Raw genomic sequence first — 141,397 nt, 5'->3', positions numbered from 1 at the left:
ATCTCTAATTAAATCAGGATCCTTTTGTATAAAACCCAACAAGTGTGCACAGTGTAATTTTCCTTAAATAATACTGTCCAAAAATGAATAAAAGCCTTCTTCAAAATGGACATAGATGTAGCATGTGGATGGGTCTTCAGACTGACGTGGGTCTCACCAGGCCGCTGATCCAGCTTAGGAAGGTAGCTCATGTTAGTGGCAACTAATTAAAAACCTGACAAAATTTCACATTATCTTACTAAACAGGAATTATTTTACAGGTATTTTAGAGAAAGCATCCCAATTTAGTCTTCTACAGTTCTCAAGACAAGACACTGGAAGAGGTCTTGCCACCGTATTGTCAAAGCATGACTAATGGAGCCACAGAAAACACACAGGGATTTATTCTGACTCATTGAGAATTTGCAGGATAATATTGATTGTAGAATCAAAATCCTGAAATACTGACAAACAGGTTAAAGTGTATTAAAATTTTAGGTCCTGGGGAGTTGGTGGCAGTTGGAAAGAATGTATAATTGACTTCAAAGCATCAATGAGCCATGAACATCAGACCCAGGTGTACACAGCACCCCATGAAGTCCTGAACTAGGGAGCAGAGTGACAGGGTTTCCTAACTTCTCAAACTGGGGGTCATTAAAATCTCAAAGCCTGAAAACCTCAGTAAGTTGCCAGATTTTTTTTCTCCTGCATATTATTTTAACGTTAGATGCTCACAAGCTGAGGAGGAGTTGAAACTGGATTATTGAACTCGCCCTGGCTCTCCTCTCTCTGCTTCCTGGTGCAGCCTGGGAAACAGCTGTACAAACATCTCAGACCCCAGGTACTTACTCTGCATTAGAAGGGTTAATTTAAGCTAATTTAAGTAGACCCTAATTGGGAATTTTATTGTCCAAAAGGTTCCCACAGACAACAGTACTTGCTAAAATTCACATTGGAAAGTTAATCAACAAATACATGAATTTATATAAATAGATATAAAATTCTAGCAAGTGCTGACTTCTATTTTTGTACTTCTTACATTAGAGTCTAATTATTTGTCTCCTCCACCAAGGGTTGTTTTTTCATCTTTGCAACCACAGCCTCCAACAATGAGCATGTGAGATGTTCAAGAGAATAATAAATTCCAGCCAGTCTCTGTCCTGCCGAGTCTCTGACAGCCCTAGCAGCTTTGCTGTCAGTGAAATCCTGGAAGGGCAATACTCTGCATTTCCAAAACCGTGGTCACCTCCAGATCTAACCTCTATGTCTGGTCCTATGCAGAAAACAGATATCTAATCTACTCTGTATTCTCGGTGAAACCTCGGGGACAAACCCACCAACCAAATTAAAAGTTGGTATGATCCAGAATATCTATAGAGATTCGAGTTTATGATACAAAAGAGACCCAAGAGGTACAAAGAAAGGGTCTGACATGCAGCCCTGTCTCTCTGCTTTTATAGATACTTGGCAACATTCCTGAGAGCTCACGTTGCTTTTAAAATGTGTCACGTGTATAACATGCGTGCAGAGAGGTGTAAGGTGAAAGCCCAAGCAGAAGCTTAAATACAATAAAGTGATAAGACCATACAAAACAAAGAACTTACAGCCACAAAACTATAAGTAATCTCAGAATTATAAATATGTTACTAGGTTTTCCCTGGAACCGTGTTCTTCTAGTCTGCATATTCAGATACACCATTCTGGGAGAATGTCTGTATATTTTAATGAGGGGAAAACTCCATCTTCCTGAATCTCTAAAATTCATCTTCCCCTTTACATTCATTCCCATTCTCCAACCTGGCTGCAAATTCATGCCAAAGATCCTGAAATCCGATTCCATAAAATTTTCCTGTGTTTGAAACCAGGTGTGGCATTCTCCATCTTCACCTTTCAAAGGGATCAGATTAGCGAACTTCCTTTTAATCCTCTCCTGCAAAAAGAGTTCACACTAACAGCGCCCACCTATCCATTTGCACCAGCCCACACTGCATCTGTGCCAGACAGCATGTGCACCCTCCAGGCATCCACCAGCCTGCCAGCTCAGCAGGGCAGAACTGGGCAGACCCTAGGACGGTGCTGTGACTGGCATACCACCAGTCAGTCACCCAGGACAAACGCCCAGGCAATGCGTACTGCCAGCGCCTGGGTAATAACAAGTAGCCTGGTTTTGGCCTGGGCCGGGACCAGAATTACCCTCAGCCCACTCACTAACCACCAACTCCTTACTTGGCACTGCTGCTTTCTTCCCCACACCCCTACCCCTGGCATCACGCGTAGCAAACTGGCTACTCAAGAGAAGTAACCAACAAAACGGGGGACAGCAGGGCGTCAGAGAGGTCAGCACACCTGCGTCCCGGACCCAGAGCGCAGCTCCTAACTAGGGGTCCAGGACCCTCACCCTGTTAGCAGCCCTCGCGCCCCCACCTGCCCATTCCCGGGCCTTCTGCTCACAACCCAAGTCCGCCAGGCTCCCTGCCAGCGCTGGCCCCCAGGGGCAGACCCGGGCCACCTGCCCTAACGAACTCACCCCACTTGTTCTTGCACAAGCCCCCTCCCCACGAACGGCCCCCTCCTAGCCCGCGAGTCTCTTTCCCACGCAGGCCGGCCGCTCCCGGGAAAACCAACTTAATGGGGGCAAGGGTGGTGCGTCCCTCTGCTCCAGACATTCGGGCCTCCGTCCCCCGAAGGTCCCGGTTCTCCCTCCTGTGACTACCCGCTTTTCTTCCTCATTCCCCTACTCCCACCTGCTTTCCCGGCGCTCCGCGCCCAAACCCTCGCGGGGCGCGCCATCCCTGACCCCTCCCCCGGGCCGAGCCCTCCCTTTCTCACCTAGGGCCAGGGTCGCTGCTCCACGACCGGCCCGGCGCGTCAGGTGGCGCATGCGCGAGCCCGGCCCCACGGCTCCATGACAACCCCGTCTTCTCCGGGTCTCCAGCTATTCCCCCGGCCTCCCGCCCATTTCTCCTCCCCCCGCCTCCGCGACGGCTGTCGCCAGCCACGTGACCCGGCTCGGAGGACTCGGCACCATAGAGATAGCGCGCTGTTCTCCTAGAGGGGCCCATGGAGACGCACTTTCCCTGCCTCCGCCGGAAGGGACATCGCTGAGAGGTCCATGCTCTCTACGGCGGGCGGGCGTTTCTATGGTTCGTTGCTGAGGCCCCGCCGCCATTTTGTAGGGGGCCTGGCGCTCTGGGCTGCGTGGGCAGGCCTCGGGGCGGGGTTTCGAGGGGCAGGGGTTGGCCGGCCCGAAACCTGCATGGCAAGAAGTGTAGTTCGTCTCGTGTAAACGGTGCCGAGGCCGTTGCGGGTGGGGACCAGGACAGGCCCTGCCGCGCGGGCGGCGTGGGAGGGAGCAAAGGAGGACGGGCTCGGGTCCCATTTTTTGCCCTGTCGCTTGCTTTGCTGGCCTTCCCGACAGCCCCGAGACCGTGCTGCAGTGAATATTTTAGTTGGATGATTTCACGTCCTTTGACGTGCCACTGCCCAAGAGGGTGGGTTTTCTATGGCTGCAGTTCTTCCTGCCAGCCCTTGGCGAAGTTTCCCCGGGAGCCGCTGAAGAAGAAAAGGGCGTCGGCATCGAAAATGTGTTCAGTGGGTCAGTCAGGGTCACTCCGTCAAGAAAGAATTTCTTCGCAAAAAAAGAGAAAAAAAAAAAAAGATTGCTGGAGGTCAGGGCCGGTGCTGGAACGGCGCTGTCCAAAACTAGTCACCGCGAAGAGCTATATAATTAAGTGAGCCGAGCTTTTTGCCCAGCCCGCGCCAGGCCCCGAGTTTCATTCCCCAGTACCGCCCCCAAAATAAGTAAAATTAAATGAGAAAATTCAATTTCAGTCGCACCAGCAGCATTTAAAGAACTGACCAGCCACATAGAGCTAATGCCTACTTTATTGGTCAGAGACTGTTTGCATTCCCAGCATTTCAGGAAGTTGTATTGAATAGCACTGATCTAGGTGACCGGGAGTTGTCCTGCATTGGTAATCCAAGCTTTTTAAAGCGCCACCAGGTCATAGTTAATCTCTTTAGTCCTCTAGATACAGATAATGCTAATGTATTATTTGGTATGAGTGTACTTATTAACATAAGCTCTGTCAACAAATAACAGTTGAGTGCCTACATAAGGTTTATTTTGAGGACGGAATGAAAACAAGGATTTGGCTGCAAAAAAAATCAGCAAGGGGCTGGGGATGTGGCTCAAGCGGTAGCATGCGCGGGACGCTGGGTTCTATCCTCGGCACCACATAAAAATAATATAGATGTTGTGTCTCCGAAAGCTAAAAAACAAATATTTTAAAAATCAGGAAATGTTGTTAAAAAAAAAAAAAGATGAATTTCATGTAGTTTGATCAAACTGAGGTGAAGCAGGAGAAAGTTGAAACACAAGAGCTCCAAAATTTACTGGTGCTGAGAATAAAATCTACCCTCTGACCGGCAAGCTGACCAAAACCTGAGACTTGACACTGAAAGAGATTCTGATTAGGACAACCTAGCTAAATCTACATATGTATATCACCTGGCATTTGTTTCTATGAATTGCAGATGCTTCTGTGGGACTGCAGGAGAAGCAATTTAGCTTCCTCACCCAAGTTAGATCAAACTCCATAAAATTTAGTTTTCCTTTTCATTTCATTCATTCACTTCTTTTTTTCCGGAACCAGGGATTGAATGAACCTAGTGCTGCTTAACCACTGAGCCACATCCCCAGTCCTTCTTTGTTTTAAGGCAAGGTCTCACTAAATGCCAAGGGCCTCCTAAATTGCTGAGGCTTGTTTGACCTTGCAATCCTCCCCCTTCATCCTCTGGAACCCGTGGGATTATGGGCTACCACACCTAGCTCATTCACTTATTTCTGGAGCAAGGTGGGCAGGCAGCTGAATCCCACCAGCCAGGATCCAGGCAGATTCCCTGTTGTGACTGCTGGTAACCAAGGTGCTATTTATGACCAGTTTGTGAGGGAACTGAAGCTTATGCACATGATAACATAGCTATTAAACCCCAACCTGGGCTGAGGAAGTGGCTCAAGTGGTAGTGTGCTCGCCTGGCACGCACAGGGCGCTGGGTTCCATCCTCAGCACCACATAAAAATAAAGATGTTGTGTCCACCGAAAACTAAAAAATAAATATTAAAAAAACTTCTCTTTAAAAAATATATATATGTGTGTGTGTGTGTGTGTGTGTATTAAACCCGAACCCAAAACCATGAAGCCATATTAATAGCATCTTTTTGAAACAGACCAAATGTCAAATGCCCCTAAATGTCAAATAACTTAAAATCTGACATGGGAAATAAGACATGCTCTATAAGCAATATGAGAGAGAATATATGAATGCTAGAAGATTCTGAGCAAAACAATAAATGGAGAAAAAACTATTTGCCTTGATTTTTTAGCCTGTTGTTGGAAGAGACCAGCAGATAAAGCTTTAAGGAAAGGCAAAAGTTGGATTTACAGTAGTAGAAGTGGATAGGGGCCTAGTGAGATAGCCAGGTGAGTGATTTGGAAAGCTGAGACAGGAGTTCAAAGCCAGCCTCAACAACAGCAAGGTGCTAAGTGACTCAGGGAGACCCCCCCCCTCTAAATAAAATACAAAACAGGGGTGGGGATGTGGCTCAGTGGTTAAGTCCCCTGAGTTCAGTCTCCCCAAAATAAATGCACACAGGCAAAAAGGAATAAATGAAACAAGCGAAAGCATGAGGGCAGCCTCATCTTGGTCTTCCAAAGGGGCAAATAAGTCAGACTACCTGATTCTACTTCCATATGAGCAGGCAGCTATGTTATATCAACAATTTGAATTCTAAAAACAATTTTGGCGTTGGAACCAAATAAATCAGACCTATTTGCTGGTAGGCATAACCTTTATGGTTATTTTACCATATGATTCTGTATAACTGTATAGAATAAGCAGTTCATGAACATGAATAATGAATTATTTTCATATAGCCAAATTGCTGAAAATTTATCTTTATTTCTTTGTTCATTTACCAAGGTTTGTAAATCAGCATCTCTATTGATCATTTCCTGGTGACACAAATTCTTTAGTCTTCGTTCTCTCATTTTGATTAGGCCAAGGTTCCTGTGAGGGAGAGCAGATTTGGGGACACCATTCTTATGGAGCTTCATGCAATCCCAGACCTCACCACTGCTGTTTGTAGTTCAAGACTCATTTTGCCACCACCGTTGCCAGCAGAGGGAGACATGCGCCCTCAAATGCTGCACTTAGGGGTTTGCCAACAGATTCCCTTTTCCTTTCTCCTGTGAAGGAGACCCAGGTCAGAAACTGCAAATGCACCCAGCCTTCTGCATTCAGTTGTTACCTGCCCTATCCATGTGACATTTCGAGTTTTTAATCCTTCATAAGATACTCTGAAGAGTTAATCTTGTATTGAGTTCCATTCGAAGATATTTCAAAGTATACATACTACATGGCATCTAACTTAAAATATTTATAAATAATTGTTCAATAATTTTTTGGGCTGGAAACAATAGTATGTGTTATAATCCCAGCTACTTAGGAGGCTAAGAAGGAGGATCAGTGGAGCCCAGGAGTTCAAGGCCAGCCTGGGCAAAACAGCAAAGTTCAAAGAAAATTTTTGTTAATTAATTATTCTGATATTTAAAATCAAATTTAAAATTAAAATTGTTTTAAAGGTATTTAAAAGTCATTAAAATACTATAGTGGAAAGAAAAAGTATTCAAAAGATATAGTTTAAAATCCCAGCTCCTATCAGTATCATTTTATAAAAGAAGGGGCATTTGACATTCTCCTGATATAGACAGGAAGATAGCACGTAATTTAAAAATTTGATAATTTTGGCTTTATAAAAACATTACATTATTCATATTTTTCCAGTTTTGCTGAAGAGCAGTGAAAACGCCACAGGACTGGTGCCAGTTCTTGGACCAGCATTTGAGAACCATTGATTTCATTTTTCGGAACCTCATTTAACCATCTGTAAAATAGTTGTCCTCTAGTTCAAGTGAGCACCTGGCATTACATTGGGCTGACCTGTTTGTAAAGCCTTTAAAGAGGACTCAATGGGCTGGGCCTGGTGGCATTCACTGGTAATCTCAGTGGCTCAGGAGGCTGAGGCAGGAAGATGGAGAGTTCAAAGCCAGCCTCAGCAATGGTGAGGTGCTAAGCAACTCAGTGAGACCCTCTCTCTAAATAAAATACAAAATAGGACTGGGTTGTGGCTCAGTGGTTAAGCACACCTGGATTCAATCCCTAGTACAAAAAAAAAAGGACTCATTAGTGGTGTCAGTGTGGTACACTCTAGAGTCCCAGAGTCATGGGTCAGTGAGAGAGAAGGTCAGGACCTCCAACCTGGGTGCAGGTAGAGGGATCCATGTCCCGTACTGGCAGAGGCACAGGTCATGACAACAGGAGACCTGACCTTTTTTCTCTTAGCAGTCAGCTGGTGGGTTCCCACCATCAGGGTTAGTTCTTGGCTCATTTCTTAGGGGAGTATCTGCAAAAACAGGAACACGAAAAACCTAATGCTGAGGTTACAGTCAGGATGTTAATACATCCACACAGGTTTGATTCCAGGGGCAATGGAAACTCCTCCCAAATCACTCACTTTCTCCCTTGCCAATTCTGAAATTCCTTTAAGTGTAACTGCTTGACACCCAAACGCTCTGCAACCCAAGGAAAATTCTTTCATAACAGTATCACAGTGCTTAGGACGTGCCAGGTACTGTCCTAAGTGATTTGCCTGCATGTACTCATTTGACCTTCCCTCAGTCCTGGGAGGTGGGTGTAGTGTCCTTATTCTCCTTTGACAGGAGGAAATAGGCCCTGTCACTTGCCAAGGTCACCAGTGGTAGTTGATAGAGCCAGAATTTGAATTTGTGCTAGAGTGGAAATGAGTAATGCCACACCCTTTCCTGCTGCACTGAGGCCAGTGGCAAGTCAGAAGCACTAGGGACCGGCGCTTGTGTGGGAGGATCGCCAGGGACCGAGGTGGGGCACTGTGCAAGCAGGCTTCACAGAAGACGCCTCAGCTGGTCTCCCTCCCTCTGAACATGGTGGAGGGTTGCTGGGGATGGGGTGCTGATTTCAGCCCCACATGTTCCCAGACGCTCAGAAGCTGCCTTGGGCCTCATGTCCCCTCTACCTAGAATCTTTTTAGTAGAAAGGTTTTAAAGTATCATCTGCCTGCTGAACATGAAGTCTTTGATTTCAACTTGCAACTTGTCCTTTCCTCTGGGTGATCCAGAAATCCGTTCCTTGGCCCCTTTATGTGGAGCCATTTGGCTTCTGGCTTGTAGATTTCTGGCCTGGTAGCTGGTCTCCCAGCTTGCCTCCCTTCTGTAAACAACCTCTGGATCCCAGTTGAGTTTACCAGACAGGGTTCAGGAAAGGCAGGGAACACGCAGAAAAGATGATGAACCTGGAGCTCTTCAGTGGAAACTGACGCTTGAGCAACAGGAAGCTGGCTACAAAGCCCAACATGAGGAGTGTCCTCCACATGGAAATTAATTATTCACAGTATTGAGCACTTTGGATCTCGTAGCTTCATCTAGAGGGTTTGCACTGTATCTGGTCCTATTTGTCTCCCACTATAGTCTGAGCTCCTTAAGGGATAGGTTTGAATTTCATGGTTTTTTCTCACAAAACAAATTCTATATAGTAGGCTTCCAACCGATCTGTTGTCAATAGGACCCAACTCCCTGAACAGTGGGCTCCCACATCGCTGACAGAACCAGAGAGAAGACGTTACTGAGCAGGGCAGGGTGTGGCTTCCTCAGCCTGTGGGGCAAGAGAAGTCTGGGGCCCTCCTGCTCTTTTGTCAACTCCCTGATGTGCTCTGCTCTCCCCTACCTCCTGAGGCCAGTGTTGTAAGTGGTGGGGGAGAGGTAGCCCCTGACTTACCTGGGGCTTACTCCATGGTTGTCGTTCTGGCAAAGATGCTCTAGAACCTTCTACCCCTTTAAGTCATTGAGCCTTTTTCATTCTGAGCATTTGTTCAAGAATGCTCTAGAATCCTTCTCTGTAATATTGGATTTGGCCACTGGCTGACACTTTGGAATTCCATGAAGAGTCTTCTAAAACCTGGTAGTCAGTAGAGATGACAAATACAGTGGTTGCACTTTGCAGAGACGTGCCTAAGAACACCAGTGTCTCTCTTTCCATTCCTGGGGAGTTAAGGTTGGGCCTTTTGACAAGGTTTAGCTGAGGCGTTGGCCAGCCGGTCTTGGCTTATTTAGGTCAGCATCACAGCAGGGTGGGTAGACAGGCATCAGATGTTGGATTGAAGCCTCGCCCAGTGTTCATCAAGACTACCTGGTTGACCAGGTGCAGGGATGCAAACCTGTTCTCAGCAACTCTGGAGGCTGAGACAGGAGGATTAGAAACTCGAGGCCAGGTTCAGCGACTTAGTGAGGCCCTGTTTCTTTTTTTTTTTTTTTTTAGAGAATTTTTAATTTTTACTTCTTAGTTCTCGGCGGACACAACATCTTTGTTGGTATGTGGTGCTGAGGATCGAACCCGGGCCGCACGCATGCCAGGCGAGCGCGCTACCGCTGAGCCACATCCCCAGCCCGAGGCCCTGTTTCAAAATTTAAAAATAAAAAGGGCTGGAGATGCAGCTCAGTGGTTGAGTACCCCTAGTTTCAACCAAAACAAAACAAAATGAAAAAAAAAAAAATACCTTGTTGATTTTATCTTGATTCTGTTTTCTCTTTATCTGGTTGCCTACGACCTCAAAGTTATATCTCAGACAGGGGACTGACACACAAGCAGTCAGTCTCCAAAGTCTTAAATGTATTCTGAAAGAGTGGGCACAGTTTTGGTTTTTCACATCTAAAAGGTTTCCTTTTGAAAATTTGATTGAGACCCTCTAGCCTTCCAAATTTGAAGAGCAATTTAAATTTAAGTTCTCTTTTTCTTAATGTTAAAGAAGGTGTGAGACATTGCTTACTCATTCTCCATTGCTTTATCATGTTTTGAGCCAATTTTAAGCACAGCGATGTCAAGACCTATGGTAGAGTGGATTCTTTACAAGACAGCTCATTTATTTGTCTGAAACGTCTTGGAAATCATGTGCAAACAAAGAAATTATTCAGGGCATTTTCTTCAGGTATAAAAACGTGTGATTTGCTCATCCCAAACTTGGGACTTTGAAATGGTGAGTGTCCTTTAAGACTCAAAAGGCTGCTTTCATCTGGCAAAGCCTCACCCCAGCGGCAGCCACGGGAGCCTTTGTGGATCTGACAGCCCTCCATGGTGGAAGTCAGGCGCTTTCCACCTCCTGCTTTGTGGACAGGGCTAACAGGATAACCCACAGGGTAAACCCAAGAAAATTCATTTCCATGTCTTGTGTTCATAGTTTAATGAAATTCTCCCTGCAGCAATTTCTGACAGGGCGTGAGGATTTTCTCCAGTGTCATCACACTGCGGCAGCAGTGATTGTGTCATCCAGGTGCAGGTGTTCTCGGTTGTCCTTTACCTGTTGTCTCCCCGTGTCACATATAGCCAAGAAAGCAGATGACAGGTTCATCTCTATTACATGGGGAATTACCAAGTGGTTGCCTAGCAACCTTCGCCTGCAATCGACAGGGTCTCTGTTGTGGAATGTAGAGTGGTTGGTTTTCCTTTCAAGAAGGACTATTTGCATATTTCTTTGGGGTTTCTGGGGAAGTAGGTATGTTTTCCTGGATCTGAGGCGATTAAAAATGCTCTTTTGTAATGCTTTTCCCCAGTATTCATCCTATCGGAGTTCATTATGGTAACAAATTACAATGATCTGATCAGATCATTAATACAACAATTGCTTCAATTAAATTAATTCAGTGAGCATCTTACCATCCCAGACATTACAAGGAATTGGAAATAGGAACCAGTGTGAGCCCTAGTCTCAGCAAACATAAAATTGACTGTAGACAGTTAGGTCTTTAATGGCTGAGGAGAAATTATTAGTTGTTTGTGTGTATGTAAAATGAAAGTATTTTTATTTAGAAGAATTCCTTTGTGTTTGATCAGAGGTTAGATTCCTGCTTTTATAGCTTACAGCTGCAATCAGTTCAAAACGCGGTAATCAGTTCAAAATCACTTTTAAGATGTAGCTCCTTTTGGAACCTAAATAATTAGCAGCTCTTAAACGCTTGTTGGATCGTGGCACTGCGATGGAGTCGGATGGGAAGGGGCTGCTCGCAGCCGTCTTTCTGCATAATGGCTGCTGTGGTGTTCACAGCCTCCCACCCCTATCTATCTCACACCTAAGCCCTTTGCCTTTCTTTGTCTACTTTGCAGCAATGTGACTCTCTCTCTACACTTACAGGACTTCTGCATGTTCCAAATCTTGCATTAGGGAATCCTTTGATCACTTGAGCTGACTTCTTTCCCAGGAGACAGTCGCTAGACAGAGCCCGGGTGTGGCTAGCCCCTTTCCCAGGAGTTGACCAGTCTGTGAATTGGTTTGGTGTGTGTCTCTCATCCTCAGGGCATGGCGGGAGGTAACTGTTCCCTGACCCCTTAGTGCACCATCCTCAGATGATCCTCCTGCCTGGAGGACACTGGGGCTTGGCAAAGAAAACAGAGCTCTTGTGGCTAGCTGCACCACAGTGCCAGAACGAACATACTTGGCTGTCTCCGCTGGTCTTCCGAACCCCTGTGCCGGACTTGCTGCTTGATCATTTTATCTGTCATCCAGTACCTTTGGGTCCCTCGAGGACTCGTTCAGACCTCTTGTCTTTACATGGAGTCCCGGACCTTTGTTCCTCAAATCAGTCAGCCATAGGTGGGAGCCAAAGGGTAGGGGATCATAGGAGACCAGATGCTGGAGATTTCCTACAAGCTTCCCCATCTCATCCTCCGACAGTGGCTGCAGAGCTCCTCACAGCCCCATCCACACAGGAGGCTTAACAGGGCTAACACTACTGCTGCCATCTCCAGTGGGTGTTTCCCACTTCCCATCAGTCAGCCGACACTCCCTGGGTATTACTGCCTCCCTATGGGGTTAGGAAAATGCCGTAAAGCAGGCGGGCTCTACCCCTCAAGAAGTTCATAGGTCAGTTTTATAGATGCTGCAATAAAAATGTGGGACCCCAAACTGAAGATCACTTGGTTTAGGTAAAGGATGAGATCACAGAAAAAAGTGTGTAGAGAGCTATTTGATCTAGGCTTGGTTGGCTGGCCAACAAGGGAGGCCTCTCTGTCCACCTTTCGGAATGAGCCTGCAGCCAGGCACAGTGGCACATGACTGTAACCCCAGCGACTCAAAGAGGCTTGAGGCAGGAGGGTTGCAAGTTCAAGGCCAGCCTCACCAACTTAGCAAGGTCCTAAGAAACTTAGTGAGACCCTGTCTCAAAAAAACGAATAAATAGATATGGCTGGGGTTGTGGCTCAGTGGTAAAAGCCCTTCTGGGTTCAATCCCCAGTACCAAAGAAAGAAAGGAAGGAAGAAAGGAAGGAAGAAATGGGTCTGGAGCAGAGACTGCTGCCCTGTGATGTCAGGAAGCCCTCACTGCTCTAATCTAAATCCTTTATGCTGTAGTTTGCCCCATATTTTGCCTCACTCCAACTTCAGCTGAAATAGTAAAAAATCTTTGCCTCATTTCCTGGTCTCTTTAGCAGGTCATATCTGGTTCACTACCCTAACATGGCAAAAAACTATTTCTCCAAGCACCCCCCACCCCAGATCCCTGTGGTTGGGCTTCTCCAGCTGCTGCCCCAGAAATAGATCCTGATCCTCCTACTAGGAATCTCCCTGAGAAGGGGCTGGGCAGGAAAGTCAGCTGGAACCTGTACTTGGAAGGAGGGTATCTTGTAAGAATGGCGGGGGGAGCGGAGGTTCTGGGGCTCAAACCCAGGGCCATGTTCATGCCAAGTATACTCTACCATAAAGCTACACTCATAGTATTTTTTTGTGATATCTTCACTAAAGACAGAATTTTGAAGTTGAATGATGTGTAGAAGGATAAAGTACAAGTGGGCTGCTGTAGCGCACGCCTGTAATCCCAGCGGTTTGGGAGGCCGAGGCAGGAGGATTGTGTTCAAAGCCAGCCTCAGCAACTTAGTGAGGCCTTAAGCAACTCAGTGAGACCTGTCTCTCAATAAAATATATAAAGGGCCTGGGGATGTGGCTCAGTGGTTAGGCGCCTCTGGGTTTAATTCCTGGTACCAAAAAGAAAAAAGAAAATTAAGTACAGGATCTTCCAGTATTATACTAGTGGACTTTACCAGCCTGTAGCCACTGGGTTCACATTCAGACCTGAATGTCACCAGCTCTGAGCCCCTAAGGAAGGTTTGTAAATGTTTATACTCCCATCCCCGCCCCACACCCCGCTCTTCTTCAGTGACTGGAGGCCCTCACAAACCCATGGGCAGATCCACTGTGGCCACTACTTCAGCCTCCCTGTTGGGAGCCTGATATTTCAAGTCCCTTTACAGGCAGTCCCTCTATAAGAACATTGTTCTTATAATGGTCACTCCTGTCACCCTGCTGGGAACAACATTCTCTTCTTCCCTCCCCCTCTCCTGCAGGCAGGTGGGGTGGGGAGGTGGGACCCTCTTGCTGATTGGCTGCTGTGCTTGGTCACTTGCATCCTAAAACAACATCACTTCTATTGTAGTTATTCAAGGTCTCAGGGAGGTCTCCTCCTTCTGTTTGTTCCCCCTCCCTCTTCCCTCACTGGGGTTGGAACTGAGTTGCTCAAGCCAGGATGGAGGGTGGCAAACCATTAGCTTTTACCCTGATCTTTCTTCTCAGGGAGTCCTGCACCCAAACAAACGACTGACTCTCAAAAACACAAAACCAACCAACCAAACAGCAACAGTGACCAAAAACATGTATTCCTCCCCAATAAATGATAGCAAAAGTAAGTCCATTGGTACCAATAGTTCCATATATGTGAGGGTTTGTGGTGTTCTATAAACTCCTAAAACCCAGGGGCCTTGGGGATTTCTCTTATAACTTGAAAATGAGGCCAGGACTATCCGCCCCGCCATTGCAGGTGCCTCTTGTCCTCATAATGGACATAATGCCCGAAAGCTCCGTCTCCTGGGCACTGGAGGTGGCCATCTGAGGAGAGATTAGGAAGGGAGGGCCCTGCATTTAGCACTGCTTCCAAGAGAAGTTATCGTGCTAGAAGAATCTCCTCTGTGGGTTCTAAAAAACCCCACCCCCAGAGTCAGGAGCTAACACCTACCAAACTATTTAGGTCCAGATGACTCAAAAGACAAGGAGAGGAACGGGATTGCCCTGGAAGTCAAGCATCACAGCTTGATGTTCAGAAACTAAAACGACAACAGCATCATGGGCAGAACCCAGGGTGCAGCCATGTCAGGGGAATCCCTGTTCTGTAGGTCACAGGCTGGGAACCCTCTGGGTCAGCCAGCTTCCCATCACTGTGATAAATACCTGAGCTTAGCAACCCAAGGGAGAGAAAGTTGATTTTCTCTCATGGCTGTTTGGGCCTGTGGTGACACAGTACATGCCGGCAGGAGCATGTGGCAGAGGAGACCTTGGGGTGACAGGAAAGTAGAAAGAAAACGGGGCCAGAATCCTAGTGTTCCCTTCAAAGGCATGCTCCCAGTGACCTAACTCTCTCCACAGGGCCCCCGTCTTCCAATGGTTCCACCTCCGCCCAGTAGTGCCACAGGCTGGGGATGAAACCTTCAACACAGGGACCCTTGGGGAACATTCAAGATCTAAACTGGAGCCGGCTGCAATGGTGCACACCTGTAATCCCAGCAGCTCAGGAGACTGAGGCAGGAGGATTGCGAGTTCAAAGCCAGCTTCAGCAAGGGCGAGGTGCTAAGCAACTCAGTGATACCCTGTCTCTAAATAAAATATAAAAAAGGGCTGGGGGCTGGGGATGTGGCTCAAGCGGTAATGTGCTCGCCTGGCATGTGCGGGGTGCTGGGTTCGATCCTCAGCACCACATAAAATAAAATAAAGATGTTGTGTCCACCGAAAACTGAAAAGTAAATATTAAAAAATTCTCTCTCAGGCTGGGGATGTGGCTCAAGCGGTAGCGCGCTCGCCTGGCATGCGTGCGGCCCGGGTTCGATCCTCAGCACCACATACCAACAAAGATGTTGTGCCTGCCGAGAACTAAAAAAAAAAAAAAAAAAAAAATAACTCTCTCTCTCTCTCTCTCTCTTTAAAAAAAAAAAAAAAAAAAAGCCCCTTTGCAAACTGCGAAGTGTTTGCTATTCTCTGCAGGCAAGATGGGAGCAACCCCAGCAGCTCAGTTGCATGTCCGTGGTTTTCTCTCAGCTGACGGAGTCTTTCCCAAGGTGTCTCTGTGCCCACCTGTCAAGCCACCTCCTGTTTCCACCACAAATGTGAGGTGGGGGGCTGGCAGAACCCTTCCTGATGGACTGCCTTGTCTCAGGGACAGTGGGACCATCCACTGGGGTGTGGTCCAGCCAGATGCAGAGGGAATGGGGGCCACTGTCATAAACATGTGCGTGCTCCTCCACCGACATCACACATCAAAATCCCCCTCCACGTTCAGAGCCCAGCTCTTCCCAAACCCCTTTTCATCTCAGAACCACGGCTGTCATATGGAGAGCAGTGGCCACGCAGCGAGTCTTAAAAAGAATGTTTCCCTCTTTCTCCTGGGACTTTTTTTTTTTTTTCCCCAAGCTACAAACACTTTTTTTTTCTTCAAGTTTTGATGCTGGCACCTTTTTGATCTTACTGGAAGGATCCTGCCTGTTCAGGAAGTGACAAACACCAGAACCACTTAACCCAGGCAGGCAGAGCCCCTGTCTGCGCCAAAGCCCACTTACTGCTGGGAATGTGGCTGCACACACCTGTAATCCCAGTCACTGAAGCAGGAGGATCACAGGTTCAAAGCCAGCCTGGGCAACTTAGCAAGACCCTGTTTCAAAATAAGAGTTATTAAAAAAGGGCTGGGGATGTTGTTCCATTATAGGGCACCCAGGGTTCCATCCACAAATCCCTAATACAACCACACACTCGAGCGCACACACACACACACACACACACACACACACACACACACAACTCACAAAGCCCCTTCACCATTATCACACACATTTATTATCATACCCATCTTTGGAAGGCCAGCCTGTGGACTAAATAATTATGATTTTGATATTAAAAAATGTTTTGTGGCATAACTGACCCCCACTAAAGACCCAGCCCAATGCCAATCCAGTAGCCAAGCATGTCCAAGTGTAGACATCTCACCTGCCTCCCAGTCTCTGGCCAGCTTCCTGGGTGGGGAGGGGGTGTGTGGAGCTCTCCTGTTGGATGATGGTTAGTGACATAGTAGCTAGAGTGGTGCTTCTCCTGCTCCAGCCCAGGATGGCTCTTTGATTGATTTGGATTAAAAGGTTCTGTTGATGTAGGATCAGGCCCCCTCATCTGCCACTGTGCACTTGGAACACTGTACCTTTTACTCTTCCTGTATAACCTGTGTCCCTGCACATCTGGCGGCCGATGCTCACCCACTCACAAATCCTTGGCTGGACCCATTTGTGGTTTTGTGGCAGCCCCTAAGGTGAAGGTCTTGGCCCAGGAGAGAGAGAGAGGCCCACCACCTCCCATTTCTCCCACGCTGGCCAGGAAGGAGCTCCAGCTTTTCTGCCCACCACCCCTCTCCCCCCCACACACTTGTCCCTCTTCCTCCCTGACAACTGACACTGGGACCCGCCAGGACACTGCCAGGATAAAGAGTGGGACTGGCAAGGGTTTGCCACCGTGCACCTAAATGACCTGATGACCGCAGGTGGAAGGCAGGCTCTCCATCGCCTGGGACTCCTCAGCAGCGCAGGAGCACAGAACCATCCCTGAAAGCAACGCGACCCGCCCACCCAAGGGGACTTGTCTGGAGGAGTCAACAGTCCACTACCCTTTTTGAAATGGTGAAAGACGCTATAGGAACCGGCTTTAAGTTCAAGACTGAAGTGCTTTGTTACCATTTTAACTTGTTTAAAATCCCTCTTTCAACATCATCTTTGGTCAAAGACAGTATCTTGGGCTGGAAACACACAGATGGCTTTTAAAAGAAGACAAAACATGACGTCCACACAAGTGCAATTTCTAGAATGCAGACAAAGCCTCCGTAAACAGCAGACAATAGTATGCAACAAAGGTGTGGAAAAGCCAAAATGGAACATTGGCACAGTATTCTCTCTTTTTTTTTTTTTTTTTGGTACTAGGGATTGAACCCAGGGATGCTTAACCACTGAGCCACGCCCCAATAAATAAATACTTGTTTTTTTTATTTTTGATACAGTGTCTTGCTAAGTTGCTTAGGACCTTGCTAAGTTGCTGAGGCTGGCCTCAAACTTGCAGTCCTCCTGCCTCCCCAGGTGCTGAGTGGCATAGTATTCTTAAAGAAATAACATTATGTGCACAGTATTTAGCCAATAACAAGGTGTTTCTATTGTCTTCTCACAGTGGGAGATAGGAAATGATCAAGAGGTGGTTTCTAGATTGAAGCAGGAAGAAATGGTGCCTGGCCACTCAGAAGAATCTTCACACATCAATTACACAATAAATAAATAAATAAATACGTACCACTTCTAGGCCTATTATTATTACTACTTAGAAATTTTCATTGATGGGGCTGGGGATGTGGCTCAAGCGGTAGCGCGCTCCCCTGGCATGCGTACGGCCCGGGTTCGATCCTCAGCACCACATACCAACAAAGATGTTGTGTCCGCCGAGAACTGAAAAATAAATATTAAAACTCTCTTTCTCTCCTCTTTCTCTCTTAAAAAAAAAAAAATCTTAAAAAAATACCTTCATCAACTTTCAGTCAGGTTTGGATCATAAGTATATCATAAGAATGGATGTTTTTATTATCTGGTGGAGATGTGTTTTAAGACTTAAATGTGGGCTAGAGATGTGGCTCAAGCGGTAGCACGCTCGCCTGGCATGTGTGTGGCCCGGGGTTCGATCCTCAGCACCACATACAAACAAAGATGTTGTGTCCACTGAAAACTAAAAAATAAATATTAAAATTCTCTCTTTCTCTCTCTCTTTAAAAAAAACAAAACTCTTGATTCCCATATCCTCCCTCTAACCACTGTCCTATCATTCCTTTCTTTAAAAAAAAAAAAAAATTTAGGTAGGGACTGGGGTTGTGGCTCAGTGGTAGAGCCCTTGCCTCACATATGTGAAGCCCTGGGTTTGGTCCTCAGCAGCACATACAAATAAACAAATTAAATAAAGATATCATGTCTATCTACAACTAAAAAAAAAAATTTTTAAAAAAGAAATTTTCATTGATAAATCACTACACCTCACAAGGATCAGTGACTTTTATAATGTTTTGATTTTAAATTAATTTGTTCATTTAGACAATAGTCACAACATTTTCCTGAGGCCTGGCCCACTCTGAAGGATGGATGGCCTCTGATGACCACTGGTTGGCCCATGGATTTCAGAGCTATTAGAATATGGGGGAAAAAATGAACTTTAGAATGGATGAATGGCAATAACTTAGTGACTTAGAAAAGACACATTTTGTTTTGTTTTGTTTTCCACTTGAGACACTCATTCCTGGTTGGCAGGAGACTGTATTCTGCACGATCATTCGGGGACCCAGGTTCTTTGCATCTTCTGTCAGTTCTTAGGGCATCATTTTTACTTGTACAAAGCTGCAAAGTCATGTTCTGGTTCATGCTCTGATTCAAGGAGGAGGGAAAAGAGTCTGGATGAGGTACACCCACTATCTTTTTTTTGGAGAGGGGAGTACTGGCGATTGAACCCAGGGATTTGTGCTTGGTTGACGGCATTCTACCACTGAGCTATATCCCCAGCCCTTAAAATTTATTTATTTAAAATTTGAGGGCTGGGGATGTGGCTCAAGCGGTAGCGCACTCGCCTGGAATGCGTGCGGCCCGGGTTCGATCCTCAGCACCACATACCTACAAAGATGTTGTGTCCGCCAAGAATTAAAAAATAAATATTAAAAAAAATTAAAAAAAAATAAAATAATAAAATAAAATTTGAAACAGAATCTCACTTGTTGCCTGGGCTGGCAATCCTCCTGCCTCAGCCTCTACGTAGCTGGGCCCACTATCATATGGCCTAAGTGTTGTCATTTTTTCTGCGCATAGAGTACAAATTCTGTCACATGGTCATATCTAACTGCAAAGGTAGGTGGGAATGGCTATTCTTAGCTGGGCAGCTATGGACCCAACAACAAATATGGAACAAGGGGAGGAAATTTGGGGGGGGAAATTAGGTATTCTCCATTTCAGGGACCCCTTTTAATTGAACCTTCTCAGTTTGTCTTAGAGACACCTATTAGAGTCTTTTTTTTTTTTTCTGTCACCTGGAGGTTCTTTTGAACACTCCTGGCACAGGCTTTATAACTCTCTCAGTAAAATCTTGCTTACATTATTAGCTCTTACCTTGATCCATTTAAGAGTGAGCTGCTTTTTGATATGAAGGCTATAGTTGCTATCTATTGCTTTTTGTCCTTAGCAATCCTTTTTCATCTGACTTCTAGAAGTTGTACCCTGCCTTCCTCTTCAAGCCCCCATTTTTTCCATCCTCCGTGTCCTGCAGGCAAAGTTGTCTCCACATCCACATCAAGGTGCAAAGGAGGTCATGTGACTACAGCCTGGCCAATTAGACCACTGCTTTGCCTGGCCTTGGCGTCTTGCTGGTGGTGGACCCATGATCAGATCAGCCAATAAAGTGCAATGAGACTTCTCCTAGAACTGCAGGAAGAAAGCACATGCTGTGTTTTCCTCCCCTAGTCTCAAACCCAGGCAGAGCTAGGACTGTATCACTGGCAGCCATCTTGCCCCTACATGAGGACAGTATAGAGAAGAGCAAAATCAGGAGATGAAGGCAAGAACAAGTCCTGGTGACACTGCTTGAGCCCTAGGATCAAGCTGAGCCTTCACCACCTCGTCACCTTATCCTCAGTGTTCAGTTCCATGAGACGACATCTAACTTCCCCTCTCTTTAAGTCATTTACAGATGAATTATCTGTTACTCCGTGTACCCAAGAGGGCACTGATACAAAGCCCATGTAGACTTGACTCTTTTTTTTTTTTTTTTTTTTGCATGAAGGGTGACATTCCTCAGGATGTAGCCTGGCTCCATGCTGGAGCGCCTTAGCTATCTGATCAGTTGCCATGTTCTCTACTGGGCTGATTCTCCATCATCACCACCACCACCTCCTAGTGGCATTTGGCAATGTCAGGAGACAGTTTTGATTGTCGTGGGAGGAGTTAGGGGAAGTGCTGCTGGCATTTTGTGAATAAAGGCCAGGGATAGTCCTAAGCATCCTACAATACACAGTGTAGTCTCCCCCCAACCCCCGACAGAATTGTCCAATCCAAATTGTCATTAGCGTTCGTTCTGTGTTCCAATCCTTTTGGGCTACTGTCAACAAAATACCTTAGACTGGGCAATTTATAGGCAACAAAAATTTATGGCTCGTGATTCTGGAGGGTGGGAGATCCAGGATCAAGGCACCAGCAGGTTCCAGGTCTGGTGAGGACCCGTTCCTCCTAGATGATAACTTCGACATATGCTCCCAAGGCAGAAGGGGCCACCAAGCTCCCTTAGGCCTCTTTGATAAGAGCCTTCATCCCAGCCAGGCACGATGATGCACGCCTGTAACCCCAGCAGCCCAGGAGGCTGAGGTAGGAGGATCACGAGTTCACAGCCAGCCTCAGCAACAGCAAGGCCCTAAGCAACTCAGTGAGACCCTGTCTCTAAGTAAAATACAAAATAGGGCTGGGGTTGTGGCTCAGTGGTGGAGTGCCCCTGAGTTCAATCCCCAGTACCAAAATAGAAAAGAAAAGAGCCTTCATCCTGCTCATGGGGTCAGAGTCTTCATGACCCCATCACTGTCCAGTGGGCCCCGTGCAGGGGGAGACGTCAACATTCAGACTCCAGCTCCCTGCCAACTTCACAGGGAACCGGGCCTCTCCAGGGCTCCTCCCCAGAGCCAACAGGACACAGGAGACTGAGACTCCCTGCAAAGACCACACCCAAGACGCCCCTGGGCTTGTCAGCTCCAGGCCAAGTGACATCCACTTGTTCACAACTAAGCCATTATCACACTGTTTGGGGAGCTGCCATTGGCTGGTGAGGGACTGTGACTGTTTCTGGCCACCAGCATCAAGGAGAGTGAGAGGAAGGGGGGCCTTATGACAAAGAGATTTTATTTCGGACCTAGCACTTGCAATCCTTAAGGAGAGAGGTTTGAAGGTCAGGAGTCCTCTCTCCTACAGGCCGTGATGAATGAAGACCGTTTAGGTCGTGAAACTGGCAGTGACGAACACTTGGTGTCATCACAGAGAATCAGGGTCTCTGCTTCCTGAACTCCAGGAGGGTGGGGGGCTTCCTTCGACTCCCAGGGCCTCCAGGTCCTGCTTTCCAGGTTTATCTCCATGTTTGCATTCCTGTCCTCGCCTCTTCCCAGTGGGGACCTTCTGCTCAGCAAGGTCCTGCAGACTGAATGCTCTGAAGGCCCGGACCCTTCCCAGCCCCAGTTCCTGACTGGTCCCAGGCCCTTTTCTCCAGGGGCTTCCTTCTTGACAAAGCCTGACTCTTCATAAAAGGGCAGAGCTCGTCCTAAGCTTGGTGCGAGGCCAGCGAGAGAGGGGAGACTCAGAGACACCCGTTATTTTCCCCGTAACTGACGAGACATTTAAAGGGACGGTCAGATCACACCTCCATCATCCCTGGGGAATGTCCCCCCAGCTCTCGCTCGCTGGTCCCTCCCTCCCTCCCTCAGGCCTTGGCCGACTTTGCTGGAAGCTTTCCAACCAACAGCTTGAGTTCCCAGGCAGAGCTCCCTCCTCAGCCTCCCGGCCAGCCTCCTCCTGGGGGGAAGTCAGGCCAGGGCAGGGTGAGGAGTTCGGAGGGTGTGGGTGTTTAGTGCTGGGACAAAAAGTTCTTTTGGTTGTTGTTCTTTGTATCATTTCCAGACAGATAGGAAGGAAAAAATAGTAAACATTCTTCAATTCTGGACCAAAGCTGAAAAAGAATCAGAAACTTCCCCGGGCTGAGGCTCTGCCTTTGGTGGGTAGGAAATCCAAGGCCTGCTTCCCCGGCAAGGCCCGAGTTCAGTGGAACCAGCCTGTGGGGTGTGGGATGTAATCAGAATGCAACCCCACTGTTTGGCCCCCGCCGTCCCTTTGAACTCTTCAAGGGGAGCCTTCCCGGTCCCTTGCACAGAGCCCTGAAGCCCTTTTGTGCTTCTGGTCGTGCCTGGGTTTGTTCATTCTAGATCTGGAAGCCGCTACCAATTTAGAGATTTAAAGCACCTGTCAAGAGTGCTTGCCTAAGCATGCGCACAGCCCTGGATTCAGTCCCTAGGACTGCACGCGCGCGCGCACACACATACACACACACACACACACACACACACACACACACACACACACACACACACACTTTCCAAAGACATTAAATGACACTTTCATCTTTCTTCAAAGACAACTCTTCTTCCCCCTGCCCTAGTTTAGGTCTGTAGTTGAGGGCCGCTGGTCTCCAGGGGTGTGGGTGTGGTAGGCTTTTGCTGTTTTCCCACCTGAACACCCCCTCCGCCCCACTTGCTCGTTGCTTTGGGGGTCTGAGTGGTGGTGGAGGAGGAGGAGGAAAAGTAAGGAATAGGGAGGTCAGGCAATTCTGAGTTGATCACATGGGCGCCAGCTCTCTGGGCCTGGCTGATGGTAAAATCTCTTCCCTAGAAGATTCCCTGTGCTCTTAAGAGATTCCTGGTCTCTGGGATTCCCCTGAAGTTCTCTGATCTGCACTCCACTCCAGGTTAAGGATTTGTGACTCCTTCTTCAGTCCCCTAGAATCTAAGTCTCCCTTCAGTTTCATCCTGCTGAGACCCCTTGGGCCTTCCAGGAGGCCCTTATAGACTCTCCCCATGCCCACATCTGACCACAGCTGGTCCATGGGAAGGTCCTGGTCCCCTTCCCAGAGCAGCCTCTTCTCCAGGCACTGAACATGGGGGCCACGGTGCTGATGGCTCCACTGAAGCCCCCATTCCTGGGCTTGGAAGCTTGGGAGCTTGGGAGCTTGGGAGCTTGGGATGCAAGTGGTGGGGATGGATGGCCATCTGTCCCCAGCTCATTCTCTGCACTCTAACCTTTTTTTTTTGGCACCAGGAATTGAATCCAAGAACAGTGCTGTATCACTGAGATTCACCCCCAGACTCCCACTTTGAGCCTTTCTATATTCTTTATATATATATATTAGTTGTAGGAGGACACAAAATCTTTATTTCATTTTTATGTGGTGCTGAGGAATGAACCCAGTGCCTCCTTCATGCTAGGTGAGCACTTTACCAGTAAGCTACAACCCCAGCCCCCTTTCTATATTCTGAGAGCCCCAAATACTGTGTAATGTCGGGCACAGTAGCACACATCTGTAATCTCAGCTGCTTGGGGGGCTGAGGCAGGATAGCAAGTTCAAAGCTAGCCTCAGTAACTTATAGAGGCCCTAAGCAACTCAGAGAGACCCTGCCTCTAAAGGAAATATAAAAAGGGCTAGGGATGTGGCTCAGTGGTTAAACGCTCCTGGGTTCAATCCCTAGAACAATAACAGCAAAAGAAAACTGTGCAACTGGTTCTCAGTCCTTCTCTTTGTAAATACCTCATATTGGGCCTCTCTCGTGCTCAATTTGATATCTGATATTGTGTAGCTTTCCTCCAAAGGTGGCCCCGATTATCACGCCCTGCTGGGAATCGCAGAACTATGAGGTGTCCTCCTACCCTGAAGTAGGCTGACCCTACTTCTATTGCAAAAATGGTGACATGCAATTTCCAAGGGTAGTCATCATGGGGGGTTAAATTGTGTCCTCCAAAAAGATATGCTGAAGCCCTAACCCCTCGTACCTTGGAACATGACCTTGTTTAAAAATAGAGATTTTGCAGATGTAATTAAGGATCACACGTAACTTGAGTGGGCTCTGTGGCCAATGACTTGGGTTCTTATAAGGAGAGAGATACAGAGCAGATAGACGTCGGGGAGAAGGCATAGGAAAATGGACACCAAGATGGGAATTGTGCGACCACCAGCCAAAGACCATCTGCGGTTACTAGAAATAGAACGAGGGGAGGAAGGAGTCTCATCTAGAGTTTTCAGGGGGAGTATGGCCTTGCTGAAAACTTGATTTCAGACCCTGTGGTCTCTAGAAATGTGAGAACGTACATTTAAGCTGTTTTAAGTGACCTTGTTGGGTTCCTTTGTTCAGCAGTCCTGATAATCTAATATAGTCATAAGAGACTTTGGGATTTCATTCCAGATCTTTCCTGAGTCACTCATTCTGGGGAAGCCAGTTGCCATGTGCCAGGGCTATTCAAGAAGTCCCATGGAGAAGTGCACATGGGAAGGAACTGGGACCTCAAGCAGCCATTCCCAGTTTGCCAGCCGGGTGAGTTACCATCTTGGAAACAGATCCTTCAGCCCCACTTGAGCCTTCAGATGACTGTAGCTCATGAGCTGGACATGAGATAGGCTGCTGCCCAGTTCCTGACCAACAGCTGTGAGATAAGAAGTGTTAATTATCGTTTTAAGCCACTAGTCTTGAAGTAATCCGTTAATGAATAACTAATCTGTTACATAGATAGCTAATACTGATGTCTCTCAATCGGGCCTCAAGATAGCCTGTTTAATGATCCTTGTCCAGCATTTTGTATGCTTAGGGGCCCTGGTGCCATTCTCTGACCACATTTTCCATCAGTGGGCTCCATAACCACTAGTGAGATGTCCTAATTATTTGCTTACCAATGAGCACCTTCCATGTACCAGACGCTGTCTTAGAGGATGAGGATATAGATATGGTCAGTGACCATTATGGCCACACCTCTGCTAGAGATAGACACGGACAAGAAAGACTTCACTTATTTTTGCAAAAGTGGGAAAATAGAGGCATTGAGAGGAGAAACCTATGCTGTGTGACCCTGAAGACCAAGTTCATAGTTCCACAATTTGAATAAAGGGAGGTAGAGCTGGAACTAGGATCCAGACTCTCCACTTCTAGTCTTGAATTTGTGTTTCCTAAACTAATGGTACCAGGGTCTCTGCAGATACATAGAGGCATGGACTTGAAGTCTGGTGGGACAGCGGTTTGGGGGTAATAGTGTTTCTTTGAAAATGTGGGACTCAAGATACAGAGATTTTGTTTCTGCTCCGCTATCTTGGCAACCTAACTCCCTTTGGAGAGTCTTTGAACCAAGACACTTCAGCAGTTCCTTTTGAGACTCACAAGCCTCGGGGTGAGTCATTGGTCCTCACCCCTGTCCAGATCCTAGCCCTTCTTAGTGGTGTTGCTGTCCAAAGAGGTTAGATCAGAATTTGCCACTTAGTAAACACTACCAGGCTGTCTCCTTCCAAGGTCAAATTGCAGAGCTGGCAGATTAGCAAACTGCAATTTCTTTTTCATCCACCCAGCAACAAGCACTTTCTCTAATCCTCACCACACCCCCTTCAGGTAAGGGACCGTCTGTGATCCACACTTGGCCATCCAGGAAAGTGGAGTTCAGGAATGAGCCCTAGGTCACACAGCTAGTGATAGTGAGGGACAGAGCTGGGACTCCGACTCAAGCCTGTTGAAACTGAAAGCCTCTGCTGTGCACCTAACCCTCACTGCCAAAGACTGTGACTCAGACTGACTGTCCACTTGAGGAACTGACACCAGTGCCCCCAGGATGTGGGATTTTTTTTTTTTTTAACTAGGAGAGACATAGGGTGGATGGGCAGGCAGCGAGGACAGTGAGATTGCATGAAAGGTGCCCTAAGGATTGGGGAAGTGGCTCAGTGGTCGTGTTTGCCTAGCGTGTGCAAGGGTCTAGGTGGATTCCCCAGTAGTGGAAATAACAAGAGTGGTGTTTAAATAAAACAGGGTCCGATGCCAGATTGCCTGGGTACAAAACTTCCCCTTCTAGACCAACCCTCATGTGAAAATTGGAGACAGAAACATGTTGGGAAGATTAAATGAGATAATGCATGCAAACTTCATGGCAAGAGTAAACATCCCATTGAACCTTTTTGCTATTGCATTATGATTGACATTACTCTCCCTCTGTTACACTCGACTCTTGTACCAGGCCAATATTTGAAAAGGGACAAGTCTAAGCAAATTGTTGTATAGCTGGAGGTTAATGGCAGGGAAATATGGCTGGAAGGTTGCTTTCTGATTGGGGGTGGTCTTTTCCAGCTCAAAGACAGCTCCCTGTGTAAGATGATGAGTGTGATTAATTGCAATCAGCTCCTCTCCACCTAATGAGGGAAGTTGTTATGTGTCACCCTATGGCTTCTGTCTAAGCCTATGCAGTTACCCATTGTGTCCACAGGATGTCACTATGAATCACACTTCGACTACCTGCAGCCAAAGCAGGACACACAGGACTAGGGAACTTACTATCAGACTCCCATCTAGGGCAGAGATGTTGCCGGGAGGCTGAGCATTCTTTAGCAACCCCCTTTGAAAACCTGTCTCTTTGCCAACACACTGTGTGAGCAGAAGGGCTGGGGTGGAAAGAAGTGATTTGACCAAGGTGACCCAGGTGTTTGGGACTCCTACCTCCCCAACTGAGTATGCCAGTTCCTCTCTGTTCTGCATGTAAGAGTTTGGCGAGGATGGGAGCTCTCGTTTCTAAGTGGTAGGCATGGTCACCTGGAATTTGATTTGAAGATGGGGCCAGGGTGAAACAAAGGACCTTTCCCTGGAATCCTAACTTTGCTGGATTGCAGGCCAGGTCCTGGGCTCCCCGGACTGACCTTCTGATGGTTGTTGTTTTAATGGTGGGGACTATGGATTTGTCAGATGTTACGGTTGGATCTGGAATGTCCCCTAGAGGTCCCTGTGTTGAAGGCTTGGTCCCAGGGCAAGTGGGGCTTTGGAGAGGTGATTGGATCTTGGGGGCCCTGATCTCATCCATGGATTAATTCCTTGTGGATTCATAGCTGAATGGACGGTGATGGAAACTGCAGGAAGTGGGACCTACTTAAAGGGAGTAGATCCTTGGGGATGTGCCCTAGTGTCTGTATCTGTCCCCAGCTCCTTCCTCCACATCCCCCGGCTCCCACCCCGTTCTTCCCAGCTGCTGTGAGCTGAGCAGGATTCCTCACCACACTGTCCACCATGATGTTCTGCCTTACAACAGGCCCAGAGCCATGGAGTTGGCTGATCATGGACTGAAGCTCTGAGCCAAAATAAATCTTTCCTCCTTTAAGTTGACTTTCTTAGGTATTTTGTCACAGTGATGAAAAGCTGGCTAACACAGGGAGCCTCATCATTAAACTAGCAAGAGCTCAGGAAAGCCAGCCCTCTTCCAAGAGTGTCGCTGCTCTGCTCCTGACAGAGAGGGGTGCCGCGGATTGAAGGGAGCCTGTTTCCAGAGACTAGGCAGTGTACACACCAGGAAAAGAAGACTCTGCTAGCTAACACTTATTTCTCTCTCCAGGAAGGCATTCTGGAACCTACCCCCTGCAAACCTGTGTCTTCTATGCCCCGGCTGTCTCTCCTGTACCAGGGGGGCAGGGCGTAATGAGGGGCAAGAGTGAGTCTGGGACAGGCACACACATAGTAGGTTCTGGCCTTCTCAGAAATTTCTGGAAGGGGCCAGCATAGCTCTGTCTAAGGCATCACTTTTTCTTTCATGAAGGATGAGGGACTTCTGTGCTTTCCTTTTCCTCGCTCTTCATTTTCCAAGATGTTGCCTATCCTAACCTCAGCAGTGGAGAGAGGATCCCACACTGTGCCATTTGCCCTGGCCCCAAACCCACAGGAGCAGGGCTGCCTGGCCTGGGGGCTTCTTGCCCTTGGAAGTCAGCGCCACCTGCAGAAGCAAACAATGCAGTGCAGAGCTCCAGCTCCTGCTCCTAAGTACTTATGGCTTAGTACTTAGCGGTTGGAAAAACTGTAATGTGATGAGGAGAAGGAGGATGAAGAAGAAGGAGGAGGAGGAGGGAGAGAGGAGGAGGGGGAGGGGAGGAGATGAGGATGTTTTGGAGAGCTGTCGGGGTGAGGACAAAGACAGAAAGGAGTACAACCAGCCTGGGATTGGTTTATTTTATTGCTTTTTAAAATCATGCAAATTATCAATGTTCCTTGAAAAACTAGAAAGCACAGATAAGCCAAGAGAAGACAACAATCATCTGTTAGCATCTTGGTAAATACCCTTTTTCTTTGCTTAAAAACAGAGAATACTTTTGTTTCACTAATAAAATACTGCTTTATAACCTGATTTTTAAAAAAAATTGAATGATCTAGTAGGACATCTTTCCAGGCCACCTCCACTGGTGTCACGGGCTCCGTGGGCCCTCATCTGGCAGTTGATGAACCACCCGGCACTCAGCCTCTCCACTTAGCAGCAAGTGACCTGGGCACCTGCACCCAGGCTGGGGGCTGGACATCAGGCCTTGGGCAAGATCGAAGGCCAGTAAGACCCAGAGCTGTTCAGAATGAGAACACAGTGTTCCAACAGACCCTTGGGATGCCCTTGACCACGTGACCACGTAGACCTCGGAGGCAGGATACGGTGCCAGAGGAGGGGAGGGGAGAGGAACAGAGGGCAAAGTCACACGGAAGGGAGGGTGGAAATGGGTAGTGGCCTATGGTCCTGGGGGCAGGGGCTGGTCACAGAAGAGAATCTGCTCCTTTCTGTCAGTGGAGCATGATGGTTAGGGTTCTGGGGTCACTTAGGATCCTGGCTTTGTCACCCACCAGCTGGGAAAACTGAATAAATGACTGAGCCTAGGGTCATCACCTGTAAAACTAATAAGGTTTACTAATCCCCATGATGGACGGGTGTGGGAACCTGAGTGTCTCCTGGCAGCTGCCTTCAGGATTCTGACTCTTGGCTTTGTTAGGATCCTCGCTGTTACTGTCCAGGTCCCACGGCCCAGCCCTCTTCCTCTCCTGATTTCTCCCACCGCCTGCTCCCACCCTTTCCTGCTCTCCCCCCTCCACTGCTGGCCACTGGGCCTCCAGCAGCAGCAGCAGGAGGTGGCAGCCAGGCAGGCTTGTGCCACGGGAGGGCAGCAAGCCCCTCCGGAATGTGGCCGTCCTCTCCACCCCAAAGAAAAGAAAGAAACCCGAACCTGGACCCAGATAGGAGACGCCGCCCAGAGAGGTCCCACATCCCCCGGCTGAGCTGGTCAGGCCCTGCTAGCCAAGTGAGGTCATCATGATGACAGCCCTGGGAAACCAGGGTGGCCATTCCGGCCTTGCTGGGGCTGCATCTGCTAAAGAGGGAGCAGAATTCAAAGATGGAGGGAGATGGGAGGGGCGGTCTTCCATCAGGACCCCTCGTGGATCTGGGTACCATGAGTGGCAGCTCCGCCTGGTTGTCTTTACTGAGAGGGAGTGAAGTCCAGCGGGAGCAGGGACAGCGCTGGTGAGGGCTCCTGGAGTCTGGCTGTGCCTGGCTAGCTGTCTTCAGCACTTACGAGCAGTGTGACCTGGATTAAGTCACTTACCCACTCTGAGCCTCCATCTCCCCATTAGTAAATCATACTGGGCCTGGCCCTGCATGGAGCTTGTGAAAGTGGAGAGACATACACAGAGTCCTCTGCCCCCGCAGTGGTGGCACCCCAGGTAGGCCGGCCTGGCGAGCCAGGGAGACAGCGGCATACAGAAGACAAACGTGTTTCCCAAGTTCAGAGCTAAGGCTGGGTCTTCTTTGCAGGTCCAGGTGTGGGTGTGTGTGGCTGGGGACCTAGAGATGAAGGGGTGGGTCGGGGACTGGAGGGCAATCCTGATGAGGGACACGGGTGGGGTCTTGGCTTGGCTGTCTTGAAACCAGGCTCGGGTCCCTCTCTGTGTTTAGGAGCATGCTGTGTTTGTACACGTAGTGCCGCCCTCGCCCACGCTGCCCTCCACGAGGCCCCGCTCCTCCTGGGGATGCAGGGCAGGGGTCTCCAGGTGGGTAATCAGATCTGAGGCCACTGTGCCAGCACCTGGGTTTGTGCAGGGGTGGAGAGCGGGCTGGACGCAGCTGAGAGGAGCCCTTGTCTGGGAACAAGTGGAGAAGGGTCACCGCCACCTTCGGCTGCCAGACAGCTTCTCCAGGGGAAGGCAAAAGGGGGCCAGGATGGAGAAGGAGGGTCAGTGACCTTGGGAAACTCAGGGCCTGATGATCAACCTGGGTCCCCCCTGCAGGGAAGCAAGTGCCCCTGCTGGCCTCCCTGGGTGTGCACGGGCAGGCAGCCCTCTTGCCCTGCGTGAGGAGCATCTACTCTAAGGGCAGGAGGCTGCTCTCCTGGCAGGAGGGCTGGGGGTGGTAAGCAGGGTGAAAGTGTATCTGCCTGTGTTCTTTTAACTCCTCCAGAAAGGTCATGGAGGGTCTCCATTATGAGCCTTCCTGAGCTCAGTATGATTTTCTCCTACAATTTAATCTACTCCCTGGATGGCCTCCTGTGTGCGAGCCACTGACAATCGCTGGTCTTTGCAATCGATTTCCTGGAAACAGCAGCCCAGCCAGCAGCCACGTGACTGATGTGGGCTGGGGGGACTGGTTTGGCGGGGGCTGTGCAGGCACAGAAGCCCTCAGCCGCCCTCCCACACTGTGGCAGGGTCCACCAAGCGTGGGACTCCTGCACTTCTGCCTGTGGGTTCCACCCGAAGTCTCAGTGCTGATAGGTCCACACACGCATGTGCACAGAGACCTGGGTAATGGGCACCCTGCCCATCAGTCAGTCCATCAGTTATCCACATTCAAAATGTGGATAATATCCCCTGGAAATGTGCAGAGGTACCATTCGCCATGAAACCAGCCTTCTGACCCATGCTCCCTAGAGAGCAGCAAGGGGACCCCATGTGAAGGCGGGAGAGGAAGCAGAATGTTGAATCAACCGTGTTACATCTACCCATGGACTAGAATGCAGAAAATCAAAACAAAACAAAACAAAAAGAGGCTCCATACATGTCCACATGAGAAAATGTCCAGGGTATACATACTGTCATAGGGAAAAATTTGCAGAACGATTTATGCAAAATCAAAGCAAAACAAAGATCCTGACATTTGCCCTCGCATGCACCCCCGTAGATGTGTCATGTGTGTGAACACCCTGGAAAAGTCTGGGGTAGGCCAGCCATGGTGGCATATGCCTGCAATCCCAGAGACTTAGGTGGCTGAGGCAGGTAGATTACAAATTCAAGGCTATTGGGTAACTTAGCAAGTCCTTGTATCAAAACAATAAAACATAAAATGGGCTGGGCATATAGCTTAGTGATTCAGTGCCCCTGGATTCAACCCCCAGTACTACATGAAATAGAAATTAAAAACAAAAGTCTTGGATAATACACAGAAAATTGCTCATGTAGGTTATTGCTGGGAAAAATGATGATATTGATTAGAAATAGGAATAAAAGGAAGTTTTCACTTTTTTCTCTTTTCCTCTGTGTTCACAATGTTGTTGTTGGTGGTTTTTTTTTTTTTCCCCCATGGAGGAAAAACAAAACAAAACAAAAAAACTGACTTAGGTTAAAAAGGAAAAGAAAGAGCTGAGAGTGGTGTCTCATGCCTGTAATCCCAGAGACTGGGGAGGCTGAGGCAGGAGGATCACAAGTTCAAGACTAGACTGAGTAACTTAGTGAGGCCCGAAGCAACTTAGGGAGACTCTATCTCAAAGTAAAAAATGAAAAGGGAAGGGAATGCAGCTCAGAGGTAAAGCACCTGTGAGTTTAATCCCCAATATAAAAAGAAAAGGAAAAAAAAAAAGAGGATCAGCTCCCTTCAAGTTGCTCCCTTAGTTTTTGCTCTGCAAGAAAAAACCCTGGTTGGGGAGCTAGACGTTACCTGCCATGCTGGAGGGGACAATGACATCTTCACAGCCATTCCAGACTTCTGATCTGAGTCCAGCAGACACCATATAAGCAGCTTATGGGTGTGAGAAGATTTTCATGGGGGGTGGGGGGCTGCAGCAGGGGACATACATGGGAAGGAGTCCAACAAGCCTGAGGGGGCAGGTGGGGGCAGTGATGTCCAATCAGCTCCTTTCTAGCCCCCGCCCCCACTCATGCCTCCATCTTTGGTGTGGGAGGCCAACCTTACACGTGACTGAGTCACACTCCCCGGCTGGGTGCTGAGGCACTCAGTCCCAGAAATGTGGCAGAGCTTTCCCCACCTTTCTTGGGTCCGAGGGTTGGTGTCTCCTGCATGGGTGTGTCTTGCTACAGCCCCATGGGTGAAGCTATGCTCACCTGTTCCTTTGTAATATAATCCCTTGCCCTGTCTAGGATAGAATCTTCCATGGAAGTGCCTTGTGTGTGTCCCCTTCTCTTACTGTGCCCTTGGGCGTGGCCTACCCAGGTGTCAGTCAACCTGCTGACAGTGGACATCATGAAGACAGACTCAGCCCCCTGAAACCTGACCCCTTGCCTCATTTGAATAGCTTCTCCTCAATAAAAGGGGTCAGCGCATTCTCTCGCGCTCTCTCTCTTTCTACGGACCCTTAAGGTCAGAGGAGCCATCACAGTGACCCCAAAGAAAAAGGTATTTGTGTCTCTCGTGTGGTTATTTCGTGCAGCCCAGTTAGCCCAGTTCAACTGGAGTGGCCCCAAGAACAGAAACCCCTGGCATTTGACAGAAAGGGGACAGAAGAGCTTCTTCCCACCTCTGTGTCTGCTGAGGGCTACAGCAATGCTGGCCAACGAGGACCAGGCTACAGCCAGCACTCTGACCTCTGCCTGGAAGTGACCCTGCCCTTAAAGGAGTCAAGTCACAACAGTCTCCAGCGCCAGGCTAGGGCCTCTCACACTCTAGCATGGCACTGCCCACGGAATCCTGACGGACCTGGCACAGGGGCTGTGGCCCCCCATGGCCCTGCTCAAGGGAGGAGCCCTTCTGCCCTGGAGACCTGTGTGGCTGCCAGGCCTATGAAGGACCTGGGAGTCTTTCTTCTTCCTTCCTGGTTCTAGAAGGAAGCAGGGGTCTGGGGGCGGGACACATGGATCCCCCACCCATTCTGTGTCAGGAGTGCCGCTGGGTATCTGACACACCAGCTCATCTGCACCCCTTCCCCACCCATGCCATGCTACAGATGAGGCTCACAGACATGGGGAGGGGGTAACCTGGCCACCAGTAAGGGCCGAGCTCCAGACAAGGTCCAGGCCCTCACCTTCCTAAAGATAGCTCATCCCTTGAAGGCAGGTTTCAGAGAGACACACCCCTCACTCCAGGAACATAGAAGCCTGGAATGGAAGGGGCAGTGGCCAGACCCCTAATAGGGAAAGGGGAGCCCAAGGGGAACCCAGCTTTCAGCGTCTCCAGAGGGGTGCCGGCCCCTCCTTTGCCTGCTCTTTATCAGGACTGCCTTCAGCCTCTTCCTGCTCTCCCTCCTCCCTGTGAGTCCCCATCCCCACCCCCAGGTGAGCTCAGACCCTGCTGATTAGAGTCTCGGGGTCAGCCAGGCCCTGGCCTCTCCTCTGGGATTCACCAGCCTCAACTCTTCCAGCCTAGAACGGCAGGTTCCTTCTAAGCTCTCAGCCCTTCCTGCCAACAGCGTTTAGCCAAGATCAGGTTTTCTCTGACAGCAAACCAGCAAAGTCTGATGGTTGGGATGGCTCAAATCCCAGCTCTGCCATCACCACCCACGTGACCGTGAGAGTGTCTCCAGCCTCTCTGTACCGCAGAGGCGAGTCTCTTCCCCGAAGACGGGTGGGATCCCCACGGCTGCTGCAAACCTCCTCACACACGAGCAGAGCAGCGGTTCACCTGGAGCGCTCTGTGGGTCTTTTCCTTCCTCCAGGTTCCTCAGTGAAGGATGGTTGCTCTGCAGACCCACAGCTGGGAGGAAATCAGAGTGGGCTGGATGGAAACGAGGCTGCAGGTCGGAGGAAACTGCCATGTGGTGCTTTTCTCAGAGCTGGATAAGGAAGAGCGAATTCATCTGCCAGCGGGGTGGTGGCAGGGACCAGGAGGGGGAGGAGCAGCACGGGGCTTGGAAAGTCCTCTAGGGTTTGTTCCTTACTATTCCCAAAGTCTGAGTCCTCCGATATTCATCGCACCTTTTCCTTTAGGTTTTCAGGGCTGCGTTCATTCTGTGAAACCCCCAGCAGGACAGGGGAGTACAGGTCTGTCATCCCAGCTACTCAGGAGGCTGAGGCAGGAGGATCACAAGTTCAAGACCAGCTGGGGCTAGGCTGTGAGACCCTGTGGTCAAAACAAAAAGGGCTGGGGATGTGTCTCCGAGGTAGAGCACCCCTGGGTTCCATCCCCAACACAGAAAAAAAAAAAAGAAAGAAATGCCCTGTGAAGACCAGGGGACAGCTGGAGAACATGCCACAGTGGCCTGTGTGCTGAACATGCTCAACCCCTGGCACGTTCTACGGGATGTTTAATAGTAACCATGGCAAAGCCAGTGTGGCTTCTCCTGGTTTCTTTTTATCTGCAAGTCACCCTTAAAAGGAGTCATTCTTTTATTTGCAGGTGAGAAAGTATCAGGTATTGAACCATGGGGCACTTAACCACTAAACCACACCCCGGCCCTATTTTGTATTTTGTTTAGAGACAGGGTCTCACTGAGTTGCTTACCACCTCACTGTTGCTGAGGCTGGCTTTGAACTTGAGATCCTCCTGCCTCAGCCTCCCGAACCGCTTAGATTACAGGCTGGCACCACTGTGCCCGGCAGGAATCATTCTTGATTAAAAATCAACGCTTAGAACTCTCGTGCTTGGCCCTAAAATCACCAATCGCTCCTTCTCGGGGACATTTGTATTTCTGTCTTCCCCACCAGCTTGCCCTCCATAACGAAGCTGCACCTTCCCTGCTCCCTGCTGGGTCCTGAAACTTGGAGCCTGAACAAACAACGAACCCTTGCTCATAGACAGAATGACAGAGGAAGGATCTGCAAAGCAGGTGCTTCCACAGCCAGCTGACGTGTGATGGGGCCTCCTGCAGTGTCTCGCACGTAGTAGGTAGGTGCCCCGTAAATGCCACTCGACTCAGCATCTAGAGGCTGTTTGGCTGCCACCTCTGATTCACTTCTGGGCTAACACCTCCAGCAAGCAGGGGGGACCACACCCAGCCTGTCCTGCAGTCACAGCCCCCAGGGCTCCTTGTGGGTGGCACCTGCCCTTGCAGACCAGGGCCTTCTAGGTGTACATCTGGATCAGGGCTGCCTCCACCTCTAGAGACCCTCTGCTAAGCTCATAATGCCCCTGACCAGCAGGATTCAAGGGAACACTGGCTCCTCGGACCATGGGCAACACCAATGAGGACAGGGAGATTTCCTCCCAGGCGCCTTTCTAGACACTGAGGCTCTCCCCCAGCAACGGACTTCATCATCTGACCAGGGCTTCCTGGAACTCAAAACATTACTAAGGTCGGACAACAAAGAGCCTCTAGAAGCCTCCGGTGGCCACTCTCGGCTTCTCACCTGGGCCAGCCTGCTTATTTGGGTGACCTGATACTCCTGGAGGGACACCATGGCAGGGGGCCCTCTAGCCAGGCTTCCTGGGGGTGGGACAGGATGCCGAGCTGAATGGTCTCTGGTGCCTGCAAGGCCAGTGTCACCCAGCCCCCGCCCATGTCTTCTCAGGCCACCCTGCCCACCACCCCCTGCAGGCCTCCCTCTGGCCCTTTAATGTGCCTGCCTCTGCACAGCCTGCTGGGCCTTTGCAGAAGCCAGTGGTCTCAGACTTGAGCAAGCATCAGAATCCCAGGAGGGAAGGGTTCAAACCTTGGTCTCAAACCCAGATTTGGTAGATCCAGGAGGGGGCCTGTGGATTTGCATTTCTAACAAGTTTCTTGATGCTGCTGGTCCAGGGATCACACCTGGAGAACCACCAGTATAAGCCATTGCTTCTTTTGCAATTGAAGCCTCCTTGACCTCCCAAAAGAGATTCGGTGCCCCTACTGCATGTTTTCATGGGCATCTAGTTCTTTTTTGTGAACTTACCACATTTTGCATTTATTAGCAAATTGATTTTGGTCTCCCTCTTAAGCCCGTGTCTGTTTTGTTACAGCATCTCCCTGGTGCCTAATACAGTGCCTTGTACATGGCGGGTGCTCAACATAGAGCTGCTGTATGAAGGAATGAGCGAACAAATGAATAATGCATGCAAAAGAATTCCCAGGCTTTTCTATGGTCACCACCAGCTCAGGGGGCTCTGTGAGCACTAGGAGAAAAATGAGAGGCAGCAGAGCATGTCCTCCAGAGCCACACTCCCAAGGTTCAAAGTCAGCCCAGCTGTGTTACAGGGGGTTGGCTGTTCAACCTCTCTGTGCATATCCTTTTTCACCTACAATATAGGAATAGAGGTAGTATGCATTAATAGTTCACAGGGTCCCATGAGGATTGAATGCGTTAATCTGTCTAGGGTGCCTACCACAGGTGAAGCACCAAGGTGATGTCTTATTGCAACCAAAGGGCCTGGCAGTGAGGTCTTTGCATTTAATCAGACAATATCCAGGAAACAGCTTCTAGAAAGTTCCCTCTGGTAGGTTAGGGCAGGACCTAGACACAAAGAAGTAGCCCAGACTTTGGGTTTAGATCGACTTTCTCAGAAAGAGAGGAATGAGGCCCATAATTTTGGGCCTCAATGATGATGGCACCCAGTGTGTGTCGGGGGTGGGGGCATGGCTGCAGCTCCTCTGGGTCCCCACGTGGGTAGCACGGGGCGCTTCTGTCCTTCCCTCCCTGCCGGCCTGGCTTGGAGCTGACTCACCGCCAGGAGGGGTGCTGATTAGCATGCAGGGCAGGTGCCGGGAGGAAAGCTGTCTCCATGCAACAGCCCTTGATGTGTTCCTCTGATTAATGTGGCAGAGAGAACACTGCAGCTTTTCCCTGAATGGTCGCCACGTGGAGCCGGAGTCATTAGCATCGGGACTCTGGCTTGCCGTGACCCGCTGACCACCCTAAGTAGATAAAAATGAAAATGGCCGAGACAGCTGCAAGGCTCAGAAGACAAACTACCTGGTGGCCTTGCAGCCGCAGGCCTCTTTATGTCGGTTTCCGGAACAGCCCCGCCCTCCCCATCCTCTCCCAGCCCTCGAAAGCCCTCCTTAGAGCTTGGCTGGGGAATCTGTTGCTCTCCAGGGAGCCCAGAGCCCCCTTCCTCGGGAATGGAGCTCAGGCAGGAGCCCTTGTATCCATGCCACCCCCGTGGGCGAGGGAGGAGGGGACAGGCGCTTCGTGGAAGGGTCAGATGGGGCCCACAGGGCGGGAAAAGAGGGAAGCCCAAGGGGGGAGGGTACCTTGGAAGTGGGGAGAACAGGATGCGGTGCCACACCCAGGGCAGAGGCTGCTACCTTGGAGTATCATTGCATGCCCCCCCCCAGTGCACTCCCTCCCCACCCAGGGGAGCCTGAGTCTCAGGAAGACAAAAGCTGGTGTTGCCCGGGGAAACTGAGGATCCGAGCCATGGGGGAAGGGGTCCCTTCTGTCAGCTCTGTGGGGTTGGACTCATGGCCACACTGTTCTGGATTATTGTTTGTGACCCCCTTCCCAATTCCCCTCTTTCCTTCTCCAGGTCTCAAGTTTCCTGAATCCGTGCCTTAGGGGTGGACTGGGCTGGGTGAGAAGTAGGACAATGGCCGCTGGGCTTGCTGGGAAGAATGACAAGCGGCACCCATCTTAGGATACTGGAGCTCAAGCAGGCTCTACACCCCAGACCATGAAGCCTCTGCCAGCTGCCCACACGGCCGGCCGTCAGTCCCCCGTTTGGGTGGTGGTCTCATCCAACCCCACAACATCTCCCAGCCAGAAAGCCACTCTCTGAATTCCTCTTGGGCTGGAAAGGAATGAGCAATGGTGCTAATTGTGGAGCCGGCAGGAGAGGCTGGGAGGAGGCAGCTGAGAGAGAAATCATCTTGTGATGCACCAATTACTGATCAGCTGGGACATAATTGCGGGGCTGCCATCCCGGCTGCTGGAGGTACCAGGCCTCCCTCTCGTTAATCAACGATAATCCAGAATTACGACCCTTAATGATTTGCAAAGACACTTAATGCACACACGCACACATGCTCTCCCATGGACACAAGTAATTGATAATCAACCATGTAATTGGAGGCAATAATTCTGTCCAGGCCAAATGACAGGCTCCACCCTGCCAGCAGAACAGAGCCCAAATCACAGGCGACCCCTGCAATGAGAAGCAGTTTCTGTCGGAGAGGAAGTCTCCTTCCCTCTTTGAGTGGGTACCTCCAGTTGTCTCGAGGCAGTAGGAGTGTGGTGATTGTTTTTTTGGTTTCCTGTTATTACTTATCTATATTTTCTAATTTTTGCACATCATTATTTGTAGCATTTAAAAGCAACCTTGTTGTTGTCACTGCTGATTCATGATGTTAAACCAACTGCCTCCAGCCCCTCCACATGCAAACCAACTAGGAGGATGTTTTAAAATGTGGATTCCTGGGCCCCACCTAAGATTTAGACTTAAGAAACCTGGTAGGGGGCTCAAGAATCTGCATTTTTAATGAGCACTCCAAGTAATGTGGATGTAGAGGGTTCAGAAACCACCCTTTTAGGACTAATATCTTTTGGGAGGGAGAGGTAGGAGGATCACGAGTTCAAAGCCAGCCTCAGCAAAAATAAGGCGCTAAGCAACTCAATGTGACCCTGTCTCTAAATAAAATACAAAAAAATTAGGCTGGGAATGTGGCTCAGTGGTCAACTGCCTCTGAGTTCAATCTCCAGTACCAAAAAAAAAAAAAAAAAAGAACTAATATCTTCACCCAGCATGGTGGTGTAGTTCTGTAACCTTAGCTACTTGGGGGGATATGAAGCAGAAAGATCCCAAGTTCAAGGCCAGCCTCAGCAACCTTACCTAAGACCCTCAACAACTTAAGTGAGACTCTTGTCTCAAAATGAAAAATAGGGGCTGGGGATGTGGCTCAAGCGGTAGCGCGCTCGCCTGGCATGCGTGTGGCCCGGGTTCGATCCTAAGCACCACATACCAACAAAGATGTTGTGTCCGCCGAGAACTAAAATAAATAAATAAATAAATAAATAAAACTGACTGGGGATGTAGCTCAGTGGCAAAGCGCCCCTGGGTTTGATTCCCAGTGCCAAAAGTAAATAAATAAATAAATAAAGTAATAACTACCTTCATCCAGTGGTTCTCAACCCTGGCCACACAATGAAATCACCTAGGATCTTTTAGAAAATTATAATGCCTGGGTGAGGCCCCTAGAGATTTGGGCTTGATTGATCTGGGCTACATGCTGAGCATCAGGATTTTTTTTTTCCAAGCACACATATCAGGTGGGATCAACTGGCATCTGTCCTTCCAACTTGTTCCTGTTCTCTTTATTTCAGGAGCCCCTAACTTTAGTTGTCTCATACTTTTGACATGCATATAAATCACTTGGGCATTTGTTAAAATATAAGTTCTGGTTCGGGAGGTGGGATGGAAGTCTGCATTCCTAAATCACCTCTTAGCTGCTGCCGCTGCCCCTGGTCCTACAGAAGTAACACTCTTCCCTTGTCCAAGGCCCCTGTGCTTATAGACTGTGTTGCCAGAAAATCATGTTTCCACAGCTCCTCTTCCAGGACAGACCCACACAGGTGCTGAGTCTGCAAAGCAGACGGAAGGAAGTGGACACAGACTGAGTCTTGAGGAGCTGACGATGTGGACGAGACCCCCAGGCTTGAGTGCCTGCAAGTTCACGTTCTATGTTACGTTCCCATAGATTTCCTGAGACTAAGATCTGCTTAGGTTCACTCAAGTGGTAGGCCTTAGGAAGTAGAAAAAAAGCAGTGTTTGCCCTCAAGGGGACAAGAAAAGTATTTATGAAGCCACCGTGAAGTCAGATCCAGAGCATTGGGAGTCACTGGGTGGGGGGCAGGGAGGGAGAACCAGTCAAGACAAAACACGGACATGTGCTTTGTGGCAGGGACCTAGCAGCCATCAACAAGTCTCAGAAATAAGAACTTCCTGGAATTAGTTCAAGGGCATGTGAAAAAGGCTGGCAGTGAGGGGGCTTGGATAGTTAGTTTGTCCCCACGTGGGCAATAAGCATCTCCTTCCATTCAGGTATGCATGTGAGGTTCCACCCTTCAAGAGGCAAAACCCATTTCCCCTCCAGCTAAATCTGGACTGAACCCCTGACTTGCTTTGGCTCGTAGAATTGGTGCAGGTGACACTGTGTCAGAACCCAGGGCTAGCCCCAAGCCTGGCAGCTTCTGCTTTTATTCCCTTGGAAGCCAGCTGCCATGTTAGAACACTGTCTACCCTGCAGACACCATGCTGTCACCCTGGAGCGGCCATGCAGAGGGACACTGGAGTGCTAGTCCTGTTAAGTGAAGCCTTCTAGGCATTTCCCCCAGTCCAACTGCCAGCTGAACGCAGCCGAGCGAGTAACCCTAGCTAATGCCACGTGGAGCAGAAGAGTCCCCCAGCTGAGCCCTGCCCAGACTCCTAACTCAAAATCACGAGACATAATAAGTGGCTGTTTGAAGTCAACTATTATGCGGTAAGAGAAAACTGAAACACTTGGATTCTCATCTCAGATTTGATTGTCACAGGTGAGTTCGAAAATCTTGTCAAGCCTTGGGTTTCTGACCTGCAGATTGGGGGTTAAATAAGATCAAACACCCAATGACCCTGTGCGATAGCCTGGCACCCTGCTTGTGCTCATGCCGAGGACTCGTGATGATCAGCCAGGGTGGCTAAGATTCTCACACCTGTGCTCTGCCCTGCCTCCGGGATGGCCATTCAGATCACATTGTCCCAGATTCTTGGGTAATTGGCTAGACACCATGGAAATACTCTGGTTAAGGACAGTGGCTTCTGAGGCAGATGAACATGAATGTGAGCCCTTGTCTGTGGTTTCTAGTTCTGTGGTCTCCTGGATAGGTCTCTCCCATCAGCTTTCACTCTATAGTGTTGTATCATCCAGAAAAGGGCTGGAGCTGAGCGTGATGGTGCGCATCTGTAATCCCAGCTACTGGGGAAGCTGAGGTGAGAGGATTGCAAGTTTGGGGCCAACCTGGGAAAATTTAATGAGACTGTCTGAAAAAAAAAAAAGACACCGTGTACAACCAGAGAATTGAAATGTTGTGCTCCATTTGTGTACAATGAGTTGATGCATTCTGCTGCTATGTATAACTAAGTGGAACAAATTAAATAAATAAATAAATAAAATAAAAGGGCTGGAGATGTAGCTCAGTGGTAGAGCTTTGAGAGACACTTGGTCACACTGTATTAGCTCCTCTTGATCAAGTCCAAGCAGTGTGCTAAGTGCTTCCCATAGCCTACCCCCACACCGTGCATTTGAGGAGAGTACTATGATTGGCACAACTGTTCCACCATCGCTTAGGTCCCAGCCACCATCCCCTTGCATGAACCCCTATCATATCCTGAGACCCTTTTCTTGCCAGATGTGGAGTGCACATGCTCAAATGCTAGATGGGCAATGCCACCATCTGCTCAAAACCTGCAGGGCTCCCACCCACTCTGTGGACACCCATGTTCCCCATGCACACAGGCCCTTCCCCTCTCCCACCACAATCCCCATCCCTCTCTGGCATTCTCGCCTGGACAGCGTCTCTGACCACCAGGGTCTTTGTACTAGAACGCTCCTCTAGAAATGGCTACATGGCTCCCTCTCTTACCTCCTTCCATCTTTATTTATATGCCACCTTCTTAGTGAGACCTTACGTGACAGTCCATTTAAAACCTATACTCTTTGTCATGGGGCACCTAGACCTCCCTTTCTGCTTTGCTTTATCCATAGCCTAGATTACAATCAAACATCATGATTTTGTTACTTGCTTGGTTATTTTTCTTTCCTGCACTTTCCCTGGAACACACACTAGAACATACGCTCCAGTGGGGCAGAAATTTGTGTCTGTGGCCCTGGTATCTGGCAATAGCTCAACAAAGCTTTGTTGCATGAATGAATACAAAAATCCATACACACAGGGAGTGAGATGACACTACCGACATCTGCAAAAAATAAAACTGGAGCCGGGCACACACATGTCATCCCCAGAGACTCGGGAGATGGGGGCAGGAGGATCCCAAGCTTGAGGCCAGCTTGGGCAACTTAGCAACGCCCTGTCCCAAAATAAAAAAATAAAAGAAGGGCTAGGGATGTAGCTTAGTGGTAAAGTGCCCCGGGTTCAATCCCCAGAAAAAGAAAGAGAGCACATTCCCTCTCCTCTGCAAGCCCCCAGAGCTCTGTGCAGTGAGGAGGATCCAGAGATCCAGGAAGACAAGTGGTTCCCACGAGGCTGACACCGCGAGACTTCCCAGGTCTCAAGTGGAGGAGCAATGTGCACAGGTCCACTGGAGTGTGCAGTGAGCACCCTTGCAGAGGGCCACCTGGGACCACCTGAGGAGCTCTTGTCTGCGTGATCTTCTCATGTCTACTCCCGTGGCCAGTCATGAGGTTAGGCCTCTGTCACTGCCCTGGAGCAGAAAGGCATGGGCCTGTCATCTGCCGAGTACCTGGGAGACGGGAGGACTGGAGAAGACTGGCATGACGTGGCCAAATGATGACATCCAGAGGCACAAGAGAGAGGTCCTCCTTGAGAAGCCATAATTATTGATAGTGACTTTCAACTCTAAGTGATCTTAAGATCTATTTCCAGGGTCTCCACAGCCTGGTTTTTCAGGGAGGGGTGGAGAAGATTTCCATGTTACAGAATGAGAAACCTGAATCTCAAAGGGATTATGTACCCTGTTCAAGGTCACTACAAATCCAAGATGCCACCTGTGTTCCCTGCTATATCCCTACCCAGAATCATACCCGTTGAATAAATAAATCCACGTTCAAAGGACAGTGGTGGACTCTTGGATTAAACCAAGCCTGACTGACTCCTAAACTAGCTGACCCCACAAACTAAGTGTACCTGCCATTCATGTTGCATCCCGCCCAAAACCTAATGGGTGCTCTGTGGATATCAACCCAGCCTCCTGAGTCGACGTGCGGGACCTTTGCTCCCGGCCAGCAGGGGGCGCACACACATTGTTTTCTAGCGGGCTCTTCACCAACCTCCCCCGCCCCCTCCACAGCCCTCCCCTCCTGATGGAGTGGCATGTGAGACAGAAAGGGTCCCACTTGAACCAGCCTGTTTAATGTCAGGAAGCTTCAAATTGTGCAGCCTTCCCCGGCAGGCGGCCCTCTGGGTGTGTAGGACCTAAGATTTACTGAGCAACCCCAAGCACCCTGCTAAGCACCTGACACCCATTATCTCATGAATCATCGGAAGTACCCATACTATCAGTTTTCCAAGTGAGATTACTATCCTACTGTTTTTACCCATTTTTCAAGTGAGAATACTGAGGCCTGTCAAGGGACTGTCACCCCCCAGCCTTCTTCTCCCAGGGAGTGGGCCTGGGCAGGGGGCTAGGCAGGGAGGGGCCTGGACTTCCGGGGAGGGCTGGAGTGGAAGGAACCCTTCTCAGAAGGGAAATGGCTCTTGCCCCAGTTCTGCCCTGGTGCTTGCCCCTCACGGTTTGTCACTGTTCCCCAGGCTCTGGGCAGGCACCTTGAGCAGGCCTGCCAGCTCCTTGCTGTGCCCATGGGGCTCCCAGGGGCACTTCTTCCTGGTGTCAGTTCCAGCCAGCTGGCACACACTTGGGGGAGTGTCCCGGGCCAACCCAGAGGGGATAGGAAAGGCTTCACTGCGTGTCACTGTGGTGCCAGCTTGCCTACCTCTGCTGCCATTTTACATGCAAAGAAGCTCAGAGAGAGGGGGTCACTTGCCTAAGGTCACCGAGCTGTGCTGGCAGATCCAGGGCTGGAACTGGGCTCTCTAGAAGGCCAGTGTTTCTTCAGGCCTCAGCAGATCGTGTTCTCTAGGGCCTGGAACTGCCTCCTGGAATTTGCCATGCTCCAGGGCAAATCCTACCCAGGCCTCTCTTCTCAGAGCCTTTCCCTCCCTGAGGTTGGAGCCCCTGGCTCTTTAATTAGCCCGGGGCCTGTGTGTTCTCTTCCTGAACTCACATCAGCTCTCCAGTAGAAGGTCCAGGCAATGCATTGGGGACTGGACCAGATGCATTTGAATCTGGCTGGGTCACCAATTAGCAATGCTACTCGGGGGAAGTCTCTTTACCTCTCTGGGCCTCAGTTTCCCCTCTGGTCTAGACCAGGGTTTTTCAGATTCTATAAAAGGTGTCTGCCTCAGTGCAGTATGGACAGGGCTTGGTCAGCTCTGTGGCCTGTCAGCGCTTGCTACACCCTCTCATTCTCTTTCTTAAACACTTGGGCAGCGGAGAGGAGGTTCAGAGAGAAGTTTAAAAACCATTTTGAGCCCAGTGAGGGGGTGCACGCCTGTAATTCCAGAAGCTCGGGCAGGAGGATCTCGAGTTCAAAGCCAGCCTCAGCAACTTAGTGAGGCCTTAAGCAACTCTATGAGACCCTGTTTCTAAATAAAATATTTTAAAAAAGGGCTTGGGGATGTGACTCAGTGGTTAAATGCCTTGGAGTTCAATCCCTGGTTGGGAAAGAAAAAAAAAAACTCACCCATTTTAAGGGTCCTTTTAATTCTGAGCTTGCTCTTAGAATCTCTCTCACTCCCTTAACAGCTAACAGAAATATAACTTCTTGTATAAAGAGCTGTCAATCATCCTGTCTTTCTCCTTCTTTCTCCTCCACCCATCCAAGCCCCTGTAAATTAATACTTGGTGGGCAGAATCTAGTGTCAGTAGCTTGACGTAGATCCACTCTGACCTTGGCTGGACAGAGGAGCCTTTTTTAGGAGAAGGTGAGCAGGGCAGGATGATGCACAGGTAATCCCAGCAATGTGTGAGGCTGAGGCAGGAGGATCACATTTGAGGCCAGTCTAGGCAACTTTGCGAGGCTCTGTCTCATAATAAAATACAAAGGTCTGGGGATGTAGCGCAGTGGTAGAGCAGCTGTGGGTTCAATCTCAAGTGCCCCTCCCCACAAAATGGTGAAGCCGACTTTTGGAAAGGCGGCCTTGATCGCCCCTGTCCACAACCTCTAATGCCCACCTCCTCCAGGTGTCCACCTGGCTTGCTGCTGCAGGGAGCCACTGCCTGTCCCACGTGGTACTGCAGATCCCACAATGTCCTTGCACAAACCCTGCTGCCAGGGCCGCCCACAGGCTGGGCAGGCTTGAGTCTGGCAGACACGGGTGAGGCTGAGCTCTCTTGGAATGAGATTCAGAAGGGCTGTGGAGTTGGCATGGAGCAAAAATCTGTGGCCTGGTCAGCCAGCAAAAAGCCAGGCGGGCTGCCGGCCCAGGGGCCCCGAGGCTGCAGAGGTCTGTGGGCTGCCCGGCGCCCTTGGAGGGGGACGGCCTTTGTGTGCTGCTGTGAGTCCCAAGCTCGGTCTTCACATCCTCTGGGTATGTGAGTTCCGCTTTCAAACCCTGGCTCCTCCAGGGGCTACAAATCACACTCCAGCCTTCATCCTGGACCAGGCCTTCCACGCCCCAGGGCCTCAGGGACCACCCCGATTGCACAAGTGTGGCCGGCCACAATGAGGCAAGCCTGTGCGGCCATGAGGCACTCCAACCAGGGTAGCAGGAGGCACAGGAAGACCATAGTTACAGCTCCAGAAGTTCCATCCATCGGGCGCTCCCTAACATCATGTTTGAATTTCATTGTCATGGTCATCCCTGTCCCCCATTCAGCACCCACATCCTCTGAGCTGCTCCAACCACCCTTTGTTGCTCGTGTTCTTCGGTCACTCTCCATGGTCACCAGTGCATCCACCTTACCATGTCTCAGCAGGAAAGTCTGATCTTTATGAACCTACTGTGTGCCAGGCACTGGTGGGTATTCTATGGGCTGTATTTCATTCCGTCATCGCAACAAACCTGTGGAGACGCTTTGGGCAGCAAGTCCCAGCAATCGTGGTTCTACTGAATTGTGACAGGAGTCCACCATTGAACAAGGATGATCCGGGGAAAGAGTCCAGAGGTGGGTGGCTACAGGGCAGGCAGCATCCAGCTGCTGAACTGTGTGTGACACAGGACTAAGGTTCGTTTCATGTTTCTTCCCATTGTTTCTTCTTTTCAATGTTGGCTGGGTTCTCCAAGTAGCTGCCTAATAATCACAGCAAGACGGCTGCTGTGGCCCCAGCCATCAGTTCAGATATAGCATCCAACTGCAGAACAAAAATTGTTCCTATATTTTTCCACTCACTTCTGGGGATCCAATCCAGGGCCTCACCCATGCTAGGCAATTGCTCTATCACTGAGTTATCATCTAAGCCCTCTTCTTAAGTTTTAAGATCAAGGAAATATTTCCTGGAACAGCCCCCTCCCTTTTGAATGAAATATAAGATGAGGGGCTGGGGATGTGGCTCAAGCGGTAGCAGCGCGCTCGCCTGGCATGCGTGCGGCCTGGGTTCGATCCTCAGCACCACATACCAACAAAGATGTTGTGTCCGCCAAATACTAAAAAATAAATATTAAAAATATTCTCTCTCTCCCTCTCTCTTTAAAAAAAAAAAAAAAGAAAAAAGAAAGAAATATAAGATGAGTTTGGACTGATTAAGTTTTCCTCCCGGGGGCTGGGGATGTGGCTCAAGCGGTAGCGCGCTCGCCTAGCATGCGTGCGGCCCGGGTTCGATCCTCAGCAGCACCACATACCAACAAAGATGTTGTGTCCGCCGAGAACTAAGAAAAAATAAATAAATGTTAAAATTCTCTCTCTATCTCTCTCACTCTCTGTGCCCCCCTCTCTCTCACTCTCTCTTTAAAAAAAAAAAAAAAAAAAAAAAAAAGTTTTCCTCCCAAGGCATGTAGGTAAAGGAATGATTTCCTGGGGGGTGGGGGTGGGGTGGAGGGAATCCAGGGCACAAGGAAGAAAGCAGAAATGATATTAGATTGCAATCAACAATGCCTGCCGCATAGTAATTATTGTTATCTATTGTTATCTCCATTTTACAGATGGGGAAACTAATGTTAAGGGTAATGAGGTCATAATTTAAAGACACAATAAGGGGCCAAGTTAGAATGTGAACCCAGAGCTAGTTGATTTCAAAGCCCAGGCTCTTTCTATTACAGGGTATACCAAGCCCTATTCCATATCTACTTGTGAATAAGATGTTCCAAATTCTTGCTGGGACAGAGAAGGATATATAAAATGTATATGTCCATTCACATATCACTTTACTGACAACAAAATTACATAATAAAAATTTACCTTCAGATACATTTATTTGACGGGCATCGTATTGAGGGTCTTCTCAGTGACTTTGGGTATAAAATGATAATCCTGGCCTTGAACTTCACTGAGTCCCAAACAATGGAGTTGTGATATATGCAGTCTGCCCCTAAAACATACAGCTGGGAAATGCTGAAGACCCGTTTCACGGGAAAGGTTAAAACAGCTGGGTTTTGAAGGATGCATAGAAGTTTGTCCAAATAAGAAGGGAGGGAAAACATTCTTTGCAGACAGAGAAAAAGAGCCTTCCCAAGGCATGAGGCTTGAAAGTATATTGGGTTCAAGGGACAAAGAAGAATGAATGCTGTCAGAAAGTAATTAAGGAGGAGGAAAAGGCAGAAAGAGAAATTGGAGGCAATTTTCTAGATTTGTGTTTTCAACTATGGAGTTTGTTACAATCCTGTAGAACATCTGGGAAATTTGTGAGCAGGGAAGTAAAGGGATTGTATTTGGATGACTTTGAAAACCAGAAATATCCTAATAAACTCAAGTGAACGCCAGCAAGGGGTAATAGAAAAGGGGAGTTGTTGGCTTAGATGCGAATGTGGGGACTCTACCTCCCCTGGAGTCCGGCATGAGTTCAGAGAAGTCACAGAGACCATGAGGTGCTGGCCACGACACCAGCATCATGTCCCAATGGACTTGGAGCTGACACACCTCTCCAGGGACCTGTGGGACCTTCTAAGAGCTTGCAAAGACCCATGAAGATGACAAGTAAAGCAATTAATATGTCTATACTGAAAAATGACTCCAGAGATTGCTACTGAAAACTAGCATCCAATCCCAGCTACTTGGGAGGCTCAGGCAGGAGGATCGCCAGTTGGAGGCCAGCCTTGGCAATTTAGAAAGACCCTGTCTCAACATAAAAATTAAAATAGGACTGAAGGTGTAGATAAATGGCAGAGCTTTCCTAGTACCCCGTATATAGTATTAAAAAACAAATCAACAACAACAACAACAAAACAACTTTAACTTACATTATGTGAAATTGCCAGTATTCAATGTTTTGAATATGTGACGACAGCTGAGGATACCTGAAGGTGCAAAAACTTGGTACAGGTCACCCAATCTCAAAAATCAGAATCCGAACCCAGGTCTGTTTGAAAAGGACATAAGATATCTTGCTGAATTCAAACTTTAGCTACCACTTACCAGCTATGTATCCTGAGACAAATGACTTAACCTCTCTGAGTTTCCATTTCTTAATCTATAAAGTGGGGATAATACTGAACCCACTTTACTACGTGATCAGATGAGATAATGTATTAAACACTTAGCACTATGCCCAGCACCTAAGAGGTGCTCCATGAGTGTTAGTGGTACTTGTCACTGTTGCTATTGATATTCCAAAGTCTGGGCTATTAAGTACCTTTCCAATCTGCTGTGTGTGGTGGGGGTTTGTGGGGGGGGTGCTTTCCGGAGTCAGACTGTTCCTGAATGGGAAGTGGGGAGATTTTTCTGCAGGAACTGCAACAGTGTTATTGGTTAAGTCTTTAAACTAACCAGGAACACAGAGCTTTGTCCTCTAGATCTGGGAGTCTCTGTTTCCTCCTTCTGAGACTCTGGATGGAACAGGAAGAAGCTGCCCTCCTATTGGAGAGTGGCAGGCAGCTCTGTCCTGGGGAGTAGGGGTTATGGAACTGTCTCTACATTCTTTGCCCTTGAACCAGGCTGAATAGAGTGTATTTTCAGGAGGCAGGAGCTGTCTATCAGCCCCCAAAGGGTCCTTATTGTCCTCAGGCCTCGTGCATACACACCTCCTAAAGCTTTCTGGTTTGGGGTACAGACGTCTCCCACATATGCATGCATGAGGCTTTGTGGGTGTCTGGGGGCCCAGATGCATTTGCACTAGAAGGGGCTGGGGATGGACAGCCCAAGATGCTTTTTATCCATATCATTTGGTTCCTGGGCTGGGCCTGGCCCTGCCTGCTAGGCCCTTGCAGACTCCCTACACTTCTCCAGCCCGATCTGGGAGTGTTGGGCAAGCAAATTGCAAGTGCTGCTAATCAGAAAGGAAAGCAAGGTTCCAGCCCTGGCACCCAGCTGTTCTCAGCAGATCTCCTGGAGACAGGAGATGGGGGTTTTAGTTCACAGACTAATATCACTTTGACAATAAAGGGGTTGGAACAGGCTGGCCAACTAAGCCACACCTTTGTTTCAGCACTTTTGGATGCTCACAGATCTTTCCGGCGGCGGTGGCGCTGTCTGCCCTTTCGGCTTGGCTGGATTCTTGCGTAAGACCTGGCTGCCCCTGCTCTCAGCCTCTGGAAAACATGTCCAGCCCCCTCCAGAGAACCCAGAACACAGACGAATCCTTACACATTTTCCTGGAAATGTTCTATAGCTGCAGCCTGGGAAAGCTTCCAAAAGTCTCCCCAAACCAATGATAACAATAATAATCAGAGAGAGAGAGAGAGGGAGAGGGAGAGAGAGAGAGAGAGAGAGGAGAGGAGAGGAGAGGAGAGGAGAGGAGAGGAGAGGAGAGGAGAGGAGATGAATGTTCAATGGAACAGACTTGGATTGTAGGGAGAGGAAAAAGGAAGGGTTTTCCAGGTCAATTTAAACATTTGTGCTGTTTTCTTGAAAGGCAATTTCAGAGTTGCTAGCTTTTCCAAAGCGATTTTTTTTTTTTTTAAATTTACCCAGAGGTCAAAAACTTACCCTTCCTCCCCCCATCTGCAAAGTTTTACACCAGAGGCCCCAATGCATTCCTGAGCTCTGGCTCCAGAAAGAAGGACTTTCCCAATCTTCCCCCATTCCCTGCCCTCCCTCACCCTCTGACCTATAAGGAGTCCTGTTTGCTCCACCCCAAACAGCTGCATTCCAGCTGTGGAGCTATTAGGAAACGTTCAGGAATCCTCTGGCTGGAAAGGTAAATGAAGAATGTGTTCTAGTGACAGCTGAAGGCTGGCTAAGAGCTGCAAACAGAGAAGCCTGAGGCTCAGACCTAGGGTGTCCCTTACAATTCCATGGCAGAATAGACAGCTAATCATGTACAGAAAATGCCTGTTAAGAGGTCTTACAGATACAAGTGCTGACCAGACTAAAGCCCCCTACTGTGAAATACAAGAAATGAAATTCAAACATATTTTTTTTTATTTGTTTGTTTTTTTTTTTGTTTTTGTACCAGGGATGGAACCTAGGGACATTTAACCATCGAACCACATCTCCAGCCCTTTTAATTTTTTATTTAGAGACAGGGTCTCGCTAAGTTGCTTAGGACCTTGCTAAGTAGTTGAAGCTAGCCTTGAACTCATGATCCTCCTGCCTCAGCCTCCTGAGCTACTGGAATTACAGGCATGGGCCACCATGCCTGGCTCAAACATATTTGTGAAGTTTCAAAAATATGTTCATTTGCTTATAAGTGCTCTTTTTTAAAAAAAATATTTTGAGTTGTAGATGGATACAATACCTATTTATTTATTTTTTTTTATATGGTGCTGAGTTCAAACCCAGTGTCTCACATGGGTTTGAAGAAGGGCTAGAGAAGGGCTCTACCATTGAACCATAACTGCAGCCCAGGCTCTGTCTTTTTAATGATGGCACAACACTTTGCTCAAAACAAAGCTTTGGAACAACAGGGGAAACAACTTTAAGTTAGCAGTTTGCCAATGGATCTTGACTCTGACTGGCAGGCTATAGTAGCTGGTTAGAGGCAGAAGAGGGGTGACAGTCTCCTAGAAGTTTCCTTGTCCTTCCAAGGATGGTGACTTTGCCTGCGAATTCAGATTGAAGGGGCCTGGGATGAGACTAACCAGCAGTCCTTTAAATGCACAGACTCTGGGCAGGGCTGAGCAAATGGCTTTTTAGACAGCTGAAGCTCTCAGCAGTTGTCAGCACAATTGCCACCAAGTTCTCCTGGTGGAGGTCCCTGGGATGTGAGAGCATCAGCGTTACCTCCTGGGACTGTATTGTGGACGCTCAGGTTAATGACAGTCCACCTCACTATCTGGCTTTAAGCAGCCGGCAATGGCTGCCTAGATCTGGGTTGTTGTCTTATCTTGGCCCTTGAGCTTCTCTGCCTTTTCCCTGGCACAGCCAGCCAGCAACAATTAATTGCCATAGGCATGCTTTGAGATCCAGTATCTGGGGGCGTGAGGAATTCCATGAAGTCCTCCATCAATTCCTGGTGCTGAAAGCAGATATGGAGAAGCAAGCGGTGGCCTGTGTCCCAGCAGGCCACCAGCTGTAGGGAAAACACCTGCCTCCTCCCTTCTTCCAGCTCCTACTCTCCCACTTCCAACTCGACAGCAGCTCACCTTCGAATGCCTCCAGGGCCGGGCCCGAGGCAAAAGCCTATAATCCCAGCAGCTCTGGAGACGAGGCAGGAGGATTGCAAGTTCAAAGCCAGCCTCAGCAATTTAGTAAGGCCCTAAACAACTTAGCAAGACTCTATCTCAAAATAAAACATAAAAAGGGCTGGCATGTGGGTCAATGATTAAGCGCCCCTGGGTTCAATCACTGGTTCCAAAAAGAAAAAAAAAAAGAATTCCTCCAGGGCCACTGCTGCCTCCCCCACCCACCCCAATGGCCTCACCACCCACTTCCTACACAGGTCTTTTCCTAGTGCAGCCCACATGGTAGCCTTTGCCTTGGAGAGTGCCTCCCCCGTGCCAGAGTACTCCTTGGGGCTTCTGGACCCTAGAAGGAAAGCACCAGGAAACCCCAAAATGTTCTCCTGCTGAAAACAATGCCTTCCAGGGGCTGCGCCAGACACACAGCGCCTGAAATAGACTCATTGTCCTCTTGCACAACATCCAGGAATTTGGTGAAACTCATCATTTTTTCAGGTTACCGATAATGTAAGTTTGGAAACTGAAACAGGAAGGAACACAGGCCGAAAAAGCTTTTATCCAGCCCACAGCGTTTCTCTCTCCAGATGCAAGATAGTTGTTTTTTTTTTTTTTTTTTTCCAACAGTACTTTGGTGGGGTTAAAATTAGCTGGCAGCATTCTGGTCACATGCTAGACAACAAAACAAAAGGGAATTGTTCCCTGCCGCTCCTGAACTGGCCCAGGACAGGCCTTCCTAATCCATGGATTTCTGGGAAGCCGGCCCTTCAGGCACTGTTGTAGAGAGGCCACATCATGGACTCCCCTCTGCAATGCCCCTGCCGTAGCAGGGCAGAGCAGCAGGAGGACAAGGCAGTTTAGAACCTTGGGGCTCCACTCCTCTGGGAAGGCACTCAAGGACCCCAAATGGCTTTTGCAAGTCTTTCTCGCTGCTGCTGACAAATAAGCAAGCGTCACAGGACACAGAGAGGAAGGGTAACATCTGAAATGTGAACCTGGGCATGTGTTGCTTTGGGGAGCAGTTGGCTGCTGCAGGCAGGGTTAGGATATAAAAGAATACATCTGAGCTAAAGGTGGCCAGCACTTAGGACAGATTCTTTATCTCTGGACCCTGATGATGATAGGGGCGCATCATGATCTGCTCTGCTCTGTTCTTCCAGTTTAAAACTGTGACCAAAAGCCCTGGGTTAAAAATACAGCCTCTGATTCACGCACAGTCAGGAAACATGGTTGAGCTCAGTACAGAAACATGTCCGTCAACCTGGGAAAGGAATCACCACCACGAAATATGCTTTTGGCTTGCCAAAGCTTAGCAGCTGCGAGAGCCAAAACCCAGCTGCCTGTGCTGTCTGGGGAAGGTGTGTGTGAGGGGGGTTGGTGCACTTTCTAAATCACCTGATCTGCTTCCAACTCCAGTTTAATTCCAAGTCGAACCCCATCTCGAAATGTCTCCAGGGCCAACTCCTCCTAAAAATCGTGTTTTAACACTAACCTTCAGCTCTGTGTCTGCCAGCAAGGTGAAGCAGATGGCTTTTGTTGATTAATTTATTTATTTGGAAGGGGCTACTTTGGAATCAGGAAATTCCAGCGAGACAGAGTACATCGCCTTGACCATGATTGCCATGACAATCATGAGCAGGCACCCAGAGAGAGGCAGGTTCAAAGAAATTGCAGCTAAGCCCCAGGAAGGGAGGGGGGGGCCTTGTCAGTCTTCCTCCTGTCCAGGCTCTGCATTAGCCCCTGCACTTGGTAGAAATACCTTCTTTGGTTTCCCGTTCCGTGGTATTCAAGGATTTGTGTGAGCCGTGGAGGGTCCCCTTTGTCAAAAGGCTTCACAAGCCAAACAGGCCTGTGACTTGTACCTCAACTTGAAACCCTCATTATTTAGACAGACCCAAACAGAAGGCTCCAGTGCCTTACCTCCCCGCACATAAAGTCCTCTTTAATTAACATACACCATTTTTCAATGGAACAGCCTCAAGGTGTTAAAAGTACATAAAGGTCTGAAAGCTGAAACCCTAGGTAAATAGTGCACTGAAATATATTTAGCAGAAAATATTGAAAGCCACAGGAAAAATACATTCCCTTCCTGGGATGTTAACAAAGGTTTAGGTTCAGGAAACCTTTAGGAAAGAGTGAGAGAAGAAGGAATAGGTCTCACCTTTTCTACCCCCAATGTAAACAAATCACTAAACCTCTTTGGTCTCCATAGGCCTTGGCTAGAGTGAAGTATTTCATTTTTTCCCCCATTAAACGGGCCACCCGGAGAGCTGGCATTACAGACCTGAAAATATCCCAAATCTGAACGTGCTATTTTGTTTCCGTACACTGAATCAGACTGTGTTTCAAATGGCAGCTTATACCAAATTGTAGTGGTGGTGGGGTGGTGCTGCATTTATGCAGCTAGTGAGCAGCTCACAGTCACCTGAAATCGAGGTGTAAATGACAGATCTGTTTCACCTTGGCTCACCCACTGTCTTGTCTCCCACAGGAATGTACCCATACCCTCTGTCGTGGTTGCCCAAGGTGATGTCATTGTCATTCTAAAGCCCGTGGTTCCAAGGGACTTGGTTTCCTGTGTTGCAATAAGATGGTTTCAGAAAGACCCAGGTTTCCTGCAGTCTCAGGGTGGGGAGGAAGGAACAGGAAAGGACAGGCAGTCACTCTCTTCTAAGATGGATGCTGTATGATGTAAGTGGCTGGCTAAAATATCTGGCAGGCTTGCAGTTTTAAGTTGCCAGCTAAATATTATTAAAAAGATAAAATACACGCAAACTGTGCAGAATGTAGGGCTGCTGTGTTTACATCCGGGTTTTGATGACTCAAAGACTTACACTTGGGCTTGCTGAAAAGCTCTATTAAAAACACAGCTTTGTGACAGCCTCCAGGGAGCAGGAAGAAGGGCTGGGGGGGGGGCTGGGGGGGGCGGAGGGAGGGGGCCGGTGATCCACCGAGGACAGGGTTCAGGTCTGGGCTCCTGGCTAGCACTTAGCGCCAGGGACGCGCTTAGGGGTTAACCTCCTCTCGGCCTGGGGACCAGGGAGGGGAGGGTTAACCTTTTTCCAGAACATTTATTTCACCATCTCACTGACTAGAGGGAGGAGGGGCGGGAGGGAGGGAGCGAGAGCCTGCCGCGCTGAGAGGCTGCGGATCACAAGGCCATTCTGATAGCCTCCTGTCCCCATGGCAACTGCAACGGCATTTATCAGTTCCTTCTGCGCACAGGCACGGCAAATCTGCATTGCACATGGCAGGCTTCCAGCATTTCAAATGAAAGAGCACTTTGAACGGCTGCCAAGTTTGGAAGGAGCAGAACTGTCAGGGCTGCTTAAAGCTGGCAGTTTATACTGGGGAGGTTTTCGCTTCCCAGAATCCTCCGGGCCTGGCAAGCTGCCAAGTACTTAGCGGAAGCTAAAAAGTAACTCGCTCCCTTCCCTCCCCTCCCTCCCCCTGCTCAGCTCCCCCTCCACGCCATTCACCGCAGTGCTCCCAAAATTTTCCACATGTCCTGTGTCACCAGTGCAGACTGTACAATGAAAACCAGAACGCTGGCCGCCCACCATCGGGCTTTTCGTAATAATGGGGGTGGGGGGATAGGATGCAATCAGAGACTGACAGGCAAGCTGGGTCCCCTGTACCTGCCCTAACCCCATAACCACTGGGTGGGAACGCCTGTGGTATGTGTGCCTTTCGGCCTTAAAATACATGAATAAATAAAAATCAAAGCAGCTTCAGAACCAAGATACCCTGAGCCCTGGGTGGGGAGGGGCAGAGGGTGGGGAGGTGGGTTTTGGCTGGATGGTTTTTGAGCTGCATGTAGGGTTGGGAATGGTAAGTTCTGCAGGCAAATGCAAAATGTTGTTCATCTCCAGCTTTTCTGCGAGCTGTGGGGAAGAGGGTTGTTATTGAGAGCTGAGCTGTTTCTGGAACTTTCCTTGGATCTCTCAGACGTCATGATGAAAGCTCGGAGGCCACCGATAGGGAGGGAGTTCAGAGATGGTTTTCAATGGAAAGTTTACCAGATAACTTCTGACCGTCATCCACAGCCCAGAGCACAAGGGCTTCTACTGGCAGAAAGTGGAAATTGGCATAGTGTTCACTGTGCTGATTTTTTTTTTTTTTTAATGAAAATCTACACTGAGATCAAGGGCTTGGGCTTTATTTTCCAGCACAAATAGAACGAAAATTGTCTGCCGCTTAGGCGGTTGGATAGAGTTCAGGAAAACTATGTCTGGCATTAATTCCAAAGTGGAGGTTTTGGTTCAAGCGAGGCCCATTAATTTCAGTAAACTGTTTTCACTAGTCCAGACCCTGCTGTGCAAGGACTATTTATTACCTTTTGCTAACCTGATGTCTGCAGAGTTGTAAAGCAAAGGGGAAAAAAAATCCAGGGTGGAGATATCTATATCTTGGATCAAATGGGTTTTGCACCTTCCCTTTGGGGGTCATGTTTTATGGGGAGTTTTCTATCCATGGCTTTTCTTTACCAGTGCCATTTTTTTTTTTAATCTGTCTTGCAATGAATTAGATAAAAATCCTGATAGAGAGGAATCTGTTGAGAGCAAATACCCATCCCCTGCCTCCTTCAGAAAGGGCACCTCCCAGCCACAGGGATGTTTTGTGTGTCTATCCCCAGGCTTCCAGGCCCAAAGTCCAGGGCATAGCCCTGACACAATTCACCCTGATGATCGAGTCTAAAACACACCAAGACAGTCAATTTTGGCATTTGTTCTCCCTTAGGAATTTTACTAGCTGCCTTAGAAAAGCACATAAATTACTTCCCCCTCCCTCCCTTTTTTCCATGCCTTCTCTCTTCAGCCCCCAGCCCCCCAGTCCATCTTGATATCATTTCAAAGAGAAGGATGAAAAGAGGGGATTTGTCAGGCAGTCCAGTTTGTGAGTGTGTCTTGCCAGGCCCCAAACACACACACACACACACACACACACACACACACACACAGCCAGCTGAGAATGTTAATCAGAATTAAAAGCCAGTCAGTACTATTAAAGCATCAAACAGGAAGACCTGGAGAAGGAGGGGGACTTAGAGAAGGAAGGGGACTATGGGGGTGGAATCGAGGGAATGGGAATGAAATATAATTCGGTCCTTTGCGCTGACTTACTAAAATGAAGGAGGGGAGAGGTAGCAGTAGCCCCGATTTGGTCAGCTTGTCAAATGTCAAATTTATCGGTCTTTCCTTTTAACTAACCCCCCCCCCCAACACAGTCAAGTTTTGTGCCGTTCCCAAGTGTGATTAATCTCTGGCAGAGACCAGAAACAGGAGTAGGTTTCTTGGCTGCCCGTCCTGATAAACAATCTGTTCTTGGGAAGAGTAGGTGAAGGGGGCTGAGGCGGGTGATCTGCGGGCCAGGGGTGGGGGTAGAAGAAGAGGGGAAGAGGGGAGGACTGTGAGGGCAGCCCCGGTTAACCCTAGCAGAGGCCCGCCCTCCCCTAAAATGTGAGTGTCCCTTCTCTGGGCGCGTGGTTTGGGGGTGGGTCAGGTTTCCTGCCCTTAAGAATGTGGACAGACAGTGGATCCTTTCTTGCTGCCAGCTCAGGACGTCCAGGGAACGTCAGAGCCACGGAGGCCTGGGAAGGGGAGGAGCCGGGAGAGGAGCGCGCGTGTCCAGCGTCTTGGGACCCTTCTCCAATGCGCAGGAGTACACCCTAGGGTTGCGCGTGCACAGATCCTGATTGCGGTCGTAGGGAAACCGAGGCAGCGGCGGGGAGGACTGGAAGGGTCGGTGGTGGTAGCGAGTATGGTAAAGCCGACCAGGGAAAGCCAGAGGCCGTTCAAAACAAAAGGAGAGACTCTTTCGCGGCGTCGGGGGTCGCTGGGATCGAAACTCCGGAGGCAAAAAGGCTGGCTGTGGATTCTGCAGTGGGTTTATTGTGTGGGCAACCAGGCAGAAAGCGGCAATATGTAAAAGTGGGGAGGGGGAGAGGAAGTCGGCGGTAAAAGGAAATCAGTGCCTAGAAGGCTGAGCATGGCTGCGGAATGTCACCAAGGAGAGCGCAGTGGCACCGAATAAAAGATGAATGATCGGCCACCTTTTGGGAAAGAAATGTAAAAAATATTAATAAAGGCAAAAAACCCTCTTCTTCTCAGTTAAAAAGCAAATCCATTCCTCACCTCCTGCCTTTCCTCCCGCCCCATCACACATACAGCTCTAGTCTGCCCTGCATCCAAGAAGCCCGGGCCAGGCTCACTTTCCTTTGGATTTAATTACACGAAAATGCTGAACAAAAACCTGTAATTACACCCTTAGTCCCTGCCACTCAGGCCCAGCACACTTCCTGCCGAGTTTTGTTTTTTTTAAAGAGGAGGTCATTGCCTCTTTCTTTCCAAATTGGCCAAAACAAAAAAGTAAAAGCCCCAAATAAATCCAACAGCTCTGAGCTTCTCTACCCGCCAGGGACTTGGGAGGGGAAGTCCTTATCTCTCTAGGAGAGATGAGAAGCGAGAGGCCTTCCGGGTGCTATTGTCTTGCTCCTGCTCCAAGGGGGAGAGGCAGTCACTGCTTATTTGCTGGTCAGCCCTGAAGGGAAGAGATGCTAGGCTGGCAACCCAGGAGGAAACCCTCCAAGGGCAAGGTGAAGAGAATGGACAGGGCTGAGCAGCAGGCCTGGCTTTCCACCCATCTTACCTGCAAGGGCTCAGTGCTGGAAGAGATCTGTGACAGTGCTGGCCCTTCTACAGCCCTGGGCATTAACATATGGGATTTCACAGGGAGCCCCTGAAGTAGTGAGAGCAGGCTTTAAGATCTGCATTTGACAGGTGAGGAAAGGAGGCCCAGGGAGAATAAATAGATTGCTCTAAGTCAGTCATGTGGCTGGTGGGAGTGTTGAAAAAGCACTGCCTCTCATGGCTTTTGGACTACTGCATCAGGAAACTAGGACACTTAGGAGGAAATGGAAGCTTCTGGATTCTGTGCTGAAGCTGTCTGGCTTGGTTCATCCTTACTTAGATCCCAGCACCAAGAGAGAAAGGGCTCTCTAGATAAATCGATGAATAACTGGATGAATGGCAAATGGAAGGGCACAAGTCAAGGAGTTGGGAATGGAAACCCACCAGGCCTTCTTGCATTTTTAAGTTTCATCTTTAAAACAACACATAAGATCAGTTTCACACCCACCAGGGACCCATCTAGCTTAGATCCTCTGGGACTGGCCAGAGAGGGACCTTCAGGTGAAAGTAGTATAATGGTCCTTTAGATGGGTCAGGGTTGAGGGCCACACTGTGCCCTACCTTGAGGGCACCAGTGATGCCTAGGTCAGGTTTGATGGTCAGGGTTACTGACCTTTTCTAGGCTGTATGTGCTTTAAGGTCAGCAGCCTGCCATGCTTGTCAAGTGGCCCCCATTCCAAGTGCAGGACGGTCTATATTAGGTAAGTGCCCCCAATCTGGAAAGAGGCTCCTTTCCACTAGAAAATGCTTGTACTTTGTTGTCCTCCTTTCCCTTCATAGTTCAGCCTAGGGCCTTTCTTCCTTGAATAGGGGCAACTGGGGAGGTTCCTAAATACTTCAGTTCATTCTAGAGCTTCAGATTTTCCTCCATTACCTCTGACTGGGGCTGGGGCATAGAAAACCCAGGAAGAAGCCCTCTGTGATGGTGCAAATCTGTAATACCAGCAACATCAGAGGTTGAGGCAGGAGGATTGAAGGTGGAGGCCAGCCACAGCAACTTAGATACTCTGTCTAAAAAGGACTAGGGCTATAGTTCAGTAGTAAAGTGTCCCCTGGTTCAATCCCCAGTGCAACAAACAAACAAAGACAAAAACAAACAAAAAACAAGAAGGAAGAGAAAACTTTTAGGGGATGTCAGAGAAAATGAGTGCCCAAGTTTTCTTGAAGTTGGATGGTGATTATTGTTATCATTATTATTGTACTAGGGATTGAATTCAGTGGTGCTTAATCACTGAGACACATCCTCTACCCTCTTTTTTTTTTTTTGATACAGGATCCCACTCAGTTGCTGAGGCTGGCTTTGAACTTCTGATCCTCCTGCTCAGCCTCCCAAACAACTGGGACTACAGGTGACAGCCTGGCTGATTTTAATTCCACAATCACCAGTGCTAATTTATGCATAACCTTGCACCTACTAGGACAGTAAAGGCATTAACCTGTAAACTCCTGTGGGGGAAGGGGCTTTATTTCTTACAGTTTCTTAAAAGCATCTGGGACCCCCAAAAGGCTAGCAGCTGGCAAGGTAGAAGAAGGAACGCCAGGTTTACAGTCATGGAAGCTGGTTTTCAGTAATTCTGGACCACCTCTGTCCCTGATTTCCTCACCTGTAGAGGAGGCTGATGAAAGTAACACCTACCTCACAGGTTGGTGTGGGGATTGGTGAGATAATGTCTGGGAATGTACTTCAGAGTCATAGACAAATGTTGGTCATTATATTGTTAAAAATCTATTACATTTTATTGTCTTCCACATGTACCAAGGAAAAGGCAAAGGAAGCAGAGTAATTACTTTCGTTTTACTGATGAAGAAACCAAAGTGCAAGTGATTTGCTCAAGGTCACACAGCTACTTAAGGTCACCAAAGTCCAAGTTGAACAACATAATGTAAAAGTGCACCGAATACCCGCCCCTTTTCTCTTTCTCCCTAGTTTGGGGTTGAACTAACCAGTTCAGGAAGTCAAAATATTTTGTAAGTCCAGCCCATTCCACCCAAGCGAGGGGCAGCAGCGATGGCGGAGCGCCTGTACCAAAGGTGACCCAGGGGTGGCAAGGCCGCCGGGAGGGGTTTCCCGCTCTGAGGCCCCGCCTTCCGGCGGCCTCAGCAGGAAAGTGCCGGCGGCAACGGGTCTCCGAAGCCCGGAGGTGGAAATCCCCTGCTCTGTGCGGGCAAGTTCGAACCTCCAGCTGAGTGGAACTGAGGGTTCGAGGGTACACGCACCTGTGGCCTTGACCGCCACCCCACTAGCTTCCCCGCTTACTTTCTTCGTCCAAGGCTTCCTTCCTCGCTCCCCACCTCTTGGGATTGAGTACTTGTTTTAACCCACCGGGTCCGTGAATAGGCACCCTTGTCTGGCTCTTCCCCCCTTTTTTCCTCTAGGCCTCCTCCCTGGGCAGCTCGATCCAGGGTTCCTTCATTTTTGGAACTAAAAACAACAACAACAACAACAACAACAAAAACCCACGATCTTTGCTGAGGACAGCGCTGGGCTCCCCAGTGCCCTGGCACACGGGCAAGGAGAGGAAGCCGGGAGGAGGCAGAAGCCAGACGCGACTCCCCCACCCTGCCCCGCCTTTCTTCCCGTCGCGGCTCCCCGCCCCTCCAGGAAGAAGGCAGAGATCTGATCGTTCGCTGCGGCCACTGTGCCAGCACGACCTTACGCCAGCCCTCCCTTTCCTTCTACCCGATTTTGCACAGAGCTCCAGCCTGCTCGCGCGCCCCAGGCTGGGCAGGTCCTGGCGGGCGGTGCAGGCTCGGCTCCCCGGGACTTCTCAGCGAATCACGTTGTTCCTGGGATTTCACGCTCGAGTGGCTCTTGCGTAACCCTATGCCCTGGCCTAAATTAATACATTTTTTTTTTAAACACCAGGATTAATCCTTTAGGGAAAGGAAAATACTTCCGCAATGGATCCGGCCCGGGAGTAAATGTGTAAATCACCCTGCAATCTCATTCCCCCACCCTCCACGGCCCTTTTGCGCGTCTTTGCAAGGCCCTGGGCTCCAATCACCACTCAGGGGTTCCTGTTGCGCGGGAACTGGGGGACTTGGGAAGGCCAGAGGCGGGCCCAACCCAGGCGTTTATTTTCATCTACTCTCAGGCAGCTCCAGCAGGCCAAGAAATCGGGTCCTGCTTATTGCGGGGCTGTTACCAAAAAAGGCCTTTCTCTCGCTGGAGCGCTTGGCGGCGCGCGTTGCAGCCGGGTGATGCGAGGTTCAACCCCGGCCTCCGGAGCCGGCTGGCTGCAGAGATGCCAGTCCAAGAGCACCCCATCCCTTCTCATCTCTGCCACAAAACGATGGGAGCAGGGAAGGGCAGGAAGGAGATTATAGGGAGTTCGAATTGCGCAGGCTCCTGGCGATCCTCTCACCGCTAACATGGGGCGGTGGCGCTCTGGAAAGGCCAAGTGGAAAGCTGACCTTTTGCTCCAGTTCAGAGCGGGGTTCTCTGAGACTGCTAGCTCAAAAGGAAAGCTAGCGGGGCTGGGGATGTGGCTCAAGTGGTAGCGCGCTCGCCTGGCATGTGTGCGGCCTGGGTTCGATCCTCAGCACCACATACAAAGATGTTGTGTCCGCCAAAAACTAAAAAATAAATATTAAAAAATTCTCTCTCTCTCCCCTCTCTCTCTCTCTTAAAAAAAAAAAAAAAGGCAAGCTAGCAGAGACAGCTACAGCGGGAAGGAACTTTGGGGAGACAGTGCAGGCGTTTTGTGCCAAGCTATGCTAGTCTTTTCACCCAGAGCATCTCTGCATATCTTAGGTTGAGCCCACCCCTACTTGCCACCTCCCCAGTTCGTTTCCTTCTTACCTGCCATGTGCAAATCGAAGGGGGAAAATACATCTCCAAAACATTGGAGTTCTTGCCTTTCACAATCTGACACATTTCCAAAAAGGACCCTTTCATTCAAGCAATTAGGAAGTAATTTATCACCATAAAAGATAGTGGTTCTTTTTTTGGGGGGGGGGCGGGGAGTGGCAGGCATGGAAAAAGCTAGTTTTTGTTGTTGTTGTTTATTGTTTTGTCTTTGTGCTAGGTATTGAACCCAGGGTCTCTTAAAAACTGAGCCACATCCGCAGACCTTTTTATTGTTTGAGACAGGGTCTCCCTAAGTTGCTTGGGGCTTCCCGGAATTGCTGAGTGGAGCTGAGAGTTCAAACTTATGATCTTCCTGTGTCAACTTCCCAAATTGCTGGCTGGGATTATAGGCCCAGGTGACCAAACCAGGTGAGAGATGTGCTCTTTAAATAAAAGGATTAAGAGACCATATTGGAAGTTTGTGTAAATGCACGCTGATTTCTAACTTAGTATGTCTGAGTTATGGTGTGTTTGTGTGTGTGTGTGTATCCTTTAGTAACAGTGAAGACTGAGACAGGGAGATGGAGACATATGTGTGTGCATACCAAACATAACACTATGACATAGGATCCAACTTCCTTTCTCTAGCTGCCTGGCTGGAGGGTTGTGGCTAAGTTGCTGTTTCTCCAGTATTTTTGGTTCAATGAAGGGAAGGGCTGAATAAATAATGTAAAGAAATGGGTCAACCAGTTAAGCCAAAGCTAAGGAACCTCAGGCTGGCAGGGAATGTCAAGCCATTTCCTAGCCCTATGTTTTGACTCACTCCAGGATACTGAGTGTGATGTGGGGAGGGCAGAAGTCTGGGAGATGAGGCAATGCTCTCGGAGCAGCTCTCTGCAAAGGAATCATTGCTCTGAGCCAGCCGGCCAAGCAAAGTTTATTATTGCTCTGGAGTGCATAGTGAGCACACTGTTTTGCAAAAACAGAAATCTGGCTGCTCTAAAATGAAAGGGGGGGCTCCCTTAGGGCTCTTGCTTCCCCCTTTCTCCCTATCCTTAGAAACTCCCCTTTCATTTGCACCTGGGGCCCCAGAATAAGTGCAAGATCTGGGTGCTAGTAGTGGCAGACAGGGGAAGGTTCTGGAAATTGGGTGTCAAAAATAAATATTTCTTAAAAAAAAAAAAAATAAATAAATAAATAAATATTTCTTGATTCAACTGAACTTTATTACAGTAATAGTAACGGTAGTGATAAGAATAATGACCCTTATGTTTTAAGCACTTTTACAAAGTACTTTTTACCTGTTAGCCAGCAACAGTACCAATACCGATAATAACCAACACTTGCTGGCAGCTTCCTGAGCGACCCACACTGTGCTCTATATACTGTATGTTGTATTTATGTTACAGTCTGTAGCAGTAGCAGATCCACAACTTCTGTATATGGAAGAATTCCTTGGCACAATCTTGGAAGGGGAGGCTGGGGGTTGGTTGTGAAGGCGCATTTGCATAGCACTTTACATAGGATTATATATAATAAAGAATGGGGCACTGATGGGAATTTTGAGTATCCCAAATCACCTCTGGAAGCCTAAGCTTGTGAAAGCCACCTCTCAAAAACAGATTTACTGGCTCAGATCCTAGCTGTAGCTCCAAATGTTGTAGGCACATTATTTAACCTCTTTACTTACCTGGACTGTAAAATGGAGTCAACAGAATCAACCTTGCAAATAATGATAAGGGTTTAATATAGATAATACACAATAATGTAAGTATAATATTAAGGTTGATGCAGATAAGCTGTTTTATACAGTATCTGATCTTACTAAACCTCAGTAAGAGTTACTTCTTACTATAAAACAAATTAAAATCTCAATCCTAACAAGTTAGAAGCTATTGTTCCATTTTACAGAAAGACAACAGAAGTTATGTAAATAACTAGCTCAAGAATGCAAAGGAAATTCCAACCCTGGGCAGAATCCAATTCCATTACATGGCCTTCCTTCCTCAAGGATTATCTCAATTATCTTGAGGGGGTGGGGGGAAGGCAAACCTAATAAACAGAAGAATCAGTTGAAATGCCCCAATCAGAGATAGGACCAACACATCTGTTCTACAATGAGCAATGATGAACAGTAATCTTGTAAGGTAAAAAGAAATCCTGGCCTTGCCCAGCGTTCTGGAGCAATAAGGAATAAAATCAGGGCACGTGAGAAAGAACTTTGAAAACTGTGGCTGCACTGTACAAAAAGAATTACTAAATTACTAAATGCTACCCCCACCTTCTTTTAATGAATCTAGAAAAACCACTCACCTGTTTGGCCTTTCCAGCACCTCCCCTTCCCTGCCCTCAACTGCAGCTGTGCGCAGCCAGTTGACTGTTTTCTTTAAAGGCCTCTAAAGGCCTCCGGGTGCTCAGAGCTTCTTTAGACGTTCAGCCAAAATTTTTAGAGTTCGGTTAGCGGGAGAGGGAACTCACCCTGAATTCATTTAGCGCCATCATTGAACCTCGGGTTCCTAGACCAGGGCACAAAAACAGATCTGAAATGGTTTCAGGATATTGGAAAACAGCTAATTTTGCAGGTGCTTCGACATCAATGTGGCAAGGAGTAACATCCATGAGGGACGGGCGGGGGGGGGCGCGGGGGATTGATCTCAGATGAAATGGGTAATACTTTGATTGAAATGCAATGTGAAAATTCTGAAACAGGACATTTAAATTCGCTGCCTGGGGTGGGGAGGGGAACGGGGATCGGAAGCGACGCTTGTGGTTCTTAAAAGCATTTTTACTTGGGAAAGCCAGGCAGGGAAAGGAAAGGTCAACGTCTGTTTAATTTCCACCCCCAGCCCTGGACTTCCAGCTTTAGCTCGCCGGCCTCAGCTGTTGTACACACACGGCGAGGGGGAGGGGAGGGCGGAGGCGCGGAGGAGGGGCCGGCTGGGAGGAATCTGGGCGTCCTGCCGCGCATGCGCCTTTCCCGAGCAACAAGTGGGCTCCACAGACAGAGGAAGTGTAAAGGGGGGTGGAGAGACTGGTGCAGAGCATGGCGGTGACGTCAGCGCTCCGCCCGGGCGGCATCCCGCGCGGCCAAGCCGGGGACAGCGCGAGCCGCAGCCCGAGCAGGAGCGCCGAGACGCGCCTCCGGAACGTAGAGTAACAATCACAACCCCACATTCCGGGCGAGCACGAGCGGGAAGGGATGCGACCCGGGCCGAGGCGCCGCGCGAGCGCCCTGCAGCCAACGTGAGCGCCGCCAACCGCGGCGGCCCGGGCGCCGGCCAGGCCAGGGGGCGGCGGGAGCCTGCGTGCGTGCGCTCCTCTCCTCTGCTCTCGTGCGTCCTGGAAGCGGTGGCCGCTGCGGCTCCCTCCGGCGTGCAAACCCTGCCGCCAACAACGGAACGGCCGACCCTGCGGAGGGGAGAAGCTCCTCTCGGCTGCCACCCCTCCCCCGGCCCTCCAGGGAAGCAGCGGCTTCAGCAAGATTGGACCCGGGCACCGGGTGGCACAGCCCTCTAGCCCTCGCCCCAGGGTGCCTGGCGGGGAGAGGACGCAGCTCGTAGGGGGCCCCCCAGGGGAGAGGAAGAGGCAGCCCCGTTCGAGCTTTCACGCACCAGCCACTCCGGGGAGGGGGCCAAGAGGCAACGGCGGCCAGCACCGGACACCCTCGCCCCCTCCCCCCGGGCCCGGAGCTTCCAACCCCGATCTGCCGCACCAGGAAGAAGGCGCCTGGGCTCGTTTCCCGACGAGACAGCCGCAGTAGGAGGTGGGGGCGAGGTGCGGGCTGAACCCGTCCACCGCCCCGGCGGTGGAGCCCCCGCGGAGAGGCCCTGCGCCGGCGGTGGAGACTCGAGCTCCCTCCAGCCCCGGGGGCAGAACTTTCTCGCCCCCCCTCGTCCCTCCCCCGCAGCCGGACTCCCTCCCCAGCCAGCCAGTCCTCCCGGAGGAGAAGGCGCCGCGGAGACAGCCCGGGCGGGGGCCTCCCTTACCCAGGGCTGGCATCATGTCGGCGGCGCAGGTGTCCTCGTCCCGAAGACAGTCTTGCTACCTGTGCGACCTGCCCCGTATGCCCTGGGCCATGATCTGGGACTTCTCCGAACCTGTGTGCCGCGGTTGCGTCAACTACGAAGGCGCAGATCGCATAGAGTTCGTGATCGAGACCGCGCGCCAGCTGAAGCGGGCTCACGGCTGCTTCCAGGACGGCCGCTCCCCCGGGCCGCCGCCGCCCGTCGGGGTCAAGACGGTGGCCCTGTCGGCTAAGGAAGCGGCGGCGGCGGCGGCGGCAGCGGCAGCTGCCGCGCAGCAGCAACAGCAACAGCAACAGCAGCAGCAGCAACAACAACAGCAGCAGCAGCAGCAGCTCAACCACGTCGATGGTTCCAGCAAGGCTGCGGTACTGGCGGCCCCGTCCGGCCTAGAGCGCTATGGTCTCAGCGCCGCCGCCGCCGCTGCCGCCGCAGCCGCGGTGGAACAACGCAGCCGCTTCGAGTACCCGCCACCGCCGGTGAGCCTGGGGAGCAGCAGTCACACCGCGCGGTTGCCCAATGGCCTTGGGGGCCCAAACGGCTTCCCAAAGCCAGCATCAGAGGAGGGGCCCCCGGAGCTGAACCGACAGAGCCCCAACTCCTCTTCCGCTGCAGCGTCGGTGGCCTCTCGGCGTGGGACACATGGTGGGCTGGTGACTGGGCTGCCCAACCCGGGGGGTGGCGGGGGCCCCCAACTCGCGGTGCCTCCCAACTTGCTGCCACAGACGCTGCTTAACGGCCCAGCCAGCGCCGCGGTGCTGCCCCCGCCCCCGCCCCACGCGCTGGGAAGCCGCGGACCCCCGACGCCAGCACCGCCAGGGGCTCCCGGAGGCCCAGCCTGTCTTGGGGGCACCCCGGGCGTTTCGGCCGCGGCGTCTACCGCGTCGTCTTCAACCTCATCGTCGGTGGCGGAGGTGGGCGTGGGTGCTGGTGGCAAGAGGCCCGGCTCAGTGTCGAGTACCGACCAGGAACGCGAGCTGAAGGAGAAGCAGAGAAACGCGGAGGCCCTGGCCGAGCTAAGCGAGAGCCTGCGCAACCGCGCCGAGGAGTGGGCCAACAAGCCCAAGATGGTCCGAGACACGCTGCTCACGCTGGCGGGCTGCACGCCCTACGAGGTGCGTTTCAAGAAGGACCACTCGCTGCTGGGCCGCGTCTTCGCTTTCGACGCTGTCTCCAAGCCCGGCATGGACTACGAGCTGAAGCTGTTCATTGAATATCCTACGGGCTCGGGCAACGTGTACTCCAGCGCGTCCGGTGTGGCCAAACAGATGTACCAGGACTGCATGAAGGACTTCGGCCGGGGCCTCTCCTCCGGCTTCAAGTACCTGGAGTACGAGAAGAAGCACGGCTCCGGGGACTGGCGCCTGCTTGGGGACCTGCTACCCGAAGCCGTGCGCTTCTTTAAGGAGGGCGTGCCCGGCGCGGACATGCTGCCCCAGCCCTATCTGGACGCCAGCTGCCCCATGCTGCCCACGGCGCTGGTGAGTCTCAGCCGCGCCCCCAGCGCACCTCCGGGGACTGGGGCCTTGCCGCCCGCCGCGCCCTCGGGCCGGGGCGCAGCTGCTAGCCTACGCAAGAGGAAGGCGTCCCCGGAGCCCCCGGACTCAGCCGAGGGCGCGCTGAAACTGGGCGAGGAACAGCAGAGGCAGCAGTGGATGGCAAACCAGAGTGAGGCACTGAAGCTCACCATGTCGGCCGGGGGCTTTGCGGCGCCTGGTCACACTGCTGGGGGTCCGCCCCCACCACCCCCACCCCTGGGACCCCATTCCAACCGGACCACCCCGCCGGAGTCAGCCCCGCAGAACGGTCCGTCCCCCATGGCCGCCCTCATGTCAGTAGCAGACACTCTGGGCACAGCGCACTCGCCTAAGGATGGCAGTTCAGTGCACTCAACCACTGCGTCCGCGCGGCGCAACAGCAGCAGCCCAGTGTCGCCCGCGTCGGTGCCTGGGCAGCGCCGCTTGGCATCACGTAACGGGGACCTGAATTTACAGGTGGCGCCCCCGCCGCCTAGCGCCCACCCGGGTATGGACCAAGTGCACCCCCAAAACATTCCGGATTCCCCCATGGCCAACAGCGGACCTCTCTGCTGTACCATTTGCCACGAACGTTTGGAGGACACGCATTTCGTTCAGTGCCCATCCGTCCCCAGCCACAAATTCTGCTTCCCTTGCTCTAGAGAGAGTATCAAGGCCCAGGGGGCCACTGGCGAGGTGTATTGTCCCAGCGGAGAGAAATGCCCCTTAGTTGGGTCGAATGTACCTTGGGCCTTCATGCAGGGCGAAATCGCGACTATCTTAGCTGGGGATGTTAAAGTGAAAAAGGAGAGAGACCCTTGAACCACAGGGCACCCACCTCTGCCCTAGACCAGCTCCTCTCCAATCCAGAAAGCCCCTCCCCCACCCCTCCTCCAATCTCCCTCCCCTCACCCCCAAGATGTAGAATTGTGAATATAACAAACTGCAAAAAGTTAGTCTTATGTATAGACATTATTTTCGTCGTATGTTTCTATATTTTGAAACAAAGGTATGTAACTTCTTCATTTGAAGGATAAGCTGGTTTGTGTTAAGCAGTATAATATTAGTTGGGTCATTTGCATCATATTCGTTAGCATTTATTTGGTGGCAGAATGTTTGCCTAGGTACAGAATTAATAGCCCTTAGCAACGACTGCTGCTGGTGTGTATTTTTGTAAATGTTATGCACTCTGAAAGGAAAAAAACACACAAAAGAAAAAGTTTTTTTTTCTTTTTTTTTTTTTTTTTGCCAAGGCCAGTGTTGCTGCCTAAAAAAAAAAAATAATAATAATGATGCTATAAAATGGTGAAAGCTTCTTTCTAAACAGCCCCAAGTGTTGAAGTCTTCACTTTATTTTGTTCTGTTCTGTTTTGTTTTGTTTTCCTGTTTTGTTTGCAAAATGGTAAGGGGGGTGTTGGGGGGGGGACGGGGTGTTTTTTGTTGCAAGTTTGTGAGGGGAAGATGTTTAGGTTTGTTTCTACTGACCTGAATGTGTTGGATCTTCACGTGTTGTTTTGTTTTTGCTTTATTGATGCACGGATGCTTTTGAACAGTAGAGCGAAATGCTAGACATGGAGAATCTGCTCTGTTTGTCCTTTATACATTTCTGTAGTTAACAGAACACTGTAATGTGCCTTGGAGCTTAGTAACTTGTAATAAATTCAATTGATATTAATTCTGCCCCGAGTCAGCAAGTTTTGTCTTTCTAGGGCTAAGGCCACACAACTCCGACCTAGGGGACACCTTCCCTACCCTCAACAGAACAGGAATGCTAGTCCCTTTGAAAGCCCTCAGCTGGCCTGTGAGGAAGGCCCTGTGCTGCCTGGCTGGCTGCCCCTCCCCCTCAGTACCAGGCTATTTACATTCACCTCTTGGGGAGGCGACAGTTGCTGACTAAGCGATTTCTGTTTACTCTTCAGCATCTCTATTTTCCCCCGGAAATGGGGCCCAGCTGCAAATGGCATTGTCAGGAACGCTTTCTGGTGCCTTGCCCTGTGGCCATGAGTATACGCTGATACCCAGTGCATCTGTGACTTGACCAGTGGGGCGTGGGGGGTGGGTGGAGAAAAGCTAGGGTGCTTCGCCTCTTGGCTATGTCAGTATTCACTGTTGATGCACATTGAAAGCAAAAAAATGCCACAGAGCTAGGATTCGTCAGCGAGGGCAGAGGGGTGTGGGCAACCGGGAAGCAAATGCTGAGCCCAGACACGGGAGAGCCCCCGCAGCTTCCAGTCGATGCGCTGGAAAAGCAGTGTTCGCCTCGCTCATTACATGCCCTCCGCCTTTTAATAAGTATTTCCGAAGGCAGAACACAGCTGATCAGAGTGGGGGTTCAGGGGATGGGGAACCCGGGCTGGAGGCGGAAAAACCTAAACCCGGTTCCTGAAATGAAGGTTACTTATGACACCTAATAAAATCCATTTCTATCGGTGAAGACATGCAATTACTCATGGGATCAACTTTTTGGCGGCATTTGTGAAGTGTCAAGGAGTGGGGAAGGGGACAGAGAACTAATGCTTTTCGGAGCTTAGAGCCCCGGAGCTGAGACCAGACTGCAGCCCGCCCCGAGGTAGCGGAAGGCAAACAAACCTGGTTTGAACCTTGTACTTTCCTGGGAGGCAAATAGAAGAAGAGTAGAAAATAGAAGGGAGGAAGCAAAACAAAACGCCGCGATCCTATCTGAAATTCATTCCTGGCCACGCCCCATTCCTGGGCGGGGCGAGCTGGGCTCGACCGTCCCCTCGGAGGCTGGAGGAAGATGTGAAGAAACTTGGCGACCCCACCTCACTCCTATCCCAGAAGGAGCGGGAGGGCTGCGAGAGGGGTGTGGGCACAGGCACGTTTGGAGAAAACAAATCACCGGTTAGCCCAGTACCCCGGTGTGGAGGTTGGGTTGGTGTTGGAACTTGCTGTTAACGACACCCTTTTAGTTTCTGTTCCTGCTATTTGCCACCACCATCATAGAAGCGGTGGAAACCAGGACAGTGTATGTGTTTGTGTGTCTGCGGGTGTGGATACCGGGAGATATTGATGAATCTGCTGCAGTCTCTTAATCCTGGTCCATGGGAGGTGCCTGTCTCACCTCTTTAAGAATCTCCCCACATATAAATAGACATTCGTGTCAGCTTCCTGCAAATGTGTCCTTGCATTTTCATCTGCTGCCAAGTGTTGTATTGGTGCTTATGAGTCATGAAACCTATTTTCATCCTCAGGGGTAATTAACTTGGGGGTGGGTGATAATGCATAGCAGACTGTAGGAAGAGTTAATTCTAAAACCCATCCTCGCCTGGCTACCAATCACACATTTCACTTAAAGGTCTGGGTTGGCTTTTCTCATAAGCTCATTAATTACAAAAAAAAAAAAAAAAAAAAAAAAAAAAATCCTGAGGATGTTTCGCCTGGAAGATCTTCTAAGGTGCTCCCAACCCCCACTCCCAATGCATACACTCTTGAAATGGGTTAAGGCTCGGCAGCCTGAGAAGACAGCCATTCATGGGTGTAATTTAACCACTGCTGAAGGAAGGAGCTGTGATATGAACTTGGATGTGTGGATTACCTGTCTGGGTGTGGACCCTATGAGTAGCGTCTGGTGGCTCCCGCTGGGAGCCTGCCCTGTTATCTTCCTCTGTGTGCTCACCGGCTCCTGCCTGCTCAGAACTCTCTTCATGGCTTTGGTATTATGCTCAGGAACTTTTAGGATTACAAGACCCTTGATTACTGGTGCACAGAGGTAGGCAAGGGGGCCTGTCATTACGAATTTAGACCATATAGTTTTCTCCCCTCTCTTGTTGCCAGGTGCTATTATTAGCGAGAAAAGCAGTAACTGTAATAATGAGGCATCCAGCAAAGGAGACCAGTTTTGTTTCAAGCCTGACTTGATGAGACCTGGGGGAGAGGAGGAGGGAGCTGGAGGGAAAGAGTGGGTTGGGGTGGAATACTTGCTGAAAGTGAATTATAATGGCGCAGTTAATTAAAGTTTACCCTAGCCATGGGCTATTTGTTAAATGGTGGCTCGCCCTTCTTCCCCCTCTCTCTATGTGTGTCTCTGCCTCTTTTTCTTTCTTCCTTTTACTTATTTTATTTATTTATTTATTTATTAGCCATGTAACCTTCCTCTTTTCTAGACACATTCAGTTGCTACTCTGGTGACTTAATTTGATCCTTTGCTAAGTCCCTCCTTCCCTGAAGCATTCTGTGTGCAATACCTAGGAAGCAATTCCCGCCCGCCCCCCCCCCCAGCATGTGAGGATTCTTGTGGGTTTCAGAGTTTCAGACCCAGGTATCTGGATGAACCAAGCCTTCATTCATCTCTGTGTCACCCAGGGTTTCTCCACTTCCACTTCTCATTCTTTCTACCTCCTTCCCCCTCAGAGCCAAAGTAGTCAACTTTCTAAGTCTATATTGCATTCATTTATATCACTACTTCTGTGCCCATCCCAAGCTGGGTATCTCTTCTAGTGGGCATGAGGGTAGAGCAATGAGAACTTAATTCAACAGCTTTGAGAGAATACTCCGAAGGAGTTCATTTCTTGACTTTGATCCCTGCAGGCATCATCATGAGTGATCCATTGTGGAGGATAGCTAAACACATCAACTTCCAAAATATTGAGATTCAAGGTATGTTTTCACATCCATCCTGCCCTGGAGTGGCTGATATAATGAGTATAGAAATTTACTTTTGTTTCCTTGTAAACTTCACCTAGTAAAGAAAGTTAGAAGTGGAAATGATCCTTGGGTGATCTAGTAAAGTGTTTTCTAAACCTTTTGGGAGTCAGAGATACCTTAGAAAAATCTAATAAAAATTGTGGTTTTCCCCTAATAAAGTAACCGGTTGTCTATGAATTGCACACTTTTTTTTCCTCTGGTATTGGGGATTGAACCCAGGATGCTCTACCACTGAACAAAATTTTTTATTTTGAGACAGGGTCTCACTAAGTCGCCCAGGCTGGCCTTGAACTTGAGATCCTCATTCCCCTACCTCCAGTCACTAAGGTTATAGGTGTGTGCCACTGTGCCCCAATTATTCTACATGTTTTCTTTGCTTTTTAATATATGCATTTATTTTTGAGTGGATAATACATTCCTTTGGCTTGAAATTCAGAAGATGCAAAAGGGAATACAGTACAACTGTAATGTCCCCTTTTTATAATTGGCCCCTCTGACACCAGGTTCTCTTCTGGGATACGACCAGTGTTGTATTTATAGAGGGGTCTGTGTATATCTGAAACCTATCCGTGGAATGTAAGGTTAGAACCCTAGTGCATTTGCCTTATAGTGATGAGGACTTCAAAGCACAGAGATGTGAATAATTTGCCTATGGTCACACAGTGGCAGAGGGTGGGCTAGATCTCTGTTAGGAAACAGCACAATTTTAAGGCATTTGGCTTAACTAGAGCCTTTTATGAGAAGGGGTAATGAGTGATGGGCAGAATGATGATGAATACCTGGTGGGGTAGATCATCTAGGATGTAGTAAAAACAAACTAGCATTTGCCCCATGGTGTCTCTCTCTCTCATCATTCCTTTTGGGAAAGGGGATATTCAAAGAAGTTTCCATAGCCTGGTGCGGTGGTGCACATCTATAATCCCAGTGGCTCCAGAGGCTGAGGCAGAAGGATCACAAATTCAAAGCCAGCCTCAGCAAAGGTGAGGTGCTAAACAACTCAGTGAGACCCTGTCTCTAAATAAAATACAAAAAAGGGCTGGAGATGTGGCTCAGTGGTCAAGTGCCCTTGAATTAAATCCCCCGGCCTCCCCCTCCTCCCCCAAAAAGAAGTTTCTATGATTCTGGCTATAAATGTCAGGTGGGTCCAAACTGTTCTTAACCTTTGATCTGTGGACCTTTACACCACCTCCCCCTTTGCTGACTGGAAACTTCTGAAGGTTTCAAGACAGTCACATAGGTAGCTGACTAAGACCAACTTGGCACAACCGTTTGTAAGATGAAGGGTGGGGGACACACCTAGCACACTTTGCTCATTTCCTTGAAGTTGGGGCTTCTCTTCCTGTCCTTGTCCTTGTCTGACATCTCTGCCTGGGTATCTCTCTGCCACTTCAAAGGAGGGAACTGAAGGTGTCAACGACAGGCCAGGGGTTCCACAGTGTGCCAGGTAGATGTGCACTTTGCCATCCATGCTGCACCCTGGCCCTCAGGAAGGTGCGGTGACCCCTTTTACACACATGCCCGCCAAGCTCAGACACATTAAAGACCCAAGAACATCCAGACTCACTGCAGCTCAAACCCAGGTCAGCTGAGAGCCAGGCCTCCTCCCAGACGCCAAGGTTCCTCCATGCAGCGGGCCTCTGACTTCTGACCCCAGGGCCCAGGGGTGTGAGGCTCAGAGCATGACTCCATCCATGACCCCACTCTGCATCTTCCTGGGTCTTGGAGGGAAACCCACCAACACAGGGATCAAGGCCATCTACAGGAGGGGACATCCGGAAGATTCCAGGGCAGCCACTCGCAGGCTCCATGTTTGGGGATCACTCAGGGGTACCGTGTGAACAATATTCAGTCAGGGATTCTGGACTGAGAGTTGTGAAATCTCCCTCCACGGACTCCTACTTTCAAACTTAATTAGAGAGCAAACCCACCTTGGTCTCAGCTTTGATGAAACGGAGGGGTGGGCAGGAAGCAGATGGTGAGTCTAGATTCTAAAACATGTTGCTCCTTTGGGGAGCCTCAGCCCCACCAGCCGTGCTTCCCTGGCACTCTTGTTTGTTTTAAGGGAAAATAGTAGTTGGTTAACTTTGGTGCCTTGTGTAGTTGTCCTGCCTCTTTTGGGGGCCCCAGGGTGCATCTACCAGACAGGTCCAGTAAATCTTACCCTACACCAAAGCCCAAATCATGGGTCCCTACTTCAGTCCACTGAAGACAAGTGTCCTAGCCTCCCAGCTGAGCTCCTGGCAGCTCTGGTCTCTATCAGTCAATCCTCTTCCTTCTAGGCATGACACACCCTGGCTTAGAACCTTCCTTGGTTCCTTGTTCCCTGTCCAGACTCCTCAGCACAAGGAGCAAAGCCCTCCACTATCTCTTCAGTATTTTAATTTTTAAAAAGCTCTTACATACACATGGCGAAAGGGAAAAAAAATTATCAAAGACCATGAAAAGATTCTCAGTGCAAAGTGGGTTGGTCTCCTTTCTGTTCCAAATCTTCAGTTCTCCTAGGAGGGAACCTCGGTGAGCAGTTATTTGGTATCTACTTTCAGCAGTAGTAGATGCACAAAGGAGCTTAGATCTATAATATGGATCCCCTGGGGGTAGATCTGGGCCCAGGACAAGGATCTGGAATTGGGCCAGAGAGACCCCTATCTTGTTCTGGGGTGCTAAATTGAAGGTCAGCTGACAGCCCCTATCCCCACATTGGAGGGATTTATTCTTCATATACTCCTAGGCAAGGTGTGTGTGTGGGTGCACGTGTGTGCACAGGTGTGCCCTTGGTCCACATCCAGTATGTTTATATTTTTGCCTGAGTTGGGGAGTTGGGCTCCCCAAGCCAGCTCCTGAATGGCCTGAAGATTCTCTGGAAGGAACAGAGCAAGTGTGTGGGACAAGGAGGGCAGTGACCACAGAGGCTAGCTATGCTCTGGAATATCCAGAACCTTCTTCACCAACAACCACACTCCTCTCCCTCTCCTGTCACCCACAGGGCTTGGTGAAACTGGCAGAATTGCACTGTAGGTGGCAACCTGGGGGGCTTTGGCAAAAAGAAAGAGCAAAGGAGAGAAATAGTTGAACTTCCCACCAGCTTCCGACCAGCCAGGGCGGGGTGGTGCATACCTGTGATCCCAGTGGCTCAGGAGGCTGAGGCAGGAGGATCACAGGTATGAAGCCAGCCTCAGCAACTTAGCAAGGTTGTAAGCAACCTAGGTAGACCCAGTCTCAAAATAAGAAGTAAAAAGGGCTGGGGATGTGGCTCAGCAGTTAAGCACCCCTGAGTTCTATCCTTGGTACCAAAAATCAAAACCAAAACCAAACCGACTTCAGGCCTGACAGTGAGCCAGGCATTGTTATATACAAGTTCTCCATTAAAATCCTTGAGGCTGGTTGTGGCTATTATTCTCCTTTGACAGGAAAATACCCATCCTAGATGCTGTTGTTACCCCACTTAACAGATGAGGACACTGAGGCTCAGGGTATTTAATAATTTGCCCCTCTCTGGCTTCCCTCCTCTCCCATCTGAAGGGGCTTCACTCCCTTCTAGCTCAGCTTCCCAGACCTGACCCTCTGCCACCACTAACTCTGCCGGGGGCTCTGGGGTTTTGTTGCAGGGAGGAGTGAGCACTTGAATTTTGGAGCCATGGGCTCTGGTTCTGGGGCAGCTGGAGCTACAGGAGGTCCTCTGCATCTCAATACAGGTTTGAGAGGCCAGGGCGCCTGACCATACTGATGGCCAGCACCCTGGGAGAGCCTGCTCTGGAATGTGGGGTCACGTGGACACAAAGGAATTAACTCTGTGCCCCTGGGTCTCAGCCCAGATGGTCATGGCCATGTGACTACCTCTTACAACTGCCCCTACTCTTTGCCCCTTGTCTGCCTGGAGCTGTGGGCTCTGTTGGTTTTGGATCAGAGATGGTGGCTTAGGGAGCTGCCAATTTGCCCACTCTGGTAGGGGCCTTCTCTAAGTCTCAGGACAGGAGACAGAGGCACAGAGGCAGCAGGGAGCTTCCCAAGGTGAAAAAGAAAGGCGGGGGCGGGGGGGGGGGTGTTGGTGCTTTGGAGACAAAGGAGCTCCTGCAGGGTCCTCTGCCTCACCTGGCTAAGCTACCTGGCCAGACTCCTTGCTGGAAAGCAGCATCTCAGGCTCCAGGCTGGTCCTGCCCTAGCAGAGCCTCTAGGACCCTGGGCGAGTGGGGAGCCTGGCAGCTCCGGTGGCCCCAGGGACAGCCCCCCTAGCCTTCTGACTCCTACCTGATCTTGGCCTTGACCCCCTGCAGAGACAAAAGTGGGGGTCAGCTGGTGTCTGGCAGCCACAGCCCTCCTGATAGCCTCCACCTCCTTTTTCTTAACCCTGCATGGTCCAGGTCAAGCCCTCCTCCCTGGGAGCCAACCAAGCCTGAGTGCGGGGGGGGGGGGGGGGGGGGGGGGGGGGGGGGGCTCCTAATCCTTTCATCTGCCCTCTTCCTGCTCCAGGGGCCTCTTCCCAGGCTCTCTCTCTCCACTGAGGCTGAGGGCCTGCAGCAGGGTCCCGTGCACTGCAGGATGGCAGAGGTGGCCGGGCTGAGCTGGCCGCGGAAGAGCACACAGCACACACACACTCCATTGCTTCTGCGTGGAGTGCTGCTGCTCCTTTTCCCTTTGTCTCCGGTTACTCCCCTGCCTCTCCTCCGGCAAGGCCCTGCGTCTGTGGAAACTTGTGTTCACCCATTTCACCCAGCAAGCGTCGTCTATTGATCTATGTTTGTTTGGGGTTCAAATCCTGACTCCGCTATTCACTTTGGACAAGCTATTTGCTCTCTTTGGGCTTTGGTGTCCTCGGTGCCGCATGAGAACCCCCCTCACACGTTGTTGGAGAATAAAGCAGAGTGTGTGTTAATTGTCTGCAGAATCCAAGCTTCTGGGCTTGCAGAGATGTTACTCTTCTTGCTTCCCTTACTCGTGTGTGTGTGTGTGTGTGTGTGTGTGTGTGTGTGTGTGTGTGTGTTGGGGAGGATGCTGGGGATGGAACCCACGTATGCTCTACCACTGAACTATCCCTGGCCCTTTTTAGTTTTTATTTTGAAACAGAGTCTCATGCCTGTAATCCTAGTGACTTGGATGCAGGCGTGAAGGTGCTGGATGAGAAGGGAGCTGGGGTGCCCAGGGACTCTGAGGGCTGACAGCAGGAGCTATTCAAGGCCCTAGTACCAGGGACAGGAGGGAGAAAGGAATCAGGGTTATCCCTCAGCTCCATGTTCGGGGAGGCAGCCTGAAAGCAGGCCTGAGGTGCCAGAGACCACGGGTCAGAAGAGGGTAGAGGACAGGTGAGCAGGAGGATGCGCAGGTCTGGTCTTAAAGACTGGCCTGGACAGGAGATGGTCCTCGGAGTGGGTGACAGCTGGAGGTGTGACTTTGGATTGGGACCCAGGGAAGGTGGGCAGTCTGAGAAGGTGGGAGGGGATGCTGGGAGCGAATGCACCTGAACTTGGGGGCGGGGCAAGAAGAGCAGGACAATGGCAGGAAGTAGTGTCTTGCTTCCTAAGGAGACCTGCAGATGGGGACCCTGGTGGGGCCTGCTGGACCGAGATGGACGGAGATACAGCTGGAAAGGGTCCAGGAGACCTGGGCCAGAGGGATGGCTTCAGAGTGGAGGGGCCCAAGCCAGGACGCAGGATGTGAGGGGTGGTGGGGACATATGGGCACAGTTGCCCAATTTGTCCTGGGTCTTGGCTCTGAAGGGCAAGAGGCAGCCTGGCAGGAGGGGCAAGTGGGAAGAGTTTCTCTGATGCAAGATGAGAGGGAAATAGCACAAAGAGCTGGGTGGGAAGGACAGGTTGGCTGTACTAGAAGGGTGACGGTCATTAACAGAGTGACAGCCTTTAAGAGGAAAAGGGACATCCAGGAGATGTGTGATTTCCCAGGCAGTATAAGGTACTGGAAAGCCATAATTTATATCAACCATCTTCCATTTACTCGGCATCATCTACTAGGTGCCAAACACCAGTGTACATACTACACGCACGCGTATACACACACACACACACACACACACATACACACACACACACACACTCTCTAACCCACTCAGGCACCCTGTAGGCCTATGAAGTAGATGCTGTCATATTCCCCATTTTACAGAAGGAACCCTGGCACGGAGATGTTAGGTAGCTTACTCCAAGTCACACAGCCCACATGCCAACAAGTGGTATTGCTGATGTGTGGGGGTGGGAGGATGAGGGGGCGTGAGGGATGACTCCAGAGGTATGTCATGGATTCCAGGGCCAGATTGCCTGGGTTTCAATTCCCACTTATCTGCTTCACTTCTCTGTTGCTTTGTTTCCCCGTGAGGAAAATGGGTGTGAGAAGGTGGTACCTACTTCATAGTGCTGTTGGGTGAATTAAATGTGCAAGTTCCTGGAGGTCTGGCATATAGGGGGCACAAATGGGGTTAGAATTGGGTGCTGTCTGACTCGGAGAGCAGAGGGTGATAGACAGATGGCTGCCATTCCTCCAGGCTTTTCTAGGGTATTTTTCTATTTCTTGGCTCTGCCCTGGGTGGGACAGGACCCCTTGCAGGCAGGTGGAGAAGCAGCTTGTGGCAGAGTTACAGATGCCTTTGGGACCAGAGGCCAGTCTCTTTGCTCTACTTGGTGGTAGGTACGGGGCCTTCTGCACAGTACTCTGAGAGCTTCAACCTCCTCTGGGCACAGACCGCCAGCAATACCCCACTTTGCTGGGTGGTAGTGGGGATCAAATGAGTGCATGGGTGTGAGCAGGCGTGCCCAGCTCAGTGCTCGCACCCGGCAGCACTTCCACCACCTCTACAAACCTGGATGGAGCTCCCAGCAGGGTCAGGCACTGTTCTAGAAGAAATGACCCAACGAGTCCTGGACCCTGGAGTAGTGCCTCAGTAGCCAGTCAATGCTGGGAATGTGGGGGAAGGGGTTGTCTCTGCAAGGGTCATGAAACAGCTCAGGAGGTGCCAGGATTCATTGATCAGAAAAGGAAGGAGGGCTGGGGCCGTGGCTCAGAGGTAGAGTGCTCGCCTAGCATGCGTGAGGCACTGTGTTCCATCCTCAGCACCACCTAGAACTAAAAAATAAATATTAAAAAAGAAAAAGGAGAGCAGAGACCACCTCTCCCCTTTGCTTTGTAACTAGCACCATGGGATGTCCTGGGTCCCTCTGTCTTGCCCAACCTAAGTCAGCTTTCTGTGGACCACAGTTGCTCTGGGCAGCCCCTGGTTCCATGCCTATGTAACCAGGAAGAAGCCAGGCCAGGCCTGTGAGCACCAGGGGACAGTGGCAGGGCCTCCTGCTCAGAGGATTTGCTTCCAAACCCTACTTGGGGCCCTGGAAACCAAATTCCCTTGTGTCCGGGCGGTGTGATTTTCCAGGCAAGGGAGGAGTTTGTTTGGGGGATACTGTGGGTTCTGGGCAGGCCTGACTTCATGGGTGTGCACTGCTGTGGTCACACGGGGCCCCACATTCCGAAGGGATGCCACCATCTTGCGATTCTGAGTAATTCTGAATAAGAAGTCCCTACAGTTTAGTTTTGCTGTGGGCTCCCAGAATCATGTAGCTGGACCTGGTCCTAGGACCTGGGGTGCTCTTGTGTCTCCCACAGTGGATGTAGGGGGTTATTCGCCTGCCCTTGAGAGGTGCAGGATTAGGTGGGGGAGGGAGAGCAGGAGGGCTGCTGGCTTTGTCCCTGGGGAGGCCCAGGAGTGGCTGAGACCTATGGTACCGAATAAAGTAAGCCCGGCAGCCAGACTGGGTTTGCACTCCAGCCTGCGGCCGGTCAGCCGCGTGCTCCTCAGCAGACATTTAATATCTCTGAGCAGCTTCCTCATCTGAAGCACGGGGCTGGTGTGAGGGTTCACACGAGGTCGTGCATGAAAGTACCTGGAGCAGAGCAGGTGCTTAGCAAGTGTTTGCTGTCGCCCCTGGGGCTGTGGGCAAGGAGGCAGCGGTAGGTGACTGAGTGTTCTGTGTGGGAGGCTGTGGGAGGGGAGGCACAGAGCCCTGGCCAGCCCTCCCGGGCGCTCAGAGTGTCCAACATCACGGTTGGAACCAAGTTCCAGGAAATGGGCTGCCAGCTCCCCTTCAAGTGACCACCCTCCTTGTCTACTTCTGACTAAGAGCTTTGTCAATTCTGGAGTGACCAAATCCTAGCTCTAGGAGGGAACCTCAGGTGGCCAGGCCAGTAAGGCCTGGAAGGATCCTGCCTGCAGGTCCTCTTCCAGTGGGGGAGGGAGCCAGTAAGTTCCGGGCACCAGAGACCCTCAGGGCACCTAGGCTGGGCTAGGCCACTCTCCTGAGACAGTGCAGAAGGCTCCCTGCTCCAGGGGACGGAGCTTCAGGCTGCCTCCTCCTCAACACCTCTGTCCCCTCCCATTTCTGACCCATGACCCTCAGCAGCCTGAGAGCTGAAAGGTTATGGTGCCCCTCCCCTCATTCAAAATAGAAAACACCCTGATACTTAAAATAAGTGTGAGGAAGTCCAAGAAAGTTCTGATTTTTCCCAGGATGTCTACTTCCTTGCTATTTTTGAAGTACCAAGTTTTAGCCCTTAAAAAAGCAAAACCAAACCAAAACACTTTGTTGATGCCCTTTTCCTGCCAGTGCCCTAAGCACATGCCTAATCTGCCTATTGGGTAACCTGGCCTCGCCTGCCCCCTTCCCAGTGCCAGAGCAGGACAGAGGCCTGGCCTGCAATACCAGGGCATTGGGCCACTCTGCCCAGAGCCTTCCCAAGGGAGTCAGAAACCCTGGGCCAATCAGCTTCTGCCGGGGAGGTGACATCAGAAAAGCCCAGAAAGTTCCTCTGCTTCCGTCCCGGCCCTGGAGCACCTCTCCTCCCCATGAGAGCAGCCAGGGCCAGCAGGGGCCAGCCTGGCCTCCTTCCAGTCCTCAGCTGGCCAAGGACAGCAGGGCTGCGTGGGTCCCAAGGCCAGCTGCCCTTCACCCACACCTGCTGGGCAGGTCCCTCTGCCTAGCCAAGAACTGCCCCTTCTGCTCACTCTCCCAGGCGGGCGGGGGAGGGAGTAACAAGTCCTGGAGCCTTTTCTGCAAACTGGCTTTTCCAGATCCTGCTCATAAACTCTGGTTAAAAATAAAACCACATGTCTGGGGAGGAGAGGGAGGGCAGGGGGCGCAGAATTCGCGCAGAGGCTGTGGACAAGCAAGGACGGGCAGCCCAAGCACAAGACTGGAGTGTCCCACGGGAAGAGGCATCTTGGAAAGATGGGGAGCATCTTGGAAAATTCCAGAGGAGTGGCATCCTTCAGGGCACTCCATTGTGCAGGGAGAAAACAGGCCCCCAAAGGGGCAGGTGATGTCCACAAGGTCACCAGCAAACAAGTGCGCTCTTGGCCTTGTTCTTTCTTTCTTTCTTTCTTTCTTTCTTTCTTTCTTTCTTTCTTTCTTTCTTTCTTTCTTTCTTTCTTTCTTTTTTTTTTTATTTTTTTCTGGGCTGGGGATCAAACCCAGGGCTTCCTGCATGTGAGGCAGCACTCTACCACTGAGCTACATTCCCAGGCCTTTTTATTTTATTTTGAGACAAGTCACCCAGGTTGGCCTTGAACTTGCTATCCCCCTGTCTCAGGCTGCCAAGTAGCTGGGATTAGAGGTGTGTGCCACCACATCTGACTTTGACCTTGTTCTTGCTCCTGTCTTTTCCCCTAGTGAGGCACCAGGACAGCCCTCCTGTCTCCTCCCTCTGTGGAACCCCTTCTCTCGGTTCCTTCTCTCCCTAGCTGCTTCTCGTCCTCTGGGGGAGGGGGGGCCCATCCAGCTGCTGTCCCTTCACCTTCACCTCTCCAAGGTGACAGAAATGTATGGCATGTCTAGCATGCCACATAATGTGAATCCGTTCCTCTTTTTTTTTTTTTGGTGGTGCTGGGGATTGAACCCAGGGCCTTGGGCATGTGAGGCAAGCACTTACCAACTGAGCTACATCCCCAAACCCCATTCCTCTTGATAATAAACCCCAACTAGGAGGCTGGATGCTTCCTGAAGGCAGAGAAGTAAGGAGCTTGAGCCCTGGCCTGCAGGACTCCCACTGTGAACAGCTCCATGGGGGCCCAGACCTGGGGCCTGAGAGCTGCTGCAGAGCTAGGCCTGGGACCTCTGTCTGACCACCTTGTCCTTTGTTTCTGGAGCACCACAGGCTCAACTCCCCAGTGCTCAGTATGGAGCAGGCCCTGCTGTGAGCCCTGCAGGGCTATCCTCATTTCATTCACAGGCTGTGTCCCCCAGCCAGGAGGAAGAGGAGCTGGGATCATTTTCCCTCCCTCCCTCCTTCCCTTCCTTCTTGTGCTGTGGATGGAACCCCAGGCCTCATGCTTGCTAAGAACTTGCTCTACCACTGAGCTGCGCCCCCAGCCCTGGAGCTGGATTAGAACCCAGGGCTTCCTGCCACAGGCCCCTGCTCTTAATCTCAGCACCATCTGGCCCCAGAATTCCATCTTAAAGACTCAGTCTGACCTTTCAGCTCTTCCTGCTAGACTTCTCTGTCATCCACATTTCTGGCTCCTCATCCAGCACGGATGCCCTCCCCTAGCCTGCAGCCTCAGCAGTGGGTTCAGGCCAGGCAGCCTGGGCTCTCCCTGGAGGGGCAGAGGTTGCGGGTCCTCCTGGGAGCTGGGACGGAGAGGTGGGGTCAGCAAATATGAGCTGACTGACAGCTATTCCAGCTAAGGGCCTGGGGAGGGAGGGAGTGGGGTGTGGGCTGAAGTGGGGTTTGTGTCTTTCCCTCTCTTGCCTGTTTTGGAGCTTTAGCTTTGTCCCCGTTGCTCTGGACACTAAGGTTCTGTCCTTCCTTCCTTCTGTGTTCCCAGAAAAGCCTATAAAACAGAGATGGGATGTTTGGAGGGAATCCATTCGGGCTTTGGGATTGTCCTGGTGACCTTGGGCAAGTCACCCTGGGCCTTGAATTTCTGCCAAGTAGGAAGAATGGTGCCTCCCTGAGAGTATTATCCAGGGGATCAAGAGAGACAATGGAGCATTCTAGACTGTAAAGTGATCCGTGTTGTCAACCATGATGCACCTCGGCGGCTCTCTTCCTTTATTTATTTATTTGGCGGGGGTTGGGGGGGGTACTGGAGATTGAACTCAGGGACACTCTGTCCCTGAGCCACATCCCCAGCCCTATTTTGGATTTTATTTAGAGACAGGGTCTCACTGAGTTGCTAAGTGCCTGGCCAATGCTGAGGCTGGCTTTGGACTCGCAATCCTCCTGCCTCAGCCTCCCCAGCTGCTGGGGTTCCAGACGTGCGCCCGGCACCCAGCTGAGGCTGTCATCTTCCTAAAGGAAAAAGCTCTTAGAGGATCAGTGGCTAAAGGCAAGGAGGCTGTCTGCAGAGTGAAGGTTGTCCTGAGCCCGGCCACTTCTGAGCTATGACTTCCGAGCTAGTGAGGGAAGCGGCAGATGGGGAAGGGTTGGCTCTACCTCTGCCCTGCCCCAGCCTGTGGGGAGGGGGTCCCAAGATACTGGCCCTGCCTGGGCTGCTCAGGGAGCAGCAGGGGCACGCACCACCCTGGGGTGGAATCACCTCTTCCCCTTCCAGGGCCTGTGGCTGGACAAGAGCAGTGACATTATCTTCTTCGCTGATTCAATCCTAGCAGCACCACCACCACCCCCCTCCAAAAAAGGAGGCCCTTCCTGACCTTTCTGGACAGTTGACCGGCTGCACCTTTCAGGGGTCTAGTTCCAGTCAGTGTGGGAAGCCTGGGGCAGAATGGTGGCTAGGGATAACAAGAGGAGACTTCACCTACATGGAGCCGGGTGTCCGTGGCTGCAGGAGGAGGGGGCTGCCCTAGGCTGACAGTCTGTCCGGTTGCCGGTCACATGCCCATCCCCTCAGCCCTCAGCAGCGCATGCGCAGAGGATGGCTGGGAATAGATACCAATCTGGTTGCAGCAGCAGGTCATCAAAACCTGGAACTGTCCTTGCCAAACAGGAACATCTTGCCCCAGAGTTGAGCTGACACCTGGGTGGTGGGGAAGGAATGAAGAGATCTAATCAGGCTCCCAGAGTGAGCAGGCCTGGATGGCCCTGGCTTTGTGGGGTCGTTTTTTGTCAATTATCATTTATTCAGCCTTGGGTGCGAGGTCGTAAACAGGCCTAGGTCCTGCTTGCCTTGCTCACCGTCTAGTGGGTAGAATTCCAGAAGCACCTGCCCTGGTCATGGTGGGTGGACTGTTTAGCCTGAGCAATTGCACCTGGGTTTTGACGAGTGGATAGGAGTCTCCGGAGCAGGGACAGGAAAATCTCGGGCCTCACTTCTCTACTGGTTGAAGATTACAAACTGTCCCTGCACAAAATTCAGGAGTGGAGGGAGGCGCCGTGGGGGACAGAAGAGCCTCACTCAGGAACGAGGCCATTCTGGGGCTGAGGGCAAATCTCCCGGATACGACGCTGTTGGCTTCTGCCCCACTGGTCAGGCCTCCAGCTCTTCCTGAAGGTGGATGGAGGAAGATTTGGTGAGAATTACGTTTTCTTTTTTTTCTCAGATTTAGCCCTCCCCCGGGGGCCCTGATTGTGGGAGTACTGAGCTGGAGAGGGTCGGGGGATCAGCTCAGAGTGGAGCCCGCAGGCCTGCCCTGTCCACGCGCACTGCTGTCTTCATGCTCGCCCCTGGTCCTGGGCACCCAGCAGAGGCCAGGAGCTGCTTTTTTCTGGGCCTCAGATTGGGCTCAATGATTCAGGGCCCAGATTCCTTACAGGGCTGTCTCCAGTGGTCCCCTTCCTCCTGGCTTTGACCCAGGCGACTCTGCTCTTCCTGGGGACCCTTGTATCTGGCTGTGAGCCAGCTGTGTGCACTAAGCAGCTGCCCACCTGGACACAGGGCAGCTGGCATTCACCATCCCCGGGACCCAGTGGAGCAGGGGCAAGCCCAGTGCCTGGAGGGGACATTCAGGCCGTCTGCAGTCACAGCCCTTTGTCACCTAAATATCAGGGGAGGCTGAGCTGTGTGTGGCTTTGGTCTCAGCTGAATTTCTTTGCATCTGTCTTTGGAAGAGCTAAAAGCAGGTCTGATTGTCATGTGATATCCCCATGTGACAAGTGAGAGTGGGGTTCAGTCACCTGTTTCACCAGAGGGACACTGATGACTGACTGGCTTGCAGTTCCTTTGTTTAACAGACACACGATGGAGCACCCACTACCTGCTGGGTGTCATTCCAGGCTCAGGGGATCAGCAGGAAGCACGGGCCCCACCCTCAGGGAGCTGACCTTCATTCAGGTGGATAGACCAGCAACCAACAAAGGCTCCTAAGCAGGCTGGGTTGTGGTGAGCACTGTGAGGCTGGCTAACGTGGGTCGGGGAGAGGGCCTGGCTGGATGGGGAGAGTGTCCTTATTTTATACAGATGGCCCTGGACGGCCCTGCAGTGAAGGTGACATCAGAGGACAGACATAGGGAAAGGTCCTGAGGCAGTGCAAAGGCCCTGAGGCAGAACTATGCCCAGTGTTTGAGGAACAGCAAGGAGAGCAGGATAGGATTCACAGGAGGGAAGATGATGGAATTGGGAGAACTGACCGGCCCTTAGCTGTCCTTCTCTTGTCTCCTACCACGCCCAGCTGAGTCGCATGGGCTCAGTGCCTATCCCAGAAGGCCTATCCAGGGGGCTGGAGGCCAGGGCGGTTCCATCCCCGAACATGCTGCATACACAGCACTTGCCATTGCCCTGTCTGCCTCTCCTCTCTCTGCAGCTAGATATAGCTCTTTGAAAGGAATATTTATTCCTTTTCGAGTCCTCAGTTCTGAACGTGGCCTGAATGCTGTTTGCCTGTTCCCAACTCCCCCTCCAGCAGGTCTTCTCTGACACCGAGTCTCAGAGGGAGAGCAGTGTCTGAGCAGAGGTGTTTGTTGACTGACTGCTGGATGACAGAGGCCACTGCTGGAGGAGGGGCAGGGGCTGGGCAGATGCACAGCTTAGGAACGAGGCAGGAGAGAGTTCTGATTTCAGTTACCCGGAGTGATGTAGTTGCTTCATTTTATTCTGTTGCAGAAAAAACAATTGGGAATTTTACTCTGCTTCAGCCACTGGTCTAAGCGTTCGTTAATGTGCTGAAAAGCATGGAGAGCAGGTGCTACTATTATCCCCATTTAATAGGCCAAGATGTTTGTTTGTTTGTTTGTTTGCTGCAGCACAGGATGGAACCCAGGCCTCACACACACTGGGCAAGAGCTCCACCCTGAGCTGCGCCCCCAGCTGCAAGCTAAGGTTCTTGGGCACAGAGTGGCGAAGTGATTCAGCCAGGAAAACACAGCTAAGGATGGGCAGAGCCAGGATGTAAACCCAAGAACGCCCATTCTTAATTAACTAATTAATTAGTTTTGGGATTGAACTAGTGGTACTCTACCCTGAGCTTCATTCCCATCCTGTTTTATTTTTTTTTTTAATTTCAAGACAGGTCTCTCTAGTTGCTGAGACTGGCCTTGAACTTGTGGTTCTCCCGCTTTAGACTCCCAGAGTTATGGATGAGCCATCCCGTCTGGCTATGAGCCAGAGGGTTTTTTTTTTTTTCAGAATTTTTTTTTTAATATTTATTTTTAATTTTCGGCGGACACACATCTTTGTTGGTATGTGTGCTGAGGGTCGAACCCGGGCCGCACGCATGCCAGGCGGGCGCGCTACCGCTTGAGCCACATCCCCAGCCCGAGCCAGAGGGTTTTTGAGATTCAACTTTTAAGCAAAGATTTCAGGGGAAAAAAAAATCAAGCATTTAATTATAAGAAATTTGAGATAATTGACAGATACGGTGAATAATACCAAAAGCTAGGTGAATTTTTAAGATACAAAAGAGAGAGAGGGAATTCCAAGAAATGCCGCCCTGCTAGGGGGTTGCTAGGTTTCTGTCCCCAGACTCAGGCTCAGCCCAGGGTAGACTATCATTGTCTGAGATTTCCCTTTATCCTAGCATAAGAGGGTGTGGCCAGGTACAGAGGTACATACCTGTGATCACAGCTCCTTGGGAGGCTGAGGCAGGAGGATTGTAAATATGAGGCCAGTTTATGTCACTTATTAAGACCCTGTTTCAAAAAAATGAAAAGGTCAGTGATGTAGCTCAGTAGTAGAGTGCACCTGGGTTCATTCCCAGTCCTTAAAAAAAAAAAAAAGTGTGTGCACATGGGAATGCATGTACACACACACACACATATGCATGCACGCGCACACGCACACACACACAGTGTGTGTGAATACCCAGATATAGGTGAGCTGGGGTCCCCATGCCTGTGGACGGGCCTCAGGAGACCAGGCGCCCTGCAGCACGGTGAGACTGGGGCCCAGGAGGAGGGTGGGGGACCTGGCTTTGCAGAGACCCCTTACTGCTCCTGGCTGCGGCGAGAGGCTCATTCGGTGGCCTGCGTTTTCTGCGTGTCTGGGTATGTCAGACACGGGGACACGTGCCCTCACTGCCACGTGCCGCAAAGTGGGTCCCCCTGGGGAGACCATGCCCACGGGATTCTTGAAGGCAGAAGGAGATGGATGTAAGCTGACACTTCCCCCAACCACTGACAAGGAGCTGATGTGCCTTGGCCGAGGACAGGCCCCGTAATTAATGTGCCAGCGGCTTCATTGACAAAGCAGAAAAGCAAACACAGCGGAAGCCAGTGAGTCACACAGGGAGACGGCTGTGGAAGGGAGAGGGCAGAGGTGTGTGGAGCACGTCTGGGGGGACAGGCAGGGTGAGTGGAGAAGGAGGGAGAGGCGGAACAGAACAGTCTGCATCTGGGAGGATGTGTGTGAGCGTGTGTGTGTGTGTGTGTGTGTGTGTGTGTGTGTGTAAGGGAGCGAGAGAGAAGAGAGAGAGAGAGAGAGAGAGAGAGAGAGAGAGAGAGAGAGAGAGAGAGAGAGAGAGAACATGCGAGAATGTGTCTGAGAGGGAATGTGTCTGGGAGGATGTGCAGCTGAGAAGTGTGTGTGATTGACAGGAGGGGGAGGGAGGGAGGCTGGTGGAGGGGGAGGCCAGCCTCTCTCTTCCCTGCTTCAGCCAGGAGGGCTTCTGGAAAGCCCTGCAGTCTGGAGTGGGGGACGGACATGCAGGAGAGGTGAGATTTCATTACCTTTCTCTTTGTGTGATATTTTCGTGTTAGAGATGTAAGACTGGAGCTATAAATAATCCAGTCATAGCTGCAGCATCCTAGAGATTTATGGCGCGTGCCAATGCCAATCAGCTTGGACTGGGGGGAGGGCAGGTCTGCTTTACAGAGCCAAGATGAAAGGCTGCCTCTTCCCCATGTGATCCCCCAGCCCCAGAGAGCCCTCCCCACACCCCATGCCTCCCTCCTGACCCGCAGAGCCCAGGGGGAGCAAAGCTCACCGAAGCCTAGATCCCTCCCTTGTCCTGGGCTCCCTGAGCAGGGGAGATGGGCCTGAGCTGGGACAGCACCAGAGGGCCAGGGAGACCAGGGCGGAGGGAGCGGGGTGGGTGGAAGGAACAGGTCCTGCCCAGGGGCTCCCTAGACCAAACATCTCCTGGACTCTGCCTGCTGCCCCTCCTGCCCTCTCTGGGCCCCAGTGTGGCTCCATAACCTCAGGCTGATGCTTTGCTTGTCTTCTAACTCCCGGAGTAAACTGAAGGCCCAGAGAGACAAGCAAAGCCGGGGTGTTGGTGGCAATGGAGGGGCAGCTCATCTGGCTACTTCCAGGAGTGGCTCAGTCGAGATACACACACCTCAGGCCCAGGCCTCTGGCAGAGGGAGGCTCCTGCAGGGTGGGGCCCTTCCTTCAGAGGACTCCTCCGAGGTGCCTCGTCTGTCGGATGAAGGACCAGGCCTCCAGCCCAGTCCTACTTCCTGGTGACAGGATCTTTTCTTCGTACGGGCAGCTTGTTCTTCTGCGGCCTTCACCAGTAAGCCAGGTCCGGGAGGGGGATGCACACAAGAGGATTCACTCCTTTGAGTTCAGCTGAGCGCACAAATGACCTTGGACCAAGTTCGCCTGATTGGTGAATGGCAGGGCCTGGGCAGGTCGGGGGGCATCTGCGGACTCCCCTGCTGCATTCCTGGTGCACCTTCCAGGAGACCACCTGCCACCAAATGCAACATCTCCAGGTCCTGGATGGTGGCAGCAATCAGGCTTCTCCTGAGCATCAACCCAAATGGACTCTGATGTGCATGAGCAGAGGGTAGATCTACTGGAAGGATTTGGGGAGGCTCACGGCATCCATGGAAAAGTGGGCGCCCCACCTTGGCCAATGGGAAGGGTCCAAGCCATGCTACCAAGGGGGACACCATGGGGCAGTCTGGTTAGGATGCCCTTGCTGGCCCACCCTCTGCCATCCACGGTCTCCCCCACCCACATGGTGACTTCACTGTCTCCACCCAGATCTCTGCCAGGAATAATTTCCAAACTGACTCTGAGCCTTTGGGCTGCTACTCACCACCCTGAGGCCCAGTGGGACTTTTGAATGACTGAGCCTAGGTCCTCCTCTCCCACCCTGGCAGCCAGCAGGGAGGGGGAGATGGAATTCTTGACCTTGGTTTCTATAGGGAAAAGCAGGGTCTGTTTTCATAATCGCTCCCTAGGAAGGGAAGTTTCCACCCCTGGTCCCAAACAGGAGAGGAGCACTCTGAAGAACCCTGTCTTTTTGTTCCTCCAGACCTTCAGCTGCCTGTCCTCCACCCAACGCTGAGGTCCAGGAGGTGGACCTGCATGGCCGCCTCAGCTGAGGCCATTGGCTTTCGCTTGGGCTTGTCCATTTGGGGACACCACTGGAGAACAATGAAAGGGAGAATAGAGAGGTTGGGGTGTTTGTCCCCTTGGTCCCTTCACTTTGTGACTATGGCTCTCTCTAGCCTCCTCCCTCCTAGGGCCTTCAAACTCCTCATTATTCCTTGTGGGATTCCTTCTAGTGTCTTCTTTTTTTTTTTTTTTTATTGTTGTTGTTGTTACTGGGGATTGAACTCAGGGGCACTCGACCATTGAGCCACATCCCCAGCCCTATTTCGTATTTTATTTAGACACAGGGTCTCACGGAGTTACTTAGTGCCTCACCATTGCTGAGACTGGCTTTGAACTTGCAATCCTCCTGCCTCAGCCTCCTGAGGCGCTGGGATTACAGGCATGCGCCACCATGCCTGGTTCTAGTATCTTCTTGAAAGGCTCCTCCATTGCCCTGGTGAAGGTAACACTGTTTCTTTCTGGGACCCAAAGGAAACAGGGAATTTGAAGGTTGGGAAGTGACAGATCTCCAGTAAATGCCACAACATAGCAAAAGAGGTACCCAGTGGAAAGAGGCAGCATGGGGAAGTGGCAAGAGAAGGACACTGGCAGCCAAGGGCGGTGGCGCCCACCTGTAATCCCAACAGCTTGGTAGGCTGAGGCAGGAGGAGTGCAGGTTCAAAGCCATCCTCAGCAACATACTGAGGCCCTAAGCAACTCAGTGAGACCCTGTCTGTAAATAAATTACAAAAAAGGGCTGGGGATGTGGCTCAGTAGATGAGTGCCCTAAGTTTAATTCCCAGTCCAAAAGAAAAGAAAAGAAAAGGATTCACCTTCTGAGCCCTTTATCAGCAATCCCTCCTTGGAACACAATGCACAGAATTCTGACACCTCTTCCTGGCCTGGAGGTGATAGGTGCACTCGTGATAGATTAGTGATGTCTGTCCTGGCGTGGACTGGAGGTGGCAGCAGGATGGGCTTGCCCCCTCTGTAGGAGACCCTCAGTAAACATAGTAGTTTTCATATTGCTCAGCTTCGCGGAAAGGGAAGTAGGGCTCTGCTGGAATCCGAAAGGCCAGCTCCCTGTTTGTCCAGCATCCACTCCCACCAGCACTGCCCAAGTCCCCAGTGGCTGAGCACCGCTCCTGGCCACCACTGACTCCTCAGCAGTGCTGACGCCCTAGCCAGCCGGCCCTTTAATCAGCCTTAGCCAGGTCACTGAAGGACTTCTTTCTCCTGGGGCCTTTTAAAAATTCTCTGTGCGGTTTTGGGTATTGAGCTACATCCCCAGCCTTTTTAATTTTTTTTTTGGTGGGGGGGCTACCGGGGATTGAACTCAGGGGCACTTGACTGCTGAATCACATCCCCAGCCCTATTTTATATTTTATTTGGAGACAGGATCTCACTGAGCTGCTTAGCACCTCTCCTTTGCTGAGGCTGGCTATGAACTCAAAATCCTCCTGCCTCAGCCTCCTGAGCTGCTGGGATTATAGGCATGCACCACTGCACTAAGCTCCTGGGATCTTTTTATTTTATTTCATATCTTTATTTTATTTTTATGTGATGCTGAGGATCAAACCCAGTGCCTCAAGCATGCTAGGTAAGTGCTCTACCTCTGAACCACAACCCGAGCCCCTATTTTATTTTTTTAAATATTTTTATTAGTTATAGATGAACATTGCGCCTTTATTTTATTTGTTCATTTTTTATGTGGTGCTGAGAATCAAACCCAGTGCCTCACGCATGTTCGGCGAGTGCTCTACCAATGAGCCACCACCCCAGCCTTCCTTTCCATCTCCAAATGCTCAGCCTCACAGGGGAGTACATTTAGTCACTTGAATTTCTCCACTCCAGGTGACCCCCACTGTCCAAGCCTCCCCATCATCTCCAGTCCCAGCTCAGGGCACCTGAAGCTATTCCAGCAGCACACAGCACAGCTGGCTGAAGGTAGAAGAGAGGTGGAGGAGCATTCATGCCACAGGCATCCTTGGATGGGCGCTGGGGCCTTAGTGATCTCCAACTGGTCCCTAGTAACAAAGAAGATGAGAAGGAAAAAGAAATCCTTTTCCAAAACAACCTCCTTTCTGTTTTCACTCACGCAGAGGAGCAGCCTTTATTTATTCGTTTATGCCCAGGTTATTTATTGAGCACTTGCTATGTGCCAGGCAGCAGTGCACAGAACAGATACGCCCTCTGCCCTGAGGGGAGGCAGACAGGCAGCAGGTCTGGCAGCACAGTGAAGTGCCCAGGTGGAGGTATGCACAGGAGGGACCTCGAATCACAGTAGTATGGAAGACTTTCCCAAGGAGATGGCTCTTTTTTTTTTTTTAAAGAGAGGGAGAGAGAATTTTAATATTTATTTTTCAGTTATCGGCAGACACAACATCTTTGTTGGTATGTGGTGCTGAGGATCGAACCCGGGCCGCACGCCACCGCCTGAGCCACATCCCCAGCCCTAGGAGGTGGCTCTTAAGTCTGGAAGGATGAGGAAGCTGTTCTGGGTGGGGAGTGGGGACAGTCTATGCGCGGATCTGAAGGTGTTTGTTCCAAGAGCTTCTGGTTGCTGGCTGGTCACTGTGGCTGGTGCTCAGAGCTGGAGAAGGGAGTTGTCAGAGGGGAGCTAAGTGGGCAGGTCCTTTAGGGCCTTGAAAAGACCTAAGGGGTTCAGGTATTCCCAGAGCAGCTCCCACCCCACCTGAGCCTGTCCTCTGCCTGCTGAGGCAGGTGAGATCCTGAACAAAACTTGCCCCATTCCTTCCTGGGCTGTGAGCTGAGAACCTCTGGGCAGTTGCCCTATCTCCACTGTAATACCCTGGGAGTCAGCAGACAGACAGACAGACAGACAGAGCCGATGACAGCCAGGGGCAGGTGGACAGCAGGGGCTGGAGGAGGAACCGCAGAGGACTCCCACACACCTGTTGAAGGAAGGCTTTCATGCAGTCTCTGATGACTGGCTGGCCCAACCATTCAGGGTAAAATAGGCCTTCTGGAACTTTCTTTCTTCTATGAGTAAGTAGGCTTCCAATTCCCTCCTCCTCTCCCAAACCCTCAAACCTCTTTGTCTCAGCTAATCCCCTGCCAGGCCTGCTTCCCTTTGGAAAATGGGAAATGGCGTGACCGTGTGGAGGAGTGCTCCGGGTGCCTGGGTAGAGCCGAGTGTGCGTGACAGTGTCTCATAGTCGAGTGAGGAAGTAAATACATGGGAGTGGGGTGTTCGCAAGACTCCCGTGCCTTCGGTTTGCATCTGGAGAACATGTACATGTCTGCACAGGAGAGTGTGGCAGGGATGTTTATGGACACAGGAGACATGTGGCATGCGTGCGCGCGCGTGTGCAATGTGTGCTGTGCGTGTGTGTGACTCTGCCACCGCAGGACCATGACTGTCTTTGCAGGAGAGAAGTTGCTGGGCTGAGATATCTAGATTCACCAAAGCAATAAACACCAAGCTATCCTCAGTGACCTCTCCTTTCCCATCCATTCTCTACCCAGCAGCCAATGTGAGTTCTTAAAAATGCAAATCAGATCATGTCACTCCTGGGCTGCAAACCCCTCCTGTGCTTCCCATTGCATTTGGAACAAATCAAACTTTTTTTGTGTTATTGTTGTTCTAGGGATTGAACCCGGAGGTACTTACCACTGAGCTTCAGCCCCAGTCCTTTTTATTTTTTATTTTAAGGCAAGGTCTCATGAAGTTGGTTAGGGCCTCTAAATTGATCTCAAACTTATGATCCTCCTGCTTCAGCTTCCGAAGCCGCTGGGATTACAGGCATGTGCCACCATGCCCTGCTCAAATTTTGACTGGCCTACACCACATGCCCCAACTCCAATCTTGGACACTTTGTGGCTTGATCTCCTTTCACTCCTTGGGCACCTCCGGTCTCAGTCATAGCCCAGAACCTGCACACCCACCATCCCCTCTCTTGGTCCCCTGTGCTATCCTGGCTCCTGATAGTCCAACATAATGACATTATCAATGAGGCCTTCCCTGGCTTCTTTAGTTAGCTTTTTTTTTTTTTTTTTTTTTTTTTTTTTGTCACTGTGACCAACATACCTGACAAGAACGACTTAGAGAAGGAAAAGTTTCTTTGGGGCTCACAGTTTCAGAAGTTCACAGGTGGGCAACTCCTCTGCTCTGGGCCCAAGGTGAGGCCGCACATCATGGCTGAAGGGAAGCTGCTTAGCTCATGCCAGGGTCAGGAAGCAGAGAGAGATAAGGGCGAAGTGACCACAGGGGAGATACACCCTTCTAGGACACACCCCCAGTGACCCACCTCCTGCAGCCACCCCCACCTGCCTGCAGTAACCACATCGTCAGTACCTGTGAACTCTCAGGAAACAACCGTTATATTGTATTTTATTATTTTTGTTTTGTTTTTTGATACCGGGGATTTAACCCAGGGCACTTTATGAGCTACATCCCTAGCCCTTTTTATTTTTTTATTTTGAGACAGGACCTCACTAATTTGCTGAGGCTGGCCTCAAACTTGGGATCCTCCTGTCTCAGCCACAGCACCTGCCTGTAATCTGATCATTTTATCAGTGAGTATTCCTGCATTAACAGAAGATTTGGGGTGGGAGATACATCCTATCCAAACTAGAACACTGGCCACCCAATTTAAATGGGTCCTCCACTCCCCTTCCCTTTGACTACGTCTGTTGGTCTGAAGCAGACACTGAGACAGGAGTTCGTTCAGTTTGGTAGGGAGAATGAAACTAAAACAGGGAGATAAGGGCACAGTGGTGCATCCCTGTAATACCAGCTATTTGTGAGGCTGAGGCAGGAGAATCACAAGTTCAAGGACAGTCTCAGCAACTTTTCGAAGCCCTAAGCAACTAAGCCCTTAGTGAGACCCTGTCTTAGAATAAAAATTAAGAAGGATTAGGATGTGGTAAAACACACTTGCAAAGCACCCTTGCATTAAATCTTAAAAAATAAATAAATAAAAAGTAAGTAAAAGACCTGAATGAACACGTCACCAAAGGAGATGTTCAAGTAGCAAGTAAGCATCTGAAACGATGTTCAACCTGGTGTCATTAGGGAATTGCAAATTAAAACAACACTGTAACCAGGCACAGTGGAGGCTGAGGCAGGAGGATCATGAGTTCAAAGCCAGCCTAAACAACTTATTGAGACCTTAAGGACTTACCAACATTCTTTCTCAAAATGAAAAATAACAAGGGCCGGGGATGTGGCTCAGGGGTTCAGCACCCCTGGGCTCAATGTGTGGATCCAGAAAAACACCACCACCACCACAACATTGGAGCTTTGGAGCGAGGTGTGTGGCTCAGTGGTAGAGCTCATGTAAGAGGCCCTGTGCTCAATCCCTAGTACTAAAATAAAAAACAAACAACAAGAATATTGAGATATCACTATGCATCTATCAGAATGGCTGAAACCCAGAACCTAACAACACCAAATGCTGGCGAGGATGAGGAGCAACAGGAACTCTCACTCATTGCTGGCGAGAATGTAAAATGGTAGCACCACGGTGGGAAGACAGTTGGGCAGCTTCTTATAAAACTAGACATACTCTACTGCAGAATCCCACCACGGAACTTCTTGGTATTTGCCGACATCAATCAAAAACGTTAAGTCCCTACAAAAACCTGCCCATGGACATGTATGGTAATTCACAAAACATGGAAGCAATCCAGATGTCCTTCAGTAGGTGGATGAATAAATAAACGGTGATACAGCCAGACAATGAAATCGTATTCAGCACCAAAGGAAATGAAGTATTAAGTTATGGAATATGAAGGAGACTTCAGTGCATCTGATTGAGTGAGATGAGCCAATCTGATAAGGCTACACTTGGTATCACTCCCAAGTACACGACCCACTAGAAGAGGTAGAACCGTGGAGTCAGTAAAAAGATCAGTGGATGCCAGGGGTTTGGGGGTCTATCGATAATCAGAGATATGTCACTGCTCTGAAGGACGCTGCAATGGCCCTGTGTCATTGTGCATTTGCCTAAACCCATGGAATATACACACAGCCCCAAGAGTGAGCCCAATGTAAACCATGGACTTTGGGTAACGCTGATGTGTTCCTGAATGATGATGATGATTAAGATGTTAATAACATAAAGGGCTGAAGGTGAAGCTCAGTGGTAAAGTGCCCCCGGGTTCAATCCCCAGGACCAAAAGATAAAATAAAAAGGAAGATGTACAGAAAAACAAAACAAAACAAAACAGTTTACTTGGGACATTCTCCCTGGTCTGCCCGCCCCTCTCTCGCATCCTGGTTCTTTCTCTCTGCTGCCCAAGTGTTCTGACCACCCCCCAGGGGAATGTGTTTACTGGGGCGTCTGCCTGCCTTCCTCTTCTTCGTGGTTTGCTGGATCCTTTGTTAAAGATTTTCCAGTTTAGGGGCCAGCCTGGCTGGAAGCTTCTGGATCTCCGGTTCCTCTGCCAATCTTGTAGCCACCCACCCCCCAGCTTCCTGCCAGCCCACTGATCTTCTAGAAAGAATTTCATAAACAAATGACAGCCCTGCGCTGCTCTGCAAGCACTGTCCTGGTATAAACGTGGATTCTGACACCCAACGGAGGAGAAGAAAATTCAAGATTGGGGAAGAGAAGAAAATCCTGGATAACTCATTAATATCACCTCCAACCAGGCTTAATCTGGCCTCCTTTGGAGTGAGTCTGAAGTGAGAGGAAAAACATCTTCCCTCCTCACCCTCCAAGGGAGAGAGCTGTCATGCAGAACAGACTTGAGGGGAGCCCACCGACTGTGAGCCCCACTTCCATTTCCCAGGCCTTGATTAAGACTTTTAGAGGCATTAAGCTCTGAAAAGACTGGGCATCTCCACCCCCAAGGAGAAGTGCAAAAATATAATCAAAGATAAGCTACAAATAAATGTGAGGGAGCCCTTCCACACTTTGCATGATTCCAAGATGACCACTTTGAAATCTTTCAGTTTTTGAAATATGCAATATGAAATTCTTAGGTGGGGTTCTCCTTCTTTTGCTGATTTCCTTGTGTGGGTTTGTTTTGCACATTGCTCCTATTTGTAATCAGCTCACACCCCCAGCTGGTCTTCCTGCCTAGTGGTGGGCTGTGGTAGAATCATTTCTGAGCTGACCTTGTCCAGGTGGCTCTGAGCTAAAGAGTCCCTCCATGAAACAGGGCCACTGACTTAAGTTCTTTCTCACCAAGACTAGTGAGCTTGCTTGCTTCATCCTCCAAGGCACACCAGCTCCAGGCTGATCAGGGACAAGATGAGCAGGGAGGCGGGGGACAGAGTCCTGTATAGGCATTAGTCCTTGGGCTAGGGTAGTTCAGCTTAGGAAATCAAACTTGAATCAGATTGAATGCTTCTGAGATCCCTGTTATAAGCTAAAATTAATTTGGGCAGGAGTGGGTGGCCAGCATGGGGTCTTATCATCAGGAGCCTGGGTCTCTTCTAACCTAGAGTGGCCGAGATGGTGGAACAGAGTGGTCAAGATTCCACTTTGGAACTGACCAGCCATTAAGGTACATTGTCTCCTATAAGTGTTAGAGGGTCACCCCTGCACTATAGATGGGTAAACTGAGGCCAAGTTCACCTGCACAAAGATGGAAGAGTGGGGTCTGCTAAGGGGGTCAGTGTTGAGATGTGGCTCAAAGTAACCTGCAGGGACCACAACCTGGAGCCCCTTTTTCATGTTTTATCATCTCCTGGAGCTTCTGATGCTAGAGTGAAAGGCGAGAAGCCTCTGGGCATCAATATCATCACTGCACCTTTGGTCCTACTATGTGCTGGGTGTTCAGGTAAATGCTTCAAATTTGTCATCTACACAGCATCCCTGCAAGGTGGGCTATTTTTCTTTCTTTCTTTTTGGTACTGGGGATCGAACCCAGGGGTGCTCAAGCTACATCTCAGTCCTTTTTTGTATTTTATTTAGAGACAGGGTCTCAGTGAGTTGCTTTAGTCCTCACTAAATTGCTGAGGCTGGCTCTAAGCTCTTGATTCTCCTGCCTCAGCCTCCTGAGCTGCTGGGATTTGCCCAAAGTAGGGGCTGGCTGGGGACTTCTCACCCGCTGGAAGGGAAGCTTCATGAGAGCAAAGCAAGTCCGACTCGTGGCTGTAACCCCATCACAGAACCTAACACAGTGACTGTTGTAGTGTCAGCGAGCAGTGGATATCTAGCAAGTGAATAAATCAAGGAACGATGGATCGACTTCTTTTGGACCCAAATCTTTGCTCTTTCCTGGTTTCGCCCAGTCCAGGTGGCTCTGAGCTAAAAGCAGGAGCCCTGGGAACTTCCTGGTGGAAAAGGCACCGTGGGCAGAGCTGGCTGAAGCTGCCTGGGGGAGATACTGCAGCAGAGCCCAGGCCGCCTGGCCTTGCTGATTCAGGGAACCCCTGCCCTCGGCCCTGCCCAGCACACCTGGTGGTTATGTGGAGTCCCAGACGATCCCGGGAGGGTTTCACCACAGAATCAGCAGAGGGGCTGTGCATCTAGTGATTCAGAAGATCCTGCTGGCCTCCCTTATCCTCAAACCTTCTGTTGCCATGGCAACTGGCCTCCATCAAACCAGAGCTTGCTGAGGGCATCCCAGTTAACCCCTTCCTGTACAGCAGGGCCCTCAGTATTCTTGTCCATAGGGCCTGGATGCTAATGCCCAAGCCAAGAGACAGTGGCACAGGGGCCACCAGACAGAGGAAGGGTGGGGTTGTGGGCAGTGCAGGCTGGGGAGGTCAAGGTTGAACAGGGTTGAATCTTTGGGTCAGCTCTGCAAACTCAGATATGCCTGGAAGCCTTTCCAGCCTCAGTTTGCTCTCTTGCAGGGTGGACAGAACAGTGTGCCCGCTCGCGGTGCTGCTCACGGGTGGGACGTGGACTGCATGGTGACAGATCTGAGGAGCTGGTGGCACACAGCTAACGCCAGTTCCTGGAGGCCAGGTTCAGGGTATCCACACAGGAGAAGCTGGGTGACACAATGTTATGCAGGGGCCCCACATGTCAGGGGACAGCTCACCAGTCCTAGACACACAGAGTGATTCATCTGGAAAAAAGGAAGCCCACAACCACTCAGACTGTCCCAAGCCTGGAGGTTGCCCAGGGAGAACCCTTCAAACAGCCCATTCATTCCACCTTGAACTCAGCCCCCTCCAATCCCACAGGGCTCTGGACTTTCAAAGTGAGAGGTTTGACTTGAATGTTCAAGACAGGCTGCAGGAGGCTGGTGGAGAAGGGGAGGCCTCCAATAAGTCTGAGGGGAGAAGGTGGGACTGGCCTGGGTTATCAGAACTCACTAGCAGCCTGTGGGGGGTGCTGGGCCCTGTCCACGTCAACTCCTCTCAACTCCAATTGAGCAAAAAGACCCCTGGGGGATGTGAGGGTAGAGTCAACCAGAAAAGGTAGCAGTAATGTCCCACTCCCCAGTTTACCGAGGGAGCACAGGGTTCAGAGGGATGAAGGCCAATAAGGTCACATTCCTCACCCGCTGCTTAGAGGGATGGGATGGCTCCTCCTGCTCTGGGCACAAGGACCCAAATCCTGGCTGGGCCTACAGACCTCCTGGTCCTGGCCCCTGCCCACCTCTCGGCTCATTTTGCATGTCTAGGCCCCAGCTACTCAATCTTTCTTTTTTTGGGTACCAGGGATTGAACTCAGGGGTGCTTAACCACTGAGCCACATCCCCAGCCCTATTTTGTATCTTATTTAGAGACAGGGTCCCACTGAGTTGCTTAGGGCCTCCATGAATTGCTGAGGATAGCTCTGAACTTGGGATCCTCCTGCCTCAGCCTCCTGAGCGGCTGGAATCACAGGCTTGTGCCATTGCCCGCCCCCCGCCCCGGGTGGGAGGGGGCAGTCTTTCTTTATTATTGTTTTCTGAATGAATTGTGCTTTCTCCATCCACAAGGCTTCTGCACACAATGGATCACCTCTACCTGAAGGGGCCATGCACTCTCTTCCCAAGTTCAGTTACTGTAACTCCTTCACTGTAAGTTACTTATGAAACACTAAACTGTCGATTTTGAAATAATATCAGAATACATAAAAGTTGCAAAAAAATCATACAAATAATCCCCGTCTTCCCTTTGCTTGTTTTCCCTGAACGTTAGCCTTTTACCCTGCTTGCGTTTGAGCTGGTTGCTGGGTTCCTTCCCAACTCCCTCTTCAGGACTTTGCGATGCCAGTGTGAAACTGGCCGTGGACAAGAGCACCCCAGAAATTGGTATCTGGACTTTTTCCCCTTGAGAGTTGATTCTTAAACAGTTTTAGCATATTACCATTTTATCCATCTCCCTCTTCTCTCTCTCTCTCTCTCTCTCTCTCTCTCTCTATTTTTTCAGTGCTGAAGATTGAACCCAGGCCCTCATGCATTGCTAGGCAAGCAGTCTACCACTGAGCCACTCTCCTCCTCTTTTCTCTCTTTTTAATCAACCTTTTCTCTTTATATGTACAGGAAGTAGGTGTGTACACTTACTTTTTTTTTTCTGAACTGATTGAGAGTAGGTGACATATATATCTCTTTATCCTTAAATATTTCTATGTGCATTTCTAAAAAAAAAAAAAAAACAAGGTCATTCACTTACATAATAACCACAGTATGTTTATCCAAATCAGAAAATTAGCATGGCTACCGTTCTATTGTCTGATGTACAGACATTTTTCTTTCTTTTTTTTTTAAAAAACATCAGTGGACTTTTATTTTATTCATATATTTGTATGTGGTGCTGAGAATCGAACCCAGTGCCTCACACATGCTAGGCAAGTGCTCTTCCACTGAGCCACAGCCCCAGCCCACAGACATTTTTCAAATGCCTCCAACTGTCCTACTAAAGTCCTTTATAGTAAAAGAAGAAACTTTCTCTGGTCCAGTGCCTAGTAAGCCTACATGTTGTGTTTAGTTGCCATGTCTCTTCGATATCCTTTAGCCTAGTACTATTCAGCCCTTCCTTGTCTTTCATGACCTTGAAATTTCTTTAGGGGACAGACCACTGATTTTGAGGAATATACTTCACGTGGGTCTGTCTGGTGGTATTCCTGCTTGGTTAGATTCAAGTCCTGTAGATTTGGGGGTCAGGGATTGCACACAGATGCTGTCGTGGCCATCTCAGGGCATCCCATGGAGAGACACCTTATTGTCCCGTTACTGGTATGAACTTGGATCACTCCATGTTTGCTACTTTTCTCAGAATCCAGATTTGATTTGTCATCAGCAGATTTCTTTGGGGAGATATTTCGAGATATGAAAATGTCTTGTTTCCTATCACCCATTACATGTTGAATATCCCTTATCCAAAATGCTTGGGACCAGAAGTGTTTTAAATTTGGGAGTTTTAAGAATTTTGGAATATTCATATTGACTTTACTGACTGAACATCTCTAATCTGAAAATCCAAAATCTGACATGCTTCAAAATTCAAAGTTTTTTGAACACTGACATAACACTCAAAAAGTTGAGGTCTTGGGTAGAACATTTCAGATACTGGATTTTCAGATTAGGAATGCTCAACCTGTAGTTGCAGCCTCCATTGATGAATTTTGCCTGAAATGATTAATATTAGGGTGATAGTCAAGCAATTATTTTATTTATTTTTGGTACTGGGGATTAAACCCAGGGACAGTTAACCTCTGAGTCACTTCCCCACCCCCTTTTTTAATTTTTATTTTTTTTGTAGTGGTACATGGACAGCATGCCTTTATTTTATTTGTTTCATTTTTATGTGGTGCTAAGGATCGAACCCAGTACCTCATACATGCTAGACAAGTGCTCTGCCTTTGAGCTATGGCCCCAGCACCCCCAGCCCTTTTTATATTTTATTTTAATATTTTTAGTTGTAGATAGACACAATACCTTTATTTATTTATTTATTATGTGGTACTGAGGATCGAACCCAGGGCCTTACACATGCAAGGCAAGTGCTCTACCACTGAGCCACAACCCCGGCCTCTTATATTTTATTTTGAGACAGGGTCTTAACTAAATTGCTTAGGGCCTTGCTGAATGGCTGAGGGTGGCTTTGAACTTGTGATCCTCCTGCCTCAGCCTCCTGAACTGTTAGGATTACAGGCGCGCACCACTGTGCCCAGCCTTAAATGATGATTTGAAAATTTTGGTTTTTTTTAATTAAATTTATTTATTTATTCTAATTTGTTATATATGACAGCAGAGTGTGAAAATTCTGTTATTATTTCTGCATTCTACATTAAAGAAGAGCTTCTTTCCTTCCCCATTTATTGTTGTTGTTGGATGGATTTTTTTCTTCTTCTTTATTTGTGGTGCTGGGTTGAAACCTAGGGTCTCAAGCATGCTCGGCAAAGGCTCTACCACTGAGCTGCATCCCCAGACCCCCAAACATTGTTTATTCATTCTTTTATTTAAATCAAAAGGAATCCATGGATTCTTATATAATTCTTTGAGTTATAATCTGTCCTTCTCATTATTTACTTCGTATAAATAAGGCCAAATTTGTCCAGGGAAACCCAGTTATGCTGGCTCCTGTACCTACTGACAACTCCCCATTTATCTAATTTATTTTTTATTTATTTGTTTGTTTGGTTTTGGTCCTGTGAGTTGAGCCAGGATCTTTCTTTTTTTAATATACCTTTATTTGTATTTATCTATTTTTTTTTTAAATGTGGTGCTGATGATCGAACCCAGGGCCTCATGCATGTGAGGCAAGCGCTCTACCACTGACCCACAACCCCAGCATGAGCCCAGGATCTTGAACACACTAGGCAAGTATTCTACCACTGAGCTACAACCCTTTAAAAATTTAATTTAATTAATTTATTTTGCAGTCCTGGGATTGAACCCAGCGGTGCTCTCCCCCTGAGTTACATTTCCAGTCCTTTTTACTTTTTTATTTTGAGACTGTCTCAGTAAGTTGACAAGACTGGCCTTGCACTTGTGATCCTCTGTCCTAACCTCCACGGTAACTGGGATTACAGGTGTGAACTACCACACCTGGCTTATTTATTTGTTGTTGTTGTTATTATTATTATTATTATTATCATTTTTAGCATATCCTCCTTTTCTGGCACAACCAGACAGTCCAGGTTTGTCTTGTACTTTCTCTGTTTCCCACAATGCCTCGGTTCCCTTGTGTGAAGAGTGGTATTTAGAAACGAAGATCTGGGAGCGAGGGATGCTCCCTGCTTCTGGGCAAGGTGCACCTTTTAAATTTCTGACAACAGGCTGCATTTCACAATCATGGCTGTCGAACAAGCCCTTCAGTTTGGCATTTTAGCTCTCCTTCTGGCCATTCTACTCAACCAGGAGCTGAGCCCATCCTGACCACTCAGCCAGGACTCCTTCTCACCCTTCTTTCCAAGCCAGCCTTCGAGACCCTTTTGTCCTGTCTTTCCTTTCCACTGGACCAGCGCCTAGAAGTCCATGGGCCACAGACTGGAACTTCACAGCAGGCCAGCCTGTGCAGGGCAAGGTGGATTTCTCTTGGATTTTACCACCCTCTTCTCATCTCTGCCGATACAGGTCCTTCTTTGTTTTAAGTAGGAAATTTAAAACAAAGCCCTTCCTGGGCTGAAGGAAATCTAAGAGAGCTCTTTCAGAAAGCACAAAATAACATTTCTGCATACGAGAAGTCGCTGTGTCATGGTTAATTGGATGAGTTTTCCTTTCTCAGTGTTATCTATAATAATAGTGTGGTACAGGGTGTGGTGGTGCATGCCCGTGATCCTAGGGACTCAACTCAAGGCTAAAGCAGGAAGATGGACAGTTCAAGGTCGAACTGGGTAACTTGGTGGGACCCTGTCTCAAAGTTAAAAAAAAAAAAAAAAGGCTGGGATATTGTTCAGTGGTAGAGCACCCCTGGGTTCAATCTGCAATCGCCAATAAATAAACAAATAAATAAAATAATGTGAATAATCAATAGCATTTAGATTTGATGAAATGAATAACAGTTAGTTATCCTTCAAAACTGAGCTCAGTGGTAGAGTGCTTCCTAGCATGCACAAGGCCCTGGGTTCAATCCCCAGTAGCACAAAAACAAAACACCAAACAAAACTAGTTGGGCCAGGGGGTACATGCCTGTAATCCCAGTGACTCCAGAGGCTGAGGCAGGAGGATTGCAAGTTTGAGGCCAGCCTCAGAAATTTAGTGAGACCCGTGGCAACTTAGCAAGACCCTATCTCATAATAAAACATAAAAATGTAGCTCAGTGATAAAGTGCCTCTGGGTTTAAATCCCAGGATAAAACTGGATTCAAACCACTTTTCCAGCATAACACTCAACACAATTGGTAGCATAGATTTGGGGGTCACTATTGGCCTGAATGCCACATGGGTGCACACCAATCTCTCCATTTTGAATTCATTCCTGCATCTTCAAAGCCTGATGAAGGTAGATGCTCAATAAAGATTTGTGAAAGGAAATGATGACTCAGTTAATCTTCACCACGAGCCTGCAAGCAGAGATGCCCTTCCCGGCTTTACAAATGCAGAAACTGAGGTTCTCAGAGCCAGACTTGTCCAACGTTGGACCGATGCGTGGTAAAATCAAGATTCAAATTCAGATCCATCAGATGGCAACATCCGTGCAGTGTTTCCTCAGAAGACATGGCTTTAGCAGAGAATCAAATTGAGTTTTTAGTCCCATGATGAGTTTAGTCCCCAAAGGAGGTCTACATTCTTAGAAATTGGGACACAGCACTAATATGATTCAGGAAAGGGCACGGAACAGGGCAGGTGCTGCAAAACCAGCCTCCAGGTGAGGCCTCAACAACCCAGCTCCTCCTTTCCCACACTCCCATGGGGGAGCCCTGGACTGCCCTGCCCCCTCGTGAAAGGCCAGGCAGAGGCCAATCCGACTCAGACATAAGCAAACTGGCCTGGCCCTGCCAGACCCCTGCATGGACCCACCCCTAACTTTGCCTGACAGGCTCTGGGCCCCTCCACGATATTTTCTTTTTGTTTTTGTTTTGGTATGGGGGATTGAACTCAGGGGCAGTTGGTCTCTGAGCCACATCCCCAGCCGTAATTTGTGTTTTATTTAGAGACTGGGTCTCACTGAGTTGCTTAGCACCTCGCTTTTGCTGAGGCTGGCTTTGAACCTGCGATCCTCCTGCCTCAGCCTCCTGAGCCGCTGAGATTACAGGTGTGCGCCACTGCACCAGCCCCTCCATGGTTGTTTCTGAGGCCAGGAGCCCACCTCTCAAGGGCTTCGTCTTCCCACCCTAGCTGCCTCCTGCACATGCGAAACCGCTGGGCAGAGCTGCCATTACTACCTCTGCTTCAAAGGTAAGGAAGCTGAGTCTCGAAGGTCTTCAATACTCACCAGAGGCTAAGACTCTCGTTTTCTCCAGCTGTACAATGGGAGGGTCAGATTGGGTGGTGACACGCGCTTGTCCAGCCCTCCAGCTTCATTTTGATGGCCGGTGGCCACCTCCTTCGTGACCACCCCACCCAACCACAGGGCTTTCCTGCCCTCTTCCAGGGGAAAGGGCACTTTAGGGAACTCCCACTGAACTGGCCGAGTCAGACACAATCCTCATTCATGTTCCAAAGACTTTGATTGGGTCACCACCCATCTGTACCCAGTCTGGGCCGGGCAGCCAGGCTGAACTTGCATGCAGATGATTTGAGAGGCACTAAGATCATCTTGGTTGTTTTTTGTTGTCTTTTTTTTTTTTTCGTAACAGAAAAGCCACACATCCTGATACTTCACACTTACACACACTGGTGGGTGCCAAGTATTCAGACCTCCTCACCCTGTGAAGTAATCATGGTTATCTCCCCATTTGCAGATGGGAACACAGACAGAGGGAGGTTAGCAACTAGCCCAAGGTCAAGATCTGGAATATGAACCCAGAGATGTTCTACCAATGCTCTACCTAACTAGCTTAGGGTCTTCCTAAATTGCTGAGGCTAGCCTCAAACTTACGAGCCTCCTGCCTCAGCCTCCTGAGTTGCTGGGATCACAGGCCTGTGTACCACCTGGCTGGAATACATTGCATTGCATGGCCTCAAATTCCACCCTTGGCAGCCCACACCCTTCCTCCCTCCCTCCCTCCCTCCTTCCCTTCCCTTGAATCAATCTCTCTCTCTCTTTCTCTCTCTCTCTCTCTTTAAACAGGAATAGGAATATACGGAATTCATGACTTGCCTAAGGCGTGGGAGTATTAGACTTCTGTCCGTGCTCTCTTTTGGAGCTCAAACTCTGCAGACAGGAGCCTGGACACACCTGGACCCTCCGTGTGAAGGTGGGCGAGGTGTGAAGGGGCGGGGGAGGCCAAGCCGCAGACCCCTCTGGATGTACCAACTGATTGTGAATCTCCTGCAGAAGCAGGAAAGGGGTAGAGGAGCAAGAAGGGGCACATCTTCCACCCCCACTGCTGCCTCGGTGCTGGGCACTGGGGACGCGGCCCCCTGTGGAGGATATGGGTGAGGCTGAATGGGGGGGGGGATCTCAAAATGAGAAGAAAACCACAATGACTTGGAAATGGGGCTGTGCAGGGACCCAACTTGTCCCAGTGAATATATCTGGGGTCTGTCTTCTGAGGTGTGATTGAAGGCTGTCCCTTTGGTAAGCAGAAGGTTGGAAAGGCCTGAGGATGGGCAGGAAGGGAATCTGCTCAGTACTTACTGCCTGTCCCCTCCCCACTGGTGTATCTACTCCTGTGGAGGAGGTGGTAGCTGATGGGGGTGGGAGCACCGTTCCCTGGTGGGGCAGAATCTGGCTCAAGATTAGACCTCAGCCTGATGGTCTCCATCTGGCCCTGTCCCCTTCCCTTCACCCACCAGGGCCAGCCTCTGGTCTCCAGATGCTCACAGGTGAGAGAGATGCAGGGGACTGCAAAATGTCTGCAGGTGCTCGGACATGCCTGGGGTTCCAGGTGAGGTGAAATGCCAAGGGCAGTGTGCAGCCTGTTTTCCCTAAGGGGGAAAGGTGGAGAAGGCTCTGCAGGGGCTAAGACCCTCCGGTTCGGGTGCAGGTGGCTTTAAAGCAAACTCTTCTCGCCCTGCTTAGGACACAAGAATACAGCCTCACAGCGTGTGAATACACTCTGCAGTCTGATCGGCTGCGTTGAGCATGTGCAAGCAGTCCCAGCCAAGCCACTTGCACTAGTATACCTCGTGCACACACACACACACACACACACAGTTAGTTGTTCTGCCTTTCCAGATTTCTAACACAGGCACCAACAGGAAGATCACACATACTGTGGTACGTACGTTCATGTCCCTTAAAATTGGTATATTGAAATACCAAAGTGATGGTATTAGGAGGTGGGGACTTCTGAAAAGTCATTAGGTCACAGGGGCAGAGTCCTGATGAGTGGGATTAGAACCCTTATAAAATAGGCCCAAGATGCAGGACCCAGGGATGTGACTGAGGAGGCTGAGGCAGGAGGATTGCAAGTTCATAGGCCAGCCTCGGCAAGCTAGCAAGATGCTGTTGCAAAAGAAAATTTTGAAAAGGGGCTGGAGACGTGGCTGAGTGGCCAAGCACCTCTGGTTCAATCCCCAGTACCACAAAATAAATTAATTAATGAATTGATTAAACTAAGGCCAAAGGACTGAATTCTCAACCTTTCTACCATCTGAAGAAGCAGCAATGACCTGGAAAGTTGGCCATTGCCAGACACTGAGTCTGCCAGGACCCTGACCTGGGACTTCCCAGCCTCCAAAATGGCGAGAACTTCCTGTTGTCTATAAGCCACCCAGTCCCCTGTGGAGAGCTTCATTACACCTGGTCCTTTCTTGCTGGGGTAGGGGTGCCCTGAAGAGAAATTGCCCCTTGGCATGTGAGTGCAGAGCCGTGGTTGACTTTCCCCATACATCCCAACCCCACCCTGAGTCCCTCCTGTAGAGATGTGTGGCCTGGGAGGTGAGGGGGTGTCCAGGGTAGAGGCTGGCTTTTAGGAGGGAGAGGCTAACCAGGTTGGGTCTGAGACTCCAATATCAGAGCCTGGTCTCGCTCCCACCCCATCCCATAGGACTTGCACACGGCCCTCTGCCTGGGCGAGGTGGGCTGGGCTACCCAAGGCAGAGGTGTGCTCCTAAATCCCCCCCACACACACACAGGAGAGCGGCCCTGGCACCTACACAGCCCACCCTCACATGGCCGCATCCCAAGGAAGTCCAAGGGGGAGAGGAGAGAGCCCAGGAAGGAAGGGGGTGTTGAAGGAGAAAGAGGAAGAAGAGGAGGAGGGGTGGGTGTGATACAGGGAAGAGTAGCAGGCTGGACACAGTGCCTGCCAGGGTCAGAGCCTCGGCTCAGCCTTCTGATAGGACAGGATGTTACCAATAGTTAAGGGCAAGATTAGAACTCAGGCCTCCAGCTGTATCTGACCAAAGGGATGCTCCCTCGGATCTGTCCTCTCCGTCCAATACCACTCTAGGACTGACCGAGGCTCCTGTGTCTAATGTATTTGAGGTGGAGACCTCTTTGAGGAATTTCCTGTTGCCTAGGGCCCTCCGTGGACTTCACCAAGGATTCTGCATTAGGAGACTCAATGCAGATGCTGCGAGGATATTTCCCATGAATCAGCCAAGATGCTTGCAAGAATTACAGACGGACGCCCAGGCTCCAGAGGGCTGAGCTCTTAGAGGGGCTAATGACCATGTGGCTGCCCCCTCCAGAATTCCTCTTTCTCTCTGGACAGACCATTACCTTCCAATCTGCTGGCGCCCACGGCCTGCTCCCTGCACGCGCCTCTGTTCTCTGCTGGCTCCTCTCCTACCCCACTCCTCCTCCTCTCCTTCCTCCTTTAGCCTTCTAACTTGGAAGGGCAGCTGTGGGGAGCCAGCTGCAACCTCCCCCAACACACATATCCTATATCCAGACTCCAGAACCCAGAGGAAGCAGATGGAAGGATGAGAGAGGAGCTCAGGCCAAACATCCTTCTTCCCCTTCCCAGAGTTCCCCTCGGCATCCCTGATTTACCTCTGCTCTCGACAGGAACCCTCAGCTGAGAGAACCTTACAGGGTGACAGAAAGGACAGGCAGTGCAACTTCACTCAGTCCTTTCATGCAACAGGTGGTTATTGAGCAACTACTAGGTAGCAGGTGCCGAGGAGACAAGGGCGAACAAACGCAATAGTGTCTGCTCTCACGGAGGCACCAACTCATCAGAAGGCCCTCTTTGGGGGCCTTTTGTGCCTTCCTGCCTTGGATGATGTGAACAGTTGTCCTGGGCCCTGCCTAGGAGTCTGGGGACACAGGCAAGTTCAGCTGTTGCCGTGACCATATGCTCTCTGCAGAGCCTTCTCCACCTGCCCAGCTCCTGGGCTCTTCCTGGGGCACTGTCCACCCCCTTTCCTTCTTGCCCCACTTCCCCCTCCCTGACAGTGGCCACTGGTCTCCCATCCTGGTGGCCACTGCATTCCTGGAAGAGCTTTCACCAAGCTGAGCCCCAGGTCGGACCGATTCTGGAGTCTGCAGCTGGGGCCTGGGCTCTGTGTGTTTTAAGGCTCCCCAGGTCTTTCTGCGACACTTCCAGATGGAGAGCCCCAAAGGAGTAAGGACAAAGGCCTGAGGACCTCTGCCCTGGAGCTGTGATGTCCAGAGGACCGGGCCTCAGGGCTTCGGAGAAAGACGGGGGACCTCAGAGTCAGGTTAGAGGAGGCAGAGCTAACGCAGTGGGTCCAGAGGTGGCCTTGACACTCACTCAGGGAGACCAGCAAGAAGCAGAGACTCTGCCTCCTCTTGAGGCCCCACCCAGAGCCCTGGGTTCCTGCAGGCTGATTCAAGGAGAAAGTGGAGCAGAAGAGGCATGAGGCCTCCCTGGCTTCTTTCTCTCGGTTCCTCCTTATCTCTTGGTCTTTCAAGGTACAATTCAAATTTCACCTCCTCCAGAGAGCTCGCCTGATGGCCCAGATCACCACCGAGCCACAGGCTTCCACAAGTATTTCCTTTTGGTTATAGGCTCGATGAATCAAACTTGGATTGAAAAGGACCTTGAAGTTGGCTGACTCATTCATGCAGGCCTACAGGACGTAGTGTACACAGGCAGACTCATCTTGAAGTCAGAGGCCCAAGTGCCTGGGGCCACATACAGTTGCCTGGTGCTCCTGGGAACACGGTGGCTCTCTTAAGTCTCTCTCCCCCTCACCCATTTGCCTGGCTGCTGAGAGATTGCACCTGGAGGAGCCCCTTCCTCAGAAGCTCTAGCCAGAAAACTTGCCCTCTGTGTGGAGGTGCAGGGTCCTTCAGGAGCCCAGGCTGGAAAGGACGGAGGGGCCCCTTCCTCCATGTGTAATACAATAAAAACCACATTTAAAAGTCAGCCCAATGAAGACTCTGGTTTTCCCCACAATGGCCTTTTCATTGTTTAAATATCACATTCTACCTTTTTTTTTCCCCCCTGCCTCACTTTTTTGAGTGTCCCTCTTCACTGGTGACCCCAGCAGCACTTGTTACTCTGTGTATTAGGAAATCCAGCTTCAGAGTCCACCCAGCTCAGAATGCCCTTGCTGATGAGTGTGTCCAGGGAGAAGGAACCGCTCTCTGGGGCCAGGCCTCTCTGGGGCTGTCATGTGTCAGAGTTCTCAGCGGGGGCCCAGCTGCTTCTGTCTTTATGATGGGCAGAAACCAAAGGCTCCTCACGGGAGCAGACAGCAGCCGCATGAGCTGCCTGGGAGTGGGATTAGGGAGGATTAGTGCATGCGGTTTGGAGGGGTTCTGGAGTCTTTGCAGCCAGCTCTGGAGTCTGAGGTCCAAACATAACAAGGGAAGGAGGAGGAGACTGAAAGGAAGGGAGCAGGAGATGGGGGACCAGGGACAGTTGGCTGATTGATGCTTGGGGAGTGCAAAGCTCATTTATTAATTACTAATGTCTAAAAGGTATTTTCTCTCTCTCTCTCTCTCTCTTTCTCTCTCTCTCTCTCTCTCCTCTCTCTCTCTCTCTCTCTCTCTCTCTCTCTCTCTCTCTCTCTCTCTCTCTCTCTCTCTCTCTCGACCAAAGCCAGGGCCTTACACATGCAAAGCATGTGTGTATTCTGCCATTGAACTACACCCCCAGCCCCTAAAGTGTTTTTTTTTCTAATTTTTTATTTGTTCTTTCTAGTCATATACGACAGGTAGATCATACATACATGGAGTATAATTTCCCATTCTTGTAGTACATAATGTGGAGTTTCACTGGTCGTGTATCCATATATATGAACTAGGAAAGTGATGTCCAATTCATTCTACTGTCTTTCCCATTCCCATCCCCCCTCCCTTCCTCTCACTCTCCTCTGTCCAATCTGATGTCATATAGTAAAACATTTGGTCAATTTTGAAGTTTATAGATGACAAAATGAAATGAGCACCTTTTAAGCCATTTTCTATACACATATGTTATATGTGTTATTATTTAAAAAAACAAACTTGGGTCAAGCCTGGTACCATAGCGTACACCTGTAATCCCAGTGTCTCCGGAGGCTGGGACAAAAGGATCGGGAGTTCAAAGCCAGCCTCAGAAATTTAGCAAGGCCCTAAGCAACTCAGTGAGACCCTGTCTCTAAATAAAATACAAAATAGGGCTGGGGATGTGGCTCGGTGGTTGAGTGTCCCTGAGTTCAATCCCCAGTACCAAAAAACAACAACAAAAAAAAACTTAAATGGGACTTAAGCAAAATGGAATCCTCTGGGGGCCTCCACAGGCCTTCAACTTCCTGTTTCCCAGGTGAGATGAAGCAGGGAAAGACAAGAAATGGTTTGTGGCCAGCATTGTGCAAATGGGGAGTGGGGTGGGGCAAAAGGGGAACCCTGGCAGCGCTGCTGAGCCTCAAGATGGCTGTGGGGAGAGCCTGTGACAAAAGGGGATGAAGGGGCTATCCAGGGCCATCCCCACACAGGGAGCCAGGCAGGCGCAGGTGGGATAGTCCAGGATGCAAGGACCTGAAGCTGAACAGCCTTGGCGCCAATCCCAGCTCCAGCCCTGCTGGCGCGCATTTCCAAGCAGGATGTGTGACCCCCGTAAGCCTCCCTTGCCCAGCTACTGCAAGTGGGTGCTAGCAGCCATCTTCCAGCACCTAGGGTAAGGACAAAATGAGCTGATTTGTACAGAGTTCACATCAGTGCTGGTCTTGAGTGAGTGTCCAACTGGTAGACCACTCCCACCCCACCCCAACCCCACCCCGTGCAAGTGCACACTCCTACTCCAACACCTGGGTGGGTGCATCGGGTAATGAAAAAATACATTAAACAAACAAAATGGAACTTAAAGGACCCCAGGAGTTCAGATATAATACTGACTTGGATTATATTGACCTAGCTGCCCTGTCTCCACAAGAATTGGTACTTTCTTTCTCTCTCTCTCTCTCTCTCTCTCTCTCTCTCTCTCTCTCTCTCTCTCTCTCTCTCTTTTTTTTGGTGGGACTGGGGATTGAACCTAGGGGTCCCTCCATCCCTGGACTACATGCCTATTCCTTTTTATTTTGAGACAGGGTCTTGCAAAGTTTCTGAGGTGGCTTGCGATCCTCTTGCCTCAGCCTCCTGAGTTGCTAGGATTACAGGTGTGTGCCAGCATACCCGGCTTCTTTTCTATTCTTACACATGTGGGCTCTCTCTCTGGATTACACTTAATATTTGATCCCAACCTCCTACCAGTTCTAGGCACTTCCCTTATGGAACCCAAAGGCTGCCACAGTTCTAACTCTAGACTTCCATTCTCACACCACATCATTCAAGGGACAGGAGAAGGAGTCCTCTGTAGGTTGGGTGGTTCTGTGACTCTAACTGTTCATCTGCTGTTCCCTAGTTCTGTGGCCTTCGTTATATTAAGCTTCTTTGAAAAATTAGGACATTTGAATATCTAAAGAGTCTCAGATTCTCAAGGTGCAGTGGTACCCACCTGTAATCCCAGCAGCTCAGGAAGTTGAGACCAGAGGATCTGAAGTTCAAGGCCAGCCTTGGCAACTTAGTGAGGCTCTTAATAACACAGAGAGACCCTGTCTCTCAAAATTTAAAAATAAATACATAATAAAAAGGGCAAGGTATATAGCCACAGGGTTAAATCCCTAGTACAAAAAAAGAAAAAAAATATATTATCTTCTGGTCTTGGAGTTAGTTCCATGATTGAGGCTGATATAGCGTCAGGAGAGGCAACTTTAGCAGAAAATGGCCTCTAGAAAGAGGGAAGGGAAGATCCTACCTTGCATGCTGGCAGAACAAAGCCAGGTGGGCAGTGTTCAGAGCAGACATGTCTGTAAGAGTCAATAAACTAGCCATCAGAGGGTCGCTGAGGTGGAAATGTGCCTAAGAATAGAGGAAGAAAAATGGAAAGAAATAGGAGTGTCTGGCCTGGAGGAGAACAGGACCCAGGAAGGAGGAAGAAGGAAGAGGAGGGCTGTTGGTCAAGACCTAGACTCCCATGGGAAAGGGATGGCCATGTCAGTGTGGCCCAGGGACAGTGGAGGAGCAGGGATATAATGAATAGGTTAGCAGTTTGGGCACAAAAGACATACCTTCTTGAAAAATTGGAATATTCTTAGATGGCACTTTACCAAAAGGCAAAGAGATAAAGAAGGCAGTTTAGGGCTGGGCTCCTGTGAGCTGGCCTAGCCTAGGCTGTTCCTCTCCTTGCCTCCCCCTCCCAGCCTCAAAACCAAACTGCTTTTTGTTACTCTCCCTCTGCCACCCCCCCCACCATCACCACCACCCCCACCATCACCACCACCATCATCACCATCACCACCACCACCACCATCACCACCATCACCACCACCACCACCACCATCACTATCACCACCATCACCAACACCACCACCACCACCATCACTATCACCACCATCACCAACACCACCACCATCACCATCACCAACACCACCATCACCACCACCACCACCATCACCATCACCACCACCACGGAGCAGAGCTACTCTCACCTCTACTCTTCGAGGGCTTCCTTCTGTTCAATCTCTAGGAAGCTTTTCTGCCCTCACCCACTTGGTCTCCCACACCTTCCTGTCCTCCTCCCTCTGCTGTGGCTCTTGTCCTTTGCCAGTGTCCCCTCTATCCATGCCTGCCATCCTTCCCCCTGTCTGGCTCATGGCCCAGACCTTTCATTTTCCTATCCCCTCACCTCAAACATAGCCTCCAATTACCTCCAAATGCAGATGGTGATCAGTCCAGAACTCTGCCCCCACATATCAGGGGCCCAGAACTCCATAGTCAGTGGCCTGGTGTCCCACAGGCACCTAAAACTCAACTCGTCCCAGGGGATCCTTGTTGTTTCACCTTTCTCTCCTTCCAGCTCTTTCTCCTGCAGGGAAGGAGGGGGGGCACCATTCATGCAGAACCTAACCTAACCTCCACATCCCATTTTCCTGTGTCTTAAACATCTCTTGGGTCCATTCCCCTCTCCCAAACATCAGCCTCCTGACCTATATCTACCCTTGCCCTTCAACTCCATTCTGAGCAATATGTCACTCTGACATGAGATCCTTCAAGGGCGCCCCATTACCCTCAGGAAAAAGTCCAAATGGTTTAGGAGGCGTTCAAGGTCCTGTTGGCTTGGGCTCCTCCCTCTCCTTATGCTACCCAGATCCTGCGGCTCCAGCCAGCCTTATTGAAATGGCACCACTCACAGGCTGTTCGCTGGCCTGGAAGAACCCTTGTTTGCATGGCTAAAAGCTGACTCCAAGTCATCCTACAGGCCTCTGTCCAGACTCCTCTCGGTCCAGGGAACCCTCCCTGGCTCCCCCAAGGCTGTCCAGGCTGTCCCTAACACCAAGCACGCATGCGCGCTTCTCTAGCACTGTGTATTAAGCCGCAGGGCCTTTGTCCACTGTTTTTAATCTTTGGATTGAAATCCCTGCATCCTAGGCTTCTAGAAGTGCTGTCCGTGCAAGAACCTCCTCTGTCTTGCTCCCATTGCACACCTAGAACCTGGAACGGAAAGTGCCGGGTAAATATTTGCTGACAACTGTTGACTTAGGGGCACCCGGGTCTCAGCGGTGGCCCCCACACCTTGAGAAAGGACCGGGGCTAGGAGCTCCAGGGCGAGCGAGAGTGACTAGAAAGCGAAAGTAACGCGGAGCAGGGCGGAAAGCACCCCGGGCGAGGTCTGCGGAGGAGGCCGGGCCAAGAGTTCATTCAGCGGGTCCCGCGGCTCGGCGCGGCGGTCTGTGGCGCGCTGGGACAGGCGGGGGCGTTGTGGGCGGGGACCGAGCCCGGCGGAAAGGAGAGAAAATGTGTTTTGTAATTAGTCATTGCCTCCCGGGGTGAGGCTGGGAGTTTTCACCGGAGGTGGGTTGAACAGATTTGCAAAATGACAAACAGGGGCTAACCGCGGGCTGGGGCCACAGCGGGGCTTCCGGACCTGGTGGCAGAAGTCGAGCTTTCTAGTTTTTTCTGTCCCCCCCATCCCCCCATTCAAGGTTCTGCCAAATAGTGGAAACTGGGAGGAGAAAACCCAACTGGCTGTCCTGACTCCTGCTCCCGCCCTCGGCCTCCCCGCGTGGTCTCTAGAGGACCAGGAATGGGGACAAGGTGGTGCTGGTCACCTGGACCTGGAAAGCTCAATCCAAAGATTTTGACAGATTTACACGGAAAGGTTGTGGAAGTATGAAGATGTTCTGGAGATGAGGGATCTGGGTCAAAACTGCCATCTCTCCCTTCCTGCTAAAGGGATGGACCCACGGATGCTGGCACTCCTAGAAGTCAGATGGACAGGGTCCCTCCGCACACACACACACACAGGGCACACTTCTGTCTCCACTCCTGTTTCCAGAGCCCTAACTTTCACATATGTATGTATGTATTTTGTGGCACAAGGTATGGAACCCAGGAGCCATCCATCACCAAGCTACATCCCCAGCCCTGTTCATTTTTTGAGACAGGGTCTTACTAAATTGCTCAGACTGTCTCAAACGTGCGATCCTCCTGCCTCAGCTCCCTGAGCAGCTAGGATTATAGGCCTGGGCTGCTGTGCCAGCTCCATTTTAAAATCACAAGTCACACTAAGAAATGGCATTTCATGCCTCAACCCATTACTTATCTGAGAATCTCCCCTTGCAGATACACAGAAGCAAAAACTCCAAAGTCCTACATTCCTGCATTATGTGTTTGCATTCTATGCTGCTTTTTGTTTTGTTATCAGGAATTGAACCTAGGGAAGCTTCCACTGAGCCACATGCCCAGCCCTTTTTTATCTGTTACCTGAGACAGGGTCTCACTAAGTTGCTTAGGGCTTTGCTATATTGCAGAGGCTGGCCTGGAACTTGCAATCCTCCTGCCTCGACCTCCCAAGTTGTTGGGATTCAGGTATGCGCCACCATACATGGCTTTTTTTTTTCTTTAAACTTTTAGGTGCTGGGGATTGAACCCAAAAGTCTTCCACATAGTAAGCACATGATCTACCACTGAAGACTATACCCCCAGCCCTATGAAGCCAGATTTAAAATTAGGTAGTCAGTGTAGTTAGGTAAATCAGGTCTAATATGGAGTGAAATCTAAAATGGAGGCCATGTTGAGAATGAATTCCCGGAAAAGTTGAGCATCTCTCCTGGAATGTTAATGAAGTCCAGGAAACAGCCCCCAACCGATTTGAAGGTAGCCCATCCCAAAGAAATGTTAATGAACAGCAAACTTGAAGATGCTGACTCCAAGTGCCCAGATTACTTCTTTGGCCCACCTGTGTCCCAACCCTCCGGGCCTTCCACCTACATTCCATCACTGAAAACTATAGAAAGGGGAACACATTCGCCCTTCAGCGGATTCCACCTTTTGGGACCCCTTCTTCCTCTGGGAGAAGTCTTTTCTGCTGTCCTTTAATAAACTTCTAATTTTCCACCCTGACCTTGCCTGGGCGTGCTTCTCTGGTGTTATTCTTCAACATTGGGGAAGCAAGGACTCCTCACTGGTCAACAGTGGTAAAACACACACACACACACACACACACACACACATATATATTAAATTATGGTTGTGAGCCGCTAAAGTTGATCACATGATCCACTAATGAGTCTCCTCCCACAATCCGGAAAAAAACTGCTCTGGAGGAGTCAATTCTGCACACTGCTGGCCTTCACCCTCTGACAGCTGGAAATGGGCCACAATTTTCCCTTTATGTTCTCCTCCATAGTTCACACCCTACACCAGACCTAAGCTCCTCAAAGTCACCACACCTGTTCCCATCAGCTTTCCCCTGCGCTTCTCATGGACCCCTGGGGATTTCTGAAGACTGTTGCTGGAAGACTGAGCTAAAATAACAGCCCTAGGAGGCCACGAGGCAAATAAATCTGTTCATAGCTGCTGAGTCCCTTTGGCTACAAGAACAAATACTCAAGCAATTTAAATGATAAGAGGCAGGTAAATAAAATCACACACACACACACCAGAAGCCCAGAGGTAGGCGGTGGTTTCAGATTGGTTACTGAAATGGTGATATGGCCCTATGTTATCACCAACCTTCAGACGTGTCTTTTGCTAGCTTAGTCTCAGTGTGACCAGGTGCTACGTTAGGAGGCTTTGTGGGTAGCAGGAGAAGGGAAGGGTGGGGCCAGGGTTTCAGCTGGCTGGGTAAGTGGGTGAGTCACTGAATGGCTGGCCCCTTTAGTCCCATGTAAGGACAGGCGGCAGCCGCCCACCATCCGCCCCAACTGTGTCTGGACAGAAATGGGCCTGTCTGATTTGCAGGGTCCCCACCCCATGCTGAGACAACCCCTGTGAGTCATGGAGGCCAGAGAAGCCACACCCCTTTCTCTTTAGTAGTCACAGGCCCTAAAAGCAGAAATGACTCTTGGCCTCACCTGTGAAACCACCCAGGCCAGCGCAGAGGATCCAGTGTCCTGTGTAGGCATGGGGTTCCCCTGAGTGGGAAGGGATGGAAATGGGGATGAAGGAAGGTCGTTGGTGCTCTCTTCCACTTTGGGTTCCTTGTAAGCCCTATCTCTAGGGACCAGGACACCTGTGCTGGTTCCATTTGTCCACGGGGCCTGCTGTCTGCTGGCTTTCTCAGGGAGAGCTGGGATCTGGGGGAATGTGGGGAGGTTCCCCCTCTCCGGTGTCTAGGTTCCTGGTAGCACATGACAGTGCAGACCTAGCCATGATCTAGGTCTCAGCATCTGGGACAATGTGTGATCTGGAAGAAACTGGGTGCAGCCTCCCGCATTTTGCAGATGTGGAGACAGATTCAGAGAGAGTTGTCAGGCCACATGGCTCATTAACAACAGAGGCATGAATTGGAGTCTCTTGGACTTCAAGCTTCCACTCGTTTTTTGGGTGGGGGCACTCGATCACTGAGCCACATCGCCATCCCTATTTTGTATTTTTCTTTAAATTTAGAGACAGGGTCTCACTGAGTTGTTTAGCGCCTCGCTTTTGCTGAGGCTGGCTTTGAACTCATGATTCTCCTATCTCAGCCTCCGAGCTGCTGGGATTACAGGCATGCATCACCAAGCCTTGCAAAAGCCACTTAAAAAACATTTTTTTTTTTTTGGATCTTGACACCAAAAAAAAAAAAAAACCCAATCAATCAATAAAGGCCAAGAAACTGAACAGACACTTCTCAGAAGAGGATATACAATCAATCAACAAACATGAAAAAATGTTCAACATCTCTAGCAATTAGAGAAATCCAAATCAGAACTACTCTAAGATTTCATCTCACTCCAGTCAGAATGGCAGCTATCAAGAATACAAATAACAATAAGTGTTGTTGAGGATGTGGGGGAAAAGGCGCACATACATTGCTGGTGGGAATGCAAAGTGGTGCAGCCAATCTGGAAAGCAATGTGGAGATTCCTTGGAAAACTGAGAATGAGATGTGGCTCAAACGGTAGTGAGCTCGCTTGGCATGCGTGTGGCCCAGCACGGCATACAAACAAAGATGTTGTGTCTGCCAAGAACTAAAAAATAAATAAATAAATAAATATTTTAAAAGTTCTCTCTCTTTAAAAAAAAAAAAAGCTCAAGAGAAATAGTGTCGGGCTGGGGATGTGGCTCAAGCGGTAGCGCGCTCGCCGCCTGGCATGCGTGCGGCCCGGGTTCGATCCTCAGCACCACATACCAACAAAGATGTTGTGTCCGCCGAGAACTAAACAATAAATGTTAAAAATTCTCTCTCTCTCTCTCTCTCTCTCTCTCTCTCTCTCTCTCTCTCTCTCTCTCCCCCTCTCCCCTCTCTCACTCTCTCTAAAAAAAAAAAAAAAAAAAAAAGAGAGAAATAGTGTCACAGAAAAAACGGGATATAAAAATGAGAGAAGGAAGATGATGGTCAGCTACTTATGAAAAAAAATAGCTTTAAAAAAAAAAAACAAAAACAACCATGGGGCTGGGGATGTGGCTCAAGCGGTAGCGTGCTCGCCTGGCATGCGTGCGGCCCAGGTTCGATCCTCAGCACCACATACCAACAAAGATGTGTCCGCCGAGAACTAAAAAATAAATATTAAAAAATTCTCTCTCTCTCTCTCTCTCTCTCTCTCTTAAAAAAAAAAAAACTGAGAATGGAACCACCATTTGACCCAGCTATCCCTCTCCTCTGCTTATACTCAGAGGACTTAAAAACAGCATGTTACAGGGACACAGCCACATCAATGTTTATAGCAGCACAATTCACAATAGCTAAGTTGTTGAACCAACCTAGATGCCCTTCAGTAGATGAAAGGATAGGAAAACCTTGGTATATATACACAATGGCACATTACTCAGCATTAGAAGAGAATAAAATCATGGCATTTGCAGGTAAATGGATGGAGTTGGAGAATATAATGCTAAGTAAACCAATCCCCAAAAAAACAAAGATCAAATGTTTTCTTTGAGATGAGGATGCTGACTCATAATGTTGATGGTAGGGAGCATGAGAGGAATGGAGGAACTTTAGATAGGGCAAAGGGGAGGGAGAAGGCAGGAGGGGGTAAGGGGATAGGAAAGAAGTGGAATGAGTTAGACATCATTACCCTAAGTATATGTATGAAGACACGAATGGTGTGAAAATACTTTGTGTACAATCAGTCACTTGAAAAATTGTGCTTTATATGTGTAATATGAAATGCATTGCATTCTGTCATGGTATTTAACAAACTAGAATAAATAAATAATTTAATAAAAATAATTAAATGAAAATTTTAAAAAATTACCAAATTTGGTGATTGAATACAGGGGCAGGCACCATACCACTGAGCTACATGCTGTTGTCATCATCATTTATTGATTGGGTTATTTGTTTGTTTGTTTGTTTTGATATCAAGATTCAAAATAAATTTTTTTACAGTGGCTTTGGCCAGGCTTGGTGACGCACGCCTGTAATCCCAGCAGCTCAGAAGCTGAGACAGGAAAATCATGAGTTCAAAGCCAGCCTCAGCAAAAGCTAGGCACTAAACAACTCAGTGAGACCCTGTGTCTAAATTTAAAGAAAAATACAAAATAGGGATAATAATAATAATAATTATTATTATTTTTAATGTTTTAATTTGAGATAGGGCCTCCCTAAATTGCCAACACTGGCTTCAAACTTGCTGTCCTCCTGTTTCAGCCTCCGGAGTCACCTCTGCACCCTTCAAAAAGCCACTTTTAATAAATGGGAGCAAGGCTTGCTTGGCTCTGGGAAGAACTTGCTGTGGGAGCTAGTGGTGTGTTCCAGCCAGCATGTGGGAGTTCTGCCCATGGGCGGGGGGGATCCTCCAGGGTGAGCTGGTGTCTGTCTGTGTGCCCAGGAAGAGGACTCCTGATGTACACATCCAGGACTGCCTGACAGGCAACTGGAATGCCAGGGTCATTCTCTCTGCCACCTGTCAGCACTGTGAGCTTGGGATGTAACCACCAGAGCTTCAATTTTCTAAGCCGCAAAGTGAGGGTGCTAAGAAACTCCTTCACAGGATTGTTCAGGAAAGAGAACAAGGCTAAGGACGGAGCTCAGCTACAGGGTGCTTACTAGACATGCTCAGGGCCCTTGGGTGAGACCTCCAGCCTGACCACCACAAGAAGAAGAAAAAGAGCAAATGAATGTGGACATCCCCTGGGACACAGCCTGGTGGGACTGCTCTGGGGCTGGGGTGGACACCCTGGCTGGTGCTGGGGGTTCCAGGCAGCACTTGGTTTGGAGAGGGGCAGGGCTGCTCCCCAGCTCCTTGCCTGCACTCTTCTCACTTTCCTGGCTGCCCAAGGTGGCGCTAAATCAGGTCATCACTTTTCTCTCCTCACAGTGGCTGTCATGCAAACTGCGCTAGCCCTGCTCCTAATCCAGGCCACCCTCTCTCCACCAGCTCTGTCCCCAGCAGCCAAGGCAAGGGCCGCTCAGTGTTTTTGTTCTTGAGGGCTGTTCAGTAGAGCCTGGCTGTGTGCCTGACGCTGGCGAGTGTTTTAAGAGGTAACAGGCACCCTTAGCTGCGTGTGCTATGCCAGACCCCTCCCTCCCGCCATGATCTCCTTTCAGGAGATGTGATCACCTCTACTTAATAAAAGGGGCTTGGTGCGGGGGTGCTGGGGTTGTGGCTCAGCAGTAGAGCACTCACCTAGCATGTGCAAGGCGCTGGGTTCAATCCTCAGCACCACATAAAAGTAAATAAATAAAATGAAGGTATTGTGTCCAACTACAACTGAAAGAAATAAAATATTAAAAAAGAAAAAAAGAGGCTTGGGAAAAAGGTGTCTCCTTCAAGGTCACTGCTGGCAAGTGCAGAGCCAGTGTGGACACCTAGATCTGGCCGAACCCAGGGCCTGTGCTGTTTGTTTGGTTATTTATTTGTTTGTTTATTTGTATTTGGTGCTAAAGATTGAACCCAGGGGCGGTTTACCACTTTGCAGCAATTTAGTGAGGCCCTGTTTCAAAATAAAAATATAAAAAGGGCCCTTTTGTACTTTTATTTTGAAACAGGGCCTCACTAGATTACTGCAGCTGGCTTTGAACTTGAGATTCTCCTGCCTCCACCTCCCAAGTTGACAGGCAGGTGCCACTGTGCCATCTTCAAAGCCTGTGCTCTCAGCCCCTGAGGCCCTGTGTTTCAGGGTTGGAGGTAGAGTGGTGGGAGCTGTTGTTACCAGGGTCAGGAAGATTGCTCCTAGTGGCCTCAAGAAGTCTCAGCAGCAGCTGGGTGTGGTAGCACATGGCCTCTATCCCCAGCAATTTGGGAGGCTGAGACGGTAGGATTTTAAGTTTGAGGCCAAGCCTCAGCCACTTAGTGAACCCTCAGCAATTTCCTGAGACCCTGTCTCAAAAAAAAAAAAAAAAAAAAAGTCTCATGGGGAGGATGCTGGGACTGAGTTAGAGGCCTGTGATGTGTTGGGGAAGCACACACACACTCCCCCAGACCCAGAGATGACAGACACACAGATACGCCAGGCACATGCCAGGCACATGATAGGTACAGGCGTGGCACATGAAAGCCCAGACACATGGAAAGACCGCAGGGGGTGCACACAGACACACAGCTAAAAGGTACATACAGCCTCCATGAAAGACGCGCAGCAGACCTACAGCCACACACACACACACACACACACACACACACACACACACACGTCCTAGGAGGATGGGAAGGAAGCCTGGCCCGCTCATTTCCGGGCCTCCTCTAAACTGGGAAAAGCCTTTCCCAGAAGTGCTGAGTCAGCAGCGGGTGACAAATGAGCCTCGGGCGCGGGGCCTCGTCGTGAGCAGGAGCATTTTGCGTGCTTGCCAGCGCCAGCCCCTGGCCAGCGGCGAGGGGGCAGGGAGTGGCTGCCCGGCCGCGCGCCCCGGGGAGGCCCGCGGGAAGCCCGCGGGAGGAAGTGACTCGCTTTGACTTTGCAAACGCCCGACTTTGCAGCCCAAGGTCACGCAGCAGGCGCCGCCAGCCGGCTTCCTGCAGGGAGGCGGGGTGGGCTCCGGCCGCCTCTGGGCTCCGGCCAGGACCAGACCTGCGCGGGCCGGCGCAGGTGGGGAGCGGAGCAGGGGCGTGTCCCTCCCTGGGTGGCCGGGCTTCCCAAGAAAGGACAACGGAACCTGCGGAGAGGGCCCAGAGGGCTGAGGACCCTCCCAGAAATGCCCAGGGCTGGCTCACGGGTTGAGTCTGGGTGGGATCTTTGGGGTCTTTCCTAAAGATTGCCACCGCTGGAAACTGGTAAGAGGACAAGTCCCAGCATGCATGGCCCGGCTCTTCTTCCATGTGCTTAGTCTAATTTTTTTCTTCACGAAGCAGCCAGTGAAATCTTTTCAAAACCCCAATCACGTCATTTCCTCCCATGGCCTCCCGCTGCACTCGGAGTAAGTGGCGGGTAACCTATTTTGGGCATGGACCACTATTGACTGATAGGAGAGGCTACAGCAGTGACACTCACGACAACATGCCTGAACTGGGACTGTCCTGGCAGCAAGCCCTAGTTCTAGCTTGTTCTACCGACTTTCTTTGGCCGACCCAAGTTTCAGCAGAGGTGTCATTTCCTCAGAGACCTAACCTGGCTATCTACCTAAGGAGGTCCATCTGCCACTCATTCCACGTCATTGTGGGTTTTTTTTTTGTTGTTGTTGTTGTTGTTTTTTAATTTCCTTCACAGAATTACTTGTGGTATCTTCTTTTCTGTCTGTCCATTCCCCTCCCTCGATAAAAGCCCTTGGCTGCAAAGACTTCTGCTAGATTTTGCTTGGCCCTGCTCGATCCCCAGTGCCTAAAATTGTGTCTGGGACACAGCCACGTTATATTCATGCACACAGAAGAGGAACTGTTTGCAAGGGAACACAAGCCTTAGGGCCACACAGGCAAGGAGAGCGACAGGGCCACACAGGGTTTGTGTGGACGTGCGGGTGGGTCCCTGGACCACAGTTGAAAACAGATCTGGTTGAGAATTCTTGCTCTCTCAGTGGCCAGCTCTGTCTTTAGGCAAGATATTTACTATCTGGTAAAAGAACAAATACAACCTCTGGCTGGGTTATTGACAGCTCAGGGTCCCCTCCCAGACCCTGCTGGGAATGCGGGAGTGGAGCATTCCTTTCCTTAGGAGTGGAGACACCAGGATGGAGGTGCCTGTTATGTTTCTACTCCAGGTCCTGCCAGGCGTGCCTTGGTTATTACCTCCTCCGTGGATGGGCATTGATCAGGGAGGGCTCTGCTGCTCAGATGTGGACCTCTGTGAAAACACTGAGGGAATCTGTCAAAATAGAGAAACTAGCAAGTGTGTCCTGGCTGTCTGGCTTTGGCGGACTCAGAGCCTGGAGAACTATTTTTTTCCCCTTTTGTTTCTTAATTCCCGTCTTCTCTATTCCACCCCAGTAAGATAGTAATCATGATGGTGATCTGGGAGAAGATCTCTGGCTGGAGGAATGGGAGGGGGTGTCATTGTTACTGTTCTACCTCAGTGCTTTTGCCCTTTCCCAAGCCCCCATCTTTCCATGGCTGACATTTACTCACATGAACGCAGGACACAGGTTGTGGTCCCCTCTCGCCCCATGCCTGGGGAGGAGCTGGTTTTCCTGCCCTCTCTGTGGCCTGAGGCTGCAGCTTCAGTGCAGAATACAGAAAGTGAAGGTGACCCTAGGAGGGGGCAGTCCTGGGGAGTGCATAATCTGTCACTGCCTGTAAGGGACACCAGCTCCTAGACCTAGGCTGGTGCCAGCCCCCAGAGCTCTTTTCTGTTGTAGCCCTGAGCAAGTTGACTGGTTGCCCCCCCAACGGTGAGGTGGGTCCACAAGTGGGGTTTATGGGTCAGGAAACTGCCTCCACCTTGGCACCCCTCTGTGGACTCCCAGCAGGGTTTTCTGTGGCCTCACTGGGAGCCCATGGGTGTGGCGAAGGAGAGTGAAGGAAGACGTGCACACAGCAGTCAAGACCAACAAACACCACACATGCCAGCACTGTCCACAGCCAGGCCTGTGCCAGACTCTGAATCCACCTTGGTAAGACACAGAATCACCACCTGTGATTCCAGCTACTCAGGAGGCTGAGGCAGGAGGATTGTGAGTTCAAGACCAGCCAGTGAAGCAAGAATTAAAGACTGGCAGTCAGTGAAGATAGGTAATTCATGGATAGTAAAGATGGCGGCAGGTTTGGGTCTGGGAAGTAGGAGACCACCAGAGCCCTTGGGTTCAGGATTACCAGCCTACATGGCCCCTCCCTGAAGACTGTTAATGAAGCACCCCCTGAACAGACAGGGAGCTGCTAATTAATAATGCCGCTCCCTTCCTGCCCCATCCCTCCACCTGGGCCCTTCCAGCCCACCTGCTTCTCACCTTTGGGCCATCCCACCAGCATCTCCTGGGTACAGGAAGGAGAGAGATTAGGAGGAAGAGGGAAGGAGAACAAAGAATACCTAAAATGTATAAAAGGGACAGGCAGCTGTCACTTCTTGGGATACCAGGACACCAGCTGTGGCCTCCTTCTCCCTCCCAGGAGAAGTCTGTGTTACTATTTTTTAAACAAAACCTGCTTTCCACACTTGCCTTGGCGTGCTTCTCTAATGTTCAGACTTCAACATTTGAGGAAGAGGAACTTGTCACCGATATGATACCTGGGGGTGTCACAGGGCCAACTTAGTGAGAACTGTGCCTAAAAACAAAGAGCTTAGAACCACACCCCTTGGAAATGCCCAGCCCCTTTGGTCCATGGATATTCACCAGGCCCTGCTGTTCTAGACACTGGACACATGGTCTCGGAAACAGATTTTAAAATCCCTGTCCTCATGGAGTTTACAATCTAGTGGAGGGAAGACAGTAACCAAGATGAGGGAAAGATTTAGTACATCGGGTGTTGATAGATGCTATGGAGAAAAACAAAATAGGGCTGGGGATGTGGCTCAAGCGGTAGCCCACTCGCCTGGCATGCGTGCGGCCCGGGTTCGATCCTCAGCACCACATACCAACAAAGATGTTGTGTCCGCCGAAAACTAAAAAATAAATATTAAAATTCTCTCTCTCTCCCCCTCTCTTTTTTTTAAAAAAAGAGAAAAACAAAATAGGGAAGGAGGTTGGGGTGCCCAGAGCAGGGATAAGTAAGTCAGTATAAGTAGAAGTCTGAGAAGGCTCTTGGAGAAGGTGGTACTGAGTCTGATTCATTAAGAATCATTCATCTGGGCTGGAGATGTGGTTCAGTGGTAAGGTGCCTAGTGTGCACAAGGGCCGGGGTTTAATCCCTAGCACACCCCAAACAAAAAAAAAAAAAGAAGAATCCATCTGCACAAAAAGACCAAGATGCAGGTACAATTATTATCCTTCCCACAAAGGGTGAGGAAGCTGAGGCCCAAGTGAGGAGTCCAAGTTGGGAGGATTGGGAAGAAATAAATGGAAGAACTGAAATTTCAGCTCAAGTTCCTTCTGTGCTTGTAACCACAGCACGATATTGGACAAAGAGAATGGAATGGAAAGTAAAAAGGAAATAAGAGGGCGTGTGGAGAGCTTTGCAATGGTGGCCATCTGTTTTCCAAACTGAAAATCAGGACACAATCTGAAAGGGTTTTCCTGTGGCTTGCAATGAGAGTGGCCGTCTGGGAGAGGCGGTTTGGATGCTGGCCTGAAGGATGGTATTTCTGAGACATTCCAGTGGCTTGTGGGGCCCACGAGGCTGTCCAAGGGTTGGGCATTGCCATAGCAACCTCAGCCTGGCCACTGGGCCAAGAGCCAGGTGCAGGGCCACATGGTGGAGAAGCTGCTCTGAGCGTGGACCCAAGACTCTAAGGGCCACAGAGGAGGCATGAGCCACTGAGCCTCCAGCTCTGAGGTGACATGGAAAGGGGAAGGAGTGCCATTGGTGGTCCTTATTGTGGGCCAGTCAAGAGGGTGTTCTAGCAGGTTCCAGAAAGCCTGCTGGTAGGAGTCTGCAGGCAATGAGGAAAGAGCCAGGCTTCCCCAGGAGCCAAGCCTGGGTTTGAATCATCTCTCTGCGATTTCCTGCTCTTTGGCTTAAGTCACGCGGCTCCAGAGCCTGTCTGCTCTTCTGTAAGGTGGTGGGGATAGCTGCACTGCGCAGGGGGGTGGCAAGGAGCATCGCACCTCGAGATAAGGTGGCCGCTGAGCTTGGCTACAGAATCCATAAGCGACTGTTGCCGATTCCTTCCCCACAGTACAGCACTGGGGGCATGCCAAGATGGAGAGCCGGGTGGAATGGCAAGAATCGTGGGGCTTGGGAAACAGATGACCCAGTCACCAAGGGCAGTTGCAGGTTCCCAGCCAAACCCTGCACATGAGCTGGGGCTTCGTCAGCAACAAAAGAACAATACCCTTCCTAAGGGCCAGGCTGCGGCATGAGCCGTCCTCCCCCCGGTTCCCACCACTGGGCAGCCCCAGTGCCCTTCCACCCACAGGCCCCTTCAGGACAGCTCCAGGGCCCATGGCGCCCTCTACTTGAGTGAGTGGTCACTGTACCCTTTGAAGATGGATGCTCCCGCTGGGAGATTTCATTCTGTTCAGCTGCCAACACCATCTCCGTCCTTGCTATTGCTTCTGGAAGATTATTCTTAAAGAGGGGAAAGAGAAGGAGAAGGAACTTCAAAGACTCTTGCATCCCCCACCTCCCTGACTTCCATGGGGTTGAAGTGCATCTCTCAGGCCCCAGCTGTGGCCAGGCCAAGGGCGGCTGGAAGCCAGCCCAGCTTTTACCAATAATTCGCTGTGTGACCTTAAGTATCCTCTCTGGGCTTTCTTGCTTTCATTTGTAAAGAGAGGGGTTTTCAGACCCCCTCTGAAGTCTCCTCATGCCCTCTAAGTGATGCACTCATTGATTCTTGGGTTCATGCATGCTTCTTATCCCTTCTTCATAGTATATTTTTAAAACTCGTTTGTTTACTGTCTGTCCTTATTCCACTCCAGATCCTTGAGGGCAGGAGTTTTTGTACTGTTCACTGCTGTATCCCTGTCACCTACAAAAAAAAAAAAAAAAGATGGTGGGAACTTGGGCCCCTGTCTTGGAAGGAAAGGAAATTGAATAGGGCTCTCCAGGGGACTTCAATGGAAGCACCATTTCTAAGGTTGCAGATAAGGTGAGAAGCAACAGGAAGTGTGAGGAATCCCAGGGCTAACCCCCCACTGGGAAGGGGAGGCAATCAGAAGCCCAGCTGAGCCTCGGAGCAGACCAAGGCCAGGAGCTGCTCCTGTGGAGGAGAACAGCCCACCAAGGCCCCCGCAGGGGAGCAGATGGGGAGTCAATACCCAGACCTGCTTCTCTTCCTGCCCCATGGCCTGCACCCTCCTCCCATGGGCCGGAACCAACCAGAAGCCAAAGAGCAAGAGGGCTCTCTGACAGTCCTCAGAGGTCAGCTCCTGAGCTGTGAGAAGAGGAATAGAGGGCAGGGAAACGGGGGTGTGGGAGGTGACTATGGATCTGGAGGGGGTGGCTCACTCAGCTAAGCACCTGATAAACATTTGCGGGCTCTGGGCCAGAGTGCTACACTGTTAGACCAACATGGGACCTGGAGGTCTATGAAGCCTGGTTTCTGCCCTACAGGCAGCACCAACTTACCTGAGCTGGGCGTTGAGGGACCCTGTTACCTCTGCCTAGGGCTTCCCCATCTTTATCTGATCTGGGGCAGCAAGTCTGATTTGCATAATTATACTGACAGTAAAAAGGGGGAGCACCTTTTGAAGAAAGGCTGGGGTGGAGGGTCTGGGTGACAGGAACTCTCTGTGGATCCCTGAACCAGCCCTCAGGAAGGTGACCTTGAAGTTATAGTTCTGGGTACAGGGTCTGAAAGATTCCAATTCCACTCCCTGGCTCCCTGGCTGGGCAATCTTGGGCCCCTTCCTTGATGTCTCTGATCCATCATTTCACCAGGCATAAAAACAGAAAGATGAATGGGATGCAGGCGTTTTATGAGGATTTAAGGAAAATATATGTAGAGAGCTTGCAGAGCACAGTGCTTGGCACATCTCGAATTCTCTATTATTCTAATTAGAGACCTAAGGGCCACCCCCTCCCCTTTCCGTTTCTCGCCCGACAGGGGATCTCCACCCCCTCTCCAGCTCCATTTAATTCTGAGTGTTTTAGGTCATTCTTTGCCTGGCGTTCTGCCAAGGCTCTGACAAAGCCCGGAGTTTCTGCTCATTCATCCTAATGCAAGTTCCTGCCTTTATGATAATAGGGGAAAATGCATGAAAGGGCTCGCAGCCTGTCGAGGGGAAATCGGCTTAGAATGGAAAATCGCGTCCTTCGCTGGCCCCGCTTCCCTCCCTGCGCTGGGGCCAAGGCGGCAGAAGGGAGGTGGCCGCGAGGAGCAGGGAGGGAGAGTTGGCCAAAGGGGACAGAAGGACAGGGAGGGGGCAGGGGTGAGGCCCGTCTCGCCTGGTGAATGGGTTTCGGGGTGGCTGAGGAACCCTGCCAGGAAAGGCAGAGGGAAAGGCCAGGCCTGGGAGGTGCTGCCGCGGTTTCCATGGCGACCCCAGAGGCTGCCCGGGCACTGGTGCTGCCTGGCTCTTCTCGGGGCCTCGTCTGCCACCACATGGTTACCCAGCTCAGCGAGGAGGAAAAATCGGTCGGCTTGTCTTGGCCCAGGGTGTCACCAGGCAGTGCCACTGTGTCCTGTGCTCTGGGGAGAAGGTGATGAGGGAGGGGGGAGGGGCAGAGCGGGCAGGTCCTCCGGTGCAAGGGGGGGGAGGGGCTGTCATGCTGTGGAGCCAGGCCTTGGGGTGACACGGTCACAGAGACCTCCTTGGCCTTGGATGGCAAGTGTCGAGAGGCCAGTTGTGCGTTGGAGATGGCCAGGAGGACCCAGGGAAGATGGGGAGGGTGGGGGGGAGAGGCCAGGGGAGGCCTCCACAGCGATCCAGGGGTGAGCACTGGGGGGCGGTGGGAGGAAAGCTGAGCGATTGAAGAGGTGCACGTGTGGGAATTTGGTGCTTGGTTGGAAGACAGATGATGAGGGGGCAGGCCAGGGTGTGTCCCAGGGCTTTGACTTGAGCAGCAGGTACATGGAGGTGGTGCCTCCACCCCCAATAGACAGTGAGGAGGGTACCCATGCACCATCCAGGTCCAGCTCCTCTCCTCCCTCTTCCCCACCCCTGAGCCTCAGTGACTTGGATCATGGTGGGGATGCACAAGTGTGATGACCGAAAGTGACTTGGAGAGAGGTAAGAAAGCACCGCACCGAGTGAAGCCAAGGAGAGAGACGGACTCTGTCCACATGCAAACTTACCACCCCAGACACACACTCTCCAGCACCCTGCCAAGACCAAAATGTACAGCCCCTCACAGCCCACATACACCCTCATACAATTGTGTTACCTAAATATGTTATTTATTTATTTGCTTAATATTGGGGATCGGATCCAGGGGTGCTTTACTACTGAGCCACATCCCCAGTCCTTTTTTATTTTCTATTTTATTTTATTTTTTGATACCAGGGATTAAACTCAGGAGCACTTGACCACTGAGCCACATCCCCAGCCCTATTTTGTATTTTATTTAGAGACAGGGTCTCACTGAGCTGCTTAGCACCTCACTTTTGCTGAGGCTGGCTTTGAACTCATGAACCTCCTGCCTCAGCCTCCCAAGTCACCGGGATCACCGGTGTGTGCCACCACACCTGGTGATTTTTTTTTAAAGTCATCCTAGCATTCAAATTGGTTTTCCACAAATCTCATCATAGCCCTATTTTGTTTTTATTTGCTATAGGGTTCTTTTTACGAGCGGTGGCAGGCAGAGATTTTTTCTTGGGCCATAAAGTGTGTCCAGCTTCTTGTGAGTGTGGGGAGCAGCCCACCCCCTGTTGTAAGTCCACAGATGCTGCAGGTGGGTATCCAACACCCTAGTGTTGACCTCATGTGCTCCCAGAAGATCTCTGCTGCCCTTCCACTCTGTGACATGGGGCGTGGTGGTGGGGCAGGTGCACAGTGACCCAGAGCTGTAAGCACACAGCTACCTGTGCAGGAGAACTGTCTGACCAAAGGGAACTTCTTTGGAATCCTGGCACCTGCTCCAGTCTTCCTACCAGAAATGTGCTGTGCTTGCTACTTGAAGATGGGATGAGGGTGGAGGGCGTGGCTAGAGGAAGTCCCCTTGTGCCCAGGCCCACTTGTGTTCATCACCCTGAGACCAACCTCCCCTGGTTTCCTCCTCTCACTCCAGCTCTCCTCCAAAACCCAGTTTTAGTTTTGGTAGCACCCTTACTGCCCTTTTTATTGTATATTTTGAAACAGAGTCTTGCTGAGCTGCTCAGACCTCAAACTTGAGATCCTCCTGCCTCAGCCTCCCAAGTAACTGGGATTACAGGTGTGTGCCAGCGTGACCAGTTTTTCTGGTTTGCATTCCTCCGTTGATGGGACTCTGGAGGCCCTTGGGCCATTTCCTGTCCATCTCTCTGTTTCCAAGGAGGTCTGGATTCTAAACCCTCTGTAGCCTAGCCAGGGGCAAGGGTACTATTTTATCATCCAACAAATGCTCTCTGTGTGCCTGCAGGTGCCAGGCCCTATACAGGATGCAGCAGGTCCAGCAGTTGGTAAGACAACAAGGTCCCTGATCTCATGTGGCTTACATTTCAGTGTGGTAGAGAGCCAGTAACACAAACGAGTGAGCGAGTACATCAGTACATTGTAAATGATATTGGTGAAATAAAAGTCGCTGTAACATAGAATACAGAAGGGAATCTAATTTAGATAAGGCAGTTATAGGAGGTGTTTCTGAGAAGGTGACATTCTAGCTGAGACCTGAAGGTTGAGAATGAGCCAGACATGTGAAGAGCTAACAGAATGATGTTCCAGGGAGAGGAATAGCATGTACAAAGGTCCTGTGGCGGGTAGGAGCCTAGTGTGCTCTTGGAAGGCCAGAGTGATGAGAGGGCCAGTGCTGAAGGATCTTGGAATCCTCAAGGTGGAGTTTGTTTTTTATTTGGAGTGTACTGTGCAACCATTGTAAGGTTTGACCAGGTAAATGACATGCAACAATACTTTGGCTTCTAAGTGGAGAAAGAATTGGGGGTGAGGTGGGCAGCAGGATACTTCTCTGGAAATTGAGCAGTTGTTAGGAGGTGAGAGATGAGGGTTTAGACAGGTTAGGGTGGATGGAGAAGAGTGGGTGGCAGTGAGACCTGGGTACTGTAGGAGGGAGAGGGCATGGCATGGGCTGGTCTGTGGAGAGTAGGACCAGTCTTGGGACTCCTGAATGCTTGGCCAAGGAACCCCACAAGCCTCATGAACAATGCAATGTCCACACTGTGAAAGAAAGAAAGGCCCCACATTTATTGGACCGGAGAGAAGCTTTCCCCAGAGTCTATGAGGGCTGGGCAGTAAAAGCTCCCACTCCTGCTAAATAAAGGGCCCCATGTGAATGGCGCCTCCACGGAAGGTGTCAGTGACATCAGGAGTCACGGGAGCAGAGCTTGGGTAGCGGTTATGATCAACCCCTTTGGCACGGCTTTGAATCACCTCATTCTTTCCACTTTTATCTCCAGTTCTAGAGTATGGAAGTCGGCCTGGGCCCAACCACGAGAAAGGGCTCTATCTTTGCTGGTTGTGGTGGCACATACCTGCCATCCCAGCAACTTGGGAGGCTGAGGCAGGATCACAAATTTGAGGCCAGCCTCAGCAACAGAGCAAAGTCCTGAGCAACTCACCCAGAGCCTGTCTGTCTCAAAAAAAAAAAAAAAAAAAAAAAAGGGGGCTGGGGATGTGGCTCAAGCGGTAGCGCGCTCGCCTGGCATGTGTGCGGCCCGGGTTCGATCCCCAGCACCACATACCAACAAAGATGTTGTGTCCGCCGAGAACTAAAAAAAAAAAAAACTAAAAAATAAATATTAAAAATTCTCTCTCTCTCTCTCTCTCTCTCCTCTCTCACTCTCTCTTTAAAAAAAAAAAAAAAAAAAAAAAAAAAAAAAAAAAAAAAAAAAAAAAAAAAGGGGGGGGGGTGGCTCATGATGTGGCTCAGTGGTTAAGCATCCCTGGGTTCAATCCCCAGAAGGTGCTCACGGGGAGGAGCCTCTCGTCATCGGGTGTGTGTAAGCAGAGGTGGGCAGGATGCAGGGCATCCATGATAAGGAAGCCGGACCACAAGGAGGTGAGGTCCTGGGTTCTGAGTGCCCCTTTCTTCTTGCTTTCCTGCCTCTCAGGAGGACAACAGCTACACGGCTGCCTTCGGTTTCCTTAAAGAACAGGCAGACAGACCAGCGCTCGCCTGGAGGGACAGTGGCTGGATCTCATCTCAGGGCACTGTGCTTGCCCTGGGTCTAATGGCGTGGGGTTTCCTCCGGCCACGGGTCGGGGGGAGGACCAGGCCTGTGTGGGCAGAGCAGGCCCACGCCTCACTGGCCTGCTCAAGGCCTCCTGGCTCTTCGGAGACGTTGGAGACAGCAGGTCCCCTAAACCTCCTCTGCTCTCAGGCTGGACGCTCCAAGGTGTCATCATCTGGGTGCACCCACATCGCAGCAGGGCTGGTCAGGACAGTAGCAGCGGCCACCAGGGAAGAGAACCCCCACCCCGGACCCGGGTGTACTCAGGGAGAGGAGCACCCGGGGTCAGGCACAGGCTGCCGACTCCTGCCGTGGGTGTGGGGACTGGGCTGGCATTTCCAGAAGGCTCTGAACGCTGGCAGGCAGGACTGCTCCTCTCCAGGGCTTCTCTCAGCTGCTGTAATGGATCCCTCAGAGCAGCCGGAGCAGCTGGAGGGAGAACATATGCCCCGGGGGCAGCCCCTGGCCATAGGGACTCACCCACGCTCCTGGACGGCCTCTGAGGATTTTGCTTCTTTCTTTGCATTTGTGAGCCTCAGTTTTCACCTCTGGAAAATGGGGACAGGACCACATCCACCTTCGGTGAGGATGAAGTGAGACATGCGGAAGGCCCAGCCTAGCAGGGTCTGGTCATGAGTTTTCTTCTGGAACTTTCTTCGTCCTCCATGCCCCTCCCCATCTATGGGAACAAAATGGCTTTCCAACGGAGGGGGCGCGCTGCAGGGAGCGACCTCCTCCCTCATCTCAAGTCCCCTATCTTTGCTGATGGAACTGCAAACCTGTGTTCTGTGGAAACCATAAGAGGGAAGGCGGGCCTGGCCTTCCCAGTGGGCGGGGTCGGGGGCGGGCCTCTCTGGGGTGGGCTTTCTAGCTGTGGGTGGGGTCTGGGAGGTGATGTGGGGGGGTCACAGCAGATGGGCCTTCCAGACTCCCCAGGCTGGGGGCCCAATGGGGAGCTGGAGGTGGGGCCTGGCTGGCTGGGCCCCTGGGGAGGGGCTCGGGCTGCTGCTCTCCCAGCTGCTGACCCTGCTATTTTTAGTTTTGGAATGTTCCTCCCAAGCCCCCTTCACTTGTGTTTGTCAGCCTTTGAGTCTGAGTTCCCCTCTGACTGTTCTGCATCAGTGGATTGAGGGTGCCTGGGGGGCAGGGCTGGGGTGGGGGGTACCCCTCTCTGTCTCCCTCCCCCAGGCCGGGGTGCCCATCCTCTCAGCCCTCCTTCCTACTGTGGCTGGGCAGGAAGGGTCCCCTCCGACCCCTGCCCCTGTGTCAGGACACCTGGCGGGTGTGGGACTCAACCTGGAGGGGAGCCACAGGAGCAGCCAGACTGGGGCCTCTGCTGCGTCCTCCATGCAACAGAAGGAGCTGTGGTCCCCTCTCCGAGGGACTGTAGGGGAACGCAGGGTGCCCTGAACAGAAAGCTTCACTGTCCCTAGTGTGAGCAGGGAGGCCGCCAGGGTGGCCACATGGGTGGGTTTAGCCTCCCGCTGGCTTTTCGGGGGAGTCTGGAGGGAGCCATCGTGTCACCGAGGAGGTCTGGCTAGGCCACAGAAGGCCCTGCCTCAGGGGCAGGGGGCAGTCTGCACTAATGCTGGGGATGAGGGACACCTCAATTACACGGTGGCCACCTCCTGCTGGTCACGGGTCCCCCAGCCACAGACCCTAGACCTGAAGGCCATGGATGGGGGCAGTGGCCCCTGGCAGCCGGAGGACAGAGGGAGGGGAGAGGAGCTCTGAGGCTCCCAGGGGGGCCCAGTCTCCCCAACTCTTGGGAAGACCTGCCTGGGTGGGCGAGCTGTGGCGTCCTGCCCTTCCCTGAAGCCTCCTGGAGAAGCGGCCACTCTGCCTCACGGAGGGCCTGTTCCCCCTGGAGCTGGACCCAGGGAAAGAGGCACAGGGAGGCCGCCGTGGGCTGTGGGCAGGGAAGTCCTAGCGCTGAAGGGAAGGCAGGGAGGTTCTGGCCACTGAGGTGACGAGTGTCAGTCTAATAAGGTCCGGCTCCAGGCCTGCAGGTGGCCCTGGGAGACCCTGTGTGTGGGAGGGTGGGCAGGCCCAGACCAGTCCTGTGCGAAAGCAGGGGGGAAGCCACCTGGGGTGACCTCCAGCCCCTGGCCACGGGACTAATGCTGCTTAGAGGTGGAAAAGAGGCAGCAGCTGCCACATCCCGGGAAAAGCACTGACCTTTAGAGCAGGGGACAGAAATAGCCTGGAGGGGACAGAATCCTACGGGGACAGAGGTCCAGGCTGGGCAGGGCAGGCCCAGAGGCCAGGAGGGAGAGCCACATCAGCACCCCGGGTGCCAGGCACCAGGCTGGGCCTGTCACCTGCCTTCCTACCTTCTTTCCTACCTCCAGCCTGCAGGGTGGGCCTTTGTCTCCATTTTACAGATGAGGAAACTGAGGCTCAGAGAAGCATGGCCAGGCCTGTCACACCAGAGCTGAGCCTGAGCCGCCCTGGCTGGTGGGACTGTGTGCTTGGCCGCTCTGCCTGCAGCTCCCCTCCCCCTGCAGGGCCTGCAGCCCTTCGGGGGTGCAGTGGGATGGGGGTGAGCGACCCTGTACTCAGGCTGGCCTGGCCCTCTCCTGGGGGCTGAGAGGTCGACCTGGAGGCTGCTGTTTATCCAGAGAGCCTGGGGCCCTTCACCTGGCAGCCTGCCACCAAATTTCTTCCTTCCCTTGTCCACCAGAGAGAAGGCTTGGCGCTGTGCCCTCACTTGCCCTGAATTGTGCCAGGTTCACGGCCAGGCAGGCCCTGGAAATGCCCCCCATCCCCCAGCCATGGTAAGGACAAGCTGATGGGGAGGGTCCTAGCTCAGGCTCAAAATAACGCATGCCCACTGGCTGGCCGGCCTTGCCCCTCCCCCTGGCTTCCCACACCCAGCAGCTCCAGCTGTTTCCGCTTATCTGAAGCCCGAGGCTGGTTGCTTGGATACCGGTGCTGCTGATGAGCAGTTGGGTCCTTCAGGGGCCGGCAGAGCCACCGCATCCCCAACCAGATGGGTGTGGCCTCCCCAGGTCCCCCAGTGCAGGCCTCTGGAAAGGTGGTACGGGAGGATGGAGACCCGGGTGGGGAAGGCATGTAGGCGGTTGCCCATGCCTGCCCCCCCCCAGAGCTGTCTCTCAGGGGGGCTTGATGAGATCCCGAGCTCCACTGTTTGTCGGCTGCGTGACCATGGCCACACAACGTCTCTGAGCTCCCTTCTTTATCCATCAAGAGGGACAGCCCCTACCTCAAGGAGCTTTTGCAGAGTAAATGTGACAATCCGGAGACTGCACAGAGCACAATGACTCAATGGTCGCAGCGTCCCTGCCCCCACCAGCGCAGTTGGGACCCTTCTGGAACCTTCTCTGTGCATCCAATGGGAAGCTGAGGCAGGCCACTGGAGAGCTTTGGAGGAGATGTCACCACTCCCACTTTCTTGCTCTGGGGAGGGGGCTGTGACACCCTCCTGGGGTCCCCAGGGCTTATCTGAGAACGGGCAGCATCCCTGGAGAGAGTTGGGAAGACTGGGCAAGAGAGCAGGCCAGGATCACACCCTGGGCCGAGAAAGGTGGGCGTGCTCGGTGCCCCACGGTGACCATTCTGTACAGTGTCCTGTTTTCACAAAGGGAGAAGCAAATGGGCAGAGGTGGACATGGGGGTGAGGGGTACAAATGCAGCCCAGCACGTGAACTGCCCAAAGCAGCCTCTCACCAGTCCTGGGTGGGGACAGAAGACAGCTGGCCCAGAGGGCAGGAACGTGGCCAGCACAGGTCCAGAGACATCCCCAGCTCCCCCAGTGCAGACCCCTGGAAAGATGGTAAGGGAGGATGGGGGCCCGTGAGACCCACCTTGCTTGAGAGGCAACAAGGTAGACCTTGGACTTGCAGGACCCTGGATTTAACTCACAGACAGACCAGAGCAGGAGACCTCTGACTCTGCTCTCTGGAAAGATCCTTTTAACTCATCTCTAGCCAGGCACAGTGGTGTACGCCTGTCAACCCGGCAGCTCAGGAGGCTGAGGCAGGAGGATCCTTTGTTCAAAGCCAGCCTCAGCAACTCAGTGAGACCCTGTCTCTAAATAAAATACAAAATGGGCTGGGGATGTGGCTCAGTGGTTGAGTGCCCCTGAGTTCAATCCCCAGTATATAAAAAAAAAACAACCAAAAAACCCATCTGTAGCCAGGTGCCTTCAAATCAGCAACTTAGCTAGGCTGTATCTCAAAAAAAAAAAAAAAAAAAGAAGTTCATCTCTGTCAGCTTTCCAAAATTCCTGTCCAGCCTGAGGGTGGGTCGTGGGTCTGGATAAGAAGCAGTAAATAAGCAAAAGGGCCCAGTGACACCAAGAGGCTTCTGGGGCCCTCCAAACCCTTCTCGAAGCTGTGACTTAGAAAGGGCAGGTGGGAGGGGCGTGGGGGGCACCATTTCACCAGGGCCTCGACTGTGTTACTCTCTGAATGGGCCTGAGAGCAGCCTGTCTGTCGGTAGCAGAGAGAGGAGTCCATGAATAATGCAGAGAGGAGTGCGTGCGGGGCAGCTGGAAAATGTTCCTGCCTCATCAAAGCAGCAAACAGGTCTTGAATACAAAATGGAGGGCAGCCAGGCCTGGAGCAGCAGAGAGCCAGCGTGTTGCTGCCCTTGGGACACGGGGCTGAGGGACCTGGGTCTCTGCTGGGCCCAGGTCCTGGCACTGGCTCCAGGTGGCATCTGCAGCAGCCCTGGGCATGCATCTGGGCAGAACTGCCAGGCTGGGTCGCAGGCCTGGCCGGCCGTCCGTCCACCAGGGCAGTGGTGAGCCCTGCTGACCGCCATCACCCTCAGGGAGGTGTGGAGGTGGACTTCCTCCTTGGGAAGCTCAGGAGCTATCTGGGTCAGGGGGTGGGGGCGCTTCCAGCATCTTGGGAGCCTGAGAATTGGGGGAAATTAAGGGGAGGGATTGCTTAAGAGTTGAAGGCAGGAAGTGAGTCCTGCAGGGAGGGATTTAGAGTAGGCCTGGCTGGAAAAGGCTCCAGTCTTCCTCCTGGACAGAGCTGTCTTGCCCCCAGGGGGCACGAAAGTGCCTGGTGACAAAGGGCCTCAAAGTTACCTGTCTCTGTGTTTCTCCAGCTCCATGGGAATCCATGGAAGGATTTTACCAGGAGAGAGACGAGACCAGGTTTGAGTGTGAGCAAACCGTGGTACGCATGGGAGATCAACAAATTGTCATGGGAGATCAACAAATCTTTTTTTTTATATACTTGGGATTGAACCTAGGGGCGCTTAACCACTGAGCCACATCCTCAGCCCTTTTTATTTTAAGACAAGGTCTCGCTGAGTTGCTGAGGCTGGCTTTGAACTTGGGATCCTCCTGTCTCAGCCTCCTGAGTTGCTGGCTGGGATGACAGGTGTGCACCTCTGTACAAATCAGGCCTTCAACAAACCATTTATTACAGGTTGACCTCTGCTTCCAGACTGGCAGAGCCCCTTGTGATTTGGGAAGAGGGCATATGAGGCACATTAAAGGGACTTCAGGGCAGAGGATGGAAGCGCTTTTCAGAAAGTATCAGGGAGTAGTCTTGATGAGGCTTCAGGGTTGTGTGGGAGACTCCCAGGTAGGACGCCATGTTTGTGGTTGTTGGCAGGTGGGAGTCTGAGTGGGAGTGCGGGACTGGGCCTGGCTGCTGAGCAGGGCCCTGAGGCCAGATGAGAGGTGGTCCAGCCTTCCTCAGCTCACAGGAGAAAATGGGCCTGGTCAGGAATGTGGGTTATATTAAAGTTCTTCCTGCTGGGCCCTTAGGCTACGGCTGTCACCCAGTGTGGCCTCTGTCGGGAGGGGACTCTCTCAGCCTTGGCTCCTGAGACCTCCTTAGACCAGGGCACCTGAGGTCTTTCCTCTTTGCCTGTAGCTGGGCCTTTGAGCTGCCCCAGGGGGAGCCTTTCCCATGGTGACACCCCAGGAGAGGCTTCCTCCTCCCACACCCTCCTCCTCTGCCAACTATGATCCCCTTGGGGTGTGGGTGCCCCGGTAAGCCCTGAAGGGTGCCCTGGGGTGTTGCCCTGGGTGTGTGGGGGGGATTGCGTGGTGTAGGCTCTGGGGATAGCGAAACTTCCCGAGGGTGAGAGCTATTGCTCTTTGCTGTCTGCAGCCCTGGGCGCCGGCCACTCTCTTGCTGGCACCGGAGTCCTAACAACTGTACGCTGAAAAGATTTCCCACAAAGGCTCCCCAAACAGCTTGTGCACATACATAACCCAATTATAGACAGAAATATTATCTGGAGAGAGAGAGCGAGAGAGAGATCTCGCGCCTGTGGTTGGCCCACGCCAGGGAGAAGCGGGGCAAGGGGAGGCTGTTTGAGGAGGCCAGGAAGGCAAGAAAAGACTCGGGACAGCTGGGAGGCTGAGAGTAGGAGGCCCTGGGAAAGGGCAGGTGGCAGAGGGTCCCAGTGACTTTCAAGTCCAATAGAATGGTGGGTCAAAGGAGAGTCTGCGGGTCTAGAGACCAGACACCATCCACCCCACCCGCAGGTATTGCATCCCACACCCCTGTGTTCCAGGAGAGGGTCTGAGATGCGGTTCTGGTCCTGGAGTAGCTCCCGGCTGGGAGACAGGGAAGGCCTCTCAAAGACCCAGAAGATGGGCGCCCACTGAGGTTGGAAGGTTAGGAGTGGTGGTCAGGGTCCTGGAGATGGTGAGGCCCCACTGAGTCTATCCAGAGGGAGAAGTGCCAGACATCCAGGGAGGGAAGGGACAGAGAGTCCCAGGGGGATAGAGAGGCAGAGAGAGCTAGGGGCTTCATGAGAGCTGCGGTTGGCTCAGGGGGGCCTGGGGATGGTGGTGGTGTGTGTGTGTGTGTGCGCACGTGCATGCATGTGCCTGGGTGCCTACGTGCACAGAATTGCAAGCAAGGAGTGGGTGGTGCCACTTTGCCAAAGCGCCCTGGGCCCTGCTCTGAAGACTCGCAGGTAGCGGGGCACATTTAGACGACGTGGAGGACATGGAGAGACACGGCGTGATCTGTGTTTGGAGCATGCATTAGGGTGCTGGAGAGCAGAACTGCCAGGCGCTGGCTAGAGAGTCACTGTGGGATCCGTGCTGGAGGTGGCGGGCCTGATGTGTCTGATAAGACGCCCACTCCTAGGCCGGGCAGGGGGGGTCTTTGACTGCTTTATGGAATAATTCACTTGGGCATCCCAACAATCCTAACAATCCTGTGAAGTAAGTTCTACTATTATCCCCACTTTGCCGGTTAAGAGACTGAGGCCCAGAGAAGGCAAGTAACTTTGTCAAGTTCTTCTGCCCGAGGAGGGAAACGAGAACTCAGGCTGGCCCCAGCGTCTCTGTTCAGTGGAAATGCCCTGGCTGTCAGGGTAGTGAAGCGGATAGGTAGCGGAGGTCAAGGGGGAGCAGGCAGGCTCATTTGAAACTGTCTTGGGTGGTGGGGATAAGGGAGAGGGAGACATTAAAGATGAGGGTGTGGACAGTGCTGTCCCCTCTCCAGTTCATGTGTTCTTGGAACCCGTGTGACCCGATTTGGAAAGAAAGTCTTTGCAGATGAAGTCAAGTTAAGAGCCGGGTGCGGTGACATGCACCTGCAATCCCACCATTCGGGAGGTTGAGACAGGAGGATGGCAAGTTCAAGGTTGGCCTCAGCCACTTATCGAGACCCTGTCGAAAGATCAACAAGTAAACAGAGCTGGGGATGTAGCTAGTGGTCGCGCCCCTGGGTCACAGGCACAGAGAGACACACAGGAGACTCCCGTGGTGCAGGAGACAGGGGTGGGGGCGACAGAGCTAGAAGCCAAGCAATGCCAAGGGCTGCAGGCAAACCTCAGAAGCTAGAAGAGGCGAGAAGGATGCCTCGCTGGAGCCTTCAGAGGGAGCGTGGCCCTGCCAACACCTTGATCTCAGACTTCTGGGCTCCAGAACTGTGAGAGAATGTCTGTTGTTTTAGGCCAGCCAGCGTGCAATGATTTGTTATGGCAGCCCCGGGGAAACTAATATGCTCTCTGCACTTCAAAGGATCCTGGACTTGGGAGAGTCAGGGTTCGTGTCTAACTTGGTCAGGTAACTATCAGAATGATGGGGGGAAGGAAGAGCACCATCCTTCAGGGGGCCCTTGAAAGGGAGCCCAGCCCATCTGCAGGCCCTCCAGAATGACATTCTGACAGTGCCATCCGGGAAGGTCTTGACCGAAAGAGCAGGGAGGAGGAGCCTGAGAGGGGAGGGGATCATCAAGAGCCCCACCGATGAGCTCAGACGGAAACTACGCCTTCAAAGCTGAAGGAAGGGCACAGAAGCAAGGGCAAGAATAAAGGAGCAAGGGAGATGGCAAGAATAGATCCAGCACGCGCTGCCACTCGGCGCTGAGGCTGGCGGAAAGGGCCGGGAGCAAAACGATCCTGTTGAGGGTGGGGGAGGAGGGGGAGTTTTAGAAATTCGGCTGAGATGAGACCTGCCTGGGGGTGCGGGCTGGATTAGCGCTCAGGGGCATCAGACATGATATCAGTTACTGATCTTCTCTGTAGAGAAATGCAATTTTTTTTTTAATTAAATGGGGGAAGGTAGCACAAGTATTAGCAAGAGGGAATTGGAGCCCAAGGTCTGGGGAGGCGAGACACCCAGAAGGTGGTAAGCTTCTGGTGGCAGGAGGTGGAGTCAAGCACAGGGCTGGAAAGGACCCTTCCATCAGAGCTGTTATAGAGGGAATCCTCGGTGACTTCAAAGGGGACACGACCCATTACTCTGCTAGACAGCCTGACCCTTAATTCTTCTCCACCATAGGGGAGAGAAGCTGGGTGGGTGCCGCTCCCACAGTCTCTCACTCTGCTTTGGTGAAGAGACAGTAGAAAGAGTGTCCACCTGCAGGACCTCAGCCCAGACCA

The 141,397-nt window shown here is 50.8% G+C and overlaps 1 protein-coding gene and 6 long non-coding RNA genes across 17 annotated transcripts; 6 read left to right on the top strand and 1 right to left on the bottom strand.

The window, feature by feature from the left end:
* The first annotated feature begins 34,306 nt into the window (after positions 1-34,306).
* LOC120886268 (uncharacterized) lies at positions 34,307-38,855 on the top strand. The gene is made up of 2 exons (XR_005729108.2): positions 34,307-34,812; positions 37,369-38,855. It is a non-coding gene; the product is annotated as an uncharacterized LOC120886268 (long non-coding RNA).
* A 20,535-nt stretch (positions 38,856-59,390) lies between these two features.
* Positions 59,391-61,571, top strand: LOC144377894 (uncharacterized). The gene is made up of 2 exons (XR_013439163.1): positions 59,391-60,001; positions 60,347-61,571. It is a non-coding gene; the product is annotated as an uncharacterized LOC144377894 (long non-coding RNA).
* Positions 61,572-65,760: 4,189 nt separating this feature from the next.
* Positions 65,761-68,974, top strand: Irf2bpl (interferon regulatory factor 2 binding protein like). The gene has a single exon (XM_013356868.3). The coding sequence runs from the start codon at positions 65,761-65,763 to the stop codon at positions 68,119-68,121; it is 2,361 nt and encodes a 786-aa protein (XP_013212322.2). The 3' UTR covers positions 68,122-68,974.
* A 6,815-nt stretch (positions 68,975-75,789) lies between these two features.
* LOC144377565 (uncharacterized) lies at positions 75,790-76,839 on the top strand. The gene is made up of 2 exons (XR_013438556.1): positions 75,790-75,972; positions 76,432-76,839. It is a non-coding gene; the product is annotated as an uncharacterized LOC144377565 (long non-coding RNA).
* A 4,237-nt stretch (positions 76,840-81,076) lies between these two features.
* On the top strand, positions 81,077-109,802 carry LOC110597760 (uncharacterized). 11 transcript variants are annotated; one of them, XR_013439153.1, is made up of 5 exons: positions 81,077-87,996; positions 94,063-94,150; positions 98,388-99,547; positions 104,568-104,811; positions 105,647-109,802. It is a non-coding gene; the product is annotated as an uncharacterized LOC110597760 (long non-coding RNA). The 11 variants fall into 11 exon arrangements; XR_013439155.1 differs by having other exon boundaries at positions 94,059-94,150; XR_013439160.1 differs by having other exon boundaries at positions 81,084-87,996; positions 99,467-99,547.
* A 659-nt stretch (positions 109,803-110,461) lies between these two features.
* Positions 110,462-114,920, bottom strand: LOC110597758 (uncharacterized). Its single transcript, XR_013439151.1, has 5 exons — positions 114,091-114,920; positions 113,608-113,765; positions 112,656-112,759; positions 112,356-112,521; positions 110,462-111,534 (listed from the first exon to the last, which is right to left on the bottom strand). It is a non-coding gene; the product is annotated as an uncharacterized LOC110597758 (long non-coding RNA).
* Positions 110,466-116,302, top strand: LOC120886670 (uncharacterized). Its single transcript, XR_005729749.2, has 2 exons — positions 110,466-114,410; positions 114,883-116,302. It is a non-coding gene; the product is annotated as an uncharacterized LOC120886670 (long non-coding RNA).
* The last annotated feature ends 25,095 nt before the right edge of the window (positions 116,303-141,397 follow it).

The sequence above is a fragment of the Ictidomys tridecemlineatus genome, chromosome 5, assembly GCF_052094955.1.
Source record: "Ictidomys tridecemlineatus isolate mIctTri1 chromosome 5, mIctTri1.hap1, whole genome shotgun sequence".
Taxonomy (NCBI): domain Eukaryota; kingdom Metazoa; phylum Chordata; class Mammalia; order Rodentia; family Sciuridae; genus Ictidomys; species Ictidomys tridecemlineatus.
Note: the sequence above shows the minus strand (reverse complement) of the source record. Positions and strands in the feature narration are given on the sequence as shown.

Coding starts and splice junctions, on each gene's coding strand:
- Irf2bpl (XM_013356868.3), top strand. CDS start 65,761: ATGTCGGCGGCGCAGGTGTCCTCGTCCCGAAGACAGTCTTGCTACCTG.